This window comes from Perognathus longimembris, chromosome 2, assembly GCF_023159225.1.
Source record: "Perognathus longimembris pacificus isolate PPM17 chromosome 2, ASM2315922v1, whole genome shotgun sequence".
NCBI classification, from domain to species: Eukaryota; Metazoa; Chordata; class Mammalia; order Rodentia; family Heteromyidae; genus Perognathus; species Perognathus longimembris.
This window is the reverse complement of record NC_063162.1, coordinates 64,586,689-64,719,862: the sequence shown is the minus strand read 5'-3', so window position 1 is coordinate 64,719,862 and position 133,174 is coordinate 64,586,689. Positions and strand designations below refer to the sequence as shown.

Sequence of the window (133,174 nt, the reverse complement as noted above, 5' to 3'; positions counted from 1 at the left end):
GGTATGGCTTAAATGGTAGAGAACCTGCCTAGTAAATTTGAGGCCCCAAGTTCAAACCCCAGTACTGTCAAAACAAAATTGCAAAAAATAAAACAAGCAAACACACTCCAAAAATCACTAAGGTTGGAACAAAACAATGTTTCAAAAGCTGGAAAATACAAAAAAGAGAAACTGGACACATAGAAAAGTTCTAAAATAGATGCAGCTGGAGTTTCAGAAACAAAGAAAAAAGATGGGGCAGAAGTGACATTGGAGGTAATAATTTTAGAAACAAAGGAATGCCATTAATCCACAGATTGAAGACACTCAATGAATTTCAAGCAGGATACACATAATTGTAAAAGGAGCCAGAGGAAAGTGGAGTAATTTCAAAGCAACTTAGGAGGAGGAACCATCAAATGGGCAGCAGACTTTTTAATGCAACTTATGAAAATCAGAAAGCAATAAATAACATTTTCTGAAGTGTTGGAGACTAACTGCCAAGCTAGAATTTCACGGCAAAAAATTTCCGAAGTATCATCTACAATATATATTGCACAATGCCTTATAAGAAAGAATAAAAGGTACGTGAGATTAGTTGTGCTGGATGATTTTGATTGTCAACTTGATCGGATTGACAGGAGCCTAGGATATTGATAAAATGCAGCAGTGCGGGGGCTTCCAGAGGGTTAACTAAGCAGGGAAGACCAACCTGGATATAACATCTCTGTCTCTTTGTCTCTGTCTCCTTACCCTCCCTCCTTTCCTTCTTCTCTCCCCACTCCCAGCTTCCTGGCTGTCATTAGATGAGCCACTCCACAGCCTTCTGCCCTAATAGACTGAAACCTCTAAAGCCATATGCTGAACTAACTCATTCCTCATTTAAGTTGTTTATGTCAGGCATTTTGTCACTGCAATCAAAGTCTAACTAACACAGTAGGAAAAAACAGAAATCCACAGAGTGCTTCAAAACAAAAACATATTAAAAATCACATTAAATTTAAATGGTCTAAATATTCCAGCAAAAGACTAGGTAGGCTAAATGAAAATATAACAAGACAATTTATATGCACAGATGCTGATACAAGAGACATATATATCCAAAGTCTCAGGTGCTTAGTAATAAGCTGAGTGTTGGTGGCTCATGCCTATAATCCTAGCTACTCAGGAAGTTGAGATCTGAGGATCGAGGTTCAAAGCCAGCTTGGGTAGAAAAGTCTGTGAGATTCTTATGTTCAGTGAATCACCAAAAATCCAGAAATGGGGCTGGGGATATGGCCTAGTGGCAAGAGTGCTTGCCTCCTATTCATGAGGCCCTGGGTTCAATTCCCCAGCACCACATATACAGAAAATGGCCAGAAGTGGCGCTGTGGCTCAAGTGGCAGAGTGCTAGCCTTGAGCAAAAAGAAGCCAGGGACAGTGCTCAGGCCCTGAGTTCAAGGCCCAGGACTGCCCCCCCCCAAAAAAATCCAGAAATGGAGCTATGTCTCAAGTGGTAGAGTACCAGTCTTGAGTAAAAAAGCCAAGCAAGAGCAAGAGGTCCTGAGTTCAAGCCCTAGTTGCCAGTGGGCATGCACATACACGCATGCACACACACACACACACACACACACACACACACACACGTTGAGAATAAAAGGATAAGAAATAGAATCATGTGCGCAATGTGTTTTCAACAAACTTCAAGCTTGATAGTTTACCAGGATCTCTGGATTAAGAAGTGCTGCCATGCTAATCAGCAGTTTATTCAAGTAGAGGGTTACAGATTAAAATCAGCCAAGAAAAAGGGCACATGAATGAAGACTAGGAGAAACAGAGCATGAAATTCCGTGTGTGTGTGTGTGTGTGTGTGTGTGTGTGTGTGTGTGTGTGTGATATCTTAAAAACTCATTCTCTAGCCAGGCTCTGCTTCATGCCTGTAATCCTAGCTACTCAGGAGGCTGAGAGCTGAGGTTTGAAGCCAGCCTGGAAGGAAAGTCCGTGAGACTCTTAGCTCCAGTTAATCACAAGAAAACTGGAAATGGATCTGTGGCTCAAAATGGTACAGCACTAGCCTAGAGAAACAAAGCTCAAGGACAGGGCCCTGAGTTCAAGCCCCATGACCACTACCACCACCAACAAAAACACAAAAAACAGCCAGCAAAATTCAGTCTCCAGCCTCCAAGAGCTCCATGGTTTGTTATAGCCTTTACTTGAGTTACATTGTCGCATAAGATGCCTGCTTGCATGAGCCCTAATTACCTGCTAAGTCTGCTATAACAAAATGTCTTATCAAGTACCTTAAGCAACAGAGCCTTATTTTCTCACAGTGCCAATGCCTGAATGTCCCTTATAAAGATGTTGCCAGGGTTGTTTCCCAAGAGTCCACTCCTGGACTTGTGTGCAGGTCTGTATCCAAATTTCCTCTTCTTATAAAGACACCTGCCAGATTAGATCAGGCCCACCTTTTTGGCCTCATTTTATCTCAATTATCTCTTTATGGTCCCCATCCCCAAATGCACTCACATTTAGAGGCACTGGGGCTAGGATCCCAGTGTGGGAGCTTGGGGGTGTGGACAACAAAATTCAGTCCACTGCAAAAACTCTTTTTGGTTTTCTTTCCTTCTCTTCCTCTTTCTCTTCATCCTCCTTTTCTTCTTCCTCCTCTTCCTCCTCCTCCTTCTCCTTCTTCTCTTTTGGCAATACTTGAATTTGAACTCAAGGCTTTGCATTTGTTTAGCTTGCCTGCTTGCTTGGCTGGCACTCTACCACTTGAGCCACATCTACAGCCCAGCTTTCTATTGGTTATTTTTGGAGCTGGAAATGACTTTTCTGCTCAAGCTGTCTTTGAACTTCAATCCTCTGGATCTCAGCCTGATGAGTAGTTACGATTAAGACATGAACAGCCAGCATCTGGCTCCCCCAACACTCTTTCCAGGCAGGATATTCTATGGGCTCAGCTGTTGCCTCCCAGGAGCTAGCTGGTCCAAGGTCCACTTTGTTCCTGGAATGTGCAGCTTTTAGACCAATCACACCTGATGAATTTACCCTTTCCTGGCCACCATGTGAACACTAGTCAAAAGAAGCTAATGTAGCTATCCTGACATTAGACAAAATATGCTTAAGAAAATAAGGATACAGATTAAGAGGGACCATTGTAGAGCTAAAAAGGACTTGGCAGAAACATGTCATTTAAAATTTCCTGTGAGTTTATAGCATAACTTCCTAACATAAAATACAAATTATCAGTGCCAAAAGGAAAAAGTAGAAAATTTGGGATCATAACGAGGCTTTAACCCACCTCCCATAGTAAATGAAAGAATAGGCAAACACGAAACTCAGTAAGAAGGCAGTCTGAGAGGAGGCTGGGATCTGAGGATTAAGGTTGGAAACCAGACCAGGCAAGAACGTCTATGAGACTCTTACCTCCAATTACTCATCAAAAAGTAAAAAGAGTGCCAGCCTTGAGTGGAAAAAGCTAACAGACAATGCTCAGGTCTTGAGTTCAAGCCTACTGGCACAAAAGAATAAAAGGAGGAGGAGGAGAAGGAGCAGGAGAAGAAGAAAGAAGAGGAGGAGAGACGTTGTGAATACCATGATTAACTAGCTTGACATATTTGACACATGTAGAATGCCTATCCCATAATAGCAGAATACACAGCATTTCCCAGTGCATATGGAACATTACAAGAGTCGATCATATGGCTGAGCCGTAAGTTTCAACACATTTTAAAAGATTAGAATTATTCAGATCATGTCCTAGAAATAGAAGGGAACTTTCTTATTCTGTTAGAGAGTAGCTATAAAAAAATTCTTAATGATGAAATATTTAAAACTTTCCCCCTGTGGTTTGGAATGAGCCAAGGATACCCATGACCATCAACTCTATGAACTAAACCTTCAAACTACAACTCTCCATTCTCCAGGAGTCTGCCCCTGTCCAAGGGTATACGTTGCAGGATGCCCAGATGATGCCTGAAGCCATGAGCAGTGTTGAAAACTCTACATATTCTTTTCTCCTGTGTGTGTTTCCTTGTTATAGCAGTACCAGAGTAAATTTGTCCTTCCATAGTTTGTGCCCTGGTGCCTTCTTTCCATCACTCTCCTTAAATGTTAGGGCCATTCTGAAGTCACATAGAAGGTTACTTGAACACAAGCCCTGCAGTATTATGACTGTCAGATAGCCAGGTAATGAATGAGAGGATAGCATATTCAGAATGAATATGTGAATAGCTAGACAAAGGCATGATGGATTATGATGTGACACAAAATGGCAGGAAGCTGTCCCTGACAGACTAGAGCAAGTGTAGGCTGACCTGGTGAGTTTCTCCGACCCATATTTTGAGGCCTGAAAAGACTTATTTCACATAGTTTGTCAAGTTTTATGGTTATCTATGGTAGGGCTTCTCTGGTGCTTGCCAATCTGTAGTCTAGGTATGACAATGATAAGTAATTCCTGCTTGAGTTCCAGCCCTATTGGATTTCTCATGGGGAGATTCTTCAACTCCCTGCTCCACTTGGTCTGCTCCTTTTCCTCACATCTCCGTTGTGTGGAGCACCAAGTCTTCATTCCAATAAGCAGCCGCTTATTATTATGCCTGGTAATAGCCACAGAGATGAGGTTGTTGTAAACGAGGTTTCTAGGGACAGTAGGGCAGTAGTTAGGCCTTCCCCCATTCAGCAATTTGCCTTGAGGTTCATGAAACAGGGCTGGGAGTGTCAAGGATGCAGGAAGCTTCAGAAGATCCCTGGGAGCCATTGGGGGACCCAGGGCCTACCTAGCCCAGGCAGAAAGCCTCAGGTCACTGTGGGAGGCAGGAGCTGTCAAGGCCCCCAGCCCACAGGAGTTCCAGGGGCAGGAGGGGCACCCTATCCTGGAGGCTGATCTTGTAATTAGGGCTTTGTTAGGGTCTGCTAGGGCTGGCTGCCTGTCACAAGATGGCTCTAGTGAGGTCTGACCCATGGGCGAGTGTGCTGAGGCCAGGGCAGGAGGCTTACACTCCAACTGGCCAATGATGTCCAAATGGCCAATGACTGAAGGTATTCAGATAGGGTCCTATAAAGAGAGGACCAAGGCTGCCACCCAGCCTAGTGCAGACACCTAATGGGTAGGTGGGGTGCATCTGTTTCTATCATGGCCATTATCTTCACCTTGTTCAGCCTCCCTCTTTCCATTACAACAGGGCCCTGAGCCCTAATGGTTGTGCTGGGCTGGGGTAGGAGGGATAGAAGTGGGGTGAGGACTAGGGAAGAGAGAAAGAGGGTTGTGTTGTTCCAGACTTCTGAAATATCAGAGAAGGCCAAACACAGGCAGAACCCAGTAGAGACTACTGCTTCCGCAGGCTCCTGTTGGGCAGAGGTCACATCCATCCACTGGTTGGCTGGGATTACAGGGGTTTCCAGGTTGTAGGATCAGAATTGAGGATTCTGAGGCCCCATGAGAAGCGGCCAAAGGGGCCTACACCAGCCTGAAAGTAAAAAAGGGGTCCCCACAGGATAAAGGGGGGACATGACATTCCAAAGGGAGGGTTGCAATAGAGGACACTTTCCTTCTTGGTAGAGAGCGATGGAAGGGTGACATTGACCAAGATGCTTGTACTCAAATTGCCATATTGACTTCAAATCCCTTTGTACAACTCCTTGAAGATGATAATAATTAGATGTCAAGATCTATGCAAAGGAGTCTCCTGGGACCTGGTGGGGCCTGGCATGGGCAGAGAGCACATGTGGACAGACAGGGTCCCCGAGCCTCCCACTGCCTTCCCAGATGCCATGTGTCTTCAAGCATGTTCCTGAACCATCCAGGGCCATCTCCTCTGCACAGCAGAGAGGATGACATGGCTAACATACAGGAATTACTCAAGAAATGCAGCCTCACTTTTTTCTGTTGCCCATTGCCTGGCACAGTCCATGTGTCCAGGCCAGCAGGTCCCCCTGACATGGTGCCTCTCCCCTCCCTCCAGCCCCCACAACACCTGTCACGTGGCCAGCTCTCCATCCTAGCTCTGCCAGGCCAGTCCCCTGAGGGGGCAATTTGGGTTGCTTCCAGTTTTCTGGGTTATAAATAGCACTGCTGTGCATATCTTTATTACTAATTCTTGTTTTTCCCCTGAAGTCATGAAAAGCTGAGCCATACGGCAGCCGGACACAGGGTCATAGCCTCCCAACAGCCACCCCCCCCCCCCACCTCCCCACCATCCTGTGGCAGGCCTGGATGCTGGTCGGCTCCCAGGGCGCAGAGCTGGGCCAAGGCTCAGCCTGCCTGGGGACCCCAGAAAGCAGATTATCTGTATCATAGCTGTCTCTAGGTTCACAGGCAAAAACCAAGACAAAAGAACACTACAAGATAAATCGTCCAGTATCCTCTTTTCTGTCTCCTTCAGCTGAGGGAGGCTGGGGCCCTGGAGGCCAGCAGAGATACAACTTCATCTTGTTGTCAGAGTGTTTTGCTTTTTTTTGGGGGGGGGGGTGCACACACATGCATATGCATGCCATATTGGAGCTTGAACTCAGGCCTTGGGTGCTGTGTCTTAGCTTTTTCACCCAGGCTGTTTGCCACTTGAGCCACAGCTCCACTCTGGCTTTTTGATCAATTAATTAGAGATTAACTGCTCTGCCTGGGCTGGCTTCTAACCATGATCCTCAGATATCCACCTCCTGAATAGCAGGATTTTGTATCCCCCCTCCCCCATTTGTCCCCCCCCCCCAGCTTCCATTTTAAGTTGTTTTTTCTTCCAGTACTGGAGCTTTGCATACGTTAGACAGTGTTTTATTAAACCATTCCCCAGCCTTGTTTTGAGGGGATGTGTGTGTGTGTGTGTGAGTGAGTGTGGGTATGTGTTTTCCAGTACTTGCTGGGTCTGCTGGTGTTGTGCTGCCTGAACCATGCCCTAGCTTTGTTTTTTTGCTAGTTATTTTGGAGATAGAGTCTCTAGGACTTTCTATTCTGGCTGGCTTTGATGTTGGTCCTCTGGCTCTTAGCTCCAGAATAGCTAGGCCTTTAGGCATGAGCCACCAGTGCCCACCTTCAGCTTTGTTTCTTTGAGATAGGCTCTAAGTAAGTACAGCCCAGGCTCAGCTGGAACTCATTATCCTGTGCCTCTGCCTCTTCTGTCTTTTGGTGCCAGTCCTGGAGCTTGAACTCAAGGCTTGGGTGTTGTCCCACTTGTTTAACCACTTGAGGCTACAGCTACACTTCTGGGTCTTTTTGGTGGTTATTGGAGGTAAGAGTCTCATGGACTTTCCTGCCTGGGCTGGCTTTGAACCTGATGCTCAGATCTCAGCCTCCTGAGTAGCTGGGATTATAGGTGACAGCCCCAGTACCTGGCTTGCTTCTGCCTCTTGATTGCTGGTATTACAAAGCCAGGCCACCACACTTTGCTTCTCCTTTCTTATTTATTGCTCTTATTGATTTAAAAAATAGTGCAAATATGGTAAATGAATACATTGTTGTTGTACAAAGTTGACCTCAGTTTTTACATGTATTCTGTGTGTGGTTTTTAAGAAACCTTTTTGGAGTCAATATGAGTAATTTATTATTTCCCCAGAGAAAATCCTATTTCAGCTACACTTATCCTACTTATTGGTTAAATGTGTAAAGTACAGTTTTCTTTCAGTGTCAGTGGGGGATTGGCTCCAGGACCCCCACAGTTACCAAATCCTAAGCTTCTCAAGTCCCTTCTGAAAAATGGCATAATATTTATATAAAACCTACACACATGTCCTCCTATATACTTTAAGTCACTTCTAGATTGCTTTTAATACCCAGTACAATGCAAATGCTTTGTAAATAGTTGTTATACTGAATTGCATAAGGACTAATGACATGAAAAATGTCTACTTTCAGTACAAGCTTCCCCCGCGCCCCCTGAAGATTTGATCAGAGGTTGGTTACATCCTTGGATTCCAAGTCTGCAGATATAACGGGCCACCTGTATTCTTTCTAATCTTTATCTCTTTATTTTATTTTCTAGCCTAGTTTGTACTTGTTCTCTCTCTCTCTCTCTCTCTCTCTCTCTCTCTCTCTCTCTCTCTCTCTCTCTCTCTCTCTCTCTGTATGTGTGTGTGTCTGTGTGTGTGCGCGCGCACCAGTACTGGGACTTGAACTTAAGGCCTCTCTGGAGATAAGTCTCACTGATCTGTCTGTCCAGGTTGGTTTTGAACTGAGATCCTCAAAGCACAAGGCCTGGAGTTCAAACCTAATGCCACCAAAAACAAAAACTAAAATATCAAGTAAATTTCCTGATGAATAGGCTTATTAAGCTTTCATTTATCTAGAATCTTACTTTTTTTTTTTTTTTGGCCAGTCGTGGGCCTTGGACTCAAGGCCTGAGCACTGTCCCTGGCTTCTTCCCGCTCAAGGCTAGCACTCTGCCACTTGAGCCACAGCGCCGCTTCTGGCCGTTTTCTGTATATGTGGTGCTGGGGAATCGAACCTAGGGCCTCGTGTATCCGAGGCAGGCACTCTTGCCACTAGGCTATATCCCCAGCCCTAGAATCTTACTTTTTATTATAAATTATACTATATATTTTATGCATTACATATGGTTTATGTATTATACATACTATATTATATGATATAATATATACATATATATAAATTGATGATAAATTTGAGGCTTGAACTCAGAGTTTTATGCTTGTAGTACAGGTGCTCTACCAGTTGAGCCATACCTCCAGTCCCTTCTTGTCTTGGTTATGATCAAGGTAGTGTTTCACTTCCTGCCTAGGGCCCACCTAGGATGCAATCCCACTGGTGTGTCTCTGGATTGCTGATAATAATAGGTGTGTGCCACCACACCCAGCCACTGAGCAAGATGAAGGTCTTCACATTTTTATGCCCTTCTTGGCCTTGAGCTGCAACACACTGACCTTCACCTCCCAAGTCACCAGGATTACAGATTTGAGCCTCCACGCCAGGATTTAATTTTTATATTGTGATTCCTGTTTCTGTCAATTTGGGGGGGATTTTTGTGTTGCTTAAGAGTATTTCATGTAATTGGGAAACACATATGGGGTTGTAACAGCAACCCATGCTTCTTGTAATTTTTATGTCAAAGTGCAATTTACATATGGAATTACATGGCACTCACATGTAAATTACATTTACATAAAATGTGCTGAATTTGTTTCTCATGTACTGGGTAAGTGAATAAACACTGTGTGGTCATAGAAAATACACAACATTTCTACTATCCCTGGGAATTCCTGCTAAATCCCTCTGGGTACCCCTTTACTCTGTGAGTGACAGCCGCCATTCTGAGCTCCACACCTGCAGGGGACAGTAGGAATGGAAAAGGCAGTGTCTGTTCTTTGCATCTGACTTCTTTTGTGTGGCTTTAGATGTGAGAGGTTTATCTGCAGTGAGTATATCAATAGTCATTCTCTATTTACACCCATTTATTCACCTGGGTTCCTGCGGACAGACATTTACGTTGCTCCTCAATTTCAGCTCTATGAATAGAGCTACTGTCAATGCTGTAGTATGAATTTCTTCCTCTCTCTCTATTTCTGTCTGTCTCTGTCTCTCTCTATTTTTTTTTCTCTGTCTCTGACTGCTACTGGAGCCTGAACTAAGGGCCTTGCTAAGTAAGAGTTCTACAGCTGAGCTGAGCCTCTAGCCCTTTTTTCCACAGGTTATTTTGAATTTCAGTTTTTTTTTTTTAACCTGGAACTGTGCTTGGACATCAATCCCTGTCTTGTACTCTTCTCACCATAGCTGGGATGATAGGCATATGCTTCTTCCCATGCCTACCTTTTTCCATTGAGATGAATCTTAAGAAATTTTCATTGCCTGGGCTAGGCCTTGAGCTAAAGTCTTCTTGATTTCAGACTCCTGAGTAGCTAGTATTACAGATATGAACTACTGTTCCTGAAAAATATATATGGTATATTTTTCTTTTGGATAAATACCCAAGAAAGGAATCAACAACTCATAAAAACCCTGCCAAAGAGTTCTCCAGAGTGGTTGTTCTTATTATTGTGCATGATCTTATAGTGCTTTGCATCTGTTCATAGTAGTAAATGTGAATGCTATCAGATATTAGCTTCCATGACAAAGCAGTACCTGGGAACAGCTGTGTGTGCTAGCCTGCTGTCCTTCCTTTATCTGCTGTGTGGGATGGGCTGTGGTGGTTGGGTTTCATGGAGAAGTACTAGCAAAGGGCTGACCCCCAGGTACAGAGCAGTGTGTGGAGGCACAACGAGGCCACCTCTGTCCAGCTCTCCTCAGCCCTGCTGGTGCACCCAGACTTCTCTCTGTTGAGGGACTCCATATATGTCCCTAGGCCTCTCCTGTCAATATTGCCTGCCTCCCATGGGTGGAGGCTATGTAACTTAGCAGGGTGTGGATTCCAGTGGGGGTCTTGTACCTAAAGAGGCAGTTTCCATGACAATACCCCCCTCCCCCGTTGTCCACGGTAAGGGAAAGAGCATCTGAAGAGCCTCCAGCTCCAGCTTGCCACTTGGACCTCCTCCTATCAGCACATCCACTCTTGGCAATAGAGATGTCTGGGCTGGGGGTTGGGTTAGTGCCTGTGCTTTGGGGCTCTAGGCTGAGAACCTTCCAAAGGATGGAGGTAACACAATGCACAACAGACAGGGTAGGGTTAAACACAAGGGGTCCATCTTGGCAAAGGCTCGCTACGTATTCAGGGGAGCCTCAGGTGGCCAGGGGCTGGATGGGGCTCAGGGGAGGCAATGCTGAGCCCCACTGGGAGTGTGTTCAGGGCTACTCTGTCTTCTCCCTCTGCCCAGGGGTGTAGTATCTCTTGGAAATGGGGCTGTTCCTCCTTAAACTTGGTGCCTGGTGAGAAGGAAGCAGAACTGTCCTGTGTCTTGGGGCTGAGCCTCTGAGCCAGGCTCAGCACATTTTAGCACTTTGTTTCTTAGGCACAATAGTGCTCACATCCCTTAGAGAACTCTGGTGTGTCTCTCCCCCACCCTTCCCCGCCCCTGCCTACAATCCTTGTTTTCCTTAAATACTCAACTTTGGTCCTTAAATACTCAACACAGGGCCTTTGCATGGCTGCTGCTGCTGCTAACACCCTTTCCTGAGTATCCTCTCAAGACTGGTCTCTCTCTGTCATTCAGACCTCAGCTTACACATCAGAAAGCCTCCCCTGGGCTGGAAATATGGCCTAGTGGCAAGAGTGCTTGCCTTGTGTCCATGAAGCCCTGGGTTTGAGTCCCCAAGTACCACATATATAGAAAATGGCCAGAAATGGCACTATAGCTCAAGTGGCAGAGTGCTAGCCTTGAGCAAAAAGAAGCCAGGAACAGTGCTCAGGCCCTGAGTCCAAGCTCCAGGCTTCCCCTTTTCCCACCCCCCCCACCCAAAAAAAAGAAAGAAAGCCTTCCCTGGACTCAGAGCCACCCTGCCATTCTCTAGATCACTTTGGTTTGTATTTATATAGAAAACCCATCTTGCTTTGTCTATGTCTCAAGACCCCCATGGAGAGTACTGAACCCTGTGGGTGCTTTCTTCTCCATGCATATACTACAGGGTGGAGTCTCGACAGAGGGGCGATGGATTCCTGAGCAGGGCAGACTAGGATGAGCAAGATTCCATTTCTGTGTGGTTGTGTATTGTTTATTCCTGCTATTTGCCACTTAATGTTTTTAAACTGTGGTTGGCTGGAAGCTGAAACTACAGGAAGGCAAGTAGTGGATGGGGGGAGGGGGCTATGTGACAAACCTCACTGCTGGGTGCTTTCTTGTTGGTCCTGGGTGTAAGTCCTACCAACATGGATGCCTTGACCATTGCATCCTCAGCTGGAACTTAGTGTCTGGCAGGGGCCAGGCACATGGTTACCATATAGTAAGTGCACAAAGAAGGAGCCACGAGGCACTTATTTTTTTTTAAGGAGCCACTTATATTTGTGTCAGTATGGGGCTTGAACTCAGGACCTCACACTCTTGCTTTTTCACTCAAAGCAGATGCTCTATCGCTTGAGTCACACCTCTGCTTCTGGCTTGTTGCTGGTTAATTGGTGATAAGAGTTCCCCGGAGTTAACTGCCTGGGCTGGCTTTGAGCTTCAATCTTAGATCTCAGCCTCCTGAGTAGCTGGGATTACAGGTGTGAGCCACTGGTGCCTGGCACCTCTAGCTCTTTTGATGGTTAATGGGGAAAAAAAATCTCAGATTTGTCTGTCCAGGCTGGCTTCAAACCAGGACCCTCTGATCTCAGCCTCCTGAGTAGCTAGAATTAGACATGAACTATTAGCAGAGAGTGGGCTTTTGGCATGTTGTAAGGTCATTGTAAATTGTAGCTATGACCACCACCACCATCACCACTGCCACCATCACCACCACCATCACCACCACAACCACGACCACCACCATCATCACCACCACCACCTCCTCCATCACCACCACCGCCACCACCTCCTTCATCATCACCACCACGACCACCACCATCATCACCACTACCACCACCTCCTCCATCACCACCACCACCGCCACCATCACCACCACCACCATCACCCCCTCCATCACCCCCACCACCTCCTTCATCATCACCACCACCACCACCATCATCACCACCACCGCCACCACCTCCTCCATCACCACCACCACCACCATCACCACTTCTATCACCACCACCACTACGTCCTCCATCACCACCACTGCCACCACCATCACCACCACCACCACCACCATCACCACCACCATCACCACCACGACTACCACCACCTCCTTCATCATCACCACCACCGCCACATCACCACTGCCACCATCATCACCATGATCACCACTACCACCATCACCACCTCCATTCCCGCCACTTCCTCTATCACCACCACCACCATTACCACCTCTATCACCACCACCACCACCACCTCCTTCGTCACCCCCACCACCATCACCACCACTGCCACCACCACCACCATCACCACCGCCATCATCACCACCACCATCACCATTACCACCATCACCACCACTTCCTCCATTACCACACCGCCACCATCACCACCACCACCATCATCACTGCCACTATCACCACCACCACCACCACCACCACCATCTTCACCACCACCATTGCTACCTCCTCTGCCTTCCATGGTGTCCTGAATAAGCTGCCATATCCCCTGGGAGATGGTTGGAAATCGATGGGCCCACACCTTCCTACCAGGCAGGGCTGAGCGTGAGTGGTATGAGGAGAGTGATAGCCCTTCCATGACTGCAGCCCTGGAGGGGGAGCGATAGAGAAGACTGTGGCTTTCTTTGGGAGCATGAGCCCATGTGCAGCACTTTGGGCTCTGCAGATGTGATGCTTGTTGCCATGGTGACTGTCCTAACAATAACCTCCCAGAACTGATATTCCCTACAACCGCCCCAGCTGCCACCTGGGAGGGAGAGCCCTCCTTGCTTACGAAAGCGAGCTAGAAAGGACAAGGTGGGAGGCAGAACTGACATAGAGGAGGGGGTAGGGGGAAGAGGGCCCTTCCTAAAGGCGGGAGAAATGGGGAGGATGAGGGGGCAGACTGAGCCTCTAATCAGAGCCAAAGCCTGATGAGAGAGAGTCATAGCTGGAAGCCTTTCTCCCTCCCAACCTTTCTGCTCTGCGGGGGAGGAGTGCTCTGGGTCTGGGGGTGGGTGCAGGCTGTTCTGTCTAGGCAGGAATAGCCTGGGTGCCTCTGACGCCTCAGCCCTTCGCCACCATCGGCTACTGAATCGCCTGACCTTCCTGTTTCATCAGGGTGCCTGCGTCCTGCTTTGAATATTTCAGTCCAGAGAAGGGGCTGCTGAGGCCCCCAGGAGCTGACAGGAGTGAGAGGGAAGGAGAGGCGCTGGACACAGTGGGCCTTCAATTGTACTCCCTAGTGACCCCAACTTTTTAACACTAGTCCTGGACAGCCCTTTTGTGTGTGTGTGTGTGCATTTGTGTGTGTGAACATGTGTGAATGCACACATGTTCATGTGCACACTGGAGCTTGAACTTACTAGGTATGGTCAAGGCTGGGACTCTACCACTTGAACCACAGCTCCACCTCTGACTTTTTGGTGGTTAATTAGAGATAAAAAGTCTCATGGACTGTTTTTGCCTGGGCTGTCTTTGAACTGAGATCCTCAGATCTCAGCCTCCTGAGAAGTTAGGATTACAAGCATGAGCCACCAGACTTTTGAAAGATAGCCTCACAAAAACAAACAAAACACCCAGAGAGAAGCATGCTGAATATGTACATGTGTGTGCACATGTTCCAGTTGGGGACAACAGTTTCCCTTCCTGCTGGTGTTTGCTGAGGTCAAGGCCAGGTGTCCTCTGTCTTCTCCCCTGGGGGTGTTAGTTCGAGACCCACACTTGCTCTTAACCCACAAGTGTCCCTCTGGCTGGCTGTCTCCATAAAAGTTGGCATGGCAGTCATCCAGGTCAGGGGCTTGCCCGGAGGTCTATTGATCACCCACCAGTTGAGTGCCAAGTTCATTCTAGTTGGGCAGGGCCATAGTGGCCCACTGCAGAATGAGCATTTGCTCCTTTACCTAGAAAATATTGAATGTGGCCAGGGTTAGCCTCAGACTGAGACAGTAGCTGGTCAGGCCTAGAATTTGCCCTTGGGGAGCAGGAGGTATGACAGTAGTGTGACCCCATCTAGATTCATCCTTCCTGAGGAGGGAGGGCCTCCCCCTTCCTTCAGAAGAATGTGGAATTTTGTGGGAAACCTGGATTCCCTGCATGTGCTCTTTTCCTTGGTCTTCAGACTGGTTTCAAGAGGCACTTGTGAGCAAGACAGAAAAATGGACCCTCTTCTTCTGGGCCAAGTAGGAGGCCAGAGGTTGGACCAGGTCTGAAGGAGAGAAGCAAGTGTCTGTGTGTCCAGGCAGAGTGGCTGTGAACTCTCAAGATCTGAGTCTCTGACAGCAGCTGCTGCTTCCCTGGCTCAAGGCCCAGAGGCCTGGACTCTTACATATCTGTGTCTGTGTCCCCAGTCACTAACCCAGGAGAAGCAAGGAGGGCCTGGGACCACCTGAAGGGGCAGCCCCATCCAGTCACCCTCACCCCAGTGTCTCGGTAAACACACGCAGCCTGGGAGACTCAGGGGCCACGTGGAGGTGTATGGAGTGACGGAATCCTGCAGGAAGGTTCTGGCAGCATCTTGTGGGCGTGTGAGGAAACGGGTTGGGGGGAGGATAAGGGAGGGACCCTCTTGTCCCAGGTTGCCCTTGCTGTGTGTGTGATCCCTAGGTCTGCATGTGGATTGGGGGTGCCCCCCCGCAGCAAGGAAAGGGCCAGCTCAAAGGCTTGTGTATGGGGCTTTGGGTGAGGGGTGCAGGTGCAGTATGCGGGCCTTGTGCAGTTGCGATCAGTGTGTGCAGGTGGAGGGCGCGGGCACGGGCGTGAATGCAGGGTTCGGGCGCAGTGCGGGTGCAGGCGTCGGCGTGGAAGTGTGTTCAGGGTGCAGGCGCGGTGGGTGCGGGGTGCGGGCGCAGTGCGCGTGCGGGCGCGGGCGCGAGAGCAGGTACAGAGCGCGGGTGCGGTGCGGGCGCGAGGCCGGGATCTGCGAGTGCGGGCCCAGGCGCGGCGCCAGGGGGCGGCGGGCGCGGCGGCGGTGACAGCGGCGCCCGCGCCTCCCCGCGCGTAGGTGTGCGGCGCGCTCCTGGCGAGGACCGAGCGAGCAGATCTCGCGTGCGCTCGCCGCCCGGCGCAGCCCAGCCCGGCCCCCGCCCGGCGCCGCCAGCCGAGGTGTCTCCCGCGCCCGCGCCCGTGTCGCCGCCGTGCCCGCGAGCGGGAGCCGGAGTCGCCGCCGCCCGAGCACAGCCGAGCGCCCGCCGAGCCCGTCCGCCGCCGCCATGGCCACCACGGTGACCTGCACCCGCTTCACCGACGAGTACCAGCTCTACGAGGATATTGGCAAGTAAGGGCCGCGGCGCGCGCCGGCCGGCGGGGAACCCCCACCCTGCCCTAAGGGCCGGGACCCTCGGCTCCGCGGGCTCCGGGCTCACTGCGGGTCTGCGCGCCCCCGGCTTCCCGGGCTCCGGGCCCGGCGCACGGTCCCGTGTGGACCCGACCCCCGGAGCCCGAAGGCTCTGCGCCAGGCTGCCGGACCTCGTCGCGCACGGCCGGGTCTGCTGCGGTGGCACGGCCGGGGCCGGAACTCGGGGTTCTGACTCGGCGCGGCGGGGGCGGCAGCAGGTGTCCCCCGGAGCGCCGGGCAGACGTGACGCATTTGGCGGCGGGGAGGTGGGAGAGGAGGGGCCGACGGGGACCGAAGCCCGCCCGGAGCGCGGGGAGGGTCGGCCGAGGCCCGAGGGTCCGGTACCCCCGCACGGTCCCCACCCCCATCCCGGAGGCGGGCGGCGAGGCGGCAGACCTGCTCCGCGCCTGCTCCTGTTCGCGGCCCCATCTGCGCGAGGGGGTGCCGGCGTGGGAGCAGATTCTGCCATGGGTCCCTTAAGGAAACTAGGTTCTGGAGGATTTCTTCCCCCCACCCCCAGATTCTTCTGGAAACAAGAATTTGGAAGCAAGGAGATTGGACGAGGTCCAGGTCACCAAGGGTGAAGGATGAGGGGTTGAAGCGAGGAACCCCCTTGGGCCCCTGATTTCAGGGTTATCGAGGTAGATGAGCCCAGGTTTAGAGGCGCTGTTTTTTTGTGGCTAGGGGCTTAGGGAAAAGGGGGATTCGCCGGTTTCCCTCAGGGCGTCATGGGGAACAGGTGCCCGGGCTCGCGGACTGCGCTCCGCAGCCAGAGCCGGGAGAGAGCAAAGCTCTACATAGCCACGTCCAGACCTGGCTTCGTCCCTGGGGCCAGAGACTGTAAAGGGGGCTTCCTCCCCGGCCTGGGGTCTTCCTTCTGTGAATTAAGGCGATGCACATGGCACCCTCCGGGGGCTGACTTCAGAACTCCAGAGCCCCGTCCTCCTCCACCCTCCCCACCGTCCCCTCCCCTCCCTTCCCCCATCTCTGAGCAGCGGGGGCGCTGGCGATATTTCCTCGTACACATCCAGCAGCAAATCCTTTTCTCCTTCACTAAAAAAGTGTGAAAGCTTGTGGTGGGCGAGGGACGCTGATCATTGATCATTGATCATTGTGGAGTGCCCAGCTGGAGGAAAGTGGAGGTGTGTGCATTCCTCATTTCGCCCTGCGCATCTGCAGAGGATTTGGGGTCAGGCACGGCGGGGGGCGGGGGGGTGCGGGGGGTGGAGCGTGAGGAGCAGCGTGGGATCCACGGCTGGAGGAAGTCGATGCTGGATGGCCAGGGTAGGGTGGGTGCATGGGGGGCGGGGGCGAGCAGATCTGGAGAGCCACCCGGGGCTGGGAGGGCCCAGCACCCCTTCTCTCTGGGCTGTGCTTCCTGGACACAGGAACTGAAGAAGCTTCCAGGAGCTGCTGGGAGTCCTCAGGTGGGGGTGAGGCAGCCTCCTACGTGGATCAGAGACCAGGGCCTGTGGGGAGGGCTGGCTCTGCAGTTCTCACCCTCTCCACCTCCTGTCTCCTCCAGAGCCACGTCCTGAGCTGCAGAGGCAAGTGACAGTAGTGAGCCACTGGTTCTATGAGTAGGAAGTCTCTCCTCGCTAGAGAAGCTTGCCTGCATATTCTATCTATCTATCTATCTATCTATCTATCTATCTATCTATCTATCTATCTATCTATCTATCTCTCTCTCTCTCTCTCTCTCTCTCTCTCTCTCTCTCTCTCTCTCTCTCTCTCTATCTATCTATCTATTTTTGTGCTGGTCCTGGGGCTTGAACTCAGGGCCTAGGAACTGTCCCTGAGTTTTTTGCTCTACCACTTTGAGCCATAGCTCCACTTCTCGCTTTTTGGTGGTTAATTGGCGATGACCTCGGTGGTGGCTGCTTGGCACCATGCCTCAGGGTATGAGCATGGAGAGGGATGGAGGGGAACATATCCTGAGACCAAGCTGTTGGAACTCAACTGGCTGCAGTGGCTGTGTTGGCTGGTTGTTGACACTGCCTGTCCAGGGCACAGTTGGTGTTGCTTCTTGGCCCCAGGTGGACATATCCAAGTTTATTTAAAGCTGGAGCTCCTGGCACCCAGTCAGGCGATGCTTAATCTCCCTGCTTGGCAGAAGGGCTGGGTCATAGGCCTACAGCTGCTCCTGTGTGATGAGGTACCGAGGCCTTTCCCCTCCCCACCCTGTCTCTTTCTTGGATGACTCTATTCCAGATCTTTCCCCAGAGGCCTGGGTGCCAGATCAGCTGGGCATGGGAACCATTCTTTGGGGCCCACCCTCCTCAGAGCCTCAATGTATACCTTCCTGGTCCAGCCTTACCACGGCTCATGGACAATTCCCTGGCAGCCTATATGCAGGAGTGCACAGCAACTTTGAACCTGGGGTTCCAGGAGCAGGCACAGAGCAAGGCAGAAGAGTCTTCAGCACACCTGGACCAGCCAGCCACAATCTATTGGATAGATTGTGTGTTTGGGGGCGGGGGGGGGGGTACTGGGGCTTGAACTCAGGGCTTGGGCATTGTCCCTAAGCTTTTGTTATCAAGACTGGTGCTCTTATTACTTGAGCCACACCAGCATGCATGGCTTTTTGGTGGTTAACTGGAGATCAACGTCTCATAGACTTTCCTGCCTGGGCTGGCTTCCAACCATGATCCTCAGATCACAGCCTCCTGAGTAGATAGGATTATGGGCATAGGCCACTGACATCCGGCTAGATAGATTTTTAAAATGCAGAAAATCCAGAAATAATAAAGACAATGATGTCTTAAGTATTATAAATAAATATTAAATACAGTCATCACGTTCTATATCCAGGTTCACTCACTACCGCTTCACCATATCACGGGTTTGATGATCCCTCCTGTGATAGGGGAGGGATGGCTGTAACCCCTTTTCCTATGACTTCCAGTCCGCCTTTACAGTCTTTCTCTGAGGCTCTGGTTTTGATCGTCAATACACAGATATAAGCATCTATTCTAAAATAGATTCTTAAGTGTGTTTTCTTAACTTTGCTGGAAAATCCCAAACTTGTTCTCTTGGTCATCAGTCTTATTGGCATGTGCGCGTGCTGTCCTGGTGACCATGCACATCACCATCTCATCTGCTCAGCTCCCGGTAGAAATCTAGGCTACTTCTGCTTTTCCATCTTGCCTGCCATATGACCAATACCATGCATGTGTTTGCTGGTCCAGGAGCGAACATTTACTTGGAGGTGTATCCCTGACAGTGAAGTTTCTTGCTAGTGGGGGTCTTCCCTGTCTCGTCACCCCGACGGACCAGCTATGGGGGAGAGGCCACTATCCTATGCACCATCTCTGGCTAGGGCAGATTGTAAATGCTAATGAGTAGGGAGCTGTGGCATGCTCTGGATGAGACCCATGAGTTTTCTGCTTCGGGGAATAGTTGATTACTGAAAATAGGGAAGGTCCCTAGAGAAAAGCAGTTCCCACAAGACTTTGGATATAATTTCAGGGGTCCTGGGAGAGAGGATGCTGGCCATGGTTCATGTTGGAGCAGCATCTAACATGTAGTATACTTGAAAGGTTTGATTTTATTTTATTCTAGCAGACCAGGAAAGTCCCTCCACCCACCCCTATTTTACAAATTAAAGAAAGCTGGAGGAAAATAGGCAAGTTGCCAAGTATGTTTAAGAAAGGTCCCTTACCTCCTGCCCTCCTAGTACACCCTGAAGCTCAAATAGGCCCAGAATTGACCTTGATGTGTCCTTGACTCCACCCAGTGACACTCCTACCAGTCAGAAGAGAGCAGGTTGCATAGTGGGGTGAGTGACCTATCCACTTTACCTATCCACTTTCTGAGTGGAGGTGTCACTGTCAGGTATAGGTGCTTTTGCTAGCAAGCCTGCTCTGAACTGATAGATGGCCTTCTAGGGAATTCTTGGATAAACTTAAGAATTTTAGAGCAGATCAATTTTTGGGTTTTCTTTGCTTTTCTAAAGCTGGTTGCCAGGGAAGGGCCGAATCTGGTGGAGGAGGTTGGATTTGCTGTTGTGTTTACTTTCTGCCTCCCTCCTACTCCCCCCAGTGCACAAAGCCCTTCCTGCCTCAGGGCCTTTGACAAAGCCCCTCTCACCAGATGCTGCTCTCCCCCATCTTCTCTTCCCAGCCCTCCCCTCTTGTTATCCTCTCAAACTCTGTATCAAAGGGGCTGGGCATGGGCCATTCACCTCCACAGAGGCTGGAGCTGGGTTCCCAGGACCTGGTCCCCGGGGGTTGTGCCTTCACCTGTGACCCACAAGCCTTTGCCTGATGTCTTGGCTCCAAAGAGTCTGGAGTCAGGAGTGATTGTTCCTTGATATATAGGGGGCTTAGAAAGAAGGCACACTTATTGAGGCTATTGGTAAGAAGCACATTAAGGTGATGCTAGTTTAGTTACTATTTAATGGTATTTTTATATCATAACCTACTTTGCTGAGTGCTAAGAATATATTTCCATGCTTGCTACTGGACTCTTTCTTTCCTGGTGACAGTTGCTAGAACTTCAGTGGCACAGTGTATTAGCATATGTAATCTGTGAAACAGAAGCTGTGATTACCCTCAGCTTCCAGAAGAGGAAACCAAGGCACAGAGAAGTCCTACTCTCTGGTGAAGGTCACACAGGGGCAGTGCTTAAATTCAAGCAATTTGACTCTAGAATCCATTCCTGCTCTGGGCCTATTCTCTTTTCTGTGCGTTAAAGAAGTGCTGTGTGTCTCTGCTGGCTGACATGGGACAGTGTGTGGTCCACTTCGACCTGAGCTCACAGAGCCCACACCTGTCCCAAGCCAGTAGCCTTACTGCTGTCTTTGTACTTTTCCAAGCCCAGGGCACTGCCCACAGCTCCTCTTTGTGAAATGTCAGTTCTTTTTATCATCTCTCCATGACAACCAATCCTCTGACCCCATTTGAGACCAGCAAGACTTAAATTTTTTTCTTTTATTAGTTGCAAATTACTAGGGCAATATAGTCTTGTAAAAAGAAAATGAAGTAATGCAGAAGAAGGTGCGGTAAAATGTGCCCTTTTGCACTCAAGTTCCTTCACTCCCCAGAGAAACCTGGGGTGTTTAATGTCAGCGGAAGGCATGTGTATCACAAGGCATATATACATGTATGCTGCATATATATGATTTTAAAACAGATGGAGTCACCATGCATATGACTGCAGTTTGTCCTAACACTTATCTATAACAACCATTCATGCCAGTAAGTCTTTTTGTGTACAGTGGCTTGAACTCAGGGCTTTATTCAGCTTCCTTGCTCATGGTTGGTGCTCTACCACTTGAGCCATAGCTCCAGGCTGACTTTTTGGTGGCTAATTGGAGATGGAGTCTCATAGACTTTTTTTTTTGTCTGAACTGACTTTGAACCTTGATCCTCTGAATCTCAGCTTCCTGGCTAGCTAAGATTACAAGCCTGAGCCACTGATGCAAGCGTGGTAAGTCTGATAAGGATGAGCTACTGGTTCTCTTCATAGAGATATGTGTACATATATCAGTCATATTTTTAAAACCACCGGTTTGAACTAACTCTGGAGGCTCCGCAAGGTTGTTAAGAGGATGTGGTTGTCCTGAGAAGGGGCTGTATTCTCACTGAGGTTGCAAGGGCCCACCTGATATCTGGAGTGCTCAGGTAGTTGTCTGCTGAGGTCAAGGTCATTAGTACTTAGAAGGCCCAAGTCTGGGTCTCAGTTGAAGGAAGGAAAGGATATATTCTTGTCTTCCTTGTCCTTTTCCAGACTCCCCAGGAGTAGGATGGAGGGAGATACAAGGTTCCTTTTGTTTTTCTCCCTCTCCCCCTCCTCCTCCTCCCTCCCTCCTTTCCTTTCTTCCTTCTTTGTTTTAATTATTATTACTGTTATTATTAGTATTATTATTGAGTTTGTCAGTCCTAGGGTTTGAACTCAGGGCCTGGTGCTGTCACTAAGCTTTTGTGCTCAAGGCTAGCACTATACGACTTCCATTTCCAGCTTTTTGGTGATTAATTGGAGAAAAGAGTCTCACTGACTTTTCAGCTTGGCCTGGCTTTGAACTACAATCGTCAGATCTCAGCCTTTTCAGTAGCTAGGATTAAAGCTGTGAGACACTGGTGCCTGGCTCTTTTATTTGAAAAGTGTTTTTTTGTTTTGTTTTGTTTTTTCCTTTAGGGACAGTTCCTTAAAAAAAAAATTGTCAGTCAGTCATGGGGCTTGAACTCAGGGCCGGGTGCTGCCTCTGAGCTCTTTTGCTTAAGGCTAATGCTCTATTACTTTGAGCTACAGATCCACTTCCAATTCCATTGTTTTTGTATTTTAAAAGTCCATATTGAGCCACCTTGGAATTTAGCAAGTGATTTAACAAAAAACGAACAAAGCAGGGAAGGAGGGGAGGGCAGGGTGCAGAGGAAGAGGGGAGGGCAGGGTGCAGGGGAGTGCTATGTCTGCCCCTGAGAGGATTTTGTATTCCTTGATCTAAGAGAGAAATGTGGTCTTTCTGGAAATTTCAAATATATTTTGAAAAAAAATATTACTCCTTGCCCTCTTCCTTACAAAAAAAAATCTGATTAGATTCTTCCTAAAGCATCCCCTACTATACTTTCTATAATGTAGCAACATTAAAAACCCATTATGTATGGATGAAATGAAAGTGCCATTTCATGTTGGAGGTGGGATTACCAGTTCCAAACTTGGGTGTCATTTGTCCCCCTTGATCGGAGCCCAGCTTTAGATATCGACATAATGATCCTAAAATAGCTAAAGCTAGGAATCTTTGTTAAAGCAGATGCACACTTTTGTTGAATTGGAGAACAGATTGGGAGAGCCAGGCGGTGGTTTAAGAACGTTGCCCAGGGTGTAACTTGAGAACTGTCATCCTTGTGCCTTGTTCTGTGAGCAGCATGTGAGGCCTGGAGGAAAGGGCATGCTTTCCATACAAGGGGGTGCCAGGGGCTGTGCTCTACCTTTCTACATCTTCACAGCCAGTCAGCATCCTTTCCATCAAGGAGCCAAGGAGATCCCTGCCCCTCACCCCATGACTTCAAGTGCGTAAAACAATGTGTAGTACACAGCATTTGCTCTGAACCAGCTCAGTGGTACCCCACAGCTATAGGCTGCTAGTTCTTGGACCTGCCCCATGCTGCCCATCTGGGTTGAGGTGCTTTATGCTGCTGCCTCCTTTCCTCCTCCCCCTCTTCCCCGGGCCTCTCTTCCTCTTCTTCTTCCTCCTCCTCTTCCTTTTTTTTTTGCCATAGTGTATTTATTATTCTGAACATTAATTGAAGGAGAAAGAAAATGCAGCACCTCTGATGTACAGATTGTGTATCATATAGATACATTGTGGGCTCACAACAACACTAAAAATTCAAATTAGTCAATCTACATTTAATATTAGGTACCTTGTTCACCTGACAATACTCTAGAGTGTTGAGGTCCCTCTATGTCAAATGATCCAGAAGAACTAAACAAATCATGAGTCCATGATTCTAGTTTTTAATGAATACTTATGTGGCTCTTCACATGAACCTTCTGATTTCGACTGACAATGAATAAATCTTATAGAGATTTATGGTCAACTAAGAACATTAATCAAATAGAACTAATTTGGGGGCCTCCTCCTCTTCCTTCTCATTTCCCTCCATTTCCTCTTTCCTCCTCTTCCTCTCGCTCCCCCTCCTCCCCCTCCTTCTCCCCATCCTCCTCCTTCACCTCTTCCTCCTCCCCTCCTCCTCCTCCTCCTCCTCCTCCTCCTCCTCCTCCTCCTCCTTCTCCTCCTCCTCCTCCTCCTCCTTCTCCTCCTCCTCCTCCTCCTCTTCTTTCCCCCTCCTCCTCCTCCTCCTCCTTGTACTGGGGCTGTCCCTTACCTTTTTTGCTCAGGGCTGGAGCTCTACCACTTGAGCCACACCTGCACTTCTCATTGTAGATCAGAGTCGTACAGACTTTCCTGCTTAGGCTGATTTTAAACTGTGACTCTCAGTCCTTAGTCTTCAAGTAGCTAGGATAACAGGCACGAGCTGTCATCATATGGCTTTGTTTCTTCTATTCCTGCATGTTGGGGTTCAGTCCATTCTTCAAGTCCATAGGTTTGACACATGTCATTTGTCTGTTAGGAGAAGGACCTGCTGAAGAGGGGACCTGCATGGTGTCTCTCAGCCCTAGCTGCACAGTATTTGGATCCTACCCAGTCCAGATTCTCAGACATGAGGAAGGAGCTGTGTAAGTTTGGAGATGTTCTCCAACAGCAACTGCAGATGCCGTGAGGCCAGACTTGCCTCACTCACAGTTTGCTTACATCCCTTCGTCCTCTGAGAGCCTCACCAACTTCCTTGGAAATTTGCCTTTTGTTTTCTGTACATTCACAATGACATGAAACTTTACCCCACCACACTGATAGAGTAGCATTGTTTAGAACAAATAAAATATAGCCATGAAAGGAGCCAGATGTGTGTTTAGTTTTTCTAGTACAAGAAAACAGGTAGACTAGTATGGCAGCAGCTCATGCCTATAATCCCAGCTACTCAGGAGATGAACAGAAGGATTGTGGTTCAAGGCCAGCCTGGGAAAAATGTTATTGATATCTGATTGCAACCAACAAGCTAGGTGTGGTGGTTCACAACTGTAGCTTAGGTAGGGGATTCTGGTTTGAGGTCCACCCTAGGTAAAAACATGAGATCCTACTAGAAAATTAAAGCCAAAAAAGGGCAGAGGCATGGCTCAAGTGGTGCCTGCTTAATAACTGTGAGGCCCATAGTTCAAAAAGAAACCATGAAAAGAATTTTCATAATACATTTATTTAATACTTTCTCTATAAAGTTATTACAACATGTAATAAATCCAAAAATGTTTAAGTATTTTCCATTTTAAAATGTCATGAAACCTGTTGTCTATTTTACATTCATAGTGCACCTGGCCTGGCCACCTCCAAGGTGCTCGTGGTCACATGGCCAGAATGGACAACACAGGGGCAGACCCTCAAGATCACTCCTCCTCCTCTTCCCCCCTCCTCCTCCTCCTTCTCCCCCTCCTCCTCCTCCTTCTCCCCCTCCTCCTCCTCCTCTTCCTCCTTCTCCTCCTCCTTTTTTGCAGTACTGGGATTGAATTCAGGGCTCTATACCACTTGAACCACAGTCCGAGCCCCTTCTTCCATTAGTGACTTTTGAGATAGGGTCGGGCTTTATGACCAGGATGGCATTGACTGCAGCCCTCTTCCTTGTGCTTTCCCAGCAAGGATGACAGGCACACACCCTGCACTGGCCACTGTGCCTCCTCCATAGCTGCAGCTGAGATAGCACATAAGGGCTGCTGTGCCCAGCTACTGGTTGAGATGGAGTCTCATGAACACTTACGCCTCAGTTAGCTAGGATTGCAGGCCTAAGCCACAGCATCTGGTCACCTTCCCTTTTATTAAAAAGAAAAAGAATTCTGATTTCCCAGCTCCTGATTTCTCTTGCCATCCTGTAGACATATTTGTTCACTGCACAAGTCTAGTTGCAGGTCCACCATTGGCTGTGCATCTTCTGATTGTGTGGGAAGCAGTGGCCTATTGTGGGGGAATGGCAGGTAAATGCTGAGTGGTGTGCAGGACAGCCTCTGGAAGTGAAGGACAACCAGTTAGGAGGAAGGTTGCTGCTATGGAAAGGGTGGTGAGCCAAGCAGCTGTATTATTCATGATAAAGTCATTATGAATGATTAGTAGAAGGGAATTCCTTCAGATTGACAGAAGACATATTTGAAAAACTCACAGTGACATGATTTTTAATGGTAAAAGACTAAATTTTTTCACTAATATCAGAAACAAGAAAAATATGTCTGTTCTGTCCATCTCTATTGAACAAAATACTGGAAGTTTTAGCCAGAGCTAATAAGGCAAGAAAAAAATATCAAATTGGAAAGGACCATCTAAAACAACTTCTGTTTGTAGATGACTTGATCTTGTATATAGAAAATCCTGAGGAGTCTATGGTCATACCACCCTGAACGCTCCTGATCTCATCTGATCTTGGAAGCTAAGCAGGGTCAGGCCTGGTTAGTACTTGGATGGGAGAAAATCCTAAGGAATCCAATAATAATACTACAACTAAAAGATGGATTCAGGAAAGTTGCAGGATTCATGATCAAGATAAAAAAAATCATTATATTTAATTACACTGGCAATGTTCAATCTCATAATAAAGGCATAAAAACATTCTGTTACAATAACATCTAAAGGAGAAAAAAATACTGAGCAACAAATTTAGCAAAAGAACAGAAAGATTTATGCACTGAAAACTATAAACGACTTGATAAAATTTAAAGAAGACCCAAATTCATAGAAAGCCATCCCATGTTCACGTATTACTAGATAATGTTAAGATATGCATCAATTATTTTTTCCATTACAGTGACAAAGGCCTAAGAAAATCAGCTTATGGAATGAAAGATCTACTGGGGGCTTACCAGTCAGAGTTTTCAATCCTATGGGTTGAATGGAGTTCCTTGGCTTCACTGCTCCTAGCGCTGTTCATGGTGAGACAGAACAGAATGGTGGGAGGGTGGTATGGAACAAATTAGATTATTTCATGGTAGACAGGATGCACCAGTGAGCAGAAGAGGCTGGGGACACAATGTTCCCTTCCAGGTCACGAACTGCCCAGTGATTGCTTCTTTCACCTAGGCCTCCTCACCTTCTAAGAATGCCATCAAATTATGACTCCATTAACTTTATTAATCCACTGATGACTTGTGAGCTCTCATGATCTAACACTTTCCCAAAGCCCATCAGCAGGCAAACAAGACATTAATGTAGCAGTCATCAAGGGACATTTCAGACTCAAACTATAACAAGATAGCAGTACACTAAAATTGTACAGTTGCAATGTAATACCTTAAAACCATACCTTTTCTTCTCAAAAACTGACAAGTCTGTCCTAATATTTACCTAGAAATACAAGGAACTCAGAATAGTAAAAACAACCTTATAAAGAAGGAAAAACTTAGAGGACTTACACATCCTGATTTGAAAATCACACAGCTACACCAGTGAGGGTAAGATATTAGCAGAAAGATAAAAACATCAACCAGAGAAATAGGAGTGTGTCTTGGAGAAATTTATACAGCTATGGCCTATTGATTTTCTCTCTCCTCCTCTTCCTCCTCCTCTTCCCTTTCCTCATTTTCTTCATTATTTTTTTGTAGGGCTTGGAATTGAACTCCAGGCTCTGTACATCCTACATCCCCAGCTTGTGATCAGCTGATTTTTGATGAAGGTGCTCAGATCATTCATGGGGGAAAGGATAAATGGTCCACTTAACAAATGCTCAATGGATATCCACATATAAAAGAATGAAGTTGAAAGTGATAACAAATTACCTCAAAATAGGTCATAGACTTAAATGTAGAAGATAAAATCATAAAATACTTAGAAGAAGATGGAGGAATACATCTTTGGGACCTTGCATTAGACAGTGTTCTGAGGTTTGAACTCATGCCTTAGTGCTTACTTGGCTCTACCACTTGAGCCATTCCACCAGCCCCTTTTTCTGTTGATGATTATTTTTATTTTGCCAGTCTTGAGGCTTGAACTCTGGGCCTGAGCACTGTCCCTGAGCTTCTTTTGCTCTTCTTTTGCATTTGAGCCACAGTGCTACTTCTGGCACTGAGTGCTATTTCTGGCTGGCTTTGAACCAGAATCCTCACATCTCAGCCTCCTGAGTAGCTAGGGTTACAAGGTGTGAGTCCCGATGCCTGGCTGTGTTGATGGTCTTTGGTATAGGGTTTTGCTTTATGTCTGGCAGGCTTGTGCTGCCATCCTCCTTCCCCTTGTTGACACATGTGCATCACTACATCCAGCCACCAGTCAGGCTAGCCTTGAACAGCAAACCCCTTGATTTCAGCCCTCCAAATGGGGATTACATGATGTAGCCATCTTGTCCCATTGGTAATGTTTTGTTTTATTATGTATACAAATATTATATGTACATGTTATATATGAATATTATATGTCACCAAAAATACAAGCAACAAAAGAAAAACTATATAAATTGGGCAGTGTCAACATTAAAACCTTTTTTGCTTTAAAGGACACCATTAAGAAAAAAAACACATAAGAAATGAGTTGCAAGCCATGTATTTTCAATGAGAAATTTGTGTTCAGAGTATTTTAAGAACTCTTGGTTCCTTCCAGTAACATAAACATTTAAAAAGTCAGACCTTGAATAGACATTCTCTGAAAAAGATACACAAATGGCCAACAAGGCACAGAATGATGCTCAGCAGTATTAGTTTAATGGAAATGCAATCAATATGCTGCCATAGAATTGGCTGTCATCAAAAAGATGAAGCCAGGTGGCACTGATGGCTCATGTCTGTAATCTTACTTTGATATTGAAATGAGGAGGATCCAAGTTTGAGGCCATCCCCAACAGAAAATTTTACAAGATTCCCCCAAGAACTGGAAGCAGTGGCAAAGGTGTATCCTAGATACAACTGCAAGGCTAAAATAAAATAGGTGGATCACCACCCAGGTGAGGGCCTGGAAGTTATCTCGAAAGTACTCAGTTCTTAAAAGGATCAGGGGCAGAGCACTTGCCTAGCAAATACAAAGCCCCAAGTATGAGCTCCAGTGCATGCTGAGGGGGAGGGGTTGTATGAATGTCAGGGTGTGTGGTGGGAGCTAGGTCCCTCAGACAGGGCTGGGGTGAAGGGTGAGTGAGTGTGGTCACTATGGAAACACAATGGCAGTTCCTTCAGGGTCTCCATTTCCAATAAACATTCCAGAGATATGAAAACTGATATTCACACATAGGCTTAGCTTTATTGTCCATAATAGCCAAAATGTAGAAACAGCTCACAAGTCTACCCGCTAATTAATGGATGAAGAAAATGTGTTATATCTGTACAGGCATAAAAATAAATGAAATATGAATTCGTTTTTCTGTGTGTTACAAGGTGGATCCTTTAAAATATCATTTTTAGGATCCATCAGCTCCCACCTGTGATCCTAGCTACTAGAGGCTGAGATCTGAAGATTGTGGTTCATAGTCAGCCATCTCCAGTTAACCAGCAAAATGCTGGACCAGAAGCGTAGCTCAAGTGGTAGATCACTAACCATAAGTGGAAGGAGCCAAATGAGGGCTTGAGACTCTGACTTTAAAATAGCTCAAGTGGTAGAGCTTTAATCAACAGAAAAGGCCAAGAGAGCTTAAGATCCCAAGTTCAAGCCTTAGTAGAGGCCTAACAAATAACAATAGAAAAACATAACCAGTGAGAGGAGCCAGTTGCAGAAGGCCACATGTTCCAGAATTCCATTTAGATGAAATGTCAAGAATATTTGGAGCTGAGGGCACAGTGAGAGAGGATGGAAAGTGGCTGATTGCTCACAGGAAGTTTGTTTCGGGAATGCTGTAAACGTAGATTGTGCTCATAGATGCATACTACTAACTATGAATATATTAAAAGCTATTGGGTTATACACTTCCATGGCTGAAGTCTTTGGGCTGTGGATTATGTCTCCAGAAGCCTGGTGGCTCCCTTCACGGGCAGTACTGTGCCAGAAGGGCGGCCGTGGAGCCGTCTTGTCACCAGAGCATCTGATGACTGTATCTCTAAACTTAGCTAGTCCCTGGGCTTCTGCCTGATGTGAGCTAAGACTGGCACTCAAGGTTGAGGCCCGGGGAGGGTCGGATTTCCTCAGAGCAAGCAGGACCTGGGAAAGCTCAGCCTGGATCCAGAGCAACTATGCCACCCCCACTCTCTCCAGAGACTGGCAAGGGGTGTGTTGTTCTGCTTCATTTTCCAGACTGAGGGCTCCACTTCAGGGACCCAGTAAATTCCAGCCTTTGCCAATGTGGCCTCAGCCCATGTGGTCTTCAGGACTGTCCCATCAGAGACTCCGGCCCAGATAGATCTTCCTTTGCCATTCCAGTGTGACTCTGTACCCCTTCTGTACTCCCTTCTTCCTTCGAGGAGGCCTGGGCCCTGCTTGTCTAGATGGAGCCCTTGTACAGCACCCCTTCCTCAGTGGTGGGTCTGCTCAGACCAGCGTGTGTAAGCACTGGCTCCTTTGGGAACTTGGCTAGGCAATGGATCAGGGAGTAGGGGATCCCCAAGGGCTGTGTGTTGGGAGGTCAATGAGAATGGGGTAGTCACAGAGTCACTGGGCTGGCATTGCATCCATTTCCTGCCCTTGCGTGGTGACTTCCCCATTGTTCCTCCTGGGCACAGTGGTGGACACCCTCTGCCAGAGGGACATGGCAGCTTGGGAGGTGGTGTCATGGATGCCTCCAGCCAGCTTCTGTGGGAGATGCTACTGCATTTTCTCAGCGAGAGACCCCCTCACCATGGGTGTTCTGAGGACATCAGCTGCTATGGAGAGGTGACCCTTCCTCCTGCTGTTCTGGGAATGTGGGGGTGGTGGTGGTGAGGGGAAGACTGAGGCTGCTATGCAGGGGGATGGGTGTTCCCACTGTGTCCACGGGGTCACCTGACTCCTGGGTGTGCAGGGACATCCTGTCTCCCTCCAGTAGCCATCTCTAACCTGGCACAGAACTGGCTTAGACGCCCTGGACAGGCACTGGACATGCAGGTGAGAGATGGGAATGGGCTGAAGCACAGTCTGAGCCTGCTGGCTCTGAGTGTGGGTTCTGAGTCATCTGAGCTTAGTGCGGTGAGCACCATCCGTTTTCAGGCCTAGACTGGTGCCTGCCCTCTCTACTGGGCTAGCATCTGGCACCAGGGTGGCGCTTGGAGTAACAAACAGCTGTGGCTGGGGTCTGCCAGGCAAGGTGGGCAGCTCTAGGCAGTTATGGGCTGAGGACATGATCCACCCTGAGCAGGGGGCCACTGAAAGCCCTATTCCCTGAGCAACTTTGCAGGACACCCCTGGCACTGCTTGGCCCTCCAGGCAGTTAGGGAATAGGGATGGTCTGGCAGGTACAGAGGCAGGATAAAACAGGTGCTAGACCCCTAACTTCTGGAGAGTAAGGAGGGACTGCACGCTGCCATGTGTGCAAGGCCTTCTCTGGGCCTTAACCAGCCAGCCTCACTGGCACCAGTTGGCACTTGTGGTCCCTGTGCTAGATCAAGCAGAATCCAGGGGCCTTCATAGGCCTTGCTTTAGTCCTTGCCCCTTGCTCCCTCCCTGAATAGAATGGGAGGGGACCTTGTCCTTCCCCAGGCACCCACGTGGCCTCAGCTCAGGGAGGGCAGCACTGGGTGTCCTGCAGTGGGAGACTCCTGAGGAGGTGAATGCATAAAAGGAGCCCAGGCAGTGCAGAGGAGGAGGTGGTGAGGACAACAGGAGAGAGTGGGGGCAGGGCCCAGCCCTCCTGTAGCCTGCTTGACCTTTCTTTTGTGGATTCTTATGACTGGGTGGTGTGCGCATGTTCAACCTAGCTCATCCCTGGCATTTTTCTGGTTCTTTTCTTTCATTTTATTCTATTTATTTTATTTTATCCACTTATTTTTCTGGTAGTGGGGCTTGAACTCAGGGCCTTGTGCTCACTAAGGTGCTCTCCCAAGTAAGCTAGGGTCCAGGCACCGTGGCATTTCTCAGATGAGAGTCAGGAGCGCACCTGCTGCACAGTGGCTGAGTGCCAGCATCACCCGACACAGGCTTTCTTTGTTCCCTGATTACCCACCTCCATGTTCTGGGGACAGAGGCTGTGTGGCTTCTGTGAGGCCACAGCCAGAACACTTGGTGTGGGGGCTGCAGGGGGTGACAGGGTGGTCTCCCCCCCCTCCCCAGTGCCTGCAGATCAAGAAGAAAATGCACAAAACGCCATGGAGCTACGGATGAAGCAGGCTGCTCAAAAAAGGCAAGACAGGAAGCTCATGGCATGTAAAACCCAGAACACAAATTAAACAGGACTCAGCCTCCATCATTCTTCTCAGTTCCTTAGAGGCCTCTTCGGGTGGTGGTGGCCTATCTGCTAATGAGGCCACCTTGTCCAGTCACAGGCTCAGCCTCCTCCCACAGCCCAGGGCTAAGGCTCCAGCCTGCAGGCACTCGGACACCAAAGCTAGGAATGATCAGAATCAGCAGGGCCTACAGGCTTCTCAGTGTGGGCAGCAGAGGAATTTCAAAGATGCAGCTGACCAAGGGGCCTGTCCCTACTGCAAAAGTAACCAAGGCTAAACATTATGGACCACTCAACAATGGACTTCTACTGCCCTCCTGCACTTGCTACAGCTCCTGCTTGGTCCATCGCACCCTCCTGCCCTGCCCACACTCTCCTCCCCTGCCCACACTCTCCTGCCCTGCCCACACCCTCCTGCCCTGCCAACAACCTCCTCCCCTGCCCACACCCTCCTGCCCTGCTCACACCCTCCTGCCCTGCCCACAACCTCCTGCCCTGCCCACACCCTCCTCCCCTGCCCACACCCTTCTCCCCTGCCCACACCCTCCTGCCCTGCCCACACCCTCCTGCCCTGCCCACACCCTCCTGCCCTGCCCACACCCTTCTGCCCTGCCCACACCCTCCTGCCCTGCCCATACCCTCCTGCCCTGCCAACAACCTCCTGCCCTGCCCACACCCTCCTCCCCTGCCCATCCCCTCCTCCCCTCCCACACCCTCCTGTCCTACCCACACCTCCTCCCCTGCCCACACCCTCTTCCCCTTGTTCACACCCTCCTGCCCTGCCCACACCCTCCTCCCCTGTCCACACCCTCCTCCCCTTGTCCACACCCTCCTCCCCTGTCCACACCTTCCTGCCCTGTCCATACCCTCCTCCCCTGCTCAGACCCTGCTGCCCTGCTCACACCTTCCTACCCTGCCTACCCCCTCCTCCCCTGCTCACACCTTCCTTTCTTGCTCCCACTACCATCCTCCTCATGTCTAGCCACTGTGGATTACTGAAGGACTAGATTTTGCTTACAATTACTGGGTAATTTGGTTTACTTGCGAGAAAGGCTGAGAGGAAAAGATACATGCATGCATGCACACACAGACACATACACAGACTGAAACAGAGATAGATCTATCAGGAACAAGACAGGAACGAGTACAGGTGATGTCCCTATAGGCTTGCAGTGAGGCTGGACTTGGGGGAGCTCAGCTGGGCCCATTGTGTATTCTGAGCCCTCTGCAGCCCTGCAGGCCTGGCAGCCCTGCCACCCATCAGTCCTCAAACCCTTCCAGAACTAACCCCCGCCCCTCCCCAGCCCTCATAGCTTTTGCTTTGGGGGCAGGGAGTTGGGGTGTCAGGAGGCCTCTGTCCTGGCAGCAGCTCTCCCCCTTTCCACAGGATGGAGATTTCCCCCCATGCAGTCCCAGGTGGATGTTTGAGAGGGCTGGTTGGTAGCAGGGTACATTTACATTTGCCATAGCCCACATCTAGTTATGCACATAGCACCAAGCACTTGGTAGAATCTAGACACAAAAGCTGTCAGCTCTCATCTATAAAGATCTACTACCACAGCCTGCCCACGTGAGTGTGAACAGTGGGGGGAGGGAGCGAGCTAGTGAGGCACCTGAGCTGGGTGTCAAGACCCCCATCCCCCCAAACCCTGCTGCCAGGCTCAGGCCCCCTTCTCCTCTCACATCTCTGTGGTTCATTGCGCTCTGGCTCCTGCTTTGGTCTCACCAGACTGTCCTCTGGTTCTACAAGGGCACCTATAGGTGCCCCCCACCATGTAGTAAGAAGGCTGGTTCTAGCTTCAGTCTCTCCATTGCACCTGCTGTGAGAGGATCTCCACAGGCTCCCTGCCCTCCTGGCCTTCTTCATAGTGGCCGTGGCCTGGGTGTTGGAGGGGCCATGCGTGTGGGTTTGTACATGGGGAAACCAGTGGGTGTTGACAGCATTAGGAATATCTTGTTTCACTGCTGCTGGGGGAGGGGGGGCTGTGGCACTGGGGGAGGAAACATGTATTTCTTGGGTTGTTTTCACTGTGTGTCAAAGCACTGGTACTTTCCTTATGGGCAGTGCTTTTCTGCATTTCAAAAAATCCTTCCCTATCTTGCTATCATAGGAACTTGTGGGAAACAGTAAACGCAAAGCCATTAGGTCAGCCTTAGAGAATTGGAACGCTATTCTCTGTTCCTCAGAAGGCTGAAGGCAGCCCTGTCAAGACCTACTGTGCTTAGCATTACAGTGGCCAGTCTTTACCCTCCTGTTAATCCTGAACACCACAAGACCTTGGAGCCTGAAGGTGGCCTATGCAAATTGGTTGTTTCCTTGTTTATGGGTAATTGCCAATCCTAGAATTATTCCCCCCCGCAACTGACACCCTTATATCTTTGATGTAGCCACCTTCCTGTGTGTACTTTTGGCTGATTATGAATAAAAACCCTGTCCATGGGACCAGTGGCATCTGATGCTGGAGAGAGGCAGCAGGTCCCCTGGCACCCCAAAATCAATTCCATGGTCTGGTCTCCATCATTGTTTTGCTCCGGGCCTTACAAGGCACTTGCGACAGTTTGCAACAGGAACTGTTTTTGGTTATTTATAGGTTGTCCCCCACCCCCCTACACATACTCCCCCGGTCCTGGGGCTTGAACTCTGGGCCTTGTTGCTGTCCCTGTGCTCTTTTGGTTAATAAGAGCTAAGAATCTCACGGACTTTCCTACCTGGTCTGGCTTTGAAACATGATTCTCAGAGCTCAGCTTCCTGGGTAGCTGGGATTATAGGTGTAAGGCCTGTCTTGCTTTGGTTTTAGTTCTTTTTGTTTCTAATTTCTTAGGGAAAAATCTTAAATTACTGACTTCAGATTTTTTTTTTCTAAGATATGTGTCCAGTGCTATAAAATTTTCTCTCAGGTTTACTTTCCCTGCATTCAACAAAATTCTGTAAGCTCCATTTTTTATTTTCATTTACTCAAAAAGTTTAAAATTTTTTTCCTTAGGCTTTTTCTTTGACCCATGTGGCACTTAATATCCATGGACATTGGCCTTTCCCAGCTGTAAGCATTTGCTGTTTGACTTTTAATCTTTCCATTTAAAGCATGTATGTGGCCCAGACTGTGGTCTGCCATGGAAAATGGCCGTGTGAGAGGAAGCTGAGGGCTGTGTACTGCTGATACAGAATGAGATGCCCACAGCTAGGTCCGGTGATGGGTGGTACCCAGGCCCGCTCCGGCTTTCCCGGTTCTGCCTGCTCAATCTGTCCATTTCAGATAAGGGGTGTAAGTATCCCCTTGGGATGGAGCCCCTTCCCGCTCTGCTAGACACGTTTTGGTGGTCTGTTGTTAAGTGCATATACACACCTTCAGGCTTGTTGTCATCTTAGAAAGCAGACTCCTTAGTCATTAGGCAACTTAACCTTGTTTTGAGGTCTGTTCTGTCTGAACCTATGCCAGCTTTATGTTATTGGCAGTATTGGAGTTTTTCTTGCTTTTTCTTTTGAAGTCTTTTTGCTACCCACACATTTTGTATCTTAATGAGATCTAATTTCTTTTACACTTTTGGTATTATGTCTAAGAAATCATTGCCCCACAGGAGGAATCTACTGTTGACGTTATCTTTAAAGTTCTAGGTGAATTTCCTGTATCCTTCACTTTTCTTTTTTTCAAGTTATCTTTAAGTATTGGTACCAAGGTGTTTCAGTTCAACGTGTCGGTTTATAAGCATAGTGAATATTGGAGTTTGAGCCCAGGCCTTGTGCTTGCGAAGCAGGCCCTCTTTGTTGGAGCCATGACTCCAGTTTTTCAGTTATTTTAGGGGGTAAGGTCTCACACTGTTGGTCAGGGCTGGCCTTAGAGCATAGCCACACCTGTGTTTCCTGCTGTGGCTGGGATTACATACACATGTCACCATGCCTAGCTTATTTGGTGAGATGGATATTGCTAATTTTATGCCCAAGTGGCTTCGAAGTGTCATCTTCCCAATCTCTGTCTCCTGAGTGGCTGGAATAAAAGGCATTCACCACTATACCAGTCCTCCTTCAGCTTAATGAGTATTAGTGTATCTTTCTCGATCTATCTACTTTTGAAGTTGTGGCACATGTACATAAAATAAAATTTATCATTTTAACTGTTTGAAAATCATAATGAGCATTTAATCTTTGTCAGACTGTGTGCCTTTTTTTTTTTTTACTTAAGTATGAAGAAACACTGTTTTAATCTCCACTTACAAATGAGATTTTTTTCTTTAGGATCACATAATTAGTAACATGGCAGAGTCCAAAAATAGACAAAGAATCATCAAGCGCAGGCTGGGGCATGGCTCAGTGGTAGAGCATTTACCTAGCATGTGCGAGGCCCTGGGTTCATCTCCAGTACTGGAAACATATATACTACTGGCCCTATCACCTTTTTCTTGTGTGTGTGCATGTGTGTGTGTATGTCTACATATACATATATAACTCATATATATTCCAAAGTGTCTAATCAAGTCTTCGGTTTATTTTATTGTGTTTAATATATCTAACAAAATTTCACAATTTTAACCATTTTCAGAGGTATTAAGTACATCCATGCAGTTGTCCTATCACCTTCACCAACTAAGTCTAGAAGGTTTTCTTCTCTAAGTAAGTTTGAAGCCCTGAGTTCAAACCCCAGGACCATCAAACAAACCCCACCAACTACGTACTCTCTCCTTCCCCAGATCCTAGTAACGTCTGTTCTCCTTTTGCTCTGTGAGTTTGCCTACTCTGTGTGCCTCTTATAAGAGGAGGCATGCAGTATTTGTGCTCTGCGGCTGTCTTCTGTCACTTAGTATAATAAAGTTCTCTGGTGTCAAACCGTGTGTCAGGATTTCTTCCCTTTCTGAGGCTGAACACACACACACACATTACACTAGCATTTATATTTCACACGTGGTGTATTTATTCTTCTGTGGATGGACATGTGAGCTCTTCTACTTTTAGGCCATTGTGAATAATGTGGCTATGAAGATTGGTCCACAAGTGTCTATTTAGTCCTTCTTTCAATTCATTTGGCACTACCTAGGAGTGGATTGCTGGACAATTTGGTAATTCTGTGTGTGGTGGTGGTGGTGGTGTGGGATGTGTGTGTGTGTGTGTATACTGGCCTTGAACACAGGGCTTGGGTGTTTTTCTTGAGCTTTTTGCTCAAGTCTAGTGCTCTACCTCTTGAGCCATAGCTTCACTTGTGGCTTTTTGGTGACTAATTGGAATAAGAGTCTCAGAGACTTTCCTGCTCAGGCTGGTTTTGAGCTGTGATCCTCAGATCTCAGCCTCCTGAGTAGCTAAGATTACAGGAGTGAGCCAAGGCCCCTGGAATTTGTTTAAATTTTTGAGGTATTAACTAGATTGTTTCTTATCATGGCTAAATTCAGGGCTTTGCACTGTTAGGCAGGAATTCTTCCACTAAGCCATACCTTCAGCCCTCTTTTGTACTGGTAATTTTTGAGCCAGGATTATGAATTCTGCCCTGGCTCTCAGTCCTGCTTCACATTCCCACTGAAGTTGAGGTAACAGGAGAACACCACCACACCCAGCTTCCACTGTTTTGAGATGGAGTATTAAGAACATTTTTGCCCAGGCTTGTGTTTCTCCTGATTCTCAGCCTCCTGATTCTCCTGACCTCAGCCTCCTTCAAAACTAGGATTACAAGTGTAACTCACTGTGACTGGCTTAATTGTTCTTAAGTTTTTTTGATGTTGAGAATCTTTTCATGAGTCTGTACTGGGCATTTGTATATCTTGTTTGATGACATGTTTACATTCTTAGCTTATTTTTAAAATTGACTTTTTGGTTTTTTGTTGTCGATGGCAGGAGTTCTCTGTTTATTCCTTACCAGATACATGAATTAGAAACAGTTTCTCCCATTCTGTAGGTGGCTTTTTTTTTTTTCACTGTCTTCTTACCAACCTTGGGTGCTTTCCCTCCTTTTTTCACTCATTGCTAGAATTGAACCAGGGCCTGGTGCATGATAGGCAAGAGCTCAATCACTGAGCCACACCTGAAGTCTTTTTGATACCCACACATTTTGTATCTTATGAGATCTAATTTCTCTTACACTTTTGGTATTATGTCTAAGAAATCATTGCCACACAGGAGGATTCTTCTGTTGACATTATCTTTAAAGTTCTAGGTGAATTTCCTGTGGTGTACCCTACACGGTTACTGCATATGATTTTGGTATACTGGATATTGTATATATGCCTACCTGATCTAGGGAAGGGAAAGAAAAATGAGGGTCTAAGATATCACAAGAAATGTATTTACTGCCTTATTATGTAACTGTACCCCCTTTGCACAACACCTTGTCAATAAAATTTAATTAAAAAAAGAAATCATTGCCAAAACTAATATTATAAAGATTTCCAATTATGTTTTCTTCTGTTTTGTCATTTTATCTCTTTTTCTGAGACAATGTCTCCCAATGTAGCCCAGGCTGGCTATGAACGTATGATCCTCCTGCCTGTGGTAGGGTTACAAGCATGAACCACCATTCTTCACTCTATAATTTCATAATTTTCTCTCTTAAATTTAGGTCCCTTTGATTAACTTTTGTTTCTGTTATAAAGTAAGGCCACCTTGGTGCTTTTGCAGGTAAACATTTATTTGTTAAAAGACTGTTCTTTTCCCATTGAGTGGTTTTGCCACCCTGTTGAAAAGCAATTGACTGTGTATGAGAGGGTTTACCTCTTGGCTTTCTGTTTTACCTTTCTATTATGTGTCTCCTGTGTGCTGGTGGAGATCAATCCTAGGGCCTGTTGTATGATCAACAAGCACTCTGCCGCTGAACCCTCATCCCTGGACTCTCTAACTTTATCCTCTTGATCTTTATGTCTGTTCTGATGTCAGTACCATACTGTTTTGATTTTTTCTTTTTAGTAAGTTCTGAAATCACAAAGTATGACTCTGTCTTTTCTTTCTTTCTTTTTGTTTCTTTTCCTCCTTGTTTGAGGTTGTTTTTGGCTTTGTTTTATCTTGGGATTTCAGTGAGTTTTGGGATGGGCTTTACTATTTTCAGAGCAAAGGAAAGCTGTTGGAATCTTGCTAGGGAGAGTATTGAATTACAGTTTGATTGCTTTGAATAGTGCCCATGTCTCTACTATGAGTCTATTTATGTCTTTATGTTTAAAATGGCCTTTTTGCAGAAAGTTGAGTCTTTTTTTAATCTATTATGGTTTCTGTCTTTTAGTGGTATATTTAGACCCATTAACATTTAAGTGATTATTGATGTATTTAGAGTCACAGCTACCCTATTTGTTACTTTCTACTTCTCTACTTTTGTATTTTTTTTCTGTGTCCCTTTTTTTTTGCCTTCTGTAGCTTCATTGAGCATTTTAGATGGTTTCATTTTCTCATCTCTTTCTCTTAGCTTATCACCTTCTGTTCTTCCTTCTTCTTGTGGTTGCCCAAGTATTTGCAATAGACATTCACAATAATATCCGTCCAGTCTCCAAATTATACTGTATCACTGGATGGGAAGTAATTCAAGTTTCTTATAGTAAAGTATTCTTTTTGTGTGTGTATGCCAGTACTAAAGCTTGAACACTAGGCCTTGAGCTCTCCCTTGGCTTTTACACTCATGTCTGTCACTCTATCACTTGATCTACATTTTCACTTCCAACTTTTTGTTAACTAATTAGAAATAAGTATTTCTTACATTTATCTTCCTAGGATGACTTTGCACTCCGATCTTTAGACCTCAGCTTCTTGAGTAGTTAGGATTATAGCCATGAGCCACTAGCACACAACTGACAGAATGTTCTTACTCCTCATTTCTATACTTTATTAATTATTTATTTTATATGCATTCTTATCTATAACTTGTTATTATTTAATGCTGCTTACTCTCACTTACCTATAAGCTATCATCACCAAATTCATTGTTGATATTATTATTTTGAATAAATTATTACCTCTTAGATCAACCAAGGATGTGAAAAGGATTCTATACCACTGTCATTCATTCTTTCCCTCTCTTTCTTTTTCTATGTAAATTCATATTTCAGACATAGACTGTTTTCCTTCTGTATTAATCAGTTTTATTATCACTGTAACTAAATACCTGATAGAAAAAACTTAAAGGAAGAAAGCTTTAGCTGGGCACTAGTGTCTCACATCTGTTATTCTACCTTCTCAGGAGGCTGACATCTGAGAGGATTGTGGTTTGAAACCAGCTCAGACAGGAAAGTCCAAGTGACCCTTGTTTGTTGTCAGTGTTGGGGCTTGAACTTGGGGCCTGGGCATTGTCCCTGAGCTCTTTCGGCCAAAGCTAGCACTCTACCACTTTGAGCCACAGTGCCACTTCCAGTTTTCTGGTGGTTAATTGGAAATAAGAGTCTCACAGACTTTCTTGCCCGGGTCAGCTTTGAACTGTGATCTTTAGATCTCAGCCTCCTGAGTAGCTAGAATTGTAGGCATGAGTCACCAGTGCTTGTGAGACTCATCTCTGCTTAACCACCCCCCAAAAATTCCAGAAGTAGAGTGTGGCTTGAGTGGTAGAGTACTATCTTTGGGTGCAAAAACTCAGGAACAGCACCCAGGCCCCAAGTTCAAGCCCCAGTATTCGCTTGGACACAGACAGACAGGCAGACAGATAGACAGACAGACAGACACACACACACACTCCAATTCATTCAGCTCAAAATCCTTGGCTGTGATGATGCTGAGCCTGTGGGAAGGCAAAATATCACATTGGTGGGAATCTTTTTTAATCCATTGCAGTGTGGTGGAGGAAGAGGCTGTTTACCTCATGGTGGACAGGAAGCAGAACCAAACCAGGAAGGGACCAGGGTGAAATACTCATATATTTTTCAAAGTCATGCACCATGCAACCTGCTTCCTCCAACCAGGTCTACCTTCTGGACGTCTACCACCTCCCAATAATCCAGTCAGATTTTGAATTCATCAGCAGATTAAAGGGTTGATCATATCAGAGCCTCTTGATCCAGTCATCTCTGCAAACTCCCCAGCAGACACTCAGAGGTATGCTGCACCGACTTTCCTTAGTTCAGTCAAGATGAACCATCTCTCTTCCTGAAGACTTTCTTAACATTTTTTTGGTAAGGCAAGTTTACTAGCGACCAATTACCCTTAATTTTTTTTGTTATTATATATAATGTTGAAATAATGTCGTTATTACTCCTTTTGTTTTGAGAGATAATTTCTAGGCTAGTGATTCTTTTTTTTCAACACTTGTTACTTTTGTTTTGTTTTGTTTTTTGCCAGTCCTGGGGCTTGAACTCAGGACCTGAGCACTGTCCCTGGCTTCTTTTTGCTCAAAGCTAGCACTCTACCATTTGAGCCACAGCACCACTTCCGGCTTTTTCTATATGTGTGGTGCTGAGGAATTGAACCCAAGGCTTCATGTATACGAGGCAGAACTCTACCACTAGGCCATATTCCCAGCCCTGTATGTTACTTTTGCTTTCTTCTTGTTTCCATGGTTTTTTAGGAAAAGCCTAATGTAATTTTTATCTTTGTTCCTATATAAGTAAACTAGTTTAAATTTAATTTTTTTCATTTATTTATTTTGAGACAAGGTCATGCTTTGTAGCCCAGGCTGGGCCTGAACTCAAGATCTTTCTGTCTCAGCCTCCTGAATGTTAAACTACCACACCTATATGACTTTAAGATCCTTTTTAAAATTGTTACTTCTATAGTTTGAGGCCTAGATTTAGATTTCTGGAGATTTTTGTTGTCTGTCATTAATTTTAGAAAGTTTTGCTATTATTTAGATATTTCTCCTGTTGTTTCTCCCCATACTTTCTTCCTCTTCTGGTATTCCCATTGCTTGCTTGTATTTATAACTTTTGTAATTTGTAATTTACATTTCAGTTTTAGAAGTTTCTACTGATGTACTTTCAAGCCCACTTGTTCTTTCTTCAGCCATGCCCAGTCTATAATGAGCTCATCAAAGACATTCTGCCTTTTTGTAATAGTGCTTTTGATTTCTACCACTCCCTTTTAATTCCTTGTGCTTATATTGCCCATCTGTTTCTGCGTGCATTCCGTTGAGTCATTAGAGCCTTTAGCCCACTAACTAGCTCTTTCAGATCCCCAGTGTGATTGTTCAGCCTCTTCACCATAGCTGAGTCTACTTCTGGTGCTTGCTGTGTATCTTCAGAATGTGCTTTTGGTCTGCCTTGTGTGTTTTGTTGTTGTTGAAAGCTGGACATGAAGTACTGGATAAAAGGAACTGGCACATACGCCTGCAGTAAAGTGGTGGTGGCATGTAGGAGAGAAAAAGCATTCTATAATCATAGGATCAGGTCCCACTGTTTTAGTAAGCCTCTTTCCTTTTCCCTGGGATGTGACCTTCACATGTACTTCTTCATCTCTTCCTTCCACTTCTAGTGGTATTGGAACTTGAACTTGAGGCCTTGCATTCTCACTTGGCTTTTTGTGCTCATGGTATGTGTTCTACCACTTGAGCGATACCTTCACTTCTTGCTTTTTGCTGTTTATTTGGAGATAGAGTCCTGTAGATTTGTTTGCCTGAGCTGACTGTAAGCCATAATTTCAGAACTCAGCCTTCAAAGTAGTATGATGATAGGCATGAGCCACCAGTGCCTTTAGCTTCTTACTTACATAGTAAGAACAACCAGCAGGGGCCAGAGTTGGACATTTTCCTTTTCAGGGGTAGGCCTGGCTCTGACTAGCCAGCATCTCCTGGAGGCAGGCTTTGTTCAAAAGAACAGAATACACTGGTGTGTTTCCAATTATGACTTTCTTCCTCCCTCTGCTCACTGTGAGGACCTGGTAGGTCTCCTGGAGGCAAACCACAAGAGGGGGAGCGTGCCCTGCCATGGCTGAGCACCCTGGTGGTTGAACTCTCAGACTTGTCCACACTGAGCTTCCAGCAATTCATCCATATTTCCCCACCTAGCACTGGTTTCCAAAGTTTCTGCCCTGGTAAGTTATATTAGTATTTCTCTCCAAATTTGGGAGCAGCATTTTGCCTTTGTCTGTGACCCCAATTTTTTGATGGATCTGAAAAGTTGTTGATTTTCAGTGTCCTCAGCTTTCTTGTCTGTGCAGACAGTAGTGACAACTTCTAAGCTGCTCACACTGGGCCAGAGAAGGTCTTAAGCTTTTCTTTTCACATTCAAATCTTTAAAAAAAATATCTAGCCAGGCACTGGGGATTGTTTTCTTTTTTTTTGGCCAGTCCTGGGCTTGGACTCAGGGCCTGAGCACCGTCCCTGGCTTCTTTTTGCTCAAGGCTAGCACTCTGCCACTTGAGCCACAGCGCCACTTCTGGCCTTTTTCTTTATATGTGGTGCTGGGGAATTGAACCCAGGGCTTCATGTATACGAGGCAAGCGCTCTTGCCACTAGGCCATATTCCCAGCCCAGGCACTGGGGATTGTAATCCTAGCTATTCATGAGGCTGAGATCTGATCATCACAGCTTGAAGGCAACCTGAGCAGAAAAATATGTGAGACTTTTATGTCCAATTAACCATAAATAAACTGAAAGTGGGGGCTGGGGATATAGCCTAGTGGCAAGAGTGCCTGCCTCGGATACACGAGGCCCTAGGTTCGATTCCCCAGCACCACATATACAGAAAAACGGCCAGAAGCGGCGCTGTGGCTCAAGTGGCAGAGTGCTAGCCTTGAGTAGGAAGAAGCCAGGGACAGTGCTCAGGCCCTGAGTCCAAGGCCCAGGACTGGCCAAAAAAACAAAACAAAACAACTGAAAGTGGAGCTGTGGCTTAGGTGGTAGACTGTCAGTCCTGAGTGAAATAGCCAAGTGAGGGCACAAAGCCTTGAGTTCAAGACCTAGTACTGGCAGAAGGAGAGAAGGGGGAGGTAAGGAGGACAAGGAGGAAGGAAGGGACAGAGAGATGAGAGGAAGGAAGGAAGGGGAGAGAAAGAGCCGGGGTTGGGGGGGGAAAGAGCTAGAGAGAGCAGTGTCATCGGAAGCTTGTCCTAAGCTAGTTTCCTGGATGGGGAAGGGGCGACTGCCTGGGAGTCGGTTTTGAAGCCTTTGCTGAATATGCACAGTACTCTTGGTTGGCCATCACATTGACATCATCCCAGGATGAGTGTTTTGGTTCTTGTCTCCTGCTCTGTCCTTGCCTTGGGAAAAGCCTCCTGTGTAGGCCCCTGGCCTTAGGAAGTTAGGTAGGAATAGGGAGGACAAGGAAGACAGGAAGCAACCAGGGGTCAGAGTCCTCAGATGCTGCCAGATGCTGTCAGGAAGAGAATGGAGCAGCTCTGCTGGGGGTGTGACGAGCTTCAGCAGCCCCTCACACCTGCTGCCCACTGACTCAATGCATGGGGTCCCACAGGGTGAGCCAACAGTTGAACTGTGGCCAGGATGGGTGGTGGTCTAGGCATTGTGCAGATTGGACCTGGGAGGTTGAAACCAGTGCAGTGCCATGGACCTGGGTCGCCATGGTGCTGATTTCATATCCTGTATGAGGAGGGACCCTTCAGGAAGAAGCCCCACAGCCTCCACATGGCACTGGGGACTCTTCCACTTGCTAGCTGACTAGGAAAAGGACTTAGAAGGCAGCCTTGTCGGACAGCACTGGGCATTGTCACAAATGTAAAGAAAACATCTCTGAGCACACTTGATTGTTTGGCTCAGGGGAAGGCTGGCCGCTCAGCGTGGGGAGGCACGTGTGCAGTGTGGACTGGGGACCTGGTGTTGCAGCACTAAGGTGAGGGGCTCTGGAACTGGGGCAGGGGCTCACACACCAGGAAGGGGGTCCTGAGGAGGAGCTTGCTGGGCACAGGCTCAGCCCTTTATGGATGAGAGGGCAGAGAGAAGAGGGAGCCCTGTTGGGGCTCCCAAAGTTGTGATGTGCCAAAGGGCAGCAGCTGGGGTCTGGATAGCAATGGACATGGGGTTTGGGTGTGTCCTGGAGGGGGCAGGCCAGCCAAGTTTCCTGGATGTTCCCCCAGCTCCTATGGGTCATATGGCTTCAGAGGGGTGGGGAATGCCCAGGCCTATGAGTGAGTATTCGGTCCTCCAGAGATCTTTTTATTTATTTATTTATTTTTTGAGGAACTGGCATTTGAAGTAGTCTGCTCCTAGTTGCTTTACTGATGACCCACACCTCTTTTTTGCACTGGCTATTTTGGAGATAGGGTCTCACTTCCTGGCCATGTATCTAAATGGTGACCCTCCTATTCTATTCTTTCTGTGACTGGCGTGTCAGACATGTACCACCATACTCAGTTTTCTTTGTCTCACAGAATTTTCTGACTGCAACGTCAGCCTTTCCATCTTAGCCCCCAGGTAGCTGGCATTACATACATGAGCCACTGGAGCCTGGAAGGAGCCTTTGAATAAAGATTTCTGTGGTCAAATGAGTGAGGGAAAGATGTCACCTCATACTTTCTCCTTGGAGACTCAGGATACAGACAATTGTGCCAAAGGCCCTGAGAAGTCTTGCAGTGACAAAAAAAAAAAATGAAGGAAACATTGTTTGGCCTACTGATTTGTTTTTTGTTCACAACCCCCCTTTTATGACTAATGTCCCATAACGTCATGCATTAAAGCCCTAAGCCCCATTACCCCAGACTATACCTTATTCGGAAATAGTACAGATGAATAATTATGTAATCATTCCCAGTAGGATGAGGTCATACAGAGGTAGGACTGGTTCCATTATAGAAAGGGGAAGTCAGACAGAGAGAGAGGTACAGGGGACTCCGTCAGAGGGTGAAGGCATTGGAGAAATACGTATACATACCAAAGATCTGGGGCCCCCGGCTAAGATCTGGAGAGAGCTTCAGAGTCACCCATATTTGCCAGCTCTCATCCTAGCTACTCAGGAGGCTGAGATCTGAGGATCATGGTTCAAAGCCAGTTGATGCAGGAGAGTTTGTGAGATTCTTATCCCTAAATAACCACTAAAAACCTAGAATAGAGGTATGGCTCAAGTGGTAGAATGCTCAAATGTGGTTGAGTGAAAAAGCTAGGAATAGCACCCACGACCTGATTTTAAGTCCCAGTACCAGCAAAAAGAAAGGTGGGGAGGAGGGGGGGAGGAAGGAGGAAAGGAAGAAAGAGAACTCACAGTAATCTCAACATTCTCTTTGGTATGGAAGTTACTTTTTCCACCCATTGCCTAACTACTCATTAAAGCATGAAAGGACTATGTGGCTGTAGTGCCAGCTACTCAGAGACCACTAAGGCAAGAGGATCTCTTGAGCTCTGGAATTCTGCTCAGCCTGGCAACACATTGAGACCCCTATTTCAAATAAAATAGGGCATCAAAGGTAGGACAGATTTCATTTTCTTTTGTTTTATCTAGCACACAAATAGCAACTTGGTTAAGCTTCAAAATAAAGGAAGGGAGCTTCAGTGTGGACCCTCTGTGTGGTCATGAGCATGTACCTTCTGGGCTGACCTTGGTCCCAGCCTCCCTCGGTGGAGCCCAATTTGGGATTGAGCACACTAGGAAATTGGACATGGATGTCCTGGGATGTTTTCAGCCAGTTAGTACTTTACTACAGGAAATAAAGGTGTCACCTCTCAGCTTATTCTAAAAAGATCTGCTGGCAATGACCTGCTGGAGAGAGAGGATCGTTTTTGTTCCTCAGGGATAGCTGTGACCCTCACAAGTCCTTGCAGAGTGGAAGGTTCTTCCTTGAGTGGAAATGCCCACTCATAAGCAAGTCAACAGGCTGGAGCCTTGCTTTTACTCAAGCCTTTTGGGTCTTTTCCAGCTCCCCAGAGGAAGGGCCTCTGGACTCACCAGTGGCCCCTCTGTGGTTGGACAGGGCACCTGGCAGGGCTCCGAGAGGCTGCTGTGATTGGCCTTCAGAAGAATAGGAAATGCACTATGTTGTCAAGCAACTGCAGGTGCTTGAGGGAGAGGGTCAAAGTCCAGTTGGCAGATTTCATTATGCAAACCTGGTAGGAAGCTGATGTGGGTCCTGGACAGGTTGCTGAGGCTCGAGATAGAGGAAAGAAAGACTAGAGTGGCAAGGAGGAAGTGGAATGTCATGAGCACCAGAGTATGGGTGAGACAGGGAGGCAGAGGGAAGGGCAGAAGAGAGAAGCTGCTGCCATCAGAAATCACCAAGGACTCAGAATCCAGGCCTTGAGGGGCAGGGGGCGCTCTGCAGCCTGCTGTGTGGGGCCTGGTTCTCCATCCACCCACCCTGGGATCTGAATCCCATTGCCAGAGCTTTCTGGTGCCAGGTCCCAGCCTGTGGCACCTACATGCTTGCTTTACTTTATCCAAACATGAGAGGGGACTAGGATAGCCAGCCCCCTTCCCCGGTGGACATCCCAGGCTCCCATGCAGCTGGGAAGAGTGTCTGACCTGAGCAGGGTCTGCCATGGACAGAGAGGGATAGGTTGGGTTATGGAGTGTCATTCTGGTGGTTAGTAGCACTCTAAGAGCTGGCAGTACAAGTGAATCTGTGAAGACTCTTCTGTGGTTCCTACTGTGGGCACCAGCTTGCGCAGTTCACCCTGAAAAGCTGTGGGTGTGACAAGGCAGTGGAGACAGCCAGGACAGCAGAAAAGGGCCGTGTGGAGCAGGGCCTGGTGAAGCAGACAGGGCAGCATGGGAGGGGCCCATAGGAGCTATGGATAGTCAGAAACGGGGGTAGTTTCCTGGGGAAGGTTTGCTTGGGGGTAGCCCAGAGCAGAGCTCTTTGGAAAATCCAGGGCCAGACTGCCTGTGAGGGCTAGCAGGGCTGGGGACAGAGGCTGGGAAGAGGAGCTGAGGGGACTTGGGGGAGGAAATTGGTTCAAATGGGGCTCCTGCAGATGTATCTGTCCTCTGACCCTGTTCTTGCCATTGGCTTGGATGGTGAGCTGTAGAGATGGGGTTCCTCTCTTCCCCCAGGGCATTTCCCATTTCGGGGGGCAGTGACTGTACCCCCAGGCAGCCCCCTGGCAGCTCACAGAAACAGGCCGTGTGGTTCCAGGGCTCTGTTCCTGCAGAGATCTAATTCTTCCTCCTCTCTCTCAGGACCCGTTTTCTTGGTACTGTTGAGCCCGCTGTAAATGAAACGGTGTTCTTGAGCCTTCAGCAAGGCAAGGACTCCAAGAGTATTTTCTTGTTTTAATTAGCTTTATTTGATTTTAAAAGCCCTGTAACAATGCTTGGTGCCTGGGGACCTCAGGATCCAAAGAAGTTACTCAAATCACTTTCTACTAAGTTCGTTCAGAGGAGGACATCCTCACCAGGCAGCCTGCAAGTGACCTTGGTGCTCAGACAGGGATCATGACTGGTCTCCAGCAGAGCCGGCTTGGGATGTCCAGGCCTCTCCCTGCCCTGATGTGGCTGCCTCCCATTCTGTCCACCTATGCTTCTGGAGAAGCAGAGAGGACTTCAGCCCTCTCTGGGCTCTCATCCAGTTACTTCTGGGTCTGAGCAGAGGGGTGTAGCTTCCATCCCAGAGGAGCCTGTTGACCTACAGGGAAAAGCCGTGGCAAGTTGCCCCTCTCTCTGGGCCTCCAGTGGGTTCACTCCTTGCTGGATAGCTGTAGGGGTCCCCTCCTTCAGGGATGCTACATGGAGCTCCCCTCTTGCTGGCCGTCTCTCCAAAGACTAGCTCAGTCTCTCCCCTCACTGGCTTTTTAGTAACCATTCTCATCCTACACCACTAGGCTGCAGAAGGCCCTGAGGGCCAGAATTTCACTGTCCACAGCCAACCTGTGCCACTTTTCAGTCTTTTCTGATTCCTGTATCACAGGCTTGATGCTGTGCCTGGGAAGGACATGGGTCCTGTCTGTGGAAAGCCACGTGGGGAGGGACAGAAATGTATAGATAAGTGATTCTAACCGAGAGAAACTTCCATGAGGCCCATGTGGGAGAATACTAGAGGAGGCTGTCTGTTTCTGTTGGGCCTTGAAGAATGTATAGGAGTTGGCCTGTGGTGGCAGGCACAGACTCAGGACCTGTGTGTTGCCTCTGTGTTGGTGGGTTCCAGAGGGCAAGGTGCTCTGGGTCCCCAGGAAGGTAGTGATGCCACTGGCCTCCTTGTCCTTGGAGATGTCAGGTACTTAGCTGCGGCCTGCATAGTGTATGCCACATGTGTTCATGGCTACTCCTAGAGGTGTCCTGTGATGGCGCCTAGTAAGTGGAAGTGCCTCCGAGGACGAAGAGAAGACAGAGACATGGGAGGGAGAGGGCCTTTATGGAAAGGGGCTGTTCATGGATGGCTTCAGGACAGAAGAGGTGGGGCTGAGGCGCTGGGCTTAAGATACAGTGGAGGGACCATCCTGCCTCAGGGCCTGGCAGCCACCTTCTCCCTCTGGGGGTATCTGGGTCACTGGAGTAGGGACTCTGTCCTCTCTTCCTCAGAAGAGCCACCTCACTGCCCTGGCCTGTGACCAAGAGTGAGGCCTCCTTCACCCTGGGCTCTACCTATGGAGCTGGCTGCCCCATACTGTGCTTGCTCCCTTCCCTAGCATCCAGTGAGCAGCCCAGTGCCCCACTTAAAAGTGTCCCTTGATCTCTTCCTCCTTCAGGATGAATGCCTGTCTCCTTCCCTGCTGGGCAGCTTCACTGACCCCTGCCCACCTTCCCAGATCTATGCGGATGTAGACAGCTCCAGACCCTTCTGCAGAAGCAGAAGCCCTTGACCCACCCACTGGCTGCAAGCCTTCTCATTTTGCTCCATGTGACACCTTGTGCTGGGGGAGGGGGTGACACACAGCTGTTTACTTGTGTCCTCACTGGGATCTGACAGCAGCTGGGAGCCTGCTCTGTCAATGGGAAGGGGGAGTGGACGTGCAGGTTCTCCCTGGGCCCAGTGCCTGGCATCTCAGGTCAGCAGAGACAGTGATCCTGCTGTGTGGATCACTGAGGCTCAGTCCTCTAGTAAGGTCCAGTCCCTGCCCAGGAAAGCCATGACCCAGCTCCCTTCAGGACCTGGCTGGGGATGCTGCCAGCCAGGCTACAGGCACTGCCCTGTGGGCTGGCAGCACAGATGGCCACTCAGGGCCAGAGTGGAGGCTCTCTGCTCTGCAGAGTCCAAGGGTGAGCAGTGGGCAAGGCTGGTGGGGCAAGCTGTTCCAGGAGGCCCTTCTGCTCTGATGTGCAGATGTGGGGCTGAGGCGTGCACAGAGAGTTGCGGAAGTGAAGGACATTGATTAAATCAGAGCAGGCAGAAAGCCCAGACCATTCTCTTTCCCATGTTGTCTCCCAGGAACAAAACCTGTACAAACAAAGACAATCTTCTCTTTACATTTTTCCTCAACAGCAACATTTTGAGAATGTAACTAACTGACACATATAAGTGAAAAATATCAAATGGAACAAAAGACTTCAGAATGAAGAAGTGTGACTCCCCTATCTCCTTTACCCTCCTGAAAGGCCCTGTGTCCCTGGGACCTGGTTGACTTTAAAAGCAAGGTACAGCATGGATGTACAGTGGTGGCTACACCAGTAAAAATCTTGCATTCGGGAGGCAGAAGCAGGAGGAGCATGAGTTTGAGACAAGCTTGGGTGACAGAGGGAGACCCTGTCTCAAGACAAAACCAAACCAAACCATAGCTCTGTGGCTGCTCAAGTACTATCGCTGATCACGACAACCTGAGTCAGCTGGGAAATACTGAATTAGATGTGACATAGTGTAATTATTTAGTTTTCTCAAGAAAGCAAGTAGTACATTTTTTTCAAAGATTTGCCCCCATGGGTTGTACCAAAAAAACAAAAACTGGTGTTTGTTGTCAGCCACTGTGTCCTGTCCTGGGTCCTTGTAGGACAGGTCCCTCAGCCACCCCAAGCCACAGGGGTATCTGGCTGTGCTCTGGGTGTCAGAGGAGGTGAGCACCTGGGCGTCAGGTCATTGGTATACCAGGGCGTGGCTTCCTCCTTTCTGGGCTCCAGAGTCTAGGCAGAGGAATTTCTCTGTGGGTTCATTTTGTGGGTCATGGTCAAGGCCTCCTTTGATGGCCTCTGTCTCTAACTCACACCCTTAAGCTCTGATTCATTTTGTTAACACCTGTAGGCTGTTGGCATCATCCCCTCCTTAAGACTCCATACCAATGCTATAACACATGGACAAGGAGAGTCTCAGGAGACCCTCTCTTCTAGCCTTGAATTTAATCCCAGTACAGCTACCCTCCCTCTGGAGCAGGTGACTTGGCCTTCCTAGGGTATCATGGACCTGGTGTAGAGCACCTGAGGGTACATTCTGGAAGGCTATAGGGATGGAATCTCGTCCTAGCTGAGTCACAGGGATATCTGGAGGTTTTGCTGAAGTTGAGTGGTACCCCAAGGGCTTCCATTCCAGGATCTGTCCCAGGAGCTGGCTCTTGTCTTGCTGGTGACCAGTGGGGTGAGCTGGGAGCCATGTGGGAGGGGAACAGGCCTTCTTTGATCCCTGGCCAAGGAATTCCTGCTCAGCCCAAGGCCTGGCCAGTGGCTAGATGCTGAATGTTTGTAGGAGATTAATTGGCTCTCTCTTTCTCCCTGTCTGTCTCTGTCTCTTACCCTGCTTCGTCCCCAGGGGGGCTTTCTCTGTGGTTCGACGCTGTGTCAAACTCTGCACTGGCCATGAGTATGCAGCCAAGATCATCAACACCAAGAAGCTGTCAGCCAGAGGTAGGGCCGGGCATGTCCAACACAGCCCTGGTGGGGTTGGGAAGGGGCGGGAAGATTGAGCCTGTGGATGGGGTTGTAGGTGGCCCTCAGTCTGATTCATAGAGTGGAGGCTGTGGTGAGGGGATCAGGGATGCTGAGGTCTTGAGGGTGTCTCTGAGGGGGGATGAGGACCTCATCTTCAGACCCAGGATGACCTTCACTATCTGATTGGATTCTTGGAGCCTCAGCTTGGCTTTCCCTTCCCAAGTCTCTGCCCCAGACTGTAGGGACAAAGGATAGGGGCCTCTCTCCCCAAGGCCAAGAGTCATTAGTGACTCAGAGCCTCAGGTAATTTGCAGGGCTCCTCTTGATGTCTTCCTTTTGATAGAGTCCTGGCACTGGGCACTAGGAAGGGAGCTTCTTTACTGACTCTTCTTGGCAGTGGGAGGGCACATGGGTGCAACCTAAGGAGGCCCCAGTGGACTCACAGGTGTGTGTGGCAGGGCTTGTGTAGTGCTGGCCTGCAGGTCTCTTGAGCCCTGTTGGGGCCGGTGGGCAGATCCATCCTCTTGGGGGTGAAGGCATATCCTGTCAGGCTGGCTGACTATACAGAAACCAAAGCCAATCTGCAGTGAGTTGAGCCGTGATGAGACACAGATCTGAGTGGGCTGGGTGTGGGATCGGGGTAGGGCTGTGGGAAGAGTCCCCAGTGGGGCTGGGATGGGGACCTGGCAGGGCTGTGAAGGCAGGGAGTGGGTGCCTCAGGATCACATTGCCACCTCACCTCTGTGACAGGTGACATCTCTGAGGCATGGACACTCGTCACCATACAGAACTCAGCTATGGGAGAAGCTGTGTGAGAAGAAGCAGCCTTAGGCTGTGTGTGTGGGTGTGACTTGGGGGAGGGGGGACAGTGCACACATGCACTCCTATATTTGTGTTGGGCTGTGACAGAGTGTGTGCATAGGTTCATGTGGACATACCTGGGTTTTCCCTAGCTCAGCTTCCAGAACAGGAAGCATGGTCAGTTCCTGCTTAGGACGATGATTCCTGCCTGGAGAGACATGGGATGGTCCACTTGGTCTTTGGCCTGGTGGGAAAAGGTGAGGACCATGGACCCAGGGCTGTTTTAATGATCTCTAGAGGTTATCTGAGTGTGTCATTGTGTGAGATTGATGCCAGAAGAGGCACTGGTGGGGAGATGTCACCAGGAGCAGAGGATGGGAAGCCACTGGATGCTGAGGGTCCTTGATTTCAGTACACAGTCCCTGGAGTGGGCTGTTGTATCCAGAATGTAAGATGGGAGCAGCTGCCTTCTCTCCACTAACCCCGTGTCTCTGGGAGAAGTAAGCCAGTATGGATGGACTTGTGACTACCCAGGGGCTGCTGCTGAGCCCCAGGCCTGGGTGACAAGAATGGACAGTACAGCTTGCTGCCCTCCTGGCCCCAGGCAGCAGCTCATGCATCATGTGGCTTCTATGTCACCAACAGTGGCTTTTCTGTCCTGGGGGATGAAGAAACGAGGGCGTCCTGGCCTGTGGTGGGTAGGACAGGATGATGACTGTCCACACTCAGCATCCTGAATGGAAGGACACGTTGCTGGCCACTACAGGTCTCTGTCTAGAAGACCTGAGCTGCAGGTTCCCTGAGTTGGTCACAGCATGCAGTATGGAGTGGTGGTGGAGGCCTGCCTTAGGCCCCGGGCCTGGGCATATTGGCAGCCCCAAGTGTTGAGTCCCTGTACTACCTGTGGCCCACGAGGGGCCTTTCATGTCCCCTACACCTGACTCTTGTGGCCTGTATGGATAGCACCACTCCTCACTCTCCTATCGGCCATTAAGGAGAACATGCTGTATCTGCTCCTCAAACCCAGTGTGGGTTGCTGCCAGCTCTATCTTTATTTCCAGTGGCTTTAATCAACTCCAGACTGGCATTGCCCAGTGCAGGCTTCTTTTTTATCAGGCCTGGAACTAAGGCCTTACTACCCACCAAGCCATGCCCCTTGGGTCCTGGAAGATTGAAGAGTCATCAAGCAATTTACAATGAATAGGTCATGAAGGATGAGTAGGGGGTTGCTAGGCTCAGACAGAAAACCATCTGGGTATTTTTCTGAAGAACTAAGCAGATCTTCGGAATTAACATTATCCACCCCCCCACCATGCATTGATAACCTCAAAGTGTTCCACAAGTAAGGAGTGGAAATCTGAACCCCTAAAGCATAGTCCACTCTTTCTTCCTTCTTGGACCCCTCCCTGCAGCTCACTGACTTCCCTGTGCTACTTGCTGACCAGTGATGACCAGGACTGCATAGGCTGCTGAGCTGAGCCACCTGTACACAGGCCACCATGGGAGCTTGTTACAGACCCTGTTCCCTGGAGACTGCTCCCCTCAGCCTCTATGTAGTGCCTACTTGATGCAGGCTGGGCTGGGTGGTGGGAGGAGGGTCAGCCAGCCAGGCTGGGGTGGAATTCTGCACAGCTGCAGAGGCCTCTCCACTGCCATCTGCTTGGGCTGGATGGCTCCATCTGGGGAAACTCAGCTGTATCTGCTCTCTGGAGGCCAGGCTGACCCTCCACTCCAGGTTGCTCCCTTTCCCACTGCAGTGCCTAGCCCTGGCATTTTCTTGAGGATTTTTTTCCTGTTTAAATTTTTATTGCAAAAAATTTCAAACATTCTTAAATGTAAAGAAAAGTGACACAATAAACTTTGGCCTATTTTTCAGTTGTTGGCTAGTCCTCACTTGTGCCCCAGACCTCAGCCCACCCACTGTCCAGGTCAAAAGTGCTACAGTACTGCAAGGTTCTAAAGACAGTCACACTACATTGTCTAAACCCAGTAGTGGTTCCTGTTATTGTAAAGCAGGCAGCACCGTTTCTGGTTCTGGTTTCTGGTTTCAGCAGAATTGCTGTGGGACTTCACAGCTGGGTCATTTGTCCTCTGTGCTCAAGCCCTGCTCTAGGCAGTGTCTGTGAGCAGCTGCCTTATCATACACAGTTGGTGGCTGCAATGTGACCTGTGGCACAGCTCAAAAACTTGTCTGCCAGGGACCTGACCCCACAGATCCTAGCTCCCAGGGTAACCCAGTCCCTTGGGGTCAAACCTGATACTTCAGGAAATCACCAAGAGCTAGCCTTGCCTTGACAGCAGTTAGCTTTGCCTTGTTTGTTTTCTTTTTGTGCCCCAGCCTGCCTTATAATAGTTGGAGATGACAGTGCTTGGGGCTGGGGCAGTGGGGGGGGGGGGCGTTTCCAGTGATACCCCAGGGGAAGGGAGGATATTGTAGAGCTTCCTTCCTGACCCCCCTTTGTCAGGGAGTCCCACCTGTGCTTTGGGGCACTCTGCCCTGGCCACCCCCCCCCCCCTTCTTCTAGAGGCTCTTTAATTGATCCCAGGCTCCTTTGGTTTTCCTGATGGAGTAGTGAGTTGCATCTCAGAGCTTCATGGAGGGGTACCTCTGGGTGGATGCCTGGAACTAGCTTTGCCATCGTGTTATGACTTATACCTCAGTTTCTCCAATCATAAAATGAGGCTAAAACTACACAAAGGTGTGTGCTGTGGCTTGAATGGCCCCATTCTCCACCTTGCTGTCCCCTTTTCTTGACACTCTGCTTCAAGAGGGCCTTGTGTGGACATCTCTGTAGCATTCTAGTGGCACCTGCAGACTCCAGGCCCCTCATGTAGCTCCTAGACCTTGGGACATTCTCTACTAACCAGCTGCAAACACAGCTGGCTTACCTGGAGGCCTTCTCAGCTCCCATCCCAGAGCCTAGGAACTCCACTATCTGGCTGGCCCCAAACTCTCTGCCTGGCTGGTTCTGTGTCCTCCCTCCTCTAATGCCTATAAAGAGGAATGTGGGGATAGGGTCCTGGAAAAATAACTGGAGGGGAAGTTCTGAAAGTCTACCCCCATCTCATGCTTAGGCCAGTGCCAATGTGAGGACCTCACCTCATTTCTTCCAGCATCTCTGGCACCCCCATGACTGTGGGGGTGCCACATCTCCCAACCACTGCATCAGGGTGAGAGGGAGCATGCTAGACTCAGCTGTAGGGAGGAGACTGGCATGAGACACCCCCAAAACCAAGGCCGCCCAGTAACTGACAGTGCTCAGAGTCACACTGCTACGCCATAAGCTTGAACAATTGGATTTTTAAAATTAATACTTAATTAAATGGAGAATTGTGAGACACTCAAAGTCTGTGAATGTGCTGAATAATTAGCGATTATTAAACTACTGTTAACAAAAGCAGTTAGAGGAAAATTAATTGACTGGGGGTAAAGAGATCATTAGGCAAGAGTCTTAGAAACATTTTTTGTTGTTGTTGTTGTTGCCCCTCCCTGTCCCACCCTGCTGACTCACACTCCAAGGCTGCTCCTGGGTGGTTCCTTGTGTCTCCAGGATACCCTTCCTGGAGGTGAGCCTAAGCATGCTCACCAGCAGCTAGTGCAGCTACTCAGGAGGCAAGTACAGAGGTGACACTGGTTAGGGGCTGCATATGGGGGACAACAGGGGTAGGAGGGGGGTCTTCCCTGGACCATCCCTCCACTCTGAAGTAGGGACTTGAATGTGCCCTTATGGGGCCTCCCTGCTTCTCCGAGAGCCCCTCTTCCTCAAGGTGAGCAGTCAGCTGGGCTGACTGCGGGCTGAGGCCAGTGAACAGCTCCTGGGTGGGGGTTGCATAAGGCAGGCCCCCAGAACGGGGTGCACATCCCCCCAGCCCGGCCACACGCTGGGACCATGGCCGTGGGCCCTTCTGGGCACTTGGCCTCCCGGATCCTCGGTTGCCACCCCGGCCCGGTCAGGAGGAGAGAGGCCGGGCCGGGACCCGGACCCACACGCAGCCTGAGCTGGCTATGCTGCGGAGTTGGCGAGTTGGCGAGGGAACGGTCAGGGGACGCCGAAGGGTCGGTCAGGGGACAATGTGGGGACAGCCAGGGAAGGCCGGGGGACGGTTAGGGGACGCGCTCCGGGAGGCTCATCTAGCCCGAATCTGCTGAGCTGGGTTCACAGAGAAGGCGCCGCAGTGCAGGCCGACTGAGCATGCGCAGAGGCTGCGCTCGCTGCCCCCCCCCAGCCCCTCCTTACTACTACTGCCCTTCTCCCAGCCTCCACCCTTCCTCTCCCCTTCTCCTTCCTCCTCCCTCCTCCCTCCCCCTTTCTCCCCGCCTCCCCCCCCCCTTCTCCCTTCTCCCGTCCCCGCTTCCCTCCTGCCCCCTTCTCGCTCTCCCCCCTCCTCCCCTTCCATCCATCCCTCTCTTCCCCCTTCTCCCTGTTCCCTCTTCCCTCCTGCCCCCTTCTCCACCTCCCCTCTCCTCCCCTTCCATCCATCCTTCTCTTCCCCCTTCTCCCTCCTTCCCCTCTCCTCTTTCCTCCTCCCCTTCTCCCTCCTCCTCCCTCCTCCCTCCTCCTTCTTTCCCCCTCGCTTTGGCTTCTTCCCCTCCCATCTCCTCCTTCACTCTTCTCCCCTTTTTCTCCTCCCCTTCCTGGCCCACAATTCCCCCCTCTCCACGACCCCTTCCACCACCCCCTGCTCCCCAGGGCTTCCAGCCTGAGGGAACTGAGGAGAGTTTGCCAGGGCTGGAGATTATGGGGCTTGGGAGCCTGGAAGTGCCCTGGAGGTAGGGGAGTTGAAGGCCTGGTCGGGGGTCCCTGTTAACATCCCAGGGGCTAACCACCAAGGACAATAAGGGAGCCAGGCTGGCCTGCTAGATTTAGCAGTTAAATTTGAACTTCAAAGAAAAATGAAAAATTAAGTATAAGCATATTAAAATTGAAAAAATTTAAATGTTTGTCTGGAATTTAAATTTACCCAGCCATCCTGTTTCCCTGGCAACACAAAGCAAGACCATGGAGAAGACAAGTTTTTGGTAATCAGGTCATTAATTCAGCAGCTACTGAGAAAGGTTTTTGAAAATTGGACCTGAAGGGAGGAAACAGTGAGGAGACAGGCCATGGGTCCTGCAAGGCAGAGGGCAGCCCATTTGTCTGCACACTGGCACTGGGATGTGCCTGCTGGTATGCAGAGAATCCTGGTGTCTGGAGGTGGCTGATCTGGGACCAGCATCAGGTTTCAGAGCTCCTTGGTCCCTGAGGGTCAAATGTCCCATGCTTTGTCTGTTGGGATGTGGAGGGTTGGAGGGTCCATCCTGAGCAGGGAGGGCAGAGGTTGGGGAGGACTGCCCTGGCCCTGGTCATCAGGAACGCCATCAAGGAACTCCAGAACCCTCGTTGGCCCTTTTGCCTGTGTTCCTGAGTCCCATGTCTCACCTTGGGGTTGGGGATTGAGTAGCACTAGCTGGTTGATGTCACAAGAGGCTGCCTGGGGGGTAGAAATACTGGGGGCTATTCTGGGCCCTCTGCCTCAGTCACCTCCTCTGTCAAAGGGGTGAGAGGTGGCCCTAATGCTGCCTACATCTTTTGTAGAGCTGACATCCCTCCAGTCTAGAGAGATCCTGACTGCCAGCCCCAACCAGCACAGTGCCTAAAGAGAGTAGATGGGCTCTGCAGTGAGGCTGCATCTGGGGCCTCATTCTGCAGTGTGCTGTCAGCTCACCCCCTCTTTGTCTGACTTTTGGCCCTCCCAAGAGGGGCAGGGCTACTCAAGACTTCTGCTGTGAACATTGAAGTATCATACTTTCAGTACTGTCACATTTAAAATTTTTGTGAAACGTAAGAACAACAACAAAAAATGTTTTTAGAATGTTTTTAAATTCTTGCAAAAAAATAAAAAGGCAGATTCCACTGGGGGGAGTCAAGAGTTAGGGTGCTGACTGCCTGTGCAGTGGCTACCCTCAGCTGTGTGAATGTGACTGGGCCCCAAGCTCAGCCTTTCTGAGTGGTTTATAGAGGCCTGGTGAAGGCTGGGTTGTAAAAATGCTTCCTGGCATGGCAAAAGCAGGCTTGGGGCTGGACTGGGCCCCAAGCATCCTGTCTGAGTGGCATGGGAACATCTAGACTGCTGACCTAATCTCAGGAAAAGACAAGGGATGTGAACTAGGTGGGAGGCAGAGGTCAAGCACAAGGTCACTGTGGTCTGGAGCTTTGAGCAGGAGCACCAGCCTGGAGGTAGCCCCTGTGGTCTTCAGAGTGGGCCTGACTTTGAGAGCAGAGCTGTGGCCCTGAACAAAGAGACCTCCTGGTCTGCATCCATGAATGAACCTGGGATTGTAGTATTGAGTCCCCAGCCTGAAGCCACACTCCCCCACTGTTCTAGGAGGAGGCTGAGATGATATCTGTGGAGAAGTGGGGTGGGCTGGGAGACCACACCAAGGTGTGGACTTACAGCATCGAGGCCCCTCTCGCCTCCATACCCCACCCCATCGAAAGTGATTGTTTCAGCTTCACAGTGGACACAACTAGGCCTCAGAGTCAAGGCACCTTTGCTGAGTCACCTCCTTTTTACTGTTTGGTGAAGGCAGGTGTTGAGTCTCCCGGATGGCCAGTGTAGGTGCTGACACTGGACAGTTGAGAGGCACTGCAAAGACCTGGGACAAGGATGCGCATACCCGGGGTCCCTCAGGCTGATCTGGAGCAGGAAGTGAAGCAGTGGGGCTGGAGGAGGTGGGCCTTGGTGACAGGGAGGATAGGTGGTCTGAGTGTCCACAGGAGGATGTGCTTGGCCTGTTTAAATAATTTTGTGAGCTGTAGGGAATGATCAGGAACTGTGCCTGGTCCCCTCAGTGAAACCCCAGTGGCTCAGTGAGGAAGGGACCTGTCCTTAGACTGTTTGAGGCCTCTTAGGTTTCTCTGGATGTCAAGGCAGCAACTAATACTGGCCTAAACATTAGGTCAGCTTTACACCATGGCCTCACACCAAATACTGCAGCGTGGCAGTAAAAGAGCAGGAATTCACGAAGCTGAGCTGCACCCCTGTGCTAGCACTAGTTCTCATTCTCATTTAGGGCACCGGGAGTGGCTGCAGGGACATAGAGGGAATGCAACAGGGGCCTCTGCTACGTGGCCCTGGACAGGCCATGCGGCAGCCCATGTGCCCAAACCCCAGAAGGCTGGGTCATTGCCGTGTGATTGACATATCATTCAAAAGCCTGCAGCTTCATCATGGCAGCCTCCCTGTGCAGAGAGCATGGTGCAACCACATTGCTTTCCAGGGTGCTTCCTGAGCCTCTCTCCCTTTCTTTGTGTCAGTAGGGTGTCAGGCAGTGGCAGGACAGGCACCAGGCACCCCTGCCTCATGGTGGTTGCTGGCCAACGCTGGCATGGTAATTGCTAGTTGCCTTGTTGCTTTCTTAAAACAGGTATGCACAAAAAGCTACAGCCAGAGCTGCCTTTCTACCTCCTCAGCCGGCATCCTCCAGCCTCAGGTGGCTGTGAGACCTGGCTGGGTATTCTCTGAGACCCCACTGGTCATGGCCAAACAGGAGGAGGTGACTACTTCCACGTTAACAGCATCTTCCTCTGCCTCTTCCTGGCTTCCCTGCGTCTGCATGTGCATGAAGGATTGGGGTGACAAGACAACAACCTTGCCATGTGCGGTGTAGGGTGTCTCCCCTGGGCCTGCCCTTAAAGCCAGACCAGAACTAGCACTCAGCAAGCAGGCCTGGCAGAATTGGGAGTCATTTTCCTTTCAAGAGGAATAGGCAGGACCTGCCCATGACCCTCATTTAGCCCCTGCGCTAGCTGCACTCTGAGGCTGGCGGAGCAGGCCTACCATGTGGCCCGAGATGTGCAGGCTGATTTAATTCCATGGAAACCAGCCAAGGGAATCCAGGCTGCCACAAGCCCTTGCCTGGTTATATTTTCCTTTTCCTTTATTTCCCCCCTTCTTGGGGCGGGGGGGAACTCAGGGCCTTGAGATTATTAGGCAGATGTTCTACCACTTGAGCCACACCCCCAACCTTTCATTTTTCTTCACTTTTAAGGTAGGGCCAAGCTTGCGTCATGACCCTCCTGCCTATGCTTCCCAGAAGCTGGGATTATAGGTGTGTGCCACCACATCTTGCTTAGTTTTTTTGAGATGGGTGTCTTGGTAGCTTTTTTGCCTGTGATAGCCTCAAACTGTGTGCCTCCTGATCTCTGCATCTTGAGCAGCTGAAATTTCAGGCATGTGCCACCATGCCCTGTATAGCTGATGTTCCTTCTGAGGAATGATGCCAATCCCTTACTCAAACACCCATTCTGTCCTTAAACAAGCCCAAAGTCAGAAATTCAGAGGCCTTTCCAGTGGTCTCTGACTGGCCAGAATGGCCCATGGACTTGAACTTGTTTTTGTTGCCCATCAGGCCTGTGAGATTGCTCGACAGCACAACCTGAGGGTCAGGCCTGGTGCAAAGGTCCAAGATTGGGGGGGGGGGGGCAGGGAGGAGGGGTGTGTACACATGTGTGTGTGCATACTGGTCCTGGGGCTTGAACTCAGGGCCTAGGTGCTGCCTATTACCCTTTTCACTCAAGGCTAGCATTCTAGCATTTGAGCCACTGTTCCACTTCTGGCTTTCTGGTGGTTACTTGGAGATAAGAGTCTCACGGGCTTTCCTGCCTGGGCTCGCTTTGAACCATGATCCTCAGATCTCAGCCTCCTGAGTAGCTAGGATGACAGGTGTGAGGATGTTCTTTTAATCCAACTTGGTGGCTTTCTATCACAAAGGGTGGGCCTCCGGGCTCCTAAGCACACTTGCTTGAGTGTGAACACAGTGTGTTGTGTGAGATAGGCATATGTATGAGTCTGTCGGTGCCCGGTAGTGCTCAGGATGTGCCTCATGGTTGTGTGATGTGAACGTCTTGATAGTTCTAAGATTCTTGGGGGCTCTGGGGCTGTGTGATGCAGGAGCTGAGACAGACAGTACTGGTCCCAGGGGGAAAGTGGTCTTGCTATATGCTGAAGGGACAGGGAGTGGGGCCCTGACTACACTGTGGCCTGGAGTATTAGATAGGTACAGGCTTCTTGGAGGGCAAGGGGAGGGGACCAGGCCTGGGAAGAGCCCCTCCAGCTATGGCCCTCCTCCTCTGGGGAGTGGGACTGGCCGCAGCTGTGATTTCCTGACTGATAAGCCCAGCCTCAGTAGTGATCTCTATCCCACTGCCACTCAGTGGGCAAGGCTGAGTGCTGGCATGTGACCCTGGCCATCAGGGCACCTCCAGCCATCCCTCATCCAGTGTTCCTATGGCTACCCCAAGCCAGCATGCAGGTGGGCCAATGCCTCTCAGCCTTAATGATGTTGGCTTTGGTCCCAACCTCGTGGTGGCTGGCTTGTCCTGGGGGATTGGGGCCCTGGAAACTAAGGCCAGGTGCTCCCCAGCCTCCTGTGCCTAGGCCAAGGAAGTAGGACAGGGCCCTCCTGCTGACCCGCTGATAGGGTTCATATTCTCAGGCCCTGGCCCAGGCACACTGCATGTCCTTGAGAGTCACTCTCCAGGCCTGAGCCTCACCTCTGCTACTGGCAGGGGAGTCCCCAGAGATGAGGCCTTTGGGGATCATGAGTGGCCTCCCAGGGCTTCCAGAGGGGGAAAGGGGAGCGTCCTTGAACATCTGTCATGCAACAGGCACATGTACCCTGCACATATGACTTTGTGATCAGTTCAGTACATTCGTGTGGGACCCAGAACTATCATTGTTCCTGCCATCCAGATGAGGCCTGTGGGGGGAGGGGGAATGGTCACTTGTTCCAGGCCACAGGACAAGTGAGACTCAGAATACTGATGCAGCTCCAGGTGGTCTCTTGTCTTAAGTGATCATGTTTGGGACTGCTTTCACTCAGCTTCCTCTTTATCCCTGGAAGGCTCCTCTTCCCATAGTTCCAGAGGCCCAGAAACATGCCTGGGGGCTAGCAGAAGGCAGTACCTCCTTGTGAGTGGGCTTCATGAATCCTCCTTTCTGCCCCTCCTCTACCCCCCACCCCCCAGTCCTCCCTTGACAGCCTGCAGCTGGCAGAGCTGGGTGCCACCCACACTCCTCCTGTCCCCTGCTCACTGCCTCCTCTCACTCACTACCCCCATCCCTCCCTGCTTTTAGTTGCCTCTGCCAGGGAGCAAGGGGGTAGCATGAGGATGAAGGATGGTGTCCATGGCCTGGGGTGGGCATGGAAACCTCTACTGACATCACCCTCCCCTCCCTGCACAAAGCCCTCATGGCTCCAAAGAAAGGAAAAGGATAGAGTGAGTAGCAGAGATTTACTCAAAATGTCACCTCAGCTTGTCCTTTGGAGCCTGTTGCCTTGGCTACCATCACCCCCACAGGACGTGAGAGTTCCTGGGGAACACACCTTGGGGTATTGCAGGGTGGCTACCACTCCTGTTCCCCAGATCCCCATTCCTGGCCTCTCAGAACATTCTTAGAATTAAATGGATTATCACCTGAAATGTGCACAGAACAGATGGCACCTGTTGTGTGGCGGTGCTCCAGAAGGACAGGTCACATGCTGTGTGGCACCTCGGGGCAGCTCCTGCCTGCACCAGTCACCTTTAAGATATGGCCACTGGCTGCCTGTAAAGGGGCAGATAGGAGTGGTCCACTGCCCTCCTTGAGCCCCAGGAGCATCATGCCAAGGCCTCCCGTGCCTGTGGTTCTGCAGTGGCCATTCCCTGGGACCTGTGGTTCTGAGCCTCAGTGGCAGCTTGAGCCTGTGTGAGGTCATGTGTGAGGCAACCAAGAGTGCTGCCCTTCCCGGGACACCAGCAGTGCTTTGCTTTGCTCCAGCCTCAGCAGGTAGATGACCCAGACTGTGGGCTTTCTGTTTTTCAGAACATGGGGAGAGGGAGAGGGAAAGCCTTGTCACTGGGCTCTTGACTGCTCTCCTCATGCCAGCATTGGGGTGTCTCCCCATCCTCTGTAGCTTTAGCTTTGCTGCCCCCCCAGGGTGGCATCTGCAGGAGTAAGCAGGGTTCCTGAGTGTGTGTGGGGAGGCTGTGGGCACCAACAGTCACTGTCCTCCATCCCCCAGAGGGTCAGAAGACACAGACCAAGGACCTCTCACAGGGCCCCTGAGCCTGGAGGAAAGGCCTTGGCTTTGAGGCCCAGCCAGGCCACCTGCTCTGCCTGGTGTGTGGGAGAGCCTTCTGTGGGAGCTACTGACACCCTGCCATGAGTCACTGCGTGGGTGTGCAGGGCTCTGCTGGGGCCAATTCCCTTCCCCATCTCTTGGTGCCCCCAAGCACTTCAGGTACACCAGCACTGAGTCCCACACATTCTGCTGACTTTGGAATGCTTGGAAGAACAGATAGCTGGCAGGCCAGGCCTCCACATTAAAGTGGGGGACAGAGGCACCTAGAAAAGCTCCTGGGCCTTGGCATTCCTGAGGGTGGATCTCAGGATGTAGCTCTTTTCACTAAGATTCAGGCAGGCGGGTGGATAATTGTAGGCTCTAGTTTAGTTTGATCTTTGAGTAAAATTGTGGGGCTTTTGGGGGTATTTTGTTGTTATTTTCATCTATGCTTTTATAGGGATATAAATGAGTGCTGTATTATATCTGTGGGGTGTTTCTCTGGTAGGAGTAATAAGTAGTGCATCTTTTGCTGGAGTTTCTCTAAGCCTCCTCAGGAAGCAGGTGTGTGTGTGTGTGTGTGTGTGTGTGTGTGTGTGTGTGTGTGAATCGCTGTCAGAGAGATGGTAGACACAGGCTTCTTCCTAGCTTGATCTTGCGAGGCTCAGCCTGTGCCACAGAGGCAGATGCTTGGATGCCTTGGGAAGAAGAGCTGGTGCATTTTGCTGAGATGGTCTGCAGGTGAAGGAGAGGGAGGCAGGGTTTCTGATCTCTCCACCTAAAGGTTCTGCTATCCCTTCATCCAGGTGCCAGGTACTAATACTTCTATAAAGCCATCAGGTACTTGTGAAGAAACAGATGGGAGGCAGGTGCATGGGGCAGGAAGCTTGAGGGCCTGTCCTATGGTAGAAGGAAAGCCCTGGGTGAGTTCCAGGGACATGTATGTTTGCAGGCAACACTGTCCTAGAAGAGCACACACATGTTGGCATGTGTTTCCCACAACCCTATATCACATAATGCCCATCTCAGGACAGACGAAGTCACTGAGGTGACTTGGCCAAGCCTTCCTGCAGAGGGACAGGGACCAGACTGCAGCCTGGCCTGGACACCGTCTAGGCATCCTTTTGTAAAGTGGCACCTGCTCAGAGGGCTGAGGAGTTCCCTTGTTGAGGAAGGAACCCACATGGACTTGATGTGCTTGCCTCCTGGCAGGGATGGGGATTCTGGACACAAATAACCCTGCCCAGTCTCCACCTGGAGGCATGTGCTGTCCCTGGTGCTGAAAATCCTCCTGCCTTTCTCTTGGCTGTGTGGTGCTGCAGTGGAGGCCGAGGGTTCGAGGGCTACTGGGAAGGCCTGGGAGCTCTGTCCCCTGACTGCACCATGTTCCATTATGTGACTAGAGCCCGCATGGAGGTCTCTGCTCTCACTTCTGGCTTTTGGTTTCCACAATCTCCATTAGCTCTCTAAAATCCTTTTTGGCACCATTGTTTGAAATATGAAACGTATGACTAAATAAATGGACCCATGTTTGGAAGCCCCAATGGAAGTACCAGAGGAGCCCCAGTTCCTGGGAATTCGGGCCCAGGTGTCTGTGTCTCAGGCCTCTAGGACTCCTCTTTCCAGAGCCTGTCTAAGGCTTGTGCCTATTGAGAGTGGTATTGTCGGGGTCCTTCACCCCCAGCGCTCTCCTGGCCAGTGGGAGAGGCAAGGAAGCGCGCCCCAACCAAGGCGGGCCAAGAAAAGGTTAAGAGTCAACGGACGGCCTGCACCCAGCCCCCCCTTTCGCTGGAGGACAATCAGACAGCCTGGGAGAGTGTCACACATGGTCTCACTTTATTGGGAGGAGCTTTGGCCTTTAAAGCAGCAGGAAGGGGAGGGGTGTAGGCGCACCTAGCTAGGGACTGAGGGGCGGCCTGAGCTGTCCGTCAAGGGTGGATGGCTGAGGGACCAATCCTAAGAGGCAGCCTAATTTACATCACAGTCCACAGGACCACCTCCAGGTTCACCACCAGGCGCCATCTTGGCCACACGTGGTCCCTAGGCTGGGAGACGGGACCAGCTAGAACCGCCTTTCCATCTCATGTAATCACCCCACGTGACCCCGGGGCGGGGGCACACAGGCGGGGCCAGCGGGGTATGAGCACTTAGGCAGATGTGTTGTTCTACAGAACTCACCGTTGCCACAGAAGAATGAATTTGACTCCAAGAGAAAGCTCCAAAAAGTATGAAATTAAGGCAAATAAGTGAAGGAATAAACCCACACCACTAACATGCGGCACTGTCTGTTCCTTGAATCATGGGGGGAAACTTTCAGCCTAGAATTAATCCGCCCACTGCCTCCTGTGGGTGTTTCTGCCCCAGGTGTTGCAACTTGTGGTGCAGGAGGTGCCTACACCTAGCAGGTGAAGCCAGCCTGAAGTGTGCCCCAGAGGCCAGGATGTGGGAGGGCTCATCCTTTGGCTCTGGGGTTGATGACTGTTCTGCACCCTTGTGCAGCTATCTTGCCATGGCTGCTGTGGGTCCCCAGCTACTGGAGCACAGGTGATACCTTGTCCTTTTCTGTCCCCAGATCACCAGAAACTGGAGAGAGAGGCTCGGATCTGCCGCTTGCTGAAGCATTCCAACATTGGTGAGTGGCCCTAAGGAGGGTGGCAAGAATGCTTTTGAGAATCACAGATCCTGTGGCTGGTGGCATCTGAGATTCACTGGCTGAGCACCTGGAGAGGGCACCCAAAAGCCTAGGCTGGCCTTCTCTGCAGCATCAGGGCTTTTGGTCCTGCCAGGAGGGGTGGGGCATTGGCAAGTGAACCACCTGTCAGCCCTGCCTGCCTGTGTATGGGTTAGATGAGAGCCAAGATTTCTATGGGGCATTGGTTTCCCAGAAAACACAGTTGCACTGCCTGCCAGTCTCCTTCCTGAAGCCTCAGAGGAGTCCTGTGCTAGGGTCATAAACACAGTTCCGGTTGCTGCAGGGACCCGAGTGTGCAGATCCTGGGCAGTGGCTCAGAGCTCCTGGGTCACTGGGTCCTGCCACTGCTCTGCCTTCCCGCTGCACATGTGCATACACACACACACACACACACACACACACACACACACACACGTGTCCAACTCTGGCCCTCTGGGGGCAGCTGGGAAGGGGTAGAGTCTCAGTGCCCCTCTCCCCTGAAGATGGAGATGCCCTGCCTCCTCCCAGGGACCTGGTAGGAGGAGCCACTGGTATGGACTGCAGGGATCCCACTTTTCTGACACCACCTGCTTGTGTAGACCAAGAACTTGATGGAAGCCCACCACACCCTCCTAGCAGACTTCCCATTTGTAAGGTCATGTAAATGATGCCTATTTCATGCAGTTGGTTCATGTACATGCTGGCCATCTTCACTGCAGAGCAAATGACATCAAAGCCCTCACCTTGGCACAGGAGCACTGGAGAGTGGCTCAGCCAGCTGTCAAGCCTCCACATACTTATGTGGGAGCTAGTGCAACACCCATGTGTGGGCCTTTTGTTCAAAGATTATTGAGGCCTAGGCCAGGCACAGGTACCTCATTTCTATAGTCTTAGCTAGGCTGGAGGCTGAGATCTGAGAGTTATGGTTTAAAGCCACCTCAGGCAGGAAAGGCCAGGAGACTCATCTCCAATTAATTATCAGGAATGCTGGAAGTGGAGCTGTGTCTCAAGTGCTAGAGCACTAGCTTTCAGCACAAAAGCTCAGGGATAGTGCTCAGGTTATGAGTTCAACACCAGGACCACACACACACACACACACACACACACACACACACACACACACACGAGTTACTGAGGCCAAGCATATTCACTCATGATTGTGATCCCAGCTACATCCAGTGGTTCTTCCTTAGTCCCATGGAACCTCTTTGCCCATGAAAAGCTGAGTTCTTGGGGACCAAGAACCCCTGCCCAGTCAGAGTACAGGAAAAAGGGAAAGAGGAAACCTAGTAGCAGGGACCCCAAAGCAGGACAGAATGAGGGGCCCTGTCCCTCCCTCCCATATGAGACTGAGTGTGTTAGCTTGAGTATGATGTGACTGTCTTCTGACCCAGAGCTCCCAACAAGATTTGGAAGATACTGCTGGGATCTTATTTTTGTCACCTCTGGATGTTATCAGTGTTACTTGCATGCTGTTTTTATTTAAATAGATTTTGTGACAATTCACTCTTTTGCTCAGTCCAGTCTGTGAACTCACAGCTCTGATGTGCTAGCTAGATTTCCTTCTAAATCTTTAAAATAAGCACTTATCTTAAAAATTTAAACAAAAATGTTTTATAGCCAGGCACCAGTGGTTTCTACCTGTAATCCTAGCTACTCAGGAGGCTGAGATCTGAGGATTGTGCTTCAAAGTCAGCTAAGGCAGGCAAGTCTGTGATGTGAGACTTTTATCTCCAGTTAACCACCAAAAAGCTGGAAATGGAACTGTAGCTTAAGTGGTAGAGACTAGCCTTGAGCAAAAAAGCTGAGGGATAGCACCCAAGCCCTGAGTTCAAGTCCCAGGACCAGCACACATGTGTGTACACGCACACAGACACACGCACACATACAGACACACGTTTTACAAAGTGACCACATGCACACTGCCTGGCCTCCCCACACAGATCCCCAGTAGCTCCTTTGCATATTGGTTCTCTGCTTCCTGGAGAAGGAGGCAGGGCCCACCTCAAGTCCCGCCCAGCTCTGGGAGTTCCCTTAGACAGTACCTGAGGGCTGGCAGATTCTACCTGCAGCCCATTCTTCCTGTACTAGGAAGAAAAGAAGTTGCTTTGTAAACTACTTAGACACCCCAGACTCTGGCTCCAAGAGATGGATGAGGAAAGACCCTTCCTCCTGATGGTCTCCCAAAACCTTCTCTGTTCCCAGCAAGCAGCAGGAGGAGAGAAACTTGGCTCAACTCTAGGGACTTCCCATGCAGGCACTGGAAGGAGGCTGCCATTGGGGACCCACTGTGTCTTAAGGAGACACACTGACCAGTCTAGGTGGAGTGGTGAACCAGGTGGCAATGGGGAGGCCCTGGGACCAAGTAAGGCAGAAGTCAGCCAGAGAGGAGATGTGGGGAGATGGGAACCCTGAACACAGGCTCATAAGCCTGTTCTTTCTGGGGGTCTCTGGTCCAGGTCAGTGACATTCCCAGGGGAAGAGAACTTCCCTGGGTCCAGGAAGCTGGAAGGATGTCCCGGGTAGATGGGCCAGGAAGGCGAGGAAGAAGCTGTACCTGGATCTGGAAAATGGAGTAAGAAGTGGGAAAGGCCCAGGCCTCGTTTGACTTCACTAGGCTAGTGCTGTTTTATGGGTTCTGGATTTACAGGTTCTGTCCTGGATTTGAGGAAGTAGCTTAGGTCCCTGAGTGACCCTAGGTCCTGGTACTACAACTCAGCTACCTGAATTCGTCATACGCAGATGACATTGGTGACAATGACAATAACTGGGCTGGGGTTGGCTTACTGCTCACTGTGTCCTAGGAATTACATCAGTACCATGGTTCACGAGTAGGTACTTTTATCCCATTCCATGAAGAGCAAACTGAGGCTCAGTGCTGTGTGTCCACTATGGCCCAAGTCCCATAGCCAGCAAAGTGCCCTGGGGTGGGTGGATCTGTATGTCTTAGTCTATGGAGGGGCCCAGGGCCTACCCTCCCTCAGGGCTTGAGGGCCTGAGGTGTAGGTGCTGAGAAAGGCCATTGATCTGGAGCCATAGGAGCTCAGCATCTACAGGGTGAAGCCTGAATCTGAGACCAGATCAGAATTCCTGAGCATGAGGACTGTCAGACTGGGCCCTGGAAGCCAGCTAGAAACTAGGAGAACATGGGTAGGTCCCAGGAAGGGGCTGGAGCCATGTAGGCTGCTTGTGTCTGAGGTCCTGGGGCCTGCAGGACCAGGGAGAAGGTGGCCACTCTTCACCCTTAACCACATAGGACTCAATGTTAGATGCTGAGAAATAGTGAGGCCACCAAGATCTGCCTGCTGGGGTCCCAAACAGCAGAGAGGCCAAGGCCAGTGCAGTATGAGCACTGGAGCCAGGCTAACCCTGGCATCCACATCCCACTCCACCTTTTGTGGGGTGTGACCTTCAGCTCATTTCTCAGCCTTCAGCCTCTCTGTGTCTCTCACCCATGCAGGCTGGTTGTCAAGTTAATTGAGTTGATACATGCAAAGTGCTCAGAGCAGCCCAGGCATTTGGTGAGCACTCAGTGCCTGTTGTCTTTCTAACAAAGGGCAGGCTCAGAATGTGGAAGAGAGCAGGGTCCAAAATGAGTCATTCTTAGGAGTTGTTCTGCTTGGTGTGGGTGTGTCTCCACTCAGGAGACCATTCTGCAGTCCCGTCCATCCTTCGTCTGCTTGCTTCTGTGTTGCTTGCATCCCCTCCAGCTCCTGTCCTGTACCAGGCAAGGTCTAGAGTCCTGAATCAAACAGACCTTTGCCTGTAGTGTAGATGCAAGGGTCCTGAGTGGGAGAATGATGATGTCCACACCCTCTAGCCTGGGGTTCTGAAATTGGAACTTAGGATCTGAACCTTTGGATGGTGCTGCACCAGCAACCTGACCCCAGGATGAAGGGGGTGGGTGTGTGTTCCTGTTCCTATGGGGCCACACTGGTTAGTGTGTGCCTGGGTGGGGTGGAGGTGGAGTGTGGGTGCATCCAGGGCAAGCATCTCACGGCTTCTCTCCCCCACAGTGCGTCTCCATGACAGCATCTCTGAGGAGGGTTTCCACTACCTGGTCTTTGATCTGTAAGTGCCAGAGTTAATGATCCCCTACCCCAGTCTGGCCTCCCTTGACTCTTCTTGGCTTTGAGAAGGTCTCCAGTGGGGTGGGGCTGGTATCCTGGGGTCCCTCCACCATGCAAAAGGCCAGTAGGAGTGATAGAAGAGGGAGGACTGGGGGAAGCATTCCCTCATCTTCTCTAGTGCCCTCCTGCTGGCTGATGTGGGTGTGTTGCCCTTGAGTTTGGGTGAAAGTGTGCATGTGTGGTGCATGTGTAGATGTGCTAATGTGTGTAGTGCCTGCACATGTGAAGGAAGGAAAGCCTATGTGTGGGGGTGGCATCCAGGGTCTGTGTATATGAGTGAATGTATGTGCACATGTGTTAGGTGTGATTTGTGGGGATAGATGCATGTGTGAGTATGAGCCTGGTTGCAATGTGTGTGTGTGTGTGTGTGTGTGTGTGTGTGTGTGTACATGCACATACACTGTGACTGAGCAAGAAGGCGTCTGGAGCCAGTGTCACCTCGCACTTCCTGCTGGATTTAGAAGCGATGATCTCACCTCTCTCACTCTTGACAGCTCCCGTTAAGTAGTGCTATATTTAGCTGTCTGTGAACCAAGGCTTCTTCAGGACCCTGGGCTGGGTGAGGGCCCTTGGGCCTTGGTCTGCTCTTATAGGCTGCAGACCAAACAGCCAGGAAAGCCAGATGCTGTTGCCTTGGTGACCACAGCCTCCCACAGCTGCCCTTGAGCAACAGGCAAATGATGACAGAAAGCACTTCCTAGAAGCTGCCTCCCAGCCTAAGAGGACAGCTGCTCGGGCTGTGGGATGTGCAGGCCTGAGCGGCCTTGACCCTCTGGTCAAGAGAGGCCAGGCTGTGCCTGCGGGGGCTTGGCGACCACTTAAGCACCCCTTTTCCAGACCCTGACTGGAATTGGGTAACTAGGACTGACCTAAACTCAGCTACAGCTTCCCAGCTGGGACTATACCCTGCAACTGCCCCATGGCTGGGAGGCTGGCAGGTTTCCTGAGGCCCTGGGTACTCCAGCCCTCCCTTCTCTAGTCTCTTTGAAAAGGATGTAGAGAAGCCTCTGGATAGACAATGGCCCTGTCCAGGGCTCCTAGTAGCCAGCACATGGCTGCAGGTGTTCAACGCACTGTGTGAGTATGTACATATGCCTGTGTTATACTTTCCTCTCTGGGCTGACCCAGCCCCTGCCTGGTGGGTGTAGAGGCTGGAGGTGGCATGTCCTGATGGCCTGCACATCCTTTTCAACTTGAAGGGCAAAAGAGTTCCAGGGATGTTTCTGGATGGGCAGCATCTTCCTAGAAGCCTTGAGGCCTCTTGGAAGTTTGGGGGTCTGTGGATTCTGTGACTTGACAGGCATCTTCACTCCCTGTGCTTGGGGGTATCATGGGTTCAGGGGCTAGACCTGGAAATGGAAGGGGCTCCAAGGGGGGTCAGGGCTGTTGCTAGAATTGGCCACATGCCCTTCACAGCCTAAGGAAGTGGAGGGGCAGGTGTGGGCCTTCCCACATGTTGTCCTGTCACCGCTGTTTCTACTTTGGGAATGGGCACGCTGACAGTGAGGCATGTGGCTGGCTGGGTCCAGTTCAGGCCTTGGGAACCCAGGACCACTGCCCCAAGACTGCCACCCCATCGGGCAGCTCTGTCAAGGGCCACAGTTCCCCCAGAAACAAAGTGAGACCTTAGATCTCCTCTCTCCAAGGGACTTTGGGGCCCTCATGGGGGTCATTAGTGTGTATTTAGCCTGGAGCAGGGGAATGCTAACACTCAGCATTTCCTTGCTTGATTTTTTTCTCCAATACTGAGGTCTAGTCCCCATTCCTTTGAGTCACTCCTGCCAAAGACCTCATTAGCCCTGAAGGCTAGACACAGCTCTATACTGGGGGGTTCAAGGCTGGGAAAACAGATCTTCTCAGACCTAGAATTAGTCACAATGCTGAGGCATAAGACAGGAGAGTCCCAGCTGAAACTCCTGTGCTGCCCACTCTGGAGAAATCACTTCTGTCTCTCAGAGCACAGTGCAATGGTGAGGTCGTGTGGGTGAGTAAGCACTTGGATGCTGTTAGCCCTGAGTTATGATAGCACTAGGGTGGAGATGATGGTGATGCTGATGATAGAGGTAGTAATGTTGATGATGATAGTGGTGGTGATGGTGGAGGATGGAAGTGGTGACAGTGATGATGATAGGATGATTATAGTGATGGTGATAATGGTAATGGTGGTGGTGAATAGTGATGGAGATGTGATAATAATGATGTTGATGATGGTGGTGATGGTGGTGGTGATGGGAATGATGGGAATGGTGGTGGACATGGTGATGACAGTGATGATGGAAGTAATGATGGTGGTGGTGGTGGTGGTGATGGAGATGATGGTAGTGGTGATGATGGTGGTGATTGTAAAGATGGTAATGGTGGTGGTGGTGATGTAGTCATGTGCTTTCCCTGCAGGGTCACTGGTGGGGAGCTCTTTGAAGACATTGTAGCAAGAGAATACTACAGCGAGGCTGATGCCAGGTAAGTTCAGACCCTCATACTACCTTGTCCCATCTCTTAGCCTCAGCCTGCCCTCCTGGAACCCGTATTTTTTCTGTGCCTCAGTGCCCTACCACCTCCATGGCCCTTTCAGAGGGTGCTGGTGGGAAATTCCTATTGCCCTGTGGTCCTGGGTGCTACCAAGAACTGTGTGAACAGGTGGCAGGAGCAGTGGCAACTTGTGTGACTGTGACCAGCACCGAGGTGGGGCCTCATGGAAGGCCTGTGAATGTTGTCCCTGGGAGCACAGGAAGGTGATGTTTTTCCTACAAGAGAAGCTGACAATGGCATGGAATTGCTCTCTACTCTGAGAGGCTATGTGGAAATGTCATGGAGTTGGGTTCTCTGCTGGGAAGAGGGTCCTGGTGGCCCTTCCACATACCTGCTGGGCATCTAATGCAGCTTTCACCTCCTTAGTCCTGTGGCCATGGTCTCCTGCACCCTATGGGTCCCTGTGGTCCATGGAGACTTTCATGGAATTGTCTCTGCCTCAACAAATGCCTTTTCCCACAAAATGCAGACCACTGTGGCTGCCCAGGAGGGGCTTAGGAGTGGAGGGGATTCTGGGTGCTTCTCTCAGCTTAGCCAGGCTGGCTGTCCTTCCAGAGCAGTGGCCACTGACAGGACACTGGGCAGCCTCCACTAGACCACCTCAGCTGTCTCTGACAAGCACGCGGTGCCCCCTGGTGGCCATAGTGCCTCCTGCAGGAGAAGGCCTACCTGTCTGGGCCCTGCCTGCCATAGGCTCCGGAGGGCAAAAGCCAGGCCTTCTCGATGCTTAAATTGTTGTGGTCTCATGAGCCTTTGGGACATTGCAGTGGGGAAGGAAGGATGTACCCTCTGCTGGGTCCCTCCCTCTAGCAGGAGATCCCCAAATTCCCCTAGGGATGTTGAATTCAAATGTGGGGGTGCTTTGGGTGTTTGAGGTCCACTAATCCTGGGCCAGAAGAGATAGGGCTCCATCTCACACCATGCTTTGTGTTTCTTCCCACATACTCTTAGCTTCTCTGTGGTTTGGGGCCCCAGTGGAGGCTGACTAGTAGACTATGCAGCTGGGTGAGTAGCCTGAGGGAAAGGAGTGCATGCGCCCAGAGAGATACTTTGGAGGCTGAGCTGCATAGAAGAAGTGGGGCATGAGAAGCCCTGTGGAGAGGCCCCTCCTGGGTGGGTCTTTCAGGTGAGACAGGGCTAGTGACCACAGGGCAGCACCTCCACAGTTGTGCTGGCTGAGCCTAGGACCTGCGAGGAGGGAGAAACCAGGCAGCTGGGACTCAGACCCCTGATGCCTGACCTTCTGCCTCAGGCAGTGCTACCTGGAGTCTAACTTGGGGTCTCTATGGTTTATTGCCCAATGGCAAAGGAGAAGAGTTTAACTTCCCCAGAGTGGAAAGCTACCACTGACTGGAGTCAGAATTGCTAACAATGAAGACTGGGCCCTAGGGTGGCATGGGCCAGAAGCTCTAGACAAGCCCAGTGGAGGGTTGCCCCTGATGCTTGTAGATCTGGCCCCGCAGGTGTGCTGGAGGCTTTAGGTGCCTGCCAACCACCCAAACCTCTCAGGAAGAGGAGGAAGCTAAACAGGCATGACTGTTAGAAATGAACCCACTTCTGACCAAGACTGGAAGTTTAGACTTTGTTGGGAAACTCAGGGTGTCTGATTCTTCCACAAAACAGGAAAAGCAAGGCTCAAAATCTTCAGAATCTGCTTTACAAAAATACAAAACCAAAGTAAAAAAAAACCCTTAGAAGCCACACACAATGGTACATACCTGTAGTCCCAGCTGCTCAGGAGGCTGATTGGGAGGATCACTTGAGCCCAGGAGTTCAAGGCCACTCTGAGTAACAAACCAAAATCAAAACAAATCCAAACTTGTGGAAGACTTGACTGTTCCCATCAAGGTACTTTAGAACTTAGACTGTGAGCATGACATCTAGAAACTGGCCAATATCTAGAATGATACTTGGGAATGAGTCTGCCTACAGAATTACTTCCAAGTTGCTCCGGACATGACAAACAGACCTAGGGGGCCAGCCTTGCCTGGGGAAGATGGTGTGATATTAGTTGAAAATGGGGATCATGGCCAAAGCAACATGAAGAAAGGTCCCAGGAGAGTAGGCACTGCCCAGGTGGCTGCTCATGGCCTGGGAAGGTGTCCCAGCCAATGTAGGTCATCTTGGCCTGGCATACTCCTGTTGCAAGGCTTCTGGAGAGCCTTGGCTTCCCTGGTTCATGGACATTGGTGCCCCTTTTGGCATGGATTCAGGGTGACAAGAGGGCCAGTGGGGTGAAAAGACTTGATCTCAGCAACAGGGCTATGATCTGTGGACCCTTGGAGCAGTCTCTGGCACTGTTTGGGTTCTGTACTACTAGAGGGGAGCAGGGGAAGGCTGGACAAGCATGCACTTATGGTGGCTTACTGGAGGGCTATGGCTGGGGGAGAGCAGTGGCCTCCCAGCCTGGGCCAGAGCTGCAGCCAATGGTTTCTCAAAGTCTGAGGCTGGCTGGGCCCTGAAGGCTCACACCTCTAATCCTAGCTACTCAGGAGGCTGAGAGCTGAGGGTTGAGGGTTGAGGTTTGAAGCCAGCCCAAGCAGACAAATATAAGAGACTCTTATTTCTAACTAGTAAAAAGCCCAAAGTGAAGGATAAGATGTTATTGTCCAAGAAAAAATGTTCTCATCACCTGACTAATGAAATTGTAACCCCTCTGTACAAATCCTGAATAATAAAAATAAAACAAAATAATACTATTTCTAAAAGCCAGAAGTGGAGGTATGGCTCAAATGGTAGAGTACTAGCCTTGAGCAAAAAATCTAAGAGAGTGTGAGGCCCTGAGTTCAAGCCACACACACACACACACACACACACACACACACACACACATGCACTCATGCACACATGCACACGCATGAGGAGGCTTACCCAGGAAGGCACTAATCTCCATCTTCAGCACAGTGTAGGGAGTGCAGGGAACAGCCTGAGCTCTTGCCAGTGTCTAGAGAGGTGATGCTTTCTGACAACAATAGTCTCTATCCAAATTTCTGCACAAGAAGAGTGCTCCAGGCAGAGGGAAAACTGGCAGGCTGTGCCGTCTGCAAAGATGGCTTAAAGAAAAGCTTGTAGTCAAAGCCACAGTTCCCAGGATAGACCAAGGCCCACAATGACCACAGACTTTGCACAGCAGTGCACCAGAGCAGCTGCTAGGAGGGTGGGGAGGAGCCCTCTCACTTTGTGAGTCAGAGAAAGTCTGTCTAGGAAGTCTGTGGCAGAGGACTCTGGCTCACCCAACCCGGAGCTGTCACCAGGGAATGGGGGCTGGCTAGGACCCTGGCTTCAGGGAGAGGAGGGTCAGGTCACACACATAGCCTTTGGTGTTGAAGGACAAATATGGAAATATGGCCTGGAGACAGTTGGGAAAGAGCCTTCTGTGCCAGGCCTATCTTGGAAGGGCCTGAGAGGACTGTTGACTGGGGCCTGCTCTGGCCCCTAAGCCCCCAGGAGCTGAGCTGGCTAACCCCACATGGGGAAAGTTGAGCTGTTTAGTGTGGAAGCCACAAGGCAACATGTTTACCTTGGTTGCAGATCCTGAGTGGGCAGAGCCTGGGCCTGCGCTCACCTGTGCACCATGGCACCCTGCCCAAGCCTGCCTGGCCCTTCCCTGCCGTGGTCTCCCTGCCTTCTTGTCCCCGGAGCCTATCACAGCCTGCCTTGCAGAGTGCAGGTCACTGGCTTCTCTGCACATGGCGCAGAGTCAGCCTGAGTCTGGCAAGGATCAAACTGGGAGGGAGAGTGTTTCTCCACAAAGTCACATCATGTGTCCAGCACTGCCTCCTGAGTGGTGCCTCCCTCCTCCCCTGTGTCTCTACTGCTCCTCCACCCCACCACCCCAGGGCCACCCACCTAACCTGCCTGCTGTTTGCCACAGTCACTGCATCCAGCAGATCCTGGAGGCTGTTCTCCACTGTCACCAGATGGGGGTCGTCCACAGAGACCTTAAGGTGAGTTTCTGCCCTCCTTGTCAGGTGTCTGTCATCCACACTTGCATGCTGTGTTAAAGGAGGTGTGAGTGAGGGAAAAGTGGAGTGTGGGTAAATGTGCACAGTGTGGACTTGCATGGAGGAGGCTGTGTGCATGTGTATGTGTGTGGGCATGCCTGTTGTGAGAAACACACAGCCAAGCTCAAAGAATGGACCTGGAGACACAAAGTAAGTGAGAGTGAGACTTTGATGGTTGATTGAGGTCTTGCAGGGTGGAGCGTCTGGTGGGCAGGCTTGTCTGAAGCAGTCTCCAGGCATTTCACTCTCCCTTCCCCGATTCCTCACTGGCAGAGTACTGTGAGGTGTACATTCGAAGTCTCATTCTTTTCTGTGGAGTAATTTGAATACATACACCTCTTAGTGCAAGTGGGCTTTGGTTGTCTCTATCTCTTCTTCTCTTGTGGCAGGAAGGCTTCTCTGGGTATGTGCATTCTGGCATGTATACAGTTTTCACTTATTCTCATTTAATTGTGGTCTACCCTTCCTCTTGCTAGTTGTCCCCTTTCTAACATCATGTTGGCCTAGCCTGTTTGTCTAGGAACATTACAGGTACATAAACTTTGTAACAAATCACTAGATCATTGTGTAAGCAAGTTCCTTAGTAACTTTCCACCAAGGCCTTAGCTTGAAAATGGACCACCAGTGATTTGATTTCTAACACTGTACAAAGGGCCCTATTCATATACATATACATTGAGGCCTTTGTGCATGCACGTGAGTGTACAGATTGAGCCTGCATGTGCATGTATGTGTGTCTGTGGGATGTCTGCATGTCCTGTCCAGTCTTTCCTGAGCTGGAGGTGGCAGCCTGTCAACAACACTCAGGGTCTCTCTTTCTGGACTTCCGTTAAAATGCAGCCCTGGTAGGTGGGGGCAGAGTGGTGGGAGCAGGCAACTACACCAAGCCCTGCCAGCATTCTCTGCTACTAGAGATGGGCTGTGGATTCCAGATTCTGTGCAAAAGATTTGTCTGCCATAGGACACAGGATGGCTACAGCCTCTCAGAAGCCTCTGCATGTGGGAGCCCGAAGAGCTTGGGGCCCGGCCCTGCTCACCTTGGTAAAGTTGGAATGACAGGGCCAAGTGTGCCAGTGGGCAGCCCTCTCCCCAGGCATGTAGTATGGGCCCTGCTTGCACTGCAGACCTCAGCCAGAGCCCTGGGAAGCTCTGGGCTACCTGTAGGGTCTGAGCATCCAGCTTGGAAATGTACATCTCTACATGTGGGACTGGTGCACCTCCAGTTCAAGTACCTCCTTGCACCAATCTTGGAGATTGTTAGTCACAGTGTGATGGGAGAAGTCTGTAAGAGGAAGGAAAAGGATGCTGGGAGACTGTCTGGGAGGTAGGGTGTCCCCTGATAATAAGGGATGAGGACAGCCAGTAGCAGTGACCTCCCTTGCAGACTTTAAGCCCTGTGGGGGGCAGCCTGGACCTTAAGAACCAGAAGATAGTGCAACCGCAGTGCCACGCAGCTGGACAGGAAGGTCAGGGGAAGCATCACTCCCAGCAAGTCTAGAGACAGCTTCTGCAGGATAGAGTCTGAATTGAGGAAAGGCACTGCTTCTGGTTGGGGGTGAGGTGCTTTGAGTAACACATCTTTCCTTACCATTGGTGATGGATGAGAGTTGGTTGGGGCAGGGACCTCCTTCCTGCTCTGTGTGAATGCTGGCCAGAGCCAGGTGGGATTTGGGACTATGACAGGTGGGTATTCTGGACATGTCTGCCTAACCTGGAGGGCCATGGAAGCAGGAAGGGCTGAGCCCTTCAGTAGTGTTGCCCCCACCCCCACCTTGTGCTATTAGGAAAAGGGAGGCTGCACCAGAGCAGAGCTCCTACCAGGGGGATCCCTGGGCCCTGCAACCATTGCAGAGTTGAATGGCCTGAGCCCAAGGCAGTGAGGACTAACATGGAAGGGTGAGCTGGAGCTTTTGGTTCTGGGATCCTGTTCTGGGATCCAGGAGATTCACCTTCCCTCTGAAAAGCTGCTTTTCTTGTCCCCAGGGGTACTCAAGCTGTAGAACACATGCTTAGGGTTCCGCCATGCCTAAGACATGCACATGGGAGTGGGTGGTGTTAGACGGTGGCCTGCTGTCCTGCAAACTGTCATCTCTGTCTTGTGACTGCCTTGGGTGTAAACCCCATGCCCTCATGGCTGCCACCTTGCTGCAGCCCGAGAACCTGCTCCTGGCCAGCAAGTGCAAAGGGGCCGCCGTGAAGCTGGCAGACTTCGGCCTGGCAATCGAGGTGCAGGGGGACCAGCAGGCATGGTTTGGTGAGTTCCCCAGTGGGGAGGGAAGCGGGTGTTGGCAGCCCAGGGCAGTCCTCACAGCCTCATCTCTTTCCCTAGGGTTTGCCGGCACACCAGGCTACCTGTCCCCTGAGGTTTTGCGGAAGGAGGCATATGGCAAGCCTGTGGACATCTGGGCGTGTGGTGAGACCTGTGTGTGGCGTGGGTGGGTGGCAGGAACTTGGGGGCGTTTCAGGGCATTTCTAGGCTCACTAGCTCCATTCTGGAGTGTGTAGGTGGCTCACCCTGCCCTGAGCCAGGCAGCGTAGCTAGGAATGCAGGGATTGGGGGCTGTCAGGGGCTGTCAGACTACCTGGCAAGGCCACTGCTGGCATGCAGTCTCCCCCTGGGCAGAGGCTGGCCTGGCTGGGCACCCTGGTGAAGTAGGTTGCCTATAGATCAGGAAGGGCTATTTGTGTCACTCAACCAATGTGTCTGCTGTTGGAGAAGGAGTGAAGGGACACGGAGGCCCCCAGAGCCCTCCCAGAGCCCTGCTGCTCACACCCCTGTCCACAGGGGTGATCCTGTACATCCTGTTGGTGGGCTATCCACCGTTCTGGGACGAGGACCAGCACAAGCTGTACCAGCAGATCAAGGCTGGGGCCTATGACGTGAGTGCGTGTATGGGGGGAAGGGGGTGCACCTTGGTGACTTCTCATGCCTCTTGCCTAAGAAGGGGTTTCAGCCTCTCTGTGTGTTGTTTCCATCTACAGTTCCCATCCCCTGAGTGGGACACTGTCACCCCTGAGGCCAAAAACCTCATCAATCAGATGCTGACCATTAACCCCGCCAAGCGCATCACTGCCCACGAGGCCCTGAAGCACCCATGGGTCTGCGTAAGTTGTCCTTTCACCTGGGGGGAGGGGCGAGGGCTCCAAGATGGATTCTGGGGTTCTCTAGGTGTTCTTTGTGGCCTTTGGCCTGGGGTGTGCTGATGTTTTTTGAGGGCAGAGCAGGCCCCTTCCTCTTGTCTGTAAGGGACACCTCAGCTACCCTGGTCCTTTCCCCTGTGGCTGAGTCTCCCTTGGGGACAGGCTGATACCTTTTGAGCTGATACCTTGTGACCTCCCATTTCCCTACAGCAACGCTCCACAGTGGCCTCCATGATGCACAGACAAGAGACTGTGGAATGTCTGAAGAAATTCAATGCCAGGAGGAAGCTCAAGGTGAGGCACCACTAAGTCCCCAGCACTGCTGCACAACCTGTGTCCCCACGAACCCTGGGGGTAGAGTGTCAGCAGTACCTGCACTGACCCAGCAGCAGAAGGACACACCCTCCCCACCTACTGCTTGTTCTCAAGTCCCAGACCAGATGAATCTAACTCTGCAAAATGCCCAAAGTGTTCTCGTGGCCATGGTGTGGACTTGGCCCCAGGCACAGAGCTGGCCCCTCCTGAGGCAGCATGGACTCCATAGCTGGGGCTCCTAGAGGAGCCCAGGCCCACAGCTGGCTGCTAAGAAGTTGGCAAATGCTGGTCTTGATGGGTCACTGTCTGGTCAAGTCAGCCATCTTCATGGCTCTTGGTGCCAAGGGCAAGGCCAGGCCTTTTGTCTAACTGGTTCTCCCAGTCCCCCACCGCCCCCCCCCCCGAAAGAAAAGAAATAAACTCCAAGGAGCATGGAAAGGAAGGACTAAGGGGAGAGTCAAGAGCTTTTATGGTAGCAAATGGTCCTGAAAGTGCTTGGGTCACAGGCTCTTGGCTCCATAGTGGTCCCAAGTGTGCTTTAATTGTGGATGGAAGTCATCTAGCTGACTGAGATACTAGACTTCTGGAACTCACCCGCTTGCAAGCTGGTGAGCAGGGGTCTTTCTGGCAGGAGGCCAGGAGGGGGTGCTAATGGGCAGTCCTGGCTCTGTCTCTCCCCAGGGGGCCATTCTCACCACCATGCTGGCCACCAGGAATTTCTCAGGTGAGACACTCTTCTCCAGGGAGGATCCAGCGCCACCTTTGTCCAGCAGGCGGCGCATGGTAGACCGCCCCTTCTGTCAGTACTTCCACCCCCCTCCACCAAGCCGGCTGCTCCAGCCTCTGCCCACAGCTCTAAGACTCACTTGCCCAGCAGGCTTCCTGGGCCCCCTTCTTGGGCAGCCAGCCACTAAGCTCTGTCAGCGCCTGCCCTGTCTCCGTCATGTTGGGTCTTGTGTCCCTCACCTGATGCCCCAGTGTCTCTGCTGCCCACCACCTGGCCTGCCACGTGTGTCTGTGCAGGCGTCTGTTGGGCAGCCCTGTGGCCTCCTTGTTTCCAGTGCTGTGAGTGGGAGATGGCTGAGGGAGGGGGGGCATGGCAAGAGGGGTATGTGAAGTTGGCGCCCAGCCCGCCCTTGTGAGTTGGGGACAAGCTTCCTACCGTGGTTGCTCAGGGTGGGTAGTGGGAAGATGAAGTCTTGAAGGTCTCCTAGAGACCTCCAGGGCCCAGGGCACTGCAGGTCCATCTGGGGCACAGCATTAGCCCCAGTGCCCAGATAGCTGTGCCTGTGGCTCCTACATCATCTGACACTAAGTGTGTAAAACGTCTGTGGTCGTCCTTCCTTGTCCATCTACCTCTGGCACCCCCCACCCCCCTTCCTGTTACTTTGCTGTGATGCTGTACTTCTGGGTCACATCAACACTAATGGGACTGTCCTGTCTGCTGTATGCCAAGTACTCTGCCCTCCCCCAACCCCCAGGCACGAGAAGCCCCATGGGGGTGTTCTAAGGAGAAAGGAGGCAAAGGCTTTTCGTTGTCAATCGGCCCAGTCTTGTTTCACTCTCCTGAGAAAGGGATTCTGGAGCGAACTGACACCTAAACTTTAACTCTAATCTTCTTCTGCTTCCTTTGTCTCTTCTCTTTCCTCACCTCGCCCCTCACCCGTCTGTGTCCACCCCCTCCCTCCCTTCGTCTCTAACCTGGTGCTAACAGTGGGCAGACAGACCACCGCTCCGGCCACCATGTCCACCGCGGCCTCCGGCACCACCATGGGGCTGGTGGAACAAGGTAGATGTGTCTTGCCCAGTGTCCACCCACTCCTGCCCTTCCCTTCTGTTGGCATGCAGCCCCCCTGCTGCACACAGTGCTGGCCAGGCCCCCCAGAGCCACCCCAGAGGATGGCACGCCCCCCCGGGAGCCCGGCTCCCATCATAGTCACAGCTCAGCAAAGTCTTCTCAAGGGTAGGGAGGTAGCCTTCTCCACCCCAGTGTCATCATCTGTAAGATGAGGGGCTAGCTAGGCAGCCTCTGGCCATGCCAGAGCCCCAGGACATTTGGCTGACACTCTGGATCCTGGCTCTAGGGTCAAGGAGTCTGGAGACACTTCACCCTCACAAGGAACCACCGGGCCTTTTCCTGGGGTTCTGAATCTGGAAGTGTAGCCATGAGGTAGGGGTGCTGTCCCAAGGGAGTGGTGAGACCCATAGTGGGTCCCTCCCTTGGGGCAGGCGGAGCTGGTGGTCTGCTGCGGAGTTCCCACGTTATGTCTACCCCAGAGTGAGGGCGAGGTTGGCTTCAGTGTCCAGGCAACTTTAAAAGCCTCTTCTCATGGCTTCTTTCTAGAGATCCTTTTCACCTGGCCCCACGCCCCACAAGGAGAGATGATTGCCAACCTGCAGGTGGACTCCCACTAGGAGCTGAGTCTTAGATCCTCTGAGATCTCGGTGGCTCTAGGATGTTTTCATGGGCCATAGCCACTACCCCAGCTGAGGGCTGACCCGAGTTTAGGACAGCCACCAAGCACAGAGAATCAACCCAGGTCCCTCCCAAAGCCAGCTCCTGTCTCCTGTCACACCTCCAGTGGTTGGTGGCTGAGGGCTGAGTGCAGAGATGGACCTGACAAGGCCAAAGCCTTCCTACACGCCCATGTGAATACACCACTTCACAATCCCCAGAACCACGGCTAGGGCCTCATGGCCAGCAGCACCCTCCTGAGGGAGACCTGGACAGTCCTGGGAGCGGCCTGTATTCCCTACACACCCAGTGGACAGGCCCAAGACCACACTGGACAGCCTTTTTGAAGTCTGTGTGGGAGTGAGGGAGGGGCTAAGTTAGGAAAAGATGAAGCAAATGACTTATGGAAGGTTCCAGGGGACAGTGACATGAGACAGGCTACCTCTGAGCCATGTCCTGCCCAGGGTTCCTGCTGCAATACCCGCCTGCGTGCACAGTGAGCAAGGGGCCACAGTGCATGAGGCCACCTGCATGTGTGTCTTGGCCCCAGCTACTGAGAAAGACTCCGTCTTGGAGGGTGATCATTGCATGTGGTGGAGCCCAGCATGGCTTCTCAGGGTGACCAGCTAGGGGTGAGGCAGAGGTGGGGCCGAAGGTCCCAGCCACACGCCAAAGACATGAGCAAGTCTCAAATCTCCCTTTCCATGTCTCTGTCACACATCCTTGCATGGCAGGGTCCCTTGCTCAGCAAGGAAATCCTTACTGTGGTGTGTTGTCCTTAACCAATTAAGCAGGCATGAGATCTAAGGAGACCCCTAGCAGCCAGGGCAGCTGTGGGCTGGCTCAACCTGAGGCCAGCTGGCAGTAGCAGTCCCCTCCCAGGGTTGGGGGTCACCAGCCTGTGGAGTCCCCCTCCCAGATGTCTGGGATCCCATACTTGTTGTGTCCACCCTTGGCTCCGGCTGCGTCTTATAAATGCTTTTAACTGGAAACGGCACAAAAGGGGTTCCTCTGCCTTTGCACGGTGGGGTGGGTGGTGTGGACAGGCTCCTGGCCCCAGAAAACGTATGACTGGGAGCTGTGCACTCGGGCAGGGCCGAGCTGAGGGCCTGGCATATGCACAGGGACTGTAATCCTGGGTCCACAGAGTGATGTGGAAGCTACACAGGTGTCTATACAGGGCTTCCGAGCCTGGGCCACTGGCTCATCAAGCCTGAGGGGATGCCCTCAGAGGGGATGTCTAGTCCTGGGTAAACTCTGACCTCTGACTTCCCACAGATAACTGTTCGCATCTCCACTAGCACAGCTTGGAGATGTGGTTTTCAACAGATCCAGAGATATAAATGGTACATAAATTTTAAAAACTGGACATACATGTTTAAGACCAGAAACCACCCTGGGGTCTCTGCAGCCTGGTGCGTGCATCCCTTCCTGTGAGAGTTCACTGTGAAGGAAGAGAGAGCCAACCCAGCAGACTCCCAGACCCAGCCTGGCCTATGCTGCTTCTACCACAGAATGCTGCTGGAAATGTACCACGTTGGCCAGGGCAGGGAACCTGCTGTGGATTCATGATTGATTTCAGGCTGGCCTCTGGAAACTACCCATCGAAAGTGCTACCTCTTCACAATTTGTCATTTGAGAGGATAGGGTCCCTCCCTTGCAGCTGAACAACCTATGATAAATACGTTCAAGAAGGAGCCTAGCATCTCCTTCTCCGGGCCCCCAGCTGTGTGGCAGCATGGGGAAAATTCCCCATGGCTGCACCCATGGCAGTACAGGGCCCAGCTCCTATGCCAGGGGCTGCCCAGGCAGTGGCACTGGGCAGATCCCAGTTCCACTGGGGATGGAGGGGGACTGGGTCCATGAAAAGAAGATGGACAAGGCTGGCTTGCCCCTGTGGGGTGTGTCAGGGAAGCAAAGCCCAGCCACAGGGAGAGCTGGGCTTTCGTAGTCTGTGCTGTGGGGAAGTGGAATTTGGTATTTCTGGTTCTAGGAGGCCACCAGGCTGGGCCACTCTAGGGTGACAGAGGTGGTCCTGCTTCTCCAGGCATCCTGAGGCCTTGGGAAACTGGAACATGGCTCCAGGAGTTGAGTTTCCAGTTAACTCCAGAGAGACCTCTTGCTCCCTGGATCCTGGATGGACCTGAGCTTAGACCTGTTCATTCTTATATTAATGCCCACCCTAGCAGCTCCAAATACACCTCAGAGTAGTGGGCGGCTGCCAGGCAAGCCATGCCCCTCCCTCCACACAGACTCTGGGAGGGACCAGCCCTTCATCACCTAGGCAAGGGAGGGAGTGGCCAGCAGGCAATGGTGGGGCCCAGGCCTGGTCTCTGAAATGAAGCAGCAGGTGTCAGAACCTCACTGGGGTAGATGCTGAGCATGCACCCTCTCCTCCTGCAGGGGCGAGAAGGAGGGCCTGGGAATTTGCATTTTTGACCATTCAGGGTGGCATTGTTGCTGCTTCAGGGTGGGGTGGGGGCTCTGAGTTCCTGCCCCATGTCTCTGCACAGAACTGGCACAGGCTACATGGGTGACCTCCAGCAGGGAGAACCTGACTTCAGGTGTGGCTAGCCAGAGGGCTGCACCACCTCCTCCCCTCTCGGCCTGAGGACAGGTATCTCTCATCACAGACCTCGCACGTGCTGTGCCAGTGCTGGCTGCTTCTCTAACCCTCCTGTTCTAGCCACAAGGCCATGTGGCTTTTCTCGGGGAGCACTGGGGCCAGGACGGGCTGGCTTTGATGCCCTGTGTGTGGGCATGACTGAACCAACACAAATCTTGTTTTCTCTCTTCTTCTCTCTTTCTTCCTCATTCCTTCCCCTCTTCACCTTTCCTTTTCTGTAAGGTAAGCTGACTTCTTCTTTTGTATTGTTTTTCTTTTTTTCTTGTTTTTAGTTCTGTAACTAAGGTTCTAACCTCTGCTCTGGAGGGTGTAGGTGCTAGGAGCAGAGGAAAGGGCAGAGCCAGGCCCACCCTAGCCTGTGACAGGGTGCTGGAACCAAGGGGGCCTTCTGCCGGGCTTGGGTGCCTGGCAGTGCTGTGGACAAAGAGACCAGTGTTGGTTGCTGTCAGAGCCATCAAGAAGTAGCCCACATCCAGGGCTACTGGGGCAGTTCAGGTGGAAGACATCAAGTCTGGAGCCATTTTGGCTCTGTAGTAGGGGTTGGGAGCTGAGAGCTGGGCACAGCCAGTAACAGCCCATCACCCTATGCTGGAGCACAAATAACTGTGGAGGGCATGATGGGCATGATCTTCCCTCCCTGCCCAGCTACCCACCACCCTTGAGCTTGTATCCCCAGAAATGGTCAGCATCTTCCTCCTTTTGGGAGCCAAGTGGCACAGAGCTGGGAGGCTCCTCCATTCCCTTGGGGGATTCCATGTTCCTGGAAGATGCTGGGAGCAGAGCCATCCCTGGCCCATCCTCCTTTGGCTGCCTGGGTGCCAAGGCCCTTCCTGCCTGTGTCCTGGGACTCCCTCCTGGAGAAAGAGTGGGGGCAGGGAGGGACGGGGACTGCAAGGCTGCCCGGCCCATGGCCCTGACTGCACCTCCTTTCCTCCCTATGCAGCAGCCAAGAGTCTACTCAACAAGAAGGCAGATGGAGTCAAGGTGAGGTGCTGGCTCAGCCTGGGGGCCCACAGCCTGCTGTTCTGCCCCTTGCCCTGAGGCTCCAGCTCTTGGGCCTCACCATGCCCCCAACAGACATGGGAGAGGAATGGGTTGGGTGTCTGCTCCCCTAACAGCTCCTTTCTTTCTCCACAGCCCCAGTCAAACAGCACCAAAAACAGTTCGGCTATCACCAGCCCCAAAGGATCGCTCCCTCCAGCAGCCCTGGTATTGAGCTCCTGGCCCCTGCCCCTCCTGCACCCCAGTGTCACAGAGGTCCCACGAGGTGGGGTCAGCATGACCCTGCCTGTCCTCAAAGGCCGCATTTGCTGCCCCTCCAGTCCCACAAGGAGGTGGAGTGGAACAGCCTGAGTGGGGAATTCCCTTCCCAGGAAGTCCTTAGAGCTGCTCAAAGAGCCCCTCCTTTGGAAGAAGCCTGGTGTTCCACCTGTACTTACTCATTGCAGTAAGGGTCAGGAGGATTTGAGGCAGAAAGCAAGGGAGGGGTGCCTTGAGGTCCCATCCCTCCCCAGAGACCCTCCCATTCTGCAGATCACCCAGATAGAAGAGGTGAGGCTAGGCACTGCAGGAATGTGTTCTGGTGCTGTGGGGAGTTGTCTGGCAGCATTCGGGCTGGGCTTGGCCTTCTGTAAGTGCTTATCTGGCCAGCACCCTCTACTGGTCCCTGGGTGCCTGAGAAGGAGGCATAGGAGCGCCCTGCTGAGTAGTGCTGCAGTTGCCCATGACATTCCTGCTGTCCCTCACCTCCAGGAGAGCCCTCAGCCAACCTAGACCCCATTGCCCTGGGGGTGCCTCCAAGTGAACCTCACAGTGAGTTTCTAGGGATGTGGAGTAGTGGCTGGGTCACAGGCCCCTGAGTTTGCTGGAAGTATATTTGGTGATCTCCATGGGCCCCAGGCCTGGCTTTTAGGGATACGGCCTAAGACTGCCCATTGGTTTATTTGTTTTGTTTTGGTTGCCAGTCCTGGGGCGTGGACTTAGGGCCTGAGCACTGTCCCTGGCTTTTTGTTCAAGGCTAGCACTCTACCTCTTGTGCCACAGCACCACTTCTGGCTTTTTTCTATATATGTGGTGCTGAGGAATTGAACCCAGGGCTTCATGTATACGAGGCGAGCATTTTACCACTAGGCCATATTCTCAGCCCCTAAGACTGCCCATTGGAAGGCTGACTTGCTAAATGGCCTCCCTTTAACTCATAGGAAGTCTCCCAGGAAAGGGCAGCCATCCCATGTGGGAGCAGGAAGCCACTCAGAGCAGCCAGGTAGTGGCAAGAAGGTTCCAGGTGCCAGTCCACCCAGCCCCTCTCTGCAGCTGGGGAAGCCCACATACAGGCCTCACAGCCAGTCCACCCTTGGGCCCCATCCATCCCACATGCCACCCCCACCCCATGACATCTTCAGGCCTGTGAGCCTCCGTGCTAGGCAGAGGGGTCAGGCTGCAGAAGGCAAGGAGAACTCCCAAGGCAGAGTCCACACACCTGCTGCTGCTCTCAGCCTTCCTAAGCTTTGCCTGGGGGCAGGAAGCACCCTCTCCCGCCTGGGAATATCTGTTGATTCCACCATGTCAGTGCAGCCCCAGCCTGCGACACCACTCAGGGCCATTGCTGAACACCTGCTGCCTCCATCCCTATCAGGCCATCTTGCTGACCGCCTGCTCCTCCATCCTTGTCCCTCTGCTCTGCACTCTCTCTGGGTGAACTCTGGCCACTGCCCACTCCTCTGTCTCCCTGGCTCACACTGTCCTCTGCTTCCTTCTTTCTCACTCTCCCTCTCTTTCCTTCCTCTGTCTGCTGCCTTCTGTAGGAGCCTCAAACCACCGTTATCCATAACCCAGTGGACGGGATTAAGGTACTGCCACAGCCTCACTCCTCACTCTTTCCTCAACCAGGAGGCGTGGGCCCATGAGGAGGGTGTGGATGGTGATCTGGGGAAGCCTTTCTGCCCCAAGGGGAGGCAGGTGTGCAGCTGCCATCCCCCAAGGCAGAGAAGAGTTCACACATCCACCAGCCTGGGGGACCACAGCTGGACACACTGACTCAGGAGAAAACTCACACAGCCACTCATGCCACCACAACACCAGCCCTCAGCTCCAAGGGCCCTTCTGACCCAGGCCCTGTGTCTGGGCTGCAGATGCCTAGGGCAAGTTCCCTTCTCAGAAACTTGGTCCTTGCCTTTCCAGCTGCCCTCTGCCCCCACCCCCTGGTGTGGCCCCAGAGCTTCTGCTGAGTGGACCTCTTCTGCTCCTCTCTGCTCTGCCATCTGCTCCCATCCCATTGACATCATCACGTGGGGCCAGGGAGGGGCTGGCTTTCTATGTGGTGGGAGGCACAGGTAGGAAGCCAAAGCATTTCTAATAAACCAGCTGTGCTGGGCAGGCAGGCCAGACTCATGCCTGCATCTGGACTACCTAATGAGCCCCCAGAGGACCTCAGTAGGACCCTTGTTTCTACCAGATCCCCACCCCTCTATGGTGGAGCCAGGGAGCTACAGCTCCCACAGTGCTCAGCAGCAGAGGCCTGATTCCTCCCTCCCAACAAGCAGGTATCCCTGCACCCTCTGCGTCTGAGGTCTGGTTTTGTTTCCTTCTGAGAGGCCCCTAGACAATCTCCTGTGCTGGAATAGGCCATAGCCCTCCATCCCCAGTTCTGGCCCAGCGCCCAGCCAAGTCAGTGGCCATGCTGGAGTGTGGTTCTGCAGGGGCCTGTGAGGAGCTGTTCCTGAGAAATACAGAGGTCTTCTGGGGACTTGTTGGCTCACAGATGCTCCTTTCTTCTGAAATGCAGCAGCCACTTGAGGTGCAGGGGCTGAGGATGACTGCTTGTCCAGGCCTGAGGGTGATGGGTGACCCTGGGAAGTCTCACCTTTTCTGGGAGAGAGGATCCTCGAAATTTGCTCACCTTGTCTGCTGAATACACAACTTCCAGGGCCTCCCAGGGTAGCCAAAGTCCATGTGTTTTAAATCTTGGGGTTTCAGAAAGCCTGTTCCTCTTTTGTTAGTGAGCAGAGCTACCAGGGCCTCCTTGAGGAAGGTGAGGTTGAGGACCTAGCTGTTGGGTATGTGGATCGATGCAGAGCAGAATGAGCTCTTGGGAGACAGTGCCCTCCAGGGAACACACAGAGTGGGTAGGCTTTGGTCACTGCTTTATGGGAATTTGGGGGCTGGGACACATCCACCCTAGGAGGGCCTACCATGCCCCCCTGTGATACACCCAGGCTGAGGTCCGACCTGGAGCCTGGGCCGGTCCCACTGGCTGCCTTCTGACTACCTGACCCTGAACTACACTTCCCCTATTTCCTTAGGAGTCTTCTGATAGCACCAACACAACCATAGAGGACGAAGATGCCAAAGGTACCTGAATGGAGGCCTTGTCTGGCCCTGCGGGGCTGCTCTGGGCTGGGTGGGCCCTGGGGACTGCAGTATTCTGTGACCCAGACTGTGTGTGCAGCAGTTTGGGGACCTGCCCTGTGGCAGCCACCATGTTTCTGAAACTCATGGGGGTGGCTGGGACAGCTTGGGCACCACTGCCAAGTGCGGAGTGCACAGGCCAGCACTGGGGCCAGGAGACCAATTCCTGGGGCACAAGTGTGTAGGTAGAATTTGCTCAAAATGTTCTTTTTTTAGTTTAAACTTCTGGTTCCATTTAGCTGTGCAGGATGAGTGGCTGGGTGTTTCATGTTTTCTTTGCTGTGGTAGCTTCCATGCCACCACCCAGCAGGGGTCCTTCCCACACTGAGCCTGGCCAGTGGTCTCGCATGTTCTGCCCAGGGCACTCTGCAGTGAGTGGGCCTCCAGCTTCTCCCCCACCTTTTCTGCCTCCTTAGGATGAAGGCTGACACTCAACTCTCAGCTGGCCCTTCACATACATAAGGCACTCTTAGTTGTCCTCAGGATGGCACTACAAGTCACACAGGGGTCTCTGCTCTGTTCCTGCCCACCCTACCCAGCTTCATTGCTGTCCCTGAGTGTTCCCCACACTCCAGAGGAGAGGTGATCATGGGGCTTTGAGCCCTGGGTGGGGAGAAGGGGGAGCAGATAGCGGTGCAATTGCCACACAGACTGAAATAGAGTCTCAGGACATGGATGCCATCCCTACTACCCTGTCCCAGGTCCTGCCTCCTCAGCCTAGCCAGAGGGACACTGGGTGTTGAGGGAGGTGGCTAGGCCTTAGGCCTGTAGGAGGACAGGGGAGGACAGGGCAAAGTAGCAGATGAGATTTGACGCCAGATTGAGGAGCTGAGCTAGGACAGTCCAAGACTAAAGGGCTGAATCTCAGCTTAGTCATACCAGGGAGGACCCCCATCTGCCCTGTGGCCAGGCCATACTGGTACAGAGCAGCCCCAGCCTCAACTCCCACCTACTGGCCTATCCTCTGCAGCCCCTGACTGGGAGCCACTGATGCAGCCCTCTCGACCCATGTGGGGCAGGAGTGGGGTGGGGAACAGCCCTAGGATCTACCTTTTCTACCTCTGTCCCCTGTCTGGGGTTCTACATCTATAACTTCCCTCCTCATTCTGGCCTCTTGTGGGCCCTGCCACTTTCTCACCTCGCAGCCACCCATCCACCTGCCTCTGTTCCACCCCAGCCCCCAGGGTCCCTGATGTCCTGAGTTTGGTGAGGAGGGGCTCAGGAGCCCCAGAAGCTGAGGGGCCTTTGCCCTGCCCATCTCCTGCTCCCATTAGCCCCCTGCCAACCCCGTGTAAGTAGTCCGGGCCCTGCTGCTCCCCCCCCCCCCCAGCCAGATTAGTGACTAGTGGGACACTTGCACCAAGGGAGGGGCAAACTTGGGTTGGTGGCTCTAGCCCAGCCCCCTAGGCTCCTGCACTGGGATTTTGCATGCCTCACTTCTGGGCGAGCCTGGACAGCTCCTTCTGCTGGTCTGTCGGGATGCTGCCTTAACCCGCCTTCCTGCTCAAGGCCACTGGACAGCCTAGGAGACCTGAAGAATCAGGCCTTGACACCACTGCCTCCAGGTCCCACCTATGCCTCTCTCTGGCCCACCTTGGGGGTGGGGGGGCGGTTATTGCTTCTGAGACAGGCCCCAAATAGGGGGCTGGCTCCCAGGTCCCCTCACTTGAGAACCGGGGCCTCCCTTCCTCCCTCCTCCCTTATGGCTCTGCCATCTCCTCATATGTCTGTCTGCCTTGTGTTCATGTCTTGTCTGTTCCGCCCCAGCACCCAGGATCTCTGACATCCTGAACTCGGTGAGAAGGGGCTCAGGAACCCCAGAAGTCGAGGGCCCCCTTTCAGCGGGGCCCCCACCCTGCCTGTCTTCGGGTCTCCTAGGCCCCCTGCCCACCCCGTGTAAGTAGTGGCCTCCAGACTCACTGCCTCCACTGCCCAGGGCTCATTGCGAATGGCCAGCGCTCAGCTTCCTGTACCTGCCGTGCATGGCCCAGGCCCGATCCCTGGCCAGGGTGCTGATGGTGCCTGGCCTAGCTGGGCTTCCTGGGGACACATGCTAACTCTGCAGGCAGCTCCCTGGCTGCTCCTTCCAGGGTGCAGCTCCTTCCACTTTGGCTCATCTCCCACCCTCACTGCATTCCTGCACAGTGCCCACCTTGCTGTCAGTCCCAGGCCTTTACCTCAAAGCATCTTTTCTGCACCTGGGAAGTTGGTTGGCCCCTCCTGGTCTTTCTGGCCCTCTCTGTAGATAATTTTCTAGCCACGTTGACCATGCCTAGCCCACAGTGCCCAGGAGCCTGTTTCTAGGTTCGTCCATGGGTCCCTGGTATACCCCTATCACTCAGCACCACTCCTTAGTCGGAATGGGGGACTGAGGAAGGTGCCTGATGGGGAATGACAGACAAGGAGACATTACTGAGAAGAGGCCTGGCCTTCACTCACTGGTTCTATGCACATGGGCCAGGACCATGCTTCCTGTGGGACATCCCTTCTTTCCCACAGCCATTCCTGTGCCTACCTGTCAAGCATTCCCAAGCCTCCATACATGCAGCCATGCCCGCTGGCTTCTTGCGGGCCAGGTTGCCTCTCTTTGGAGGTCATCCTCTGCCCATGGCAGCTTCCAGCACCCACCCAGACAGATAAAGGCATCTGTGTTTGTCCTGGTGCTTCTTCCCACATCCCGTGTTCCCCCATGCCCACCTTTTGTCCTGCATCCCCACACCTCCATATCTTCCTTCTATCCCCTCTTTGTCCCCTTAATGCCCCCACATCCCTTCCACTCTCTGGCTTGGCTCTCAACCTGTAGGTGTCTCTTCTGTATGTCCCCACCCTGCCCCACCTGTGTTCATGTCTGTCTGTTCCACACCAGCCCCCAGGATCTCTGACATCCTCAACTCAGTGAGGAGGGGCTCAGGGACCCCAGAAGCCGAGGGCCCTTTGCCAGTGGGACCCCCATCTTGCCCATCTCCGACTCTCCCTGGCCCCCTGCCCACCCCATGTAAGTAGCACCTTAAGTAGCCATGGCATCTCCTAGGAGGGGCTCACGGAGGTGAGCCCCCAGTGTGGTATGCTGCCAGCCTGGCTCTGGGAATGGTCAGCTTGTGGGGATGTGAGGGGCACAGGGTCTCTCTGCTGGATCATGGAGGTCTCAGAAACATGCAGCTCATGATCATGAAGTGTGTGTATGTGTGAGTGTGCACACACCTGTGTCAAAGCATCCAAGCAGCATTCAGCAGCCTGGAGCACTTGCTGCCCTGTGGCTGCAGCTCTATTCTGATGAGAGTGGAGTGAGCAATCACTCCTGCAGCACAGGAGGCAAAAGCCCCCATCCCCCAGGAGGCTTACCCGGGAGAGGGTATACCTTCCTGGACAGGAAGGTATGGCAGGAAAAGAAACTCAGTCCTGGGCCCTGAGAAGTTCTGGTATTCTGACTGTCCAGCTCAATATCAGGGAACAGCCCTGAGGGGCAGGCGGGAGAAGCAGGCGGGAGAGGCAGGCACAGGCGGGGCAGTCTCCCCAGCCTGTGCGCCACTGGCCCGACTGCCCGCCAGTATCACTTACAGGGATGGATGACATCCCAGTGCTGCAGCCACCGCCACCCCAGCCTCCAGGGAAGTGCGGGCCTGGGAGTGGTGTCCACATGCTCTCAGAGAACAGGTTGCTGGGCCAGGGGCCTGGCATGGCGGGGCAGTGGCTGGGTGAGTACCAGTGTTGGGTGGGGCTCACTCCATGTCTGCAGGCTAGGCCTGTGGGGGGTGGAAGGGAGGAATTTTGCAAGTGAGAGGGGCCAGGGAAGAGGGGAGGGGACTGAGTGACCCACAGAAAGTAGTGGTCCCAGAAGGTGAGATTCAGTAGTCTGAAGGCCCAAAGGGGCATAGACCTCTACTGTATGGCCTGGGGGCATTGGAGCATATTCTGGGGAATATGCCCCTGAGCATTGCATGGAGAGAGTAGCCCGGAGGTGAAGTGCTGAAGTGTGAGACCAGGTGCTAATGGGTGATGGGGGCAGGCTCATGAGGGAGGTTCAGGGAGGAAGGGTGCATGCAGCTAGTAGGCTGTAAGTGGGGCTTCTGGGAGTATCAGGACCCCTTTTCTGCAGCATTTCATGAGATCACAGAGACCCAGTGCCCAGAGCAACACCTGTCCCCAGGGTCTGTAGTAGGTAGGCCCTCTAGGGCAGGGCCAGGGGTGCATCACTGTAGGCTACAATGCAGACCCGTGGCTAGGAAAGGTGATACTTCAGGGACAATGGGACTGTGAACAGGCATCTTGGAAGGGATTGGGCAGAGCTGGGGGCTGAAGGCAGAGACGTTGAGCAGGCTTATGAGGAGGACCTCGGATGGATAGGTTTTGGGTCTCCCTTTCCTAGGAAGGGACCCCTCAGCTGTCATACAGTGTCACTGGGCTCTGTCCTCCCCCTCCCCCGCCCCCTACACAGGTCCCTCCCTGCACAGTGCTCCCTGCAGCCAGGCTGCCTCCCCTAATCAGGGATTACTGTGATCCAGACTGATCCAGCCTGATCCCTGGGCAGCTGCTCTGCCTCTGGCAGTCTGGGGCTATGAGTGTGGAGGCTTTGCCAGAGGGCAGCAGAGGATGTGAGGCAAGCCTTCACTGGCCCCACCTGGATGCTTGGGTCCTTCCTAGGGAGCTTCAATTGGGGATGGGAATCCCCTGTTTACCCTGGGCCTGGGAGAAAAACTTTCCCAGGCCAAACCTTTGCCTCCATTTCAGTGTGTGGACAGCCTGTCCTCAGCGACAGGCTTCACCACCTGGGCATTCATTTCACTTTGGGCTCTTAATCCCTCCCTCAGGGCTCAATGCTTGCTAGAGTCTGGACAGCAGCCATTCTGTAGGTTAGGAGGTGTTTTCCCTTTCTATAGAATGGAGGTTGCCTCCCACAAAGACTATTTTCCCAACTCCAGTAGTCACCAAACCTCTGACCTCCTCTCTTAATCCTTACTCCTCACACAAACTCCCACTTTTCATGTTTTAATGGTTTGAAGACAATTATCTCATTAAAGGGAAGGTGAGTCCACTTACCAGGATGTATGGTGACTGCAGAATCAAAGCATGCTGAAATCAAGGGAGTAACTCACTCAGCTCCAGCCTCTTAAGGTTGGAGCGGAGGGCCTCCTGTGGAGGAGGCTGCTGCTCCTGCCTGGCAGGAGGGGCTGTGGAGGTTATAAAAGGGAGCACCAACTGGGCTGGGTAAAGAGCTGACTGCAGGTTTAGAGCTATCACACCTGAAGCTTGAAGCCTCCTCCAGAAAGGACAAGGGGGTCGAGTAATCAGAGGGGGTGAGATTGATTGGAATTGTGTTGTATGCACGTGTGGGGATGTGAAATGAATGTCTTGCATAATGAATGTATGTTAATGTTAAAAGACACACAAAAGCCAGGCATGGCTGGCTCACACCTGCAACCCTAGCTACTCAGGAGCCTGAGATCTGAGGATCTCTGAAGCCAGCCCAGGCAGGAAGGTCCAATTAACCACCAATAAGCCAGAAGTGGAGCCGTGCCTAAAGTAGTAAAGTGTTAGTTAACCTTGAGCACAAAAGCTCAGAGACAGTGGCCAGGCCTTGAGTTCAGGCCCCATGACCAGCCAAAAAAAAGCAAGAAAGATGAGAAAGAGGGGAGTGAGGTGGCAGGGCTTTGCAGCTGGGAGCTGGGCTGCAGTGTCAGAGGCTGCCTTAGGATCCAGAAGGTAATGACAGGAGTAGCCATTGTATGTTTGGGTCCTCTCCTAGAACCAAGCACACAGATCAGGGACCTAGAGCTGGAACAAGAGAAGGGGTTCTGGAGCTCACAGAAACTAGGTGTTTAGAGCTGACGATGCAGATGAGTGCAAGCTATCACATGATCCAGCTGCACGCTCAAGCCCATGAGTATATATGCATACATCAAGTATATGTCCAAACAACACACACAGTAGAGGAGGGCTATCCATGTACTGTGTTCACAATAGGCACATGTGCATATTTATGTTCTCAGTTGTGTGTGTACTCCCACATGTATGCACACACATGTACATGTGCTCATATATACTGTGTAGGAACACTGCCTGCACTTGCACACAAGGACACATGTACCTGCATGCACAAGCACACATGTATATCTAGGTTCTGCAGGACCCCAGAACCAGTACAGCTCATATGTGTGAGGCCAACACAGATATCCCCGTGCTGGCACGCACATGGCAGGCTCCCACTCCCATGCAGTGGATGTGGGCTGAGTGCCCAGCGGGCTCACATGGGCCTGAAATGTGACAGACAACCCCACCACAGGTTCTCTGCTTCTACTTTTTGTTTGTCCTTGGTTTTGTGTGTGTGTGCACGCGCACACATGTGTACATTTTAGTACTGGGGCTTGAACTCAGGACCCTACTCAAGCCAGGCAAAAACTCTACCACTCAAGCCACACCCAATCCCTTCTGTTCACTTTGTTTTTGAGACAATGTCTTGCTGCTCTCATACTCTCCATCCTTCTGTGTCAGCCACCAAGTGGCTGGGATTGGGGAAGTGTGCCACTATGCTTGGCCCTAAAAGTTTATTTATTAGGCCCTAAAAGTTTTATTTATTTAGGTGCTAATACTGAGGCTTGAGCTCAGGGCTTCACACTCTTAGCTTTTTCACTCAGGACTGCCACTCCTACCACTTGAGCCACACTTCCAGATCTTCCTTTTGACTGCTTAATTGGAGAGAAGAGTCTGGAAGATTTGTCTACTTTGGACTAGCTTCAAACCTTGATCCTCAGATCTCAGCCTCTAAATAGCTAGGATTATAGGCATGAACCATTGGTGGGTCCCAGCTATAAATTTTGTTGGGGGCTTTTAAAAATTATTATAAAGATGATGTTCAGAGGGTTACAGTTACATAAGCCCTGTAAAAAGTACATTTCTTTGTGGACAGGCTGTAAGTTGTGTTATAATTATATTGTAATCAAAGCGGTAAAGAGGGCTTTCCAGCAAGTGCCCCTGAGGCCAATACTCAGAGCCTTGGGTCTGGGGTTTGCAGGACAGTTGGGGTAGGAGAGTCTTCAGAGACAGTACGTGGTCAGTAGGTACAGAGATGTGGAATGGGGTAGCCGGAGACTATACCCTGTCTTCCTGCAGCAGAACCTCCCTCCTTCCCCCCTCCCGGCCAAGTGACTGGCTTTGGAGTCTTTCCTCAAAAGCCCACCCTCCTTCCAGGGTTCAAGCCTGCTGACTGCTCTTCTGTGGCTGATGCCAGCCCTTGGTGACCCCCAAGAAGGGGGCAGTTGGTGAGCAGGCACAGGTGGACGACGGCACAGGAGGCCAGGCCAGAGCCCCTGCAGCAAGAAGCCCAGGATGGGCCAGTGGAGGCAGGAGGGGGACCATGGATTGAGTTATGGGGCAGTTTTATTTTCTTCCTTTCTGCATTTCTGCCATTTAAAAACATTTTCTCCAAGAACAACAAGGTGTTGGTGGTGGCAAGGGTGCCAGGTGATGGGGATAGTTTGGCACAGGTGTCAGGGCCTGGGACGGGGAGCTGGTTCCAGGACTGGGGTGGAATGTGTTGTGTGGATGGCACCTGCAGCTCTGGTCTGGCCCCACCCTTGGGCTCTCTGGAGGGCTATCCCAGAGTGCTGGTGCCCATGCCCACTTGTCACCCAGGGTATCTTCTTGTAGCCCGGAAGCAAGAGATCATCAAGACCACAGAGCAGCTCATCGAGGCTGTCAACAATGGGGACTTTGAGGCCTACGCGTGAGTCTCGGGCCTGGGGCTCGGGTGGGCATGTGGGCTGTGGAGGACAGAGGATGCCCCCTCACTTGGGTTCCCACCCCCAGGAAAATCTGTGACCCAGGCCTGACTTCATTTGAGCCTGAAGCTTTGGGCAACCTGGTTGAAGGAATGGACTTCCACAGATTCTACTTTGAGAATCGTAAGTGAGGAAGCTGGGGGTAGAGCCCAGGAGGCGGCCAGTTCAGGGGAGCCCCTTCACTCCTCAGTCAGAGCTGGGGCTGGGCCAAACAGAACTCAAGGAGAGTCAAGGTATGGGGAGGGTGGGGGTAGGCAGGGTTCATTGTGGAGGGCATGAGAACGGGGTGGAGGGGGGATGTGCTGGAGGGGGTGCCAAGTGTCAAGCCCCCACCCATCTGCAGTGCTGGCGAAGAACAGCAAACCGATCCATACAACCATCCTGAACCCACACGTGCACGTCATTGGCGAGGACGCAGCCTGCATTGCCTATATCCGCCTCACGCAGTACATCGACGGGCAGGGCCGGCCCCGGACCAGCCAGTCGGAAGAGACACGTGTGTGGCACCGCCGGGATGGCAAGTGGCAGAACGTGCATTTCCACTGCTCCGGTGCACCCGTAGCCCCGCTGCAGTGAGGTGAGCATCCCGGGATGGTGGGCCAGCCGGGGCAGGGGGGCGGCGGTGGAGGCCACTCAGGTCCCTTCCCTTGGTTCACTGCAGACTAGAACTTGGGAAGCCAGAGGCGGTAGTTGGGTCTGGTGCCTGAGTCGATCCTAGTGGACCCTTGCTTGACATCACCTCGCTCACCCCCTGTGAGGGCCACTTTTCAGATGGCCAAGCCTTAGGTCCCCGGGGCCAGAGTGGCAAGCTGAGGAAGGTGACCCGACCCTTGTTGCAGAGCTGCGCCTGGTTTCACCGGACAGAGTTGGTGTTTGGAGCCTGGCTGCCCTCGGGCGCACGGCCTGCCTGTCGCATGTTTGTGTCTGCCTCGTCCCCTCCCCTGGTGCCTGTGTCTGCAGAAAAACAAGACCAGATGTGATTCGTTTTTAAAAATAAGATGACGACGACAACCACATACACACAAAAAATCGGATGAAATGGAAAAAAGCAAACTAAAGGAAAAAGCTGTAAAAAAAAAAAATCTGGCATTTGTGGGGCTTTCCCCCACCCCCACCCAAGCTCCACGTGTGTCCATTGCTCTCTGGCCTTGGGGGACCCTCGGGGCATCAACATACCCACAAGCCCCCACTTGCGTGCTGAACGGTTAGTCTGTAGGTTTTGCACTCACCCCACACCTCAGGCGTCTGCATCCTCCTGCCAACGCATGGGCCCTGTGTGTGCTTGCCTGGCTGACCGGGCGATCAGGTGTCTTGGGGAGGGATGTGGGGCTGCCTCCTTCCCTGCTAGTTGTGCCTGAGCGTCACTGCTGTTCCTGAGTTACTTTCCTTCCCTCATCTCGTGAAGGGCTGGGTGTGGGCTCCCTCACTGTGGACCCATTATCCAGCATGGACCGTTTCACACCCCTGGGACTGGGCAGAAAATGGCTGCCTTCTCCCTCCCCAAAGGCCATAGAAAAACCCTCAAGCACTCTGAGCTCCAGTTCTTTGGTCCTTTGGGAGTAAGGTGTGGAGGGGTACAACTTGTCTACAGGCCCTGTGCCTGGCAAGAGCTGGCCAAGAGGACATTTGTCTGCAGCTCCAACTAGCACAGCCATGGAGAGGGAACTGGCTAGAGGCTAGCCTCCTTCCTGACTGGGGGCTTGTCCCTTCCCTGCCAGCCAGCAGCAAAGCAATGTGGCCCACACCCTGTCTTGCCAACTCCTCCTCCCTGTGCAGCCAGGATCAGTCTGCCGAGGATGGTGAGCCTCCAGTGCTCAGTGGCTGCAGGGAGTGGCCAGGCTGCATCTGGAGTGCTTGCAGAGATTGGGGTCTGGGTCTGGGGATGTGTCTGGGCAATGCAGCAAGTGGTAAAGACAGGTCAGAAAGCAGGAGCCTGTGCTTCTGAAGAGGGAGGAGCCTTGCAGGTGTCTGCTAGAGTTGTAGCACTTTCAAAACCTGGGCCTTGAGGTAAAAGCCATGGTGAGAGCCAGCCAGGGGCGCATGGGAGAACAAGGATGTTTGGGGATACAGGGTGAAGCCCTTCTAGGAAGGCTAGGAAGACAGCCTAGAGAAAAGGAACGCTAAGGCAGAGCTGTGTGGGTATGAGGCCTAAACACCAGTAGGAAGAAGGGAGGGTTGGATCTGGATGTTATGCTGCCTCCAGGGCACGGGCGGTGCTCCAGGCCTGGGCTACCTGGGCTTGCTGTGAGTGGTTTGGGTCCCCCTTGATGGCACCATGGGAAGGCAGGGCCGTCCCAAGTGCAGTTGGGTGGGGGAGGGGAGGCTGGAGTTGGGTAGGGGCCACCAAGAACCTTACTTGCAGGTGTTCAGAGGCCTCCACCCTGGTGTTACCCACTTGCAATTCATGTTTTCAACAAGAATTTTCTTTTATCTTTCCCCCCAAGCCAAGCCAAGGGAGGGGCATAGAGTGGGAAACAGGATACCAGAGCCTAAAATCCAAAGGGACTGTCCACCCATGGACATTCAGAGTGGACATCACCTTTTGTCCACACTGCCTGGGACAGCTGTCCCTATCCATGGACACAGGGTAAACATCTGCCAGGCTCTGCACAAGTGGCTCCAGTGGCCACTGGACAGCGGCCAGGCTTGCCACCGACAATGTGTGGCTCCATGGCTGGTACCCTGGCCTCCTGCGACCTCCTCCTCTCCTCTCCACTCACCTTGTTAAATCCACGGAGCTGCCTGTCTGGGATAATTCACTGGGTTTTTTTTGTTGTTGTTTTGTTTTTTGTTTTTTCCTGGGGGATAATTCTTTTGCATGACCCTCTCTTAAGAGCAGGCCACTCCTGCTCTGCTAGCTAGGTGTTCACGGGTGGGGCGTTGGCCAGGCCAGCACAGTGGTGCTGGTGGCCTTCTCTCTTCTTTTTGCTGAGTTTCATTGTCTTTTCTTTCTGAGCCTTGTAGGTGTATAAAAATTATTCTTATTTTGTTCTGTCTCGGGAAACTGCAAATAAAAGAAAAACAGGACAAACTGCTTCAGGCGCAGCTGGGTGCTTTATGCTAGGTCCTTGCCGATCCCCCTACGACCCAAAGCCCTGCCCACCCCCTGTCCCAGACCTGGTTCAAGCCCAACCCTTGATGGAGAGTGGGGGGGGGGGGGGAAGATATAGGGGCCTCTAGGATGCCCACCAGCTCTCCCCACTCCTTCATATTGTCCTCTCAAGTCTTCGGGGCCCTAGCCTGCCCACCCTGGATGCTGGGATCAAAACTGGCTTCCAGCCCCAATGGCACGACCTCTCCAGTCATCCCCTTGGCCTGTAAGTTCAGTAGGTAATGAGGCCAGAAAGAATCCTTTCTAAGCAGGAAGGAGTTACAGGACCAGGCTTTCCTTTCACCACCCCCCTATTTGACACATGTTGGCAGTTCTGGACATGAGGACATGTATCCAGAACCACCAGGCCTGTTCCCATGCACTATGCAGATAGACACACTAGTGATAGCACCTTTGCACAGAGGCTATCACCTGCAGCCCAGACCCAATATCTCAGATAGACCCAAGAGCCAGACTCAAGATGGCTAGGGGCAGCTGAGGGCTCAGAATCTTCATGGCCAGCTGCTGGGGCCTGTGGGCCAGCTCTTCCTGGAGGTGAAGAAAAAAGGTTCCAGACCAGGCACAAGGCAAACCCGTTTCCCTGTAATTTCTGTCAGGCCTGTCTGGGAGAAATTTGCCCAAATGTCCCTCAGCTGTAAACTTTCAGTACCTCACAGCCTAGGGCACAAAGCCTCTGGCCCTCAGGACACTAGCCACAGCCTGTTCCACCTAAATTCTCCCTTCAACCTGGATGCCCCCCTGGGTAGCCCCTGCCCACCATTTCCATAGCCACATGCTCAGTGTGGGCTGATCTCCACTCCATTCATCCAAGGTCCTGATACTGTTGGCTGATATTTACACTGTTTTCCTGGGACAGAAGTTTGAACACCCAACCCTTTAGGTCCAATTAACTTGTAGCAAGACTGATGTTCTCAGTCCTGATAGCCAGGAGTGGTAAGGCCCATGGAATCTGCTGGAATTGGCCAACTCTCCCAGCTGCCTCCTCTATTTTGAGCATTTGGTTCTGGACACCTTTCCTGTCCGTGAGGGGGCCCTCTGTCAGATTTGTAGTCCCTATGGGCTACATCGGGCAGTTGTTCTTAGGTACATGGGAGGGCAGGTGATAGATCCCAAGAGCCAGTGCGAAGAATCTAGGCCAGCACCCACAGTGCAGCAGTGACAGGCTCTGTATCTAGGGCTCCACTCCTCTATCAGCTGTAATCAGAGGAGCCTTTCCAGGCCAGACCTCCTCCAAGAAAGCTGCACGCTACAGATCATGAACCTCTTACATGCATTATTCCTGAGACATTTTTGCAGAGGCCCATAGTCCTGGTGGGGCCTTGGGGCAGCACTGGGGTTAACCAACCCTACATAAGGCTTTTTTTTTTTCTTTTCAGGCATAAGGGACACCATCAAGAGGTGTTTCAATCACCTTTAGCATTCTTTGGGAAAGCTCCCCTGGGCCACCTGTCACCTCAACAAGGCTCAAGTTACCCTGAACTCTGCCAGGGAGCCAAGCTTTCCTCGGATGAGGAAAAGCTGGCACACGATCCAGGGCTGCCTCTAGCACTGATAAGGGGTCTTCAGCTACAAGAATCCCAAGTACAGGCAGAAAGCAAGGCATAGTCAGCTGCTGAGGTCACTCAATACTAGATTCTAGACTGGCGTCTCCCCATCCCAATCTGCGGGGTTGGCTCTGCTCCCCAGGGAAGATCTCCCTTGTGCCCTGAGACATTTCCACCTGTGCTGAGGAAAGTCAAATGGTTTCAGACCAACTTGTGGGGGTGGGGATGGGGTCACGAGGAGAAAAACCTGGGTGGAAGAGTACCTCTTTCCCCATGTAGTACACCCTGGATACTAGAACCCAAAACTGGTCCCCAGCCGCTATGCTGTCACCTCTCAGTTAATACCCTGGCCAATAGGATGAGCCAGGAAGGCATTTTTAGGCAGAAGGGAGCCCCAGGATCAAGATGCAGACTGCACAACAGAACAGAGATGGTAGGGCTGCTCAGGGTGCCCTCACCTGGCAGATAGCAGAAAGAACACAGAGCTCTTACTAGAAAGGTCTGAAGAAAGGTTAAGGTACTTCTCCTGGATGGCATTTGTCCCACAGGGGCTGGACTTGGGAGGGAACAAAGCACAGGACCACACTGGAATTTCAAAGACAACTTTATCTAGACAGTTATCCTCTCATAAAGAACAGAAATTAGGGAGCGTTTATTAAAATATTCTTGTGAAGTGATTTAACATAAAAATATGACAACAGGGAAATGCAGGGCCATCCATCCAATACAGGACCTGAGTCATTCCCATTCACTGCTGCCTGCTAAGGAAGGGCAGATGTGGGTGAACATGGCCTCTCTTCTCCCCCCAAACTCATGCCTCCATCCCTCTCCAGTCTACTCCAAAGCGGCTAGCCATCCCACCATTCCTTCTTCAAGGCCCAGACCTACTTCACTCATCTCAGGTACCAATGGTCAGGCTGAGCCTGTAGCTGTCCAGAAGCCCTGGACTGGGGATGTATGGCAGTAGGCTAGCCTCTCAAGAAGGCTCTAAAGTCTTTTGACCTGCAGTGCCTAGGGCAGCATCATAAACTAACCAGGGGACGAAGCCCTCAGTACTGACAGAAGACCCCATCTCTCACACAACCGCTGCTCGCAACAGAGTACTCACAAGTGTGGCAAGCTCAGGACAGGCTCCTGAGGATCAGAGCACACCAGTTCAAAGATGACAACATCCCATCCCAGCAGGAGTTTCTGTGTAGCCAGGATCTCAGGGGTGCACGTTGAGCACAGTGGGGCATGAACAAACAGTCTGGAACCCCAGAACATCCTGAGCCCATCCTTTGGGCTTTTCCTGCCTGGTTCCAGGGCTGGGCCTCAGGGATGTGCCAGTAGCTCAGACAGGCACCAACTTAGACTGGAGTCCTCAGGTTCCACCGCCCATGGCTGCCTCTTAAGGAAGGGGCTTGCAGGTCAGTGCTGACCAGACCACAGCTGGGAGCTGGTAGTCTTGGGCTGTTGCACCTACTTCTAGAGCACAGGGAGACGCGTTTAATTGCACAGGCCCCAGGCTTGCCAAGACAGTCTTGAGGGCAGAGGCAAATTAAAACCAGTCTAGGGATAACAGCACCCACTACTTTTGTCTTTATAGTTAAAGTCCAACTGTAAGTCCAGATAGGTGAATCTCCATGCTGGGCAGCTGAGGGCACCTGTGTCTGAAGATGGACATTCCCAGCTGATCTTACAAACATCAGAGCAGCCCCCTCTCCTGGGCAGAATCCCCAGTCTGCTGGCTGGAACAACCACAACCCACCCATCCCACCCATCCCTGCTCCTTCCAAACACTTCCCATGTCTCTGTGGAACTGGATGGAAGGTGCTGTAGGACGGGCCTTGCTTATTCTAGCAGACAGACAAGCTAAAGGGGTTCGGACTTTGTGTGATGGACTTTGGCCTACCACACAGCTCTGGCCACTGTGGTAGACTGCTCGATCCCCCAGAGTGACGCATAGAGGCTTATCCAAAGGCTCAAACTCCGCCCACCCCAACCCTGTCACCAGTGACCCCTCTCCCACCCCACTGTTAATATACTTAATGTAAAAATGAAATCCCAAGACGCACCAAGGACCAAGGAAGAACTGGCTCTGAACTCTCTTGCACAGAGCCTTGGGAACTGACCGGGAAGAAGCCCTTCAGCATCCACAGGAGCCGCTCAGGGTTTATGGTTTCATTTTCCCCCAAACACACCATTGTGGGCTTCAAATTCTTCCCCAAAATCACAACCAGACATTATGAACTTGAGCATGCCCCACCCTTCCACCACCCATGGGATCCTCTTGGGACTTTAAAATAAAATGGCCAGTCTTCCCTGCTCCAGGTCTTCCAGAGTGTCTCTTCTCCAGGGGCTGCAGTTCTGATGAGAGTGACAGTGATGATCACTGCTGGCCTCTCCAGGCTATGTCACATGATTGCACAGCACGAGTTTTGTTTCCGGGCCTTGAAAGAAACAAAGAGGGGCTGAAGGGGTTGGAGAGTAGAGGGTGAGACCCAGAGCTTGAGCATTGGGCAGGTGTGGGAGGCAGAACTCCACCAGAGGCAGCTGGACAGAGAAAGCAGAACCAGGAGAAAGGGAAGGAAAAGAGACAGGGGACCAGCTTGAAGGTTTTGAAGGAGGCTGCCTACCAGTAGATCCCATTACAGAGCTTCTGTTGCTAGTCTGGTGTCCTTATTCCCACCCGACTAATGCTATCAAAGACTGGATAAAGTCCTACTGTTATAAGCCAAGAACCAATAATGCAATCTGGACTGACTGAACATCTGAACATGCTCTGCTGTGATCCTTCCTGGGGGAAGAAGAGTCACTTCCTGGATGAAGGTCTTCCAGTGAAGCATGAGCTCCTTGCTCACGTCTTTTGTGGCAACAAAATGGCTGTTACAACTTTTCTCTTGCTTTCTGGTCTCAGGATGTCCTCCTAACCCCACCTGGCCATCTCCCAACAATGTGCAACACAAACTAAATGTACACACATAGACAGGCCCAAAGCAGTCATCCACACTGGGAAATATAAGCACTGCCTAGAGACAATCAGGCAGTCAGTATACTGCTAATGCAACAGAGATACACTAGAGGGCTAAGAACCTCTTCAAAGGAGTGAAGCTTGTGGAATCTTAAGGACTTAGTCCTAATTTTTCAGCCAGCAGAGATCAAGGGAAAACTCTGGTCATCAGAACTAGAACCAACATGGAGGGGGGTTATGGGCTCCAAAATTAGCCAGGCAGAGCCACGGAGCAGAGCACAGCGAGCCTAAGTGAACCTGCCACTAACTGCCAGGGCTGGGGAGAGGGGCAAGGGTCCACTCCCCACGGAACAGAATCCAAATCCACTCTGGCAAAGTAAGCTGAGGCTGACTCATCGCCAGTGGAGAATGCCAGCAGAAACTAGCTGCGAAATGTCTGAAGGGCCAGTGGCAACTACTCACCGTCTTATAGAAGGCTTTAGACTGAGTTCCCAGTACTTCCGATTTGGACACCAAGTCATCGAGCTTCTCTCCTCGCTCTAACAAAGACTCCATAGTGTTGTGCTAGACAAGAGAGAGAAGTCTTTGTACTATTCAGTAATGGATTTCACAAGAGTTCCTTGTGGAAGAGTTCAGTGCCTGCTCCCCCAAGTTCCACTCCAACAGATGCCACCAAGCATGGGAACTGGGTCCCAGAACAGTGAATGTTCCAGTCAAGTGAACAGGACTGGGTGGCATTCCCATGGAATGGAAACATGCATGCGCATAAACACAGGCCCCAACAGACCTTAAGGTAAGCTTCTAGGAAAACTCACACACATTTAGACTTGTGTAAGTGCACAAACTTATGCAGGGGAGGGGTCTCTATGGGAAGAAAAAGCCTTATTGGGTACTAGATGGCTGTACTGAAGTAAACCATAGATACCACAGGTAACATGGATTAGGGTGGGCCCAAATGCATGGACTGGAAGCCTTCTAAAAGGAAACAGACATGCAATGCACACAGAGGAGAAAGCCATATGATGACAGGAGAGAATCTGGAGCAATTCACCCCCAAACCAAGGAACAGTAAGGACTGCTAGAGCCACCAGGAGTGGCAGGGCCTGGACCACTTTCTCTCTTGCATGGCTTTGGGCAAGAACCAGTCCAGCTCATACCTTGATCTCCAAACTGTGAGCATACACTTCTGTCATTCTGAGTCACCCAGTCTGTGGGTAACTGTTATCAGACTCAGGAAACTACCACAATGGAAAATATGGAGAAACATCAACTCAGTGGTCAGAAAGTCCAACAGGTCTGAAGACAGAAATGCTTCAAACTTTTCTTTTTTTTTTCTTCTTTTATTCCAAATCTGTATTATTTAGAATATTGTCAAAGACCTACATCTGGAGTCCCTGGGCTGCCATTTGTTTGTTTATGAGACTTCCTATGTGGCCCAGGCTTCAAACTTACGATTTTCCTACCTTAAGCCTCCTGAATGCTGGGCCTGGGTTGATTCTGTAAAATGCAGATCCTCAAAGCTCCTCCCAGACTAATAGGCCCCAGTCCAGGAAATGCTAATGCCTGTTACAACTCTGCCAGTGTTGACAGAAAACCTTTCTATCATTACTGGGTTTTCTTCTAGACTTCATATCCAATCACTTATTCATCATCTGCTGAATACCAAGATAAGCTAAAAGTTGTGCAGAGTACATGAATGGAAAGATGTCCCCTGGTGCTTATATGCTGGTCAGAGAGACATGTATACAAGCTGTGCCAACACAGTGCCATTCAGAAATACCTGAGCATGGGGTGCTTGCCTAGAAGCTGAGCAGAAATGGGTATAAAAGACGACAAAGCTAGCATGTGCTAGGGCGTGTCACTTTACCTTGCAGCAGCTTTGAGAGAAGGATTTTACATACAAGTGACAGATCAATGGCTACTGACTTATGGAAGCCAGGAAGGGAGGGAGCCAATTTGAGGTAAGCAAAGCAGAAGACTGCTTGATTCAAATAAAAATGCAGATTCTATCTCATCTGAAACAGGCCCATGTTGCAGAATATGGGTGCTGCTATTGAGTATAGTGTGCTTCAGTCTGCTTCCTTTGACCAGAATGATACAAGGGAAGGAGCTGCAAGGGCCACAATGGCACCCAGCTTGGTCCCTTCTAAACAATGGGTGCTGTGAATCAGGGTACATACAGGAAGGAGAAAGGACCATCTGACAAAGGTGGAGGGGTGGCTTGGCCATGTCCTCAAGAGGGAGAGGGTTACCATGAAAACAAGGATTGACTCAGCACAGGCAAGGCAGTGGCAGAGCCTTCTGCTCCTCATTTTTGGGTTGCCCTCCATCTTCCTGCTTACCAAAATGATTTTGGTCTCATCTAGTTCAGCTTGCACTTTACTCATGGGATCAGCTTCTCGAGGGTTCTAGGAAAAAGAACCAAAATAAGAACAAAGTTAGGAATGCACTGGCTACCTAGAGATAAACTCAAACAAGGAAGCTTAACTTTCACAGCAAAAAGAACAGCTTATTTAACACAGAAGAAACAAAGATTGTAGCTTGCATCCCCAAGCTACAATCACATCTGAATGTGATTTTGTGTTTTCAAACAGAAGTTTCAAGAAAGAATTCTGACAACAGAACAGAAATTATCAGACCTGAATGATCGCCATGGATGGCCCTTTCAGGACCATAAAGATTCTGGGCCACACGGTTTCTACAGGATGTTTCTTTAAACCCACCTGGTATCTACTAAGGTGAGCATCCAGGGCTGTGTACTGGATTGTAGCGGGAGAACCTACTGGCCAGTCTATCCTGTCGACTTGCTTGGAGAATTCATCTAATACCTGCAAGACAAAGGATCCTCAAGAAGTCTCCCACAGTGTTCAACAGCATCCTTAGCAGCCAAAATGAGGCACCAGAGCCCAGGAAGAAAGAGGACTTTTAACTGCAAGGGGATCATCCAGGTTAAAGTTCCTCTTTCCAAGTATTTATCATTACAACATAACCTAAATCAAAAGTGAAGTACAGCTGAGTATGGTTGTTCCTGCCTGTAATAATCCTAGCTACCTGGATGGCTGAAACTGAGAAGATCAAAGTTCCAGGCTTATGCAAAAAAAAAAATTGCAAAGAGTCCATTTCTATGGAAAAAGCGGGGTGTGGATGGTATGTGTCTGTTATACTGCTACTACAGGAAGTACAAAATAGGAGGGCCACAGTTTTAGATATAGGCCTGGGCAAAAAGCAAGACCTTATCTCAAAAATAACCAGTGCAGGGGCTTGGGAATATGGCCTAGTGGTAGAGTGCTTGCCTTGTATACATAAAGCCCTGGGTTTGATGCCTCAGCACTACATATATAGAAAAGGCCAGAAGTGGCACTGTGCCTCAAAAAAGAAGCCAGAGACAGTGCTCAGGCCCTGAGTTCAAGCCCCAGGACTGGCAGAAAAAAAAAAAAACACAAACAGTGCAGGAAGGACTAAACACATGGTTCAGCAGCAGAGTGCTTTGTAAGCCAAAGGCCCAGAGTTCAAACCCAGTCCCACCAAAAAAAAGCAAACTAGGTTCTCTGAAGTTAAGCAATCATGTTTCATGTGCTTGGGCATGTTTCAGTGCTATGAGGAAATAGCACAAAGCACCCATCTTCAAAGTTTATAATTAACACCACACAAAGAAACAGAAGAATGCCCAGGTGCGGGAGCATCATGGGAGGGTACTATATTAACTGTAGGAGCAACATGGAGTTGCAGGATGCTCCACAGAAGCATGGAGAGGGGGACAACAGCTGTGAGGGCACAAGGCCAAGCTGGCCTTATTCCACAAAAGAAGACCTGGACATGGGTCATGTGAGGGAACCTGTCAGGGATGTCAAACTGTGTTCTGGTTTGGAGCAAGGGGTGATGCCTGAAAACATATAGCTTTTTGGTCAATCATACTTCGTATCTCAAGCACTGGCCATACCATGGTCCAGACTCATCATCCTATTCCTGCTTAGGTAAACCACACTTACCTTCTCCAGTAATGTAAAGGCCACTCTAGAGGGGTATTCACTGTCAGCAATGACCACACCTGCAAGACTGTCATTCCGAACATAAACATGGCACAGATACTCTAGGGAGACAAGAGATTATACATGTGGACAATGAAATAAGGGCTCTAAATCAAAGCACCACAATACTAACTCTTGCTGAGTCAAATGAAGCCATTCTGAAGCTACTTTGGCACTAAACTGCTTGGGTAAAGTCTGTAGAGAATGGCCCAGCAGCCACTTAGGACCTGAAACTGCCCAGGGGCTTCATGTGCCAAGCCAAAATGAGCTACAGGGGTGAGAAAACAAATCCCAGGAAATATATTCCTATGAACATTTCCTGGTCATTTCCTCAAGCTCGGGTTGGGACTGTCTGTGTTTTGGCAATTCCCTGCTCACTAAAGGTTCTATGCTGCTCCCAACTGAGGGAATCCCATACAAAACAGGCAGCCTCTATTTTCTTAAGAAACCCTTTCAGGGGGCTGGGGATATGGCCTAGTGGCAAGAGAGCTTGCCTCGTATACATGAGGCCCTGGGTTCGATTCCCCAGCACCACATATACAGAAAACGGCCAGAAGTGGCGCTGTGGCTCAAGTGGCAGAGTGCTAGCCTTGAGCAAAAGGAAGCCAGGGACAGTGCTCAGGCCCTGAGTCCAAGGCCCAGGACTGGCCAAAAAAAAAAAAGAAACTCTTTCAGAGTGGCCCCAGATAGGAAATTACTTCCCAAGGTCTCAGTCTCTCTTATTATGGTAACACAGTTGTGCCTGCTCCAGGTCTTTGGTATATGATTGGAGGGAACTGTCTAGAAAAATATTAGTCACTGCTGGCTGAGATCTCCAGCATGAATGCACTGGTATGGTTGGTGCAGGGTTTCTGCGAAAGAGTCACATTCCACAGGACTGTTCATTTTTATCACTTTGAAAGAATTCAGAGTGACACAGTTCACCACACCCCAAGAAGAGAAACACAAGGATCACAATTTATGAATAAGAACCTTCTTTTCCTTAAGGATCTGAAAATTCCAGTGCTAAACAAGAGAAAAACAAAAGCTGACAAGATTCTAAGTTGTTGTTATTAGAAAAGGGCAGAGATCAGTAAGAACGATCTGTCAGAATGAAGCCAGAGGAGGAATTAGCACCTGATTTTGTATATGTTCCCAAACACAGGGCCAAAGTGCACACATTCTCAGAAACTGAGAAACCGGTCAGTGTTTCAGCAGTTGTTTTTAAGTAATATAGTTAGGAAGGCAGTCTGATAGAGAACTGAGAAAGAACTCTGAAAGCTCTGTGACTAGGTTTCTCTTCTGTGATATCCTCAGTACAGAAATCCCATGGACACAATATGTACTCAATACTGCTCATGGCATAACTGGTATAATCACTTCAGTAACTCCATGTCAAATAACATGAGGTCAGCTCATGCATGGGTGAGGTGGCTTTTGTTTCAGCCTGAAAACTTAAATGAACTTTAAATTATGAAAGAGAGAAAGAAGGAGTTTCCAGACTCCCAAGTCAAAAAAACAACAAATTTGTAAGGTACAGAGAATACAGTGTGACCCCAAGATTACTAGCTACCAGGCAGATCATGACTGTAAATCACAGCTACTTTGACAATTACTTGTAAATCATAGCTACTTAGGAGGCAGAGACAGGGAAATTACAGTCTAAAACAGGCCCCTGCCCCCCCCCAAAAAAAATTGTGAGACTCCATCTTAACCAATGGCTAGGTGAGGAAGCAAATCCCTGTTAACCCAGCTGCCTAGGAAACACAATGGCTGGATACAGAGGGCCACATCCTCATCTCCAGTGATGTGGGAAGCACAAGTAGAAGAAATGAAGCCCAAGCCAGCCAGGCCATAAAGTCAGAACCTACATCGAAAATAACAATGGAAGCATTACTCAAGTAGTAGAGTGGCCTGCCTAGCAGGTGCCAACTGTGAATTCAATCTCCAGTAACCCTCCCTAGAAAACACACAAACAAAAATCACAAATTGGGCTGGGGATATAGCCTAGTGGCAAGAGTGCCTGCCTCAGATACACGAGGCCCTAGGTTCGATTCCCCAGCACCACATATACAGAAAACGGTCAGAAGCGGTACTGTGGCTCAAGTGGCAGAGTGCTAGCCTTGAGCGGGAAGAAGCCAGGGACAGTGCTCAGGCCCTGAGTCCAAGGCCCAGGACTGGCCAAAAAAAAAAAAAAAAAAAAAAAAAAATCACAAATTACTAGCAGGAATTTAATGTAAAATTTAAATTAAGGTGATATACAGAGTTGTCACTGTTTCATAACTCGGGTAATGAGTTCATTTCTTTTGGGGCAATTTCACCCCTTCCTTTGCTCTCTCTCAGTTTCCCCCTCCCACCCTGGAGGAAATCCTTTTTTGGGAGGCATACAGCTCTAGAGGGTAAAGGGAAGGCTGTTTACAGCTCTAAAAGAATGAGACCCTTACTTCTCAGCCTCTTAGTTAAGATCCAGTGAGAATTAGAACCTAACCTTAAGTGAGCTCAAGCTTTAGAGGTAGTTTTATCCAGCAAGCTTAAAGTTCAACATGGAGGAGGAGAGAACACACTATCAGGAGTAGATCTCAGTAGTTCTCTCGGTGGCACTGAAAGAGCTATGTGCTACCTGGGGAGTGGCAGCCAGCCCAGCACCCACTCTTACCTTGTTCTTTGACAGAAGCTCTGCTGCCTTTCGCTGAGCGTTCCACAATCAGTTGACTTGTGAAGGTCATGAATTCCTGAACACTAAGAAACACAACATTTACTTATTACTTTCTTCCTTTCACTTTGTTCCCAACTTGATATAAATTGACCTCTGAACTTCTACATTAAACATACATTACATATATATTCCTTTTCCTTCCAACCTTAGTAACAAACAACAAATACTTTGTAAATAAATGAAAAACAAAACCCACCACTCAAGTCTTTATCTGTTTGCCACCTAATTTACCAAAACAATCCACTTCTAGACTTCTGGGAAATTTTCTTCAGGCCACAGTTAATTGCTAGGAAGATATACAACAAGTTGCTGCTGTAAGCCACTGGATTGCCTTAACAATGTCATCCATCTTTCCAATAAGTGTTACCTCTGGACTGCTGGAGCCCTGGACACTCTGGAAGAAATGAAGGAAATGGCTAACCCAAGATAAGGGAAACGCGAAAGAGCTCAGACCAAGACTGAGAGGGAAAAGGTTTGTCATAGGCCCCAAATGGAGATCTAACTAGAACAGATCTGTCACATCACAGAAGACGGTTCAGCCAGAAGAATAAACACTAGGAAGGAGCCTCTGAGGACTCAATGTAAAGGCACAGCCAAAGCCAACAGAGCAGAATCCTTAACTGGGACTCCAAGAAGGATGCTTGCAGAGCTGTATAGTCTGAAGTTCTAACCCTGGGATCACAGCTCTTACTAGATGTCAGGCAAATTACTGTGCCCTGCCTCATTAGTAAAATCAAAATTGGTGTTACAGTTAAACAAGTTAATACATGGGAACCTAGGTCGGCAGTGTAGCTCAGTGGTAGCTTGCTTGCCTAATAAGCTTTAGACCCTGGATTTAGTAACAGTAATTTCCCCTGCCCCCATGAAAGCAACATTAAGTAAAGAAGCCTTTGCCATTAAACTAAAAAAGTAATGGGGCTTAAGAGTAGGACTACAGACAAAGGAATAATCATATTAATTTGAGAGCCTATCTATAGGGAGAAAAAAGCTCAGAAAAGCTTGGGAGTCTGTTAGGAAAATGGAAGAGAAAGGAAAAGGAAAAAGCCGGACTCCATTCTCAATAAGCTAGGACTGTTTTATTGAAGCACAGCGAGGAACCTAGAGGAGCCCCGCCTTCCTACGGGTTTGGGTGGGGTGGGGGATTGAGTCAAGGGTTTTACAGAGTCTGAGCCAGGAGACAGGGGTTACAACGGTTACTTATATAATGGAGGGTGACTGCAGATGCCAGCAGAGAATGGGGTATTACCTTATGCAAGATCTCAAGATTTTTTTTTTTTTGGCCAGTCCTGGGCCTTGGACTCAGGGCCTGAGCACTGTCCCTGGCTTCTTCCCGCTCAAGGCTAGCACTCTGCCACTTGAGCCACAGCGCCGCTTCTGGCCGTTTTCTGTATATGTGGTGCTGGGGAATCGAACCTAGGGCCTCGTGTATCCGAGGCAGGCACTCTTGCCACTAGGCTATATCCCCAGCCCCTCAAGATTTTTTTAATGTTCAAACAGTTCTACATCTGTCTTGCCTAGACAGTTTGACCTTCACAGGGTCCAATTCTGTCATCCACCCTCTTCCAACTTCTTTAACTCCTTCCTGGCCTCATAGCTCAGTCTCAGAGTCTTACAGGCTAGGCCCACAATGGACAGTCAGGCTCAGGTCAGGTTGTCCTGGCTGGGTCAAACACATCCTTGCACACCTGGGATAATAGGGTGGGGTCAATCCTTCATATTCCATCTTTAGACACATAAAAAGATTGGGCCAAGACGGGAGAGGCAAGTCCTGCAGTCTGGTAATCATGGAGCATGAAAGATGGAAGCAAAGAGGACTTATTAGAAAATAGGCTCAGCCAGAACAAGTACTGTTTTAGCAGAGATGTCCTTTTAGTGTTGTCACCATCAAGTCATCTAAGACTAGTGTGGATATACCAAAGAAGCAAGGTACAAATTCTACAATCTGAGGATCTTCAGTCTAAATGAAAAGGAAAAAGAACAAGAGCCAAGTTGGCACCAAAAGTTCCACAGAAAAATGCAACAAGGGAGCAAGAGAACACAGTAAACCTCAGTATCAAGAAGTTCTGGGAGTGAAAAGATGATGCAACAATTCCTCTGCTACCCAAACACCCCAGAAAACTTAAGCAGGTCATAAAGAGATATTTATATACTCATATTCGAGCAGCATTTTCCGTAATAGGCAAAATGTGGAAGCACCTTAAGTATCCAATGGAAGATGGATGGTAAGCAAAATGCACGTGTACAGAAGACTACACATTATTCAGCCTTAAAAGGGAAATTCTTAAAAAAAAAAGGGGGGGGGATTCTAACATGGAAACATGGATGAACCTATGCTAAGTGAAAGAAGCCAAACACAAAAAGACAAATATAATGTGAATAACAAAAATTGAAAAACAAAAAATATTGATTGTTGAGGACTAGGGAAATTAAGGAACAAGAAGTTGGATTTTAACGGATACTTTTCAGTTTTACATGAAAAGTTAGGAAGATTACAGGCCTCAAACTCTAGTTTCCTTCCAAATCGTTTACTGGAGAAACAGTCTTTTTCTATACAAAGCCTACAATTTGAGCTTGGGACTAGAATTTGGTGTGTCACTGATTTCACCTATAAAACACACCAATATCTGACTTGTTGGGGAAGTCTCGTGAAACAAAGGTGGCTCTCAGTACACAGTAACGGTGCGCGCTAATCTGAATCCTTGGATGTGGGATGCTGTTTAAAATACCTTCCTAGGGGAGGAGTTAGAAAAACACTAAACGAAAGCCATGTTCACAGGAACGCTTGGTTGGTGCCTCAGAAGTACAGCTCCCGCACCCAGGAAGAAGCCTTGGCCAGCTGCAACGGTGGGAAGTCGTTCATTACCTCCCGGCCGCCGATAGCCTCCCGGGCCTCGCAGACTCCAGCCCTGCCCGGTCTCACCGACCGGCCCCCCGCCCGCCTCCTTAAGACCACGCCGACCCCCACCCCTGCCTCGTCAGCCCCCGGGCCCCGCCAGCCCTCCGCCCGCCTCGCTCCCGCCAAGACAACACTCCCCCACCCCCGCCCGCTTCCCTCCGCACAGTCCCTGCCTTGACCCGGGCCGCGCCGGCTCCAGGCCGCTCCGCTCCGCCCCTGCTGCCCGCCCCGGGCCCCCAAGGCCCCGGCCTGCCACGCCCCCGCCCGCTCACCTGGACCTCTGGAAGAAGCTGAAGGAAGACACGTCGTAGGCTGCTTTGAGCAGAACCACCTTGGGCTCGCCTTTGTAGAAAACGCTGAGGCTGTACAGCTTCATGACGCCGCGCCCCCGGGCCACGGGCCGGCTCAGCCGCGAGACCGGCTCGCAGAGAGCAGGGGGCCGCGCCCCTCAGAACTGCCGCCACCGCCCTCCAAACCACCAAACCACCGGGCCACAGGGACAGGGCCGAGCCGGTTCCTTCCTCCTGGCTCGGGGTCCACTTCCGGTTCCGGTCAGGGGCTGTGGTTCCTGCCGGACGGCGGGGAGTCGGGGGGGGGGGGGGGAGAAGGCGGGGAGAGAATAGTTCACGTCAAGTCCCGGATGCAGGGAGACCGGAAGTACGTTACAGTGTGGGGCCGGCTTCCGGCCTGGGGCGAGCTGGCCGCGCCCGGGTGCGGGGGTTTTTGTTTTGTGGTTTTCCCAGTTCCCACTCTTGCTAGACTTCGGTGCGAAGCACCGCCTCTACTGCATCGTCTTGGGCAGCGACACCCGGATGTACTAGCCCCCATGTCACGGTGTACATCGCCCCAGCAGCTAGGGTGGGTATTTCCAAGTGGTGACCTAACCCCATCACTGGAGCTGAGGGCAGGGGAGAGACATTTCCAAGGAAAAGCCTTGGAACCCTTTGTTGTCCAGAGGACAGTGGATGGAATAGACTTAAATATATCCACTTGACTGGTAATAGTAGTTCTGAGATTTCCTGCACTTTCCATGGGCTACCTCCTTTAACCTTCACAAAAGCAGGAAAATCTTGTTCTTAGCTTACATACATAGAAATAGATTCTGATTAAGAAAATGTTATTAAGAGACAGAGTTGGGTTTCAAATGTGGACTCTAAAGGGCCTATCACTCACTTGCAGCCTGCCTCCACTCCTGGCAGCTCTTGCCACTTCTTGCTCCTCTTGTCCAACCTCACTGGGTCACAAAACTGCAAATTTCCCAAGCTCATTCATCTTATTGCAAAGCAAGACTTGTCTTCCATTCTATTGCCCAAGCTACCACCTGTAGTATCCCAGTCACCCAGGACTCCAAGCACTCAGTCAATCGGACTGAGAGTCTATTTGAAGGACTGACTCCTACATTATTGCCTCAGGCCCATACAGACACCAGGCAGGAACCTCAATATGCAAACCTGCTTTGATATGCTGGCACCAGGCAAAACCTCTATGGGAACCTGCTTTGAGATGCAGGCAGGACATCTCACTTAGGCCCAGCTGTAAACAACCCTTTGTGGGCCAAATGGAAAAGCCCCAACTTCCTAGACCTAGTGGTGCTTTCAATAACCTGCCTCCTTACTCAGACCCCATATAAGCCTGGTCCCAAATTCACCTCCTTGCACAACCTCCAAGCAGTCCTTGCCTGGTGATGATCGAGTCCAACCTATTCCTTTTCCGTTCTCCTCCATTTTCCCAACATTATTTAGCTGTGCACAGGGTTTGCTCCCCACCACCAGGATGGTAAAGGACAGCACTGAACCTCAGTAGGGTTGGGATTTTAAAGGTAGAAGCTATACATTCTACAGCAGGTGGTCACGTGTATCACACTCAGTGTGTGTGTGGGGTGTCAAAGCAAGTCATAAGTGGGTTAAGCAAGCCATTTACAGAAGCAGAATTTTGAGGTCAGGATGACCTAATAATAACTTAGTTTTTAACAATTATTACTATGTTCCCCTATCAACTAAGTAATCATGAGCACGCTAAAACAATCCAGTACTCAATCATAAGTGGAGCAACCTGACAGTCGCCATGGCATTTCTATAACTACTACTATGATCATTTTCACAATTCGTTACTATGGTTGCTACCTGGATACAGAGAGGAACAAGGGCTACCTATATTTTTAAATGTCAAACTATGAGAAACTAGTCTGACGAGTAGGGGTGCAGCCCTCTAGCATGGAGTCACAAAAATGGAGTTATTGTTGAGGGGAGTCAGACTGACTCCATCTCAGATTAGAGAGAGCAGAAGCTGACTCGATCTTCATTAAGCTCTCCCTCACAATACAATAGCTCAAAAGCTATGTATGTACGTTCATATAAGACTACTGTCAACATATTGTCTAATGTCGACATTACATTTAAAGTCCTAGGTGAATTTTCTTTGGCGTAGACCACGTGGCTACTGTATATGTTCTTAGTACGTTGTATATTGTATATATGTCTACCTGACCTAGAGAAGGGAAAGAAAAACAGGGTGTTGTAATGCCCAGATTTTTTTAAATTTTAATTTATTTATTAATTGAACACAAATTTTTTGACAAGGTGTTGTGCAAAAAGGGTACAGTTACATAGCAGGGCAGTGTGTACATTTCTTGTGATATCTTATGCCCTGTTTTTCTATCCCTTCTCTAGGTCAGGTAGACATATATACAATATACAATGTATCAAGAACATATACAGTAGCTACGTTAATGCCCAGATTTTTAAGGCCCCCAAAGACAACCATCAGAGTCCACAGTCAAAGCCAAACCGCAAGGGTGGTTTTATTGCTAATTCGAACCCAGTTCCCCCTGCGCACTCAGTGTCACACTGAGAGGCCCCGAGCACAATTCCAGCACAGCTTTTATAGACAAGTACAGGGAAGAGGAGGAAGACCCCTGGTTACAAGTACATGATTGTTGACATTTGCCCTAGTTTACTGGTTGCCTCAGGATTGGCCTGGGTCTTCCTGCCGAAGCATGGGTCAGATGGCCTTAACCCTGAGGGTGGGCCTCCAGGAATGGTCACGTAGCCACATTCCTGGAGCCAGCCGGTTCCTACCTCCTGGTCCAGGCCGGGGTCTGAGAGCTCACACTTAGTTATGTCCAACCTTGAGTGGGCTTCGGGCGCGGACAATTAATCATGTCCTGGCGCCAGATAGTGCCCAGATTTGAGTGGGGGGGGGGGGGCGTGTGGTTACAGAGTAGCTATAGGAAGACTGCTGGTATTTTCCACTTCCCCATGGGTTAGCAAGCAAAGGTACAGAAGCAAAATAGCTGTTGGGGCATAATGGTTATAATTCTATTCTCTACGCTCTTCACTACCTGGTCTTGGCTGACTGGCAAAGGGCTTAACGAACAGGGTCCAAGGATGGGGACTTACCACCTGAACTAGGCTTCCTGGGAGTATGTCCCTTGAACAACTTTTACCCAGTGCCCTGGGGATTCTGTTGTGCAGCTGGATCGGTCTTGTCTTGTAAGCTGGACAAAGCTGTATTTGTCAGCTTTGCCTAGAACCTGTGGTCATGGACACTATTATTCTAGTGCCACCACATCCATCCCCTGCCCATCCTATTTGGGTTAAGATCAAGGACAGCCTGACAGTCATCTGGAAGAATCTACATCTTCATCCTGTGGTAAAAGCACATGGGACTCCATCACATGCAGCTGATTCCTGCTGGAAGGCCACTTTGGATTTGCTGAAACTAAGATTTTGGGGGGACATTCTTCCTGTGGTAACCTTCCCACTCCTCTGAGTTGTCTGGAGTTGACTAGCTCTATTAAGAAAATTGGAGGGGCTGGGGATATAGCCTAGTGGCAAGAGTGCCTGCCTCGGATACACGAGGCCCTAGGTTCGATTCCCCAGCACCACATATACAGAAAACGGCCAGAAGCGGCGCTGTGGCTCAAGTGGCAGAGTGCTAGCCTTGAGCGGGAAGAAGCCAGGGACAGTGCTCAGGCCCTGAGTCCAAGGCCCAGGACTGGCAAAAAAAAAAAAAAAAAAGAAAATTGGAAAGCATGTCTGGCAGGCTAGAGAGTCACACCCAGGTGATTCCTGGGGTGGGAGGCGTGTCCAAGTGTATTAGAGTGTGTCCAGATTAGGGTGTGACCTCAGAGAAAGACGGGAGGTAACTGCCTCCAGGTGTGCCAGTTACCTAGGTAAGAACACCTGCAGCCCTTTTGGAGTTGGTCCTCACAGATAACCTGTTTCTTTCTAGGTGCAAGCTTAAGAGCAGCAGTCCCATCAGACTGGCTCTTGTCTCATCCTTGCTCTCCCCAGCAGCCCGTGGGTGGAGTCACTTTACAGTCCAGACAAGATTAAGCTCTCCAAAAGAAAAATCAATGATTTTATTTTTATGTACAAGAAAAAAAAGAGGGGGGAATGTAATATGGAGGTCAGATCTGGCCAGCGCCATCATTGGCTGTTGAGGGATGTCAGATTGACTCTATCTCAGATTAAAGAGAGCAGAAGCCGACTCCATCTTCACTAAGATCTCCCCTGCCCTATCCAGGGAAGTTCCCCTTTGCCATCATAAGATTGTGTAAACTGCTTGACCACCTGAGTAGTGGAACATTCAAGGTTAAACCTGTGCCCTCCCATGAGTAGGCATATCCGCCTTCATCATGTGAGCCCCGCCAAATCCGTATCAAACTCTGCCAGAAACCACACACACACCCAGGTACAAGAGAACAAAGGGAAGGTTTATTGCCAGAAAAGGGGCCAGAAAGACCCCTTTTCACTGGGAGAAGAGAGAAGTACAGTCTATTGTCTGGGGTGACATATATAACCTAGGAGGTCTTGGAGGTGGGGCCCTTGGTGTGGACATGCAGACCAGGGGCTTCACCATGCTGGGCTATGATTGATAGCTGCTGACAAGGGGTCCTGCAGCTGCCTTGACTCTGGAGGTCACAAGGGGATCTTGTTGCCTTACATGGTCATAAAATGCACTAAAGGAGTTCCATCTCAAGGAAGAGGGGGTGGAGGCTAGTTATTTACTGCCCTTACTAGATGGGCCTAGTGTTGCCTAGGGAAGGAGCATGCTAAAGCTGTGGGAGAGTGGGCTGTCAGGCTCACAATGATAATTTAAGCAGATAGCTTGTCCTGTCAATACTTGAGGGCTGTGAGGTTTCCCTAACAGAAAATGGAAGAAAATCTGCAGAGAAGATAAAGAGGGGGCAGGTGGGACGGCCTGCACAATGTCCCTGTTCCACAGCCCTATGTACCTCTCACAGCCTCAGTGAGACAGAAAGTGAAGGATTGACCCTCAACCTATTGCCTCAGGCCCATACAGGCACCAGGCAGGAACCTCAATATGTGAACCTGCCTTGATATGTAGGCACCAGGCAAAACCTCTATGAGAACCTGCTTTGAGATGCAGGCAGGACATCTCACCTAGGCCCAGCTGTAAACAACCCTTTGTGGGACAAATGGGAAAGCCCCAACTTCCTAGACCTAGTGGCTCCTTCATTAACCTCTGTCTCCTTGCTCAGACCCCATATAAGCCTGGTCCCAAATTCACCCCCTTGGGCAACCCCTAAAGCGGAGACGGGAGGGGGGGGCGGGGGGGGCAGGGAAGGGAGAAGTTCTGTGCCTCTTGAAAGACCCCTACCCAGATTTCAGACTAATAAAAATCAGTAGAGCCAGCTAAAAATAAAAAGCAAGGCAGCGTGAGTCAACCCCGGCCAGGTTCTGGGAAACTAAGTCAATAACAAACACCTGGCTAAGGGTTCTGGGAATGGAAGTTAATAACAGTAACCAATTCCAGGAACCAAAACCAGACGACCTCAAGATTGCGCTAGATAAACGTTCAAAAATAAGTTTTCCGAGAACCAAGGGTTGCAAAAACAGGAAAACGAAAAATATTTTCGGCTCACCAACGTGGACCAATCAGAGTCATGAAGTCTTGTCCCTTGCCTTATTTGGACTGACCAATCCCTGTAACCATGCTGTTAGCTTCTGTAAGCCTGCTTCCGCAATTTCCCCCTATAAAAACCCCTAGGCATCAAGCTCCGGGGCGCCATCTCCCTGCGAGGACTTGGACGCCCGGGTACCCGCAACCCTCGAATAAACCTCTTGCTGTTGCAGCCCTCGTGTGTCTCGTTGATCTCTGGGGGTCTCCTCAGACAGAAAGACAGCCCACCTGCTTGGGGGTCTTTCACTCTCATAAACAGGCCTGTTGATGATGGAGTCCAGCCTATTCCTTTTCTGTTCTCCTCCATTTTTCTAACATAAATGGTGGCTGGAACCCAGAAGAGGAAAAGCACCTGGAGTAACTGGGTCCCTCCACCCGCCTCCTAGCCACCTCTCATCAAGCCTTTTTCCTTGTCTTTCTGAGGCCTTTCTCCATCAGAAGCACAGAGCCTGCCGAGCTTACTTTCAGCTAAACAGCGGCCTGAACTGACCTCGTGGCCTTTGCCTTGGTAATCGGTGCATGCCTCAGGTATGGCCACCCCACGTGGCTTGAGGTATTATTGGCCCCCTGCAAAAACCCAGAAAAGGCCTCATCTCCCCCTGTTCTCTCTCCCTCACCTGTCCTGGACTCTGATCTCCAGGGAAGAGGCTCTTTGCCGGTTCACCAGCTCCACCCAACATCTAAAAGCCTTCAAGACAAGGTAACCAGTCGGGTCCATGGCGGACACAGACCTGTGTCAGGGCGCCTCTGCCATGGACCTGGGACTCCAGGAGTCACCCACCTTCCTGTCTGCGGGGTCCCCAGAGACTCCAGGAGTCTCATCAGTTGATGACCCTCTGATACCCTTAATTAGGACCTTTGGAGATGCCCTCTCCTAATTATTGAGATCCTTCCATTTGCCTTCCCAAACAAAGCCTTGGGGACACCTAAAGTAGCAGGACAGGCTCCATAGTCCTACCAAATTTTCCAAATCGTCTCCCAGGGACATCCCATTGGCATACCTGCATTCTAAGCTTAAGACTATTGGGCTGACTAATGTACAGTGAAAGAAAACTGACTTATTTGCCTACCACAATCTGGCCTCACAGTGGCCTGAATTCTGAACCTTCGAGTTTACTCTTACTGATTTCAACACTACTCCAGTGAAACAATGAGGGGTCCAAGGTTCCCTACACCCAAGCCCTCCTCTGCCTCCACTTCAGAGAACTCTCCCCCTGCTTCACCTATTCTGCCCAACAAGTCCTCCTCTGACCTCCGCTTAAGTCCGCCCCCTCTGCTCTCCTTCTTTGCTCACCAAGTCCTCTGCTGTAAGTCTCCTAGCTCTCTAGTCTAGAAAGGGAACTTTCCTTGCCTTGTAGCAATCTCCATCTCCTCCCTCCTTTATCTTGCACACTCTCTGTCTCTCTGACAACCTCCAGACCAGAGATCACTTACTATTACATCACCTCCATTCCCACTGACAGCCCTTTGACTTGTGCCCTTGAGAGTGAGGCAAGGCAAGGTCCCAGGGACACCTCTAGGTTCTCTCTTAAAAGCTAGCCATCCTGGATCAGTGATTCCATGAGCCCATCTTTTCTCCCTCCTGGGTCCTCTAATTACATTCCTCCTCTCTTTAGCTGGTCTGGATTCTCTAAGTAAAAACTGTCTAGGACAAGCAAACTTCTGTTGAAGCATGGAGATTCTGTTAAATTCTATTTGTTTTTTGCTAAATCTAAGTTTTGTCTTGTATTTTGTTTGGTATTGCCTGTTTGTCTAAAACTGATCACGTGGTTCTATCATATTGGGCAAAATAATATTTGCCATTGGAATTCCAGAAAACTTACATGGCCGATTTTTCATTTTTTAAAGCCTTTTCTAAGCACTTACCTTTTATACGCGTGTGTGTGTGTTAGAACATGTTCAACACAATCTCATTGTAATACATAAAAATTGTTATCATGGTGAAAAGGCTAATCTTTTTCTATTTGTGGCATTTGTTCCTTGACTGCAATTGCAAATCTGTGTCAAAGGAGTTAATCATCAAGTGTGCTGCTTGTTAACAGAAAACATCTTTATCAAGGAAAATGGAATGAGACCCAGCTATGCTCCCAGCCAGCTCCAACCAGCTGTGATTAAAAAAAGGAAAACCAGTAAGGAGTAATGTAAACCAAGAGGAAAGTTAGTAAAGAAAGCCTTGGAAAGGGAAATTGATGTTTCCTCTGGATAAGGATTTGGAAAGTAACAATTGTCTTAAAGGTGTGTTCCATGGGAAAAGGTAATAAGACAAACCCCAGAAAATTTGAGTATATATCAGATGGTATGAGTATGTCTTAAAAGAGCTTAAGTTCATTCTTTATGTCCCATCTATGAAAGTAATTGTTTGTGTAAAGTGTTACATAGTAAATTATCTGAGAAGCCACATTTTGAAAGGCTGAATCTTGGAGTCTTTATTAGAGCAATAGCAGTCTGCAGGCAGCCAATTGATACAAAGGCCTGCAGCCCACAAATACACTTAACACTATCAGGAAATGGGCCAGAGAGGGAAGAAAGAACAAAAACAATACCAACAAACCAATTCAACTCCAATGGAGAGCCGACTTGGGACACCATGGTGACTGGATACTAGCCAGGAAACAGGACACAAGATGTGAACATGGAGATGTGTGGCTTGGCATAATGGCACTTGGGCTGATCTGACTCTAAATAGGGTCAGATCAGGGGGCTGTGTCACAGGAAGCTCCCAGTCCCAGGCACTTGACTGACAGGTTCAGTAACCTATAGGCCAAGTGCCCACCTCTGTCCCTAGGTATTCAAGAACACCCATCACCTGGGAGTGGGACTTCCCATCCTCTAGGAATTCAGGCACACCATTAAGACAAGAAGCCAGATAGTATAACTCACCAAGTGGCCAATGAAACCTCTGGCCAGATCTGACCTCCATACTACAAAACCAGAGTTCATTTGTTTATGTGAGCATCCTTCAAATGAACACTTTTTAACTCAAATGCCATTACTTCCCTGTTTAATATGTAAGCTGCCCTGGATACAGAACTAAAAAGACACCAACTTCTGCATTCTTCCTTGTAATCACATAGGCTTAGTGACACTTACAATGTCTTAACCTCAAATAGTATCCTAAAGTGTTATATGCAATTCAGAATAAGTGTATTTCTATTTGATCTCCTTGTTGCTTTAATTGGAAATTTAAAAAAGGGTTTTGTGGCAAAGATTGAAGTTCAAAGCCAGCCTAGGCAGAAAAATCCCTCTAGAGCTCCATCTCCCAACTAACCAGCAAAGAGCCAGGTTGGAAGCATGACTCAAGAAAATTAACCAGCCAAACGCTGCAAGTAGCACTGTGGCTCAAAATGGTAGAGTGCAGTAATGCTCAGAGACAGTGCCCAGGACGTGAGTTCGAACCCTGAGACTGAAGAAATGTCTACTGAGCCATACCACCAACAAGCACCTGGACCTTTGTGGAAACCAAGTGAGAGGTAAAGGAGAACCCCTTTTTGGAGTCCCTAGAAACATCAGGCTTAGATAAAATAGTGGACTTGGGGAGGGGCAAACCTAAGTGGAATAACAGGAGCCCAAAGCAGATTGACCTAGGCAAAAGAAAGGAATGAGGAAGACCACTCAGTTTAGGGGAAGTTCTAGGAAGAGAAAAGGTTTAAGGATAAGACCAGTCACACCTAGAACCAAGGCCAGGAATTGTATTGATTGCCTTGTTTACCAGAGTTTACCTAAATCGTATTGCTTTGCTTGCCTTGTTTACTGGAGTTTACTGGAATTATATTGCTTTGATTGCTGGGGTTTACTGGAATTGTAATCACTAACAGTAATTCTGCTTCCTTGCTTTGCCTAACCTGCCAGACCACCTGCATGCAGTAAATGTGATTCTTACCTCATGACCACCTGTGAGTGGTAGACGTGATATTTGTCCTTAAAAAACCCAGCCCTGTTAGGGTGGACCTGAAAACTGGAGTAACTAAATATAAGTTTTAGTGTTAAAATTATAACTGCTTCTAAACTCTGATGATGACTCCATGATAGAGGGTTGCACCCCCACCCGTGAGACTAGTTTTTTATAGTTTGACACTTAAAAATGTAGGGAGCACTTGTTCACCTCTCTACCTGGGTAACAACCATGGTAACTGTTGGGTTGGTTTACTTATGATTGAGTACTGGATTGTTTTAGCCCACTCAAGCTTGCTTAGTGGTAATGGGAAAACATGGTCACAATTATTAAAATAAAGTTGGTACTAGGTCAGCCTGACTGCAATATTCTGCTCCTGTAAATAGCTTGCTTAACCCATTTGTGACTTGCTCTACCCCCTGCACTAACCCCTAACGTGGCCACTGTTAGGTTATTAAAGTATGTAGCCGGTAAAGGAGAGCAGCAGGGTCCCTTGGTGGTAAATGCCAGTCCTTGAATGAAGCCTGGAAGAAGTCTCATGAGGCAGGGGCTGGACAAAAAAATATTAAGGCAAAAGGAAGGGTTTAGGGCACAAAATTAAAAATTGGATGACTTGGACAGTTCTTATACTCAGGTATGGACATTAGATGGACAAGCTACTATAGTGGAGCTGTGGCTCAAGTGGTAGAGTACTAGTGAAGTGCCAGACTTTGAAGTCAGGCCCCACTTTACCACGTGAACCTGAGATAAGCAGGCCCTGTGAGCAGACCCAGGACAAGCCCATTAGGGCCCAGTCGGTCTAGAACTCTAACCGCTGGGAATGCTTAACTCTGACCACCCCTAGAATGCCTTGAACCCTGAGCCAATCAAATTTGTACCTATGTCCTAATCTTGCTTGCTTGAACACCTGATTGTTGTTTTTTGCCTTTATAAGCCCTGTGTAATCACAGCTCTGGTCTCCCTCCTAACTTCCGCTGTGTCGGTGGGTAGGACAAGGCCTGGGCCGCGGCCCCGCTCGAATAAAGCCTTGCCTTGCTTTTGCATTTCGGAACGTCTGAGTCTCGGTGGCCTTCTTGGTAGTTGTCTCGCAACTTGGCACAACACTAGCCTTGAGCAGAAGTGCTCAGGGACAGTGCCCAGGCCCTGAGTTCAAATCCTGTGAATGCCAACGGGGGCAAGCCATCCCAGCAACAAGCACCTAGACCCCTGGGACTCAGCCAGTTCAGGGAACAAGGATCATGGAGAGGAATAAGAGGAGAATGATGTCACATCCTAAATGGAGTCACTTTGTCTCGCCCTTTCAAAATTAATCAGCCGGGTATCAAGAGATAGTAGCTTGTTCATCTAATGTCCATACCTGAGTATAAGAACTGTAACTGTCCAAGTCATCCAATTTTTAATTTTGTGCCTGTTAGGTTTTTAAAGTAGATAGCCAGTAAGGGAGAATACCACGTGGTATTCAGGCAGGAGAGAAAGTTTATTACCAAACTGCTGGCCTGTGGCCAAGATGATCCATGGCTAGAGAGAAGGGAGAGAGAGAGTGCCCCCCACCCAGCCCTGCCTTATATCTAGGGCAGGGACAAGGGGTGTGGCCAGGTGGATTAGGATGTGACCTCAGGGAAAGGGGAGGTAACTGCCTCTGGGTCTGCAGGTTACCCAGGTAACTGGGTGGAGACTTAATGAGGTGGGGGCATCTGCATGGAGCCCTCAGGGAGAGGACCTTACATTCCAGCCTTTTAATAGTTATGAAAAAGGGCAAAGACTCTCTCTGGCTGCTTCCTGCTGGCAAGGGGCGTCGGCATTAGGGGTAAAAGGCAGAAATGTGGCCTCTCCTGGAGAAGGCGAGCAGCAGGGTCCCTTGGTGGTAGATGCCAGTCCTTGAATGAAGCCTGGAAGAAGTCTCATGAGGCAGGGGCTGGAAAAAAAAAATATTAAGGCAAAAGGAAGGGCTTAGGGCACAAAATTAAAAATTGGGTGACTTGGCTAGTTCTTATACTCTCAGGTATGGACATTAGATGGACAAGCTACTATCTCTTGATCCCCCGGTGCAGGGGTCCCTGCACCCCAGGTGCTCTCCCAGCCAGCGGGAGAGGCAAGGAAGCGCACCCTGCTGAGTGTGAACCCAGAATAGGTAACGAGCCGCGAGTCGCCCCCACCCAGCCCAACCCAACCTTTCGCTGGCAGTTGGACAATCAGACTCAGGAGAGGTTCAAGACTGCTCTCAGTTTTAGTGGGATGGACCCAATCTTAATTATGGGCAATGGCAGCAGGAAGAGGAGGGTGTAACATACCTAGCCAGGGGCGATGATTGGCGGTCCAAGCTGTCAGTCAAGGGCAGAAGGCCATGGGACCTCCCTAAGGGGCGGCCTAAGTACTAGCAGGACCGCCCCCAGGTTACTGCCGGCAGCCATCTTGCTGCACATGGTCTTAAGGCTGGGAGGCGTGGCCAGCTAGAGCCCCCTTTCCAGTTCCGGACCCAGAAGGCAGGCGGGGCTAACCGGGATCCCTCTTCCGGGAGGCGGTGCAAGCAAGCATTCCCCCAGGGACTGAGGCAGGCGGGGCTCTTCAGGGCCTCACTCCCCAGGCACAACAACCACACACCTCCGGGGCACGGACAGGCGGGGCCAGTTAGTGTGCCCCACACCCCGGCTCTGATTAATTTTGAAAGTGTGAGACAAAGTGACTCCATTTCGGATGCGATCATTTTCCTCTTACTCCATTCCATGATACTTGTTCCCGGAACTGGCTGAGTCTCAGGGGTCTAGGTGCTTGTTGCTGAGATGGCTTGCCCCCATTGGCAATGTGAATACAGGGTTTGAACTCAGGGCCTGGGCACTGTCCCTGAGCACTTCTGCTTGAGGGTAGTACTCTACCACTTGAGCTCCACTTCCAGCATTTGGCTGGTAAGAGATAAGTCTCTTCAGCCATGCTTCCAGCCTGGCTCTTCGCTGGTTAGTTGGGAGATGGAGTTTGAGAGAGATTTTCTGTCCTGGTTGGCTTCGAACTGCAATCCAAGGAGTCTTTGCCACAAAAGCCCTTTTTGATTTCCAATTAAAACAACAAGGAGACCAAGGGGACTAGAGCTTACCTGTACCTTGTCAAGAACTGACCAAATACTTGCCAGAATTCTGCAATGACAAAACTCAGTAGATGTGATGAGTTTTAGCACAGATATATAGCTAGATGTGAAGTGCCAGACTTTGAAGTCAGGCCCCACTTTACCACACGAACCCCACTTTACCACATGAACCTGAGATAAGCAGGCCCTGTGAGCAAACCCAGGACAAGCTTATTAGGGCCCAGCCGGTCGAGAACTCTAACGACTGGGAATGCTTAACTCTAACCGCCCCTAGAATACCTCGAGTCCTGAGCCAATCAGATTTGTACCCGTAATCTTGCTTGCTTAAACACCTGATTGCTGTAACATTGTCTTTTGCCTTTATAGCTCTGTATAATCGCAGCTCGAGGCTGCCTCCTAACCTCTGCTGTGTCGGTGGGTAGATCGAGGCCTGGGCCGCATGGCCCCGCTTAAATAAAGTCTTGCCTTGCTATTGCATTTTGGAATGTCTGAGTCTCAGTGGTCTTCTTGGTGGTGGTCTTGTGACTTGGCACAACATTTGGGGTTTCATCCGGGATGGCCCCAGAGACCCCCGAGACCCCAGATGCCAAAGGTAAGAAAATAGCGCTGTTCATTCTGTGTGTCTGTGTCTTGTGTAATTTGTACTTTTGTTTTCTGTTTTGGCCAGCCACCTGAATCTGAACCTGTAGGTAGTGAAGGACCAGCCGGAGTGGACACGCTCGTATGGGTAGTCCTGGAGGACTTGGGGCACACCTCAAGCCCTCCACAGGGGACTCTGGCTTCCCACTACCACCCTGAACCTGAAGGACTGGACTGGGAGGCCCTTCTAATGGGCACCCGTCCAGTCCACTGTATATTCGGGGTTGTCTGGTCCGCTCCTACACAGGAACGGGAGAGAGACAGCCTCAAGACTGTGTGGTCTGCCCCCTCACAGGGGCAGGAGAGACACAGTGAGACTGTGTGGTCTGCCCCCTCACAGGGGCAGGAGAGACACAGTTGAACCTGTAAGCTGCGGCTCCCTAAGTCTGTCTGTGTTGTCTGGTCTTTGTGCCTGTGATTATTTTTGTGTGTTTCTTTCTTGCGCTGTGCCTGACTGAAAAACGGATGATGGGGAATGCTCCATCCACTCCCCTGGACTTGACTTTAGCTCACTGGAAAGATGTCTGCAAAAAAGTGTCTGCAAAAAAGAACTCTAGGGGGACCCCCACCCAGCCTTCTTAAGCAGAAAATTGTTTGGTATGCTAAAATGTTTTACTAAGACTAAAAATGTTTTATTAAAACTATCAAGCCCTGGAAAATGAGGCTGGAGAATGCTAAAATCATTTGTTAAAGGTTTTTGTCTTAAAATGTACGGCCGATGCTTATTCTGCGCGCTTTAAGATCTTTTGAAAATATGTGTCTGTGCATGTGTGAGTGTGAACATGTTCAAGACTGCAGTATGATGCAAAACTAAGTTTAAGTTTAAATTCAAATGGTCATCAAGTTTGGGCATTACCAAATGCTTTAAAGGTATTATTGCATTGTTTTAAAGAGGAACTAGAGTTAAAAAAGGATTTCTCAGGGTTCTTTAATTAAAATTAAAAAAGTCAGAGCGAAGTGTCAGAAATTTGGATTTAAAAGGATATATATATATATACTAAACTAATGGGGATAGAAGTAAACTCTCATTAACTCTATATATGTAGGAAGAAATGGCAAAATGGACCAATGTTTCTCACTAATATATTGGAAAGCTGAATGGATAAGTATTTCTAATTGTAATTCTTGCATTAAGGAAAACTTCAAAGGTCTTCATGCCATGCAGTAACTGGGACTGAAGAAAAAAAAAAGAGGCTCTTTTAAAACAAGCAGTCCATAGGCAAAGGGCGGCACCTGGTTTCAGAATGCCTGTGAGCTTCAGTTTTTCCAATGCAGATAAAAGCTAAAGTGTTGTGTTAGTGTTAAAAAGGCTTTGGAAATCAAGAATACATTTCTAGATAAGAAATTTGGAAGTAAAATTGTCCTAAATAATTATTGCAAAGTGAGAAAAGGAGAATTATGGCTACCAAAATGTTTAATTGCCATTCCAGCTTCTTTGTAGGTTTTTTGTAACAGTTTCCAGCAGGCCCACAGAGAAGCACAGGTGATTACTGTAATAGGGAGGCCAGATCTGCCCAGTGCCATCATTAACTGTGGAGGGACTTCAGGTTGACTCCAGCTCAGATAAGAGCAGAAGCCAACTCCATCTCCACTAAGCCCTCCCCCACCCTATTCAGGGAAGCTCCCCTTTACTATGTTAAGTTATGTAGATTTTCTACCTGAGGCCTGGGAGCTTCAAGAGAACCTGTGTCCTCCTCTTTATTATAAGTTATGTAGATTGACCACCTGAGGCCTAGGAGCTTCAAGGGAACCTGCTATGAGTAGGCATAGAATGATAGGTTAGTTCAAATAGATATTATGAGACAGACTGTAACTCTATTGGCCACCTGTGTGCAGCCTAGCATGCTCTGTAAGTGTTGTATCTTCATTGGTCACCTGCGTGTGACAAGTTTGTCTGTGATGTTTGCCTTATAACCAGGCTGGAAGGCCACACGGACACGCGTTCCCAGCTCCTGAGTCTGGGCCCTGATCCTGCACTCGTGGTCGGCAGTTTTGGCTCCCGAGTCTGGGCTGTGACCAAGGCTGGTCGGTTCACTTTTCATTCACTTTTTACTTCCCCAATAAAACTGTCTTTTTGTCACCTTGTAGCTGGAGACTGTGTGGTGGACTCTTGGGGGAACCAGGAATCCCCTCCTTTGGGGGGCCCCATTTCATTGTAGCGAACCCCCACTCTACTTCAATTACTACAAGTTTGTCGAGATCTAATACTGACCCTTAATAAGTTCCAGGTAAGAGAGCATGCTTAAAAACTACTTCTGTGTGGACCACCTTGTTGCTTATAATTGGAGTAAAGTGGCCCCTTGTAAGACTCACTGATCTGAAATCTGCAGTTGGAAGCCAGCCCGGGCAGAGAAAGGTCCCTGTGAGAGACTTGTCTCTAATCAGCCAGCAGAGTGCTGGGAATGGAGTTGTGTGGAGCTCAAAGTGGTAAGGGTGCTTGTCTTGAGCTGGAGAGCTGGGGGACAGTGCTCAGGCCCTGAGTCCAAGTCCAGTGAAAAGTCACTCCTCCTGGGACAAAAGTGATGGGAGCATCCAGAGGCAGTAAGCCGCTTCTTGGATGGCAGAGATGGTGTCAGATCCCCTAGAGTCACTCCTGTTTGGCCTTTCAAAAGTTAATCAAAGCCAGGAAGTCCTAGAAGAATAGTTCATAATCATGCCTTTCCAATGCCCATGTCTGTCTACTGGGCAGGAACTTGCCAGTCATCTGTGATAGTGGCTAGTAAGGGTAAGTTTGTCAAATGAGAGGATAGATTAAAATCTCACCGCCCCCGCCCCCCCCCCCCCCCCCCCCGCATTTACTCAAAGCTCTGACTGGCAGTGAGAATTTTAAGCTGATACATCTGTTCAGGAAAGAAAGCTTGTAGACCTGAGATTGTGTCCTTATTGAGATCTGTTAAAGGCCTGCAAAGGTAATTTTTTTAGGTCATCAGAGATCAGTTCCCCAGCCAGTCAGGAAAAAGCTTTTACAAACTAGAATGTTAAAAGGCACAAATTTGTAAACCTGAAGTCACCCATCTGGGCTTCATATTAAAAGAGAACAAGTGTTGGCTGTCAGATGCACGTAGACTGTGCTGAAAATCCCTGTGCCTAAATCAGCCATACAAGTCAGAGTTCCTGGGAACAGACTTAAGTAGACCCGGGGCCATTAGCTTTGCCTCCTGTGCCCCAGTATTCCCAAGAAAGCTTGGAGTGGATAAAGAAAAATCCCATGGCCCACAAAACCCCGAACAGAGAAGGAAACAATGACTGGTGGAAAACTTGTGAAGGGAAACTTATCTTGCCATAAGGGCTGGGTAAGGGGATCCTTAAGAGAATCCACTGAGCTTCTCACATGGGAACCCGAAAAATGCAGGACTTGCTCCGACACTCCAAAGTGAAAATTAGAAAGGAGATCAACTTATTGAAGATATTGTTAAAAATTGTAAGGCCTGTCAGCTCACCAATCAACAAGTTACTAAAGGAGCTCACCTCCGTGGGGATAGGCCAGGCGTGTATTGGGAAGTAGATTTCACAAAAATTAAACCTGGAAAATTTGGATACAAATATTTGCTAGTTTTTGTAGACACCTTTTCAGGATGGGTTGAAGCCTATCCAACAAAGCATGAGACTGCGAATGTAGTGGCTAATAAGATCCTGGAAGAAATCCTACCCAGGTATGGCTTCCCATCCACCACTGGGTCTGACAACAGACCGGCCTTTGTCTCAAAAGTAAGTCAGGGAATAGCCGCTACACTGGGGACGGATTGGAAATTGCATTGTGCTTATAGACCCCAGAGTTCAGGACAGGTAGAGAGAATGAATCGGACTCTAAAAGAGACCTTGACTAAATAGGCCTTAGAGACTGGCGCAGACTGGGTGTCACTCCTTCCTTTTGCTCTGCTTAGAGGAAGAAATTCTCCCTATCAGCTTGGCTTTAATTGCTTGCTGATTTGGATGATGCTGAATTTTTGTGTAAACTCGATTGCAGCTCCTGCACAAGAATATGTGACCCCAACTTAAGGCATTATATGATTCTGCTTCTGTCCCTACCCCCCATTTGTTCAGACCAGGGGACTGGGTGTTCGTCCGAAGGCATAACCCCAAATCCTTAGAACCACGGTGGAAGGGACCCTAGACGGCATCGCCACTTGGGTTCATTGCTTCCACGCCAGGCCAGTTGACCCCTTTGCCCTGGACGAAGACTACCGTGGTGGAACATGGGAGGTCTCTAAACACCCGACTCAGCCGCTTCGCCTTCGCCTCAAGAAAAGAAAGACTGAACATTGTTATAATTTTCTTTATGCCCTCTTTCCTTACTACCCTGGCTAGTGTTGATGTTATTTTGGCAGCTCACTCCAAAGTGAGGTGACCCCCTTATTTTAGGTAGTTTTGGGCTTGCTCAGGAATACGGGTATAGCCACCCTACCCTTAGAGCACAGCTGAGAAGTTTATGTATTATTTTGTTGCTTACATTTGGATACTAAACACTATACAGCTAATGGTAAGTCTGTATAGCTAAAAGTTAATTTTCAGTTTGCAGTAATCCTGCAGTCCCTTGGTAAGGTTATAGGTTCCTGGCTAGGTAAGGTCAACGCCCCTGAGTCAGCCTGAAGAAGTTACAGAAGATGGATGATCTTCACCCATCAGCCCCCCTTTAAAACCGAGGGACTAGAGTTATTTTCGGATACTACTTTTGGCCCTACTGGCCCATGCCTTACCTCTATGTCATCCCCTAGACATGCAAGCCATTGAAATGGACACAATGGAGCCATGATTGGCTCCCAAGGTACCAAAAAGAAAAAGGAGGAAATGAAGTGCCAGACTTTGAAGTCAGGCCCCACTTTACCACGCGAACCCCACTTTACCATGTGAACCTAAGATAAGCAGGCCCTGTGAGCAAACTCAGGACAAGCTTATTAGGGCCCAGCCGGTCGAGAACTCTAATGATTGGGAATGCTTAACTCTAACCGCCCCTAGAATACCTCGAGTCCTGAGCCAATCAGATTTGTACCCGTAATCTTGCTTGCTTAAACACCTGATTGCTGTAACTTTGTCTTTTGCCTTTATAAGCTCTGTATAATCGCAGCTCGAGGCTGCCTCCTAACCTCTGCTGTGTCGGTGGGTAGGACAAGGCCAGGGCCGCGGCCCCACTTGAATAAAGTCTTGCCTTGCTATTGCATTTCAGAATGTCTGAGTCTCGGTGGTCTTCTTGATGGTGGTCTTGCGACTTGGCACAAGAGATGGACATACTAACAAATGACGTTT

At 50.3% G+C, this 133,174-nt stretch overlaps 2 protein-coding genes across 15 annotated transcripts; one reads left to right on the top strand and one right to left on the bottom strand.

Moving 5' to 3' along the window:
- Positions 1–15,538: 15,538 nt before the first annotated feature.
- Positions 15,539–100,687, top strand: Camk2b (calcium/calmodulin dependent protein kinase II beta). Of its 14 annotated transcripts, none has more exons than XM_048339331.1 (25): positions 15,704–15,813; positions 51,106–51,200; positions 65,684–65,743; positions 69,799–69,853; positions 72,307–72,372; positions 76,316–76,388; positions 78,597–78,699; positions 78,775–78,858; positions 79,231–79,325; positions 79,428–79,550; positions 79,797–79,880; positions 80,583–80,625; positions 81,616–81,690; positions 85,929–85,966; positions 86,120–86,191; positions 87,787–87,831; positions 89,284–89,332; positions 90,567–90,680; positions 90,784–90,954; positions 91,157–91,285; positions 92,256–92,384; positions 97,034–97,109; positions 97,193–97,287; positions 97,508–97,741; positions 97,936–100,687. In XM_048339331.1, exons 1-24 carry the CDS (start codon positions 15,749–15,751, stop codon positions 97,738–97,740), a joined length of 2,172 nt encoding a protein of 723 aa, XP_048195288.1. In that variant the 5' UTR covers positions 15,704–15,748; the 3' UTR covers position 97,741; positions 97,936–100,687. The 14 variants fall into 14 exon arrangements, with proteins under 14 accessions (XP_048195298.1, XP_048195288.1, XP_048195287.1 ...); XM_048339330.1 differs by having other exon boundaries at positions 98,004–100,686; XM_048339335.1 differs by lacking the exon at positions 81,616–81,690 and having other exon boundaries at positions 98,004–100,686.
- A 1,721-nt stretch (positions 100,688–102,408) lies between these two features.
- Ykt6 (YKT6 v-SNARE homolog) lies at positions 102,409–114,944 on the bottom strand. The gene is made up of 7 exons (XM_048339329.1): positions 114,665–114,944; positions 111,437–111,519; positions 108,763–108,863; positions 107,497–107,601; positions 107,116–107,181; positions 105,236–105,337; positions 102,409–104,252 (listed from the first exon to the last, which is right to left on the bottom strand). Exons 1-7 carry the CDS (start codon positions 114,766–114,768, stop codon positions 104,217–104,219), a joined length of 597 nt encoding a protein of 198 aa, XP_048195286.1. The 5' UTR covers positions 114,769–114,944; the 3' UTR covers positions 102,409–104,216.
- Between the last annotated feature and the right edge of the window lie 18,230 nt (positions 114,945–133,174).

What these genes read in the sequence shown, in the direction of transcription:
- Camk2b (XM_048339331.1), top strand. Translation starts at nt 15,749, where the DNA reads ATGGCCACCACGGTGACCTGCACCCGCTTCACCGACGAGTACCAGCTC. An exon ending in CACTACCTGGTCTTTGATCT is followed by an intron (nt 69,854 to 72,306) that starts GTAAGTGCCAGA and finishes CTTTCCCTGCAG; the next exon opens with GGTCACTGGTGGGGAGCTCT. An exon ending in TCGTCCACAGAGACCTTAAG is followed by an intron (nt 76,389 to 78,596) that starts GTGAGTTTCTGC and finishes ACCTTGCTGCAG; the next exon opens with CCCGAGAACCTGCTCCTGGC.
- Ykt6 (XM_048339329.1), bottom strand. Translation starts at nt 114,768, where the DNA reads ATGAAGCTGTACAGCCTCAGCGTTTTCTACAAAGGCGAGCCCAAGGTG. An exon ending in CTCACCTTAGTAGATACCAG is followed by an intron (nt 107,182 to 107,496) that starts GTGGGTTTAAAG and finishes TCTTTTTCCTAG; the next exon opens with AACCCTCGAGAAGCTGATCC. An exon ending in CTAAAGCCTTCTATAAGACG is followed by an intron (nt 104,253 to 105,235) that starts GTGAGTAGTTGC and finishes GTTTCTTTCAAG; the next exon opens with GCCCGGAAACAAAACTCGTG.